The 143,853-nt window shown below is 47.5% G+C and overlaps 2 protein-coding genes and 1 pseudogene across 13 annotated transcripts; 2 read left to right on the top strand and 1 right to left on the bottom strand.

Annotated features, from left to right (window-relative positions):
- Positions 1-10,606: 10,606 nt before the first annotated feature.
- Positions 10,607-37,619, top strand: CBS (cystathionine beta-synthase). 3 transcript variants are annotated; one of them, XM_036911967.2, is made up of 17 exons: positions 10,607-11,179; positions 17,835-18,051; positions 21,063-21,169; positions 23,004-23,138; positions 24,507-24,586; positions 24,677-24,811; positions 25,341-25,410; positions 26,862-26,953; positions 27,693-27,818; positions 28,821-28,905; positions 30,326-30,431; positions 31,449-31,526; positions 31,654-31,788; positions 32,443-32,551; positions 34,749-34,833; positions 35,180-35,221; positions 36,774-37,619. In XM_036911967.2, the coding sequence occupies exons 2-17, from the start codon at positions 17,843-17,845 to the stop codon at positions 36,929-36,931; spliced, it is 1,752 nt and encodes a 583-aa protein (XP_036767862.2). In that variant the 5' UTR covers positions 10,607-11,179; positions 17,835-17,842; the 3' UTR covers positions 36,932-37,619. The 3 variants fall into 3 exon arrangements, with proteins under 3 accessions (XP_036767862.2, XP_036767860.2, XP_036767865.2); XM_036911965.2 differs by lacking the exon at positions 10,607-11,179 and adding an exon at positions 11,994-12,119; XM_036911970.2 differs by lacking the exons at positions 10,607-11,179; positions 35,180-35,221 and adding an exon at positions 11,995-12,119.
- A 19,008-nt stretch (positions 37,620-56,627) lies between these two features.
- Positions 56,628-124,268, bottom strand: PKNOX1 (PBX/knotted 1 homeobox 1). 10 transcript variants are annotated; one of them, XM_036911974.2, is made up of 13 exons: positions 124,140-124,268; positions 90,415-90,483; positions 89,314-89,529; positions 88,590-88,697; positions 84,738-84,865; positions 82,468-82,639; positions 80,045-80,215; positions 75,412-75,511; positions 74,471-74,568; positions 68,589-68,717; positions 65,312-65,388; positions 62,262-62,434; positions 56,628-59,894 (listed from the first exon to the last, which is right to left on the bottom strand). In XM_036911974.2, the coding sequence occupies exons 4-13, from the start codon at positions 88,638-88,640 to the stop codon at positions 59,683-59,685; spliced, it is 1,311 nt and encodes a 436-aa protein (XP_036767869.1). In that variant the 5' UTR covers positions 88,641-88,697; positions 89,314-89,529; positions 90,415-90,483; positions 124,140-124,268; the 3' UTR covers positions 56,628-59,682. The 10 variants fall into 10 exon arrangements, with proteins under 10 accessions (XP_036767869.1, XP_057360990.1, XP_036767867.1 ...); XM_057505007.1 differs by lacking the exon at positions 124,140-124,268 and adding an exon at positions 91,912-92,384; XM_036911972.2 differs by lacking the exon at positions 89,314-89,529.
- LOC118925774 (ELL-associated factor 1-like) lies at positions 92,740-93,904 on the top strand (annotated as a pseudogene).
- Positions 124,269-143,853: the final 19,585 nt, after the last annotated feature.

Below are 143,853 nucleotides of genomic sequence, written 5' to 3'. Positions count from 1 at the left end.
TGGGTTGGTGATCTTGTTTAAATCCTTTTAACTCCAGATCCCCAGACAGTCAGTCCCAGTGCTTCGGTTTTTCTGCCTAAGTTTGATCTAAGTTGTGCGGATTGCATCATGTCCACTGTGTCTGGGGGAGGAAGTATGCAAAGATTTTCTTTGTATTAACTTTCATTAGAACTCCCTTTTCCTGTGAAAGTCTATTTAAAATGTACATGAAAACCCTGTCAGAAGTGGTGTAAACGGTACCGCTGAACTTGGCTGACCAAGAGGAGCAGGAACAGTGCCTGCAAGCCAGGTGGGGTGAGGGGGCTCAGGTGCTGGGTGCCAGCTGTGTGGGCAGAGCAGTGCAGTGCAGGAGCCCAGGCACCCTGGTGCTGAGCTGTGTCTTTCATGCGGGCCCTGAGTCCAGAGAGGTCATGAAAGGCAAGAAAATCCCCTGGAAATAACCGATTCGTAACATGCTCAGGCCCAGACAGCACCCTGGGCGTTCCTGTCCTGACTGCGATGCCCGTGGGGACCGCGACCGCACAGGGAGCAGCTGCTGTGCTGAGCTCAACAAGGGGCCCGCATCTTGGCTGACTTGGGTGGGACTCGGTTTGCTTGCAGTTCTGGTGTGTGAGGTGTGAACAGTAAGCTCACTGGTCGCGTGTGTGTGGCAGTTAGGAAAGATCAGTTTTAGGTGTGTGACTGATGAGTGGAGTCACCAGTGCCCCCCCACCGCGATACCCACTCCCTTGGCACTAGTATTGGAGGCGTGGTTGGCGACATGAATTGCAGGGTTTAAACTTAAGTGGTTAATGACCACCGCCTCACTTCTCAAATCAGGATTCCTTATTTACCAAAAGAGGATAAAACTGCAAATTATTTCTTTAAAAAAAAAAGGCCTTGATTGAAAGAAAGCACGTGAGCACTGAATAGTACTGCGCATCTACCCTCCAGGGCTCCGCTGTGGGCGCTCAGGCTGGGGTCTTGGTGCCCAGAAGTCACGGGGGCGTGGAGGGTGGTACCCCCTAACGGTATCACTGTTTTGCCCAGTGGTTCCCAGGCTTGTGGACTTGAACAGACCGTGTGAATTTTCCCAAAGACACAAACCTGGTGGCCAACATAAGGGTGTGACTTGTAACCGGCCAAGTGAGTGTTCTGTGATCGCTCTTCAAATTTCACCGTTTCCTGAAGGAGCACGTGAGATTTTTATAACGGAAAATGTTAGACAAAAGGAGAGTCTGGGAGTGAGGCCCCAGGTACTTCAGCCTCACGTACTTGAGTCTGCACCCGTCACACGCGAGGCCTTCCATACTGCGGTCTCAGAAGCGAGGCCCTCGAGTCAGCCGCTCGGCCCCAGGAACATGTCCCCACAGTGCCTGCCTCGCCTCTTTCCCTGGTCTGGGTTTGGCATCCGTGGGTTTGGGTAGCACCCTCGGGGAGGCATATATGTGCCTGCCACAAGTCAGCAAAATGGAATAAATACCTGGTTAGCATTTAGAATATTTCAGCTGGCCCTTTGGGGCAAAAACAGGCGAGGCTGTACTCAGGAGCAGTGGCTGCCCAGACAGAGGAGGCGGTTCAGAAGCAGCCTCTCCTGAGAACTCTCGGGACCAGAGGGGGGGAGCTTGGGGCCGAGTCTCCACTCCAGGGCCAAGTGGGTCAGAGTCCCTGAAGGCTTTGGAAGGAGCAGAAGGACTGGCCGTGGAGGTCTGACTCCCTCGCCACTCCAGACAGGCAGGGGAAGTTGTAGCAGCCATGCCCCAAGGCAGGAGGGACCTCGTTGGACTGGGCTCTGTCGCGGTGCATCCTCATAGCCTTTGGGAAACAGGAACAGCTTTGGGAACACTGGGTGAATTGACCAGGCTGTCCCTGTGTGAGTAACAGACGATACAGAGGCAGTTTCAGCCACAGCAATAGAAGGGATGATGAGTGCCCAGAGGCGGCCTGAGCACTAGCTTCCTCGGCCTGTTCCGGCTGCCCTGTGGCTTGCAACACCGCAGGGGAGGAGCATGGGGGCTGCAGCTTCTTGAGGCCTCAGGCTGACGTGGGCAGGCACAGCTGCTTCTGCCCAGAACACCCAGCATCTACCATCTCGTTGACCCAAACTGGTGGTACTTGTTTTCCTAATCAGAAAATGAACAGCTTCCAGACCGTTTACATGAATATGATACTGATAAAACCTCACAAACAGGACAAACTGCAGGGGAGTCGATTCTGAATGTGGATGCAAAACCCTAAATAAAGTATTAGCAAGCAATCCAGAGGCATATTGAATGTGTCAGTTAAATGGGACTTACTCTAGGAATTCCCAATATTTATTTGTCCTGTTCACGTTTTCTTAAACTCCCAGTTGTGCTTATGTTGCATCTCTTAGCTGGCTCCCTGGCTGCCATACTTCTCTTGAGATGTGTGACTCTCACAGCAAAGTACTGAAAACAAGCCACTCTAGAGCAGTGACGAGGCGGACGTCCCAGGGAGAAGCCCGACTCCAGAGGCGGCCGCCGCCAACAGCCCAGTCAGCCCTCGGCCGGCCCGGCTCTCTGTCCTGGAGGGAACAGCCCTCTCCACATTTTGATCACTGTAGTCTCGTGGCCTCACTGAGCATGAGAGTTTGACCCGCATTTGGGTGCTGTAGAATGCCATTTGGTCTCGCTTTGGCTCAGCTTGTTTGCAACATTGAATATGTTGTTGGACACACGATTTGAATTGTATCTTGAGATGTGTCCGTGTAAGAAGGGCGTAGAGTGGTTAACCCGTGGTGCTGCCCAGCCGAGAAGCTGAGAAAACAGGAGGAGAGGAGGCACAGCGGGCAGGACTGGCGGGCTGGCTGCGCGGTGCCACCAGCCCTGACCCCTCTGCGCTGTGTCCCCTCCCCGCCTGCCCAGGAGGGCTGCGCCAGCCTGCGGGTGCAGAGAGCGAGGAACCCCTTGCTGGCCCTTCAAGCCATCTGATCAGAGCAACGTGGGGACTTCCTTCCACACATCAGTGGTCAAAGCAAGTCACGTGGCCTCGGGACCGTGCGGGGGGCTGGGACACGGCGGGCACACCTGCAGCTCCCGTGCCACAGCTGCTGGAGAGCAGGAAGGAGACGTGGTTTACAGGGCCTGGAGGCCCAGGGAGGCTGGAGGGCAGGTTATTCTGAGTGGTGCCAAGGGTTTGCACAGGAGGAGGCATGTTCTCACCCCGTGTTTCAAGGAGCATCTCATGGCTGTGGGGGCCTGCGCAGCCCGGGGAGGGCCGGCTGGGGGGCCCGCCGAGGACGCAGTCTGCTTGGTCTGTAAGGCCCCGTGGAGGGGGCACAGTGACGGCCACGACAGCTTTACATCTCACACCCCTGATGGGCCGAGAGTCCACACCTGCTGCCCTTGGCCGTCCGCACAGCTCTCTGAAGCACCTGTTCAAGGTTTGCCCCGTTTTTAAAAATTGAGTGGTTTGTCTTTTTCTTACTGATTCCTAGGAGTCCTTCACAGACTGCCTGGAGAGGACCCTTTGCTGGTGCTGCATGCGTCCCGGTCTGTGACCGGCTTCTCCCTCCCTCAGTGGTGTCTGATGAACACGTGTCCTTAAATGTGACCTGGTCCCGTGTGCCAGTCTTTTTTTCTGAAGCACGGTCCTGGTTAAGACAGCTTCGCCTCCCCAAACTCCTGCTGATGCTCTGTCCTCGCCATCAGCTCTGGAGGCTCACCTTTCCCACGGAGGTCTGTGACACAGCTTCGGTCACTTCGTGGGTGCGGGTGAGACTGCCTGACATCCAGCCACTCCAGCGCCATTGCTCCAGTGTGAGAGCACCTTTCCCTGCTGGGCTGAGGGTGCCTTTGTGGGGAATCGGGTCACCACACTACGCAGACGGGTCCCTCTGGATTCTCCCCCCTCCCGTGAGCCTCTGCCATATCCTTGTGCCCAGCATATGTTTGAAATGAGATTCAATAGGATTTGCTGGCAGGTCAGATGTGAGATGCCAGAGAAGGGTCAAGGCTGCCTCCTGGCCTTTAACCTCTGTGAACTTTTTTCCTTTGGCCTTTACCAGCTTTGTTACTGATAAAGCTGACTGGAGAATATGAATTTGGGTTCTAAGGCCTAAGAACGTGTAACTGCCTCCAACCATTGTTTGACCTGGGACAGCCCAGCCTGAAGGACAGCCTGGGTCCACGGAGTGCACAGTCACCAGATGGCTGCCTTATGCTGGGTGTGGGAGGGCACGGGAAAGAGCCAGCCCCCAGGTGGGCACCTTCCCAACAGAGCAGCACCCTGCAGTCCCGAATCGTGGGCACGTCGGTGTCAGGGCCTCATCAGCCCCAGGTCAGCTGCTCAGCGCCGCCTCCCCTCAGAAGGGGCACCTCGAGGAATGGTCAGGGGTGTCCTTATGAGGGGCTACTTCCTCACAGAGGCGCAATTCTGGGTTTAAAGCAGTGTGGCTGCCCCCACTGTGTCCCCCTCACCACTGCCTGCTCACAGCTCCTCCACGGCTCCTGGCTCCACAGTGGTTTTAAACAGGTGAGAACCTCGCAGGAACTGCATCAAAGCCCACTTACAGCCGAGGCTGGGACTCCCGTCCGCCCCATCTTTGGGGTGCAGAGCCACTCCTGGAGGATCCCCAGCAGCTGCACAAGAGCCTGAATGAAAACAGTGCAGCAACCCGAGACTGCCAGGATTGGGGAAACATGCCCCCTGCCCATGTCAGAGCCCAAGAGAGAGCACACACAACCAACACCCCCTTCCCTCTTCACGGCGCAAGGCGCTGAAGCTCAAGGCCCCTTCCTTCCCAAACCTTATGTAATGGAATCTTCTCAAGCAAACAGTCCCAAGGCCAACCAGGTGCGGCCTTCCCTGCACCTATTCTAGAAGCAGCAGGACTGGCTGTAAATAGCCACTGCAAGTGGACGTGGCCTGTCAGGCGAGGCCCCTGCCCCGGGATCTGCCCAACCAGCCCGTCCCTGGTGGGGGGGTTCCCGCAGGCTGGGTGACTCACAGATGGCGCTGTATGGCTCGTAGGGGATATACCCTTTGTGTCCTTCGGGACTTGACATAGAGTGAGCACAGGAGCTCTCACCCCGGGAAGGGGCCCATCTCAGGACAGACTCAGAGGAGGCAGGCATGTCCAGGCCTCCCTGGCTGGAGCCTCCAGAGGGAGCACGTTCAAACCTTACACAGCAGAGCCTCTGACTCAGAAAATCCACATCCACACCAGGCAGCCAGATACTCAGCCACCTGCTTCAAACCCCAGATCCTTTTTTTAAAACAAGTTAAATAACATGAAATTGTCAATCTTTTGTAGGTCAAACACCAGCGACCTCACATTGTTCAACCTATCCCGAGGCTGGGTCGGCTGCCACGCAGGAGGGGCAAACTCCCACACCTTGGGCAAGTCACTCATGGTCCCTGGGCCTCATCATCCTCTTCTGTAAAGTGATGGTTAAACAGTGCCCACCTCCTGTAATTGTTAGAGAGAGTCCATCCATTACCTGTGCACTCAGTGCTCGGTTGATTGTTGTTAGTAGTAATAGCAACTGAAGATAGGGTTTGGGGACAAGGGCAGGCAGAAGGAATCACTAGCAACCTGGTAGGTGTGCTTTACAGAGTGAGGATTGACAGGTGTGTAAAAACTTACTGAATACACACCTTACACTCTAGGAATGACAAAACACTGTTGGGAAGAGTAAAATGGACCCAAATAAATAGACATCTCATTCCCCATGTTCATGCCGAAATCCAAACAAATAAAATACTGAGGAATAAATTTAACCAAAGAAGTATAAGTATGTTGAAAATTCAAAACATTGCTGAATGAAATTAAAGAAGACTTAAGTAAATGGGTAGACATCTCATATCCACGGATTGGAAGATTTAACATTGTTAAAAAGGTTGTACCCCTCCCCCAAAGCAATCTATAGATTCAATACAACCTCTGTCACAAGCCCAACAGCAATTTTTGCAGAAATGGAGACACTGATCGTAAAAAGTTCATATGAATTCCAAGGAAACCCATTGCCAAGACAATCGTGAAAAATAACAAAGTTGGAAAACTTGCACTTCCCTATTTCAAACTTAGTACAAAGTTACAGTAATAAAAATAGTGTGGCCCTGGTATAAAGATAGACATTTAGATCACGGGAATAGAAATGCGGGTCCAGAAAGAAGCCCTTAGATTTATGGTCAGGTGATTTTTGACAAGGACAGCAAGACTGGTCTCTTCAACCAATGCCGCTGGGACAACTGAAAATCCACATGCAAAAGAGTTCTTACGTCACACTATTTACAAAAAATAACTCAAAATGAATTTTAAAACCTAAATAAAGAATTAAAACCATAAAACTAGTGGAAGACAACATGGGGGTGAATCTGCATGACCTTGGATTTGTCGGTTGTTTCTTAGGTATGACACCCAAAGCACAAGCAACAAAAGCAAAGAAAAAAAAAAAAACTGGTGTTCATCAACATTGAAAACTTTGGTGCATCAAAAGCCACTATCCAGAAAGTGGAAAGACATCCACAGTATGGGAGAAATTATTTGCAGGTCATATCTAACAAGGGTTCAGTATCCAGAAGAGATAAAGAACTTTTAGAGTTCAACAACAAAAGACAAACAACTCAATTTAAAAGTGGGCAAAGGAAAAAAAAAAAATTAAATAAATAAATAAATAAAAGTTGGCAAAGGACCTGAATAGACTTTTCTTCAAAGAAGATTTACAAATGGCCAATAAGTACGTGAAAACCACCCACTGTCATTTCTCACCAGGGAAATGTAAATCAAAGCCACAGTCAGATACCCCCTCGCACCTCCAGGATGCCTGTGATCCGGACAACAAATGACAGCCTGTGCGGGCAAGCCTGACGCACTGGGGGCCTCACACACTGCCAGCAGGGCTGGGACGTGGCGCAGCCGCTGGGCAACAAGTCTCACAGCTTCTCAATAGTTTAAGCACAGACCTACCGTGTGACCCAGTAATTCTCTTCCTAGGTATATACCCAAAAGGAATGAAAACAAGTGTCCACACAAAAACCTGTGCGTGAGCATCACAGCCACATTAACCACAACCACCAACACAAATGTCCCTCATCTGAGGAATGGATAACAAAATGTGGGCCATCCACACAATGGCATTTCATGCAACAATGAAAAATGAAATACTGACACATGAAACAATATGGAGGAACCTTGAAAACATGCCAAGTGGAGGAAGCCAGTCACGAAGGACCACATACTACACGGTTCCATCTGAATGAAATACCCAGAACAGGCAAACTGGGAGAGACAAGCAGATCAGTGGCTGCTGGGCCAGGGTGTGGAAGGGCTGGTGTGGGGTGGGGCTAAGGATGCAGGCTTCCTCTCTGTGGTGATGGTTACCCCACGCCGTGGAGATACCAAAAGCCACTAAACTGTGCACTTTATACAGGTGAGCTGTATGGTATGTGAACTGTGCCAAAAAAACTTTCCAAAAAAAAAAGTCAAAACAAGAAATAGCAATTATTTTTATTGTTTAAAATATTGTCTAAAGTTCATAAATCAAGAAAAAGAAATACACAATATCATCTACATTATGGAGATGAATACCATAAGAATAAACACAAATAACAAAAACATGACCAAAGAGATTGGCTCTGAGACCTGGAGCCGGGCTTCATTGCGAGGTAGCAGCCTTTCATGCCCACTGTGCCATACCTGGGAGCACCGGCCGCAGGTCCCATAGCACAGCTGGCATCTCCCTGCTGGCACCCAGTCCAGTCACCTTTCCTAAGCTGCAAACCCTCCCGCCAGCGTGGAGGGACCTCTGGCTGGTGGGCAGCAAGCTCCTCCCAGCAGACATCTGTTGTGTCAGTCCTGGAGGCTGCGGGTCCAAGATCAAGGTGCCGTCCACAGAGCTGTGTCCTCCGAGGCCCCTCCCTGGCGTGCAGCTGGCTGGCTGCTCCCTGTCCTCACGCGCTTTTTCCTGTGTGAGCACACCGCTGGTGTCTCTCGCACCTCTTACAAGGATGTCATATGGGCTCTGGGCTGCTCTGAGCTGAATGTTGTGGTCCCTGGCCGCCCCCCCCACCCCACGGGTTGTTGAAGCCCTGACTCCCGTGTGATGGTGTCAGGAGGTGGGCCTTTGGGAGGTGATGAGGTCATGAGGATGGAGCCCTCGCGATGAGATTAGTGTTCCTGTGAGAAGAGCTAGCAGGGAGCCCCCCACCCTACTGTGTCTGTAAACCAGGAAGCAGGTCCTCACCAGCCAGCACTTTGATCTTGGACGTTCACCCTCCAGAACTATGAGAAATCAATGTCTTTTGTTTAAGCCAGGGCCCTGCTCTTGTTAAAGAAGAAATAACTGACAATTTTCAAAGAGTAAGGAAGCCTTCAAAGAGAGATGGGACTGAACTTTGAACACCACAGGACAGCTGGACTTACAGCCAAGGGGCAGGGCGGGCCAGGGAGGGAGGGGTACCCAACAGCAAGGCCAGGCTGAGTCACGCTAAACTGACCCCACAGGCTTCTGCTGCAGGCAGCCAAGGGCTCCCACATCAAAGGTGGGGGCCAAAGGTGGGGGCCAGGGCAGTTGGTCAGATCCAGGGAGTAATTAGATAGGGCAAGGTGGGGAGGGGTGGGGGTGCTGGTGAGTAAGAAGGTGCAGAGGGGCCTAGCACAGCCGGGCACAGACACAGCCTTAGTCGCGCTAAGGGCCTCATTTTCCCCTCAGTCACCTCTGTAAACACTTTATCTCCAAACACATTGACATTCTCAGGTATGGGGGTTGAGACTTACATACAAATTTGGGCAGGACACAGTTCGGCCCATAACAAGGACCCACGGAGAAAGGTCCCATCCCCAGAGACGCTCAAAGAACAGTGGGAAATAAAAAAGGACACAGGGTCTGGCTTGATACCCATGGCCTTGTTAGTGTCAGTGATGGTGGTAAAATAATCCATTAATAAGGCAAGAATACACAAATCCACTTGATAGAAAAACAAAGTAATGGTCCCCCTGTGGCCAGAGGAGTGGGGGCTGCTGGCAGGCACAGGGCTTTCTCTGCAGTGACACAAACATTCAAGTTGAATTGTGGTGGCTGCACAACTCTGGGAATACTAAATATTAGTGTTTATAGACTGAATACTGAAAGCCATTGGATTGCGCTGTCTCAATGATAGAATAAATATATATATTTAAAAAGGATCTATGAATCCACACTAGCATAAATAAATGAACAGATAAATAAGTGGGGAAGAAGAATGCCAAATAATAAATGTAGCAGTGATGAAATTAGAAAAATCACCACTGGGTGACCATTTTTATTGAACTTGATTCAGACACAAACCACTCATGGAAGCTAAAACCAGAGTGTTGGCTGAGAAATGGCAACGTATTTTCCATAGTTTCAAAGTATCTCCCCAAAGAATACTTATTACTTACAGAGTAAAAATAGTAACTTTACAGTGGAGAAACCCAGTGGTTGAAGTTGACGTTGCAGAAGACAGGACTCACCGACCACATGTGTCCTGACAGTGGACACCAATTTGGCGTCACTACGTTGGTCTCCCAACAAAGGGCATCCCTAGGGTCCAATCATAAGGAAACAGGCCAGAGGATGTTATATAAAACATCTGGCCTGTACACTTCAAAAACATCTGTGCCTTAATACAAAGAATGACTATGGAGATAGAGCTGCTGAACTTGGCATGTGGCAGTGATTCACTGTGGAGGGCACTCTGGGCCTAATGGTTAGAGCATACTTGTTACCAATGTTAATTTTTGTTTGTTTTTAAAAGACCTTTTTGGAAACAGTTTTAGCTTAACTTCTTGATTCTGGCAGTTGTATTGTGGTTATGGAAAACAATCCTCTGTTTTCAGGAAATTCACTTGAAGGTAGTTGGAGTAAAGGGACATCATGTCTGCAACTTCCCAGGCATTCAGGAAAACCAGATAGGGAGAGGATAAGGAGGTGACAGTTACTTAGATTCATATCATGGTGACAGAGACAGGTGGAGTGTAAAGGGAATGTAGTAAAAACTGGAAAATCTGGGCGAAAGGCCTCTGGGAACTCTTTGTACTATCCTTGCACTTTTCTGAGTCTGAAGTGTGTCCCGAAACTTGCCAGCGTACACGGCAAGGGACCCAACTGGCGGCCCCGCCCTTGACTTGTCAGTTCCCAGAGGCCGCAAGGACCTGCGGGCCAGCCCGGGAGCCTCGGGAGGTGGGCTCTGTGGAGTCAGAGCACACTTGGGCTGGCATAACAAATTTCTGCAAACTTGGATAGATTGAACCAGCACAAATGTATTGTCTCTCATTTCCATAGGCTAGCAGCCCAATGCTGTGGGCAGGGCCCTGCTCCCTCTGAAGGCGCCAGGTGGGGGTCCTTCCTGCCCCCCACCTTGTGGCTGCCAGTGGTCCTCACCTTGTACCAGCACGACTGGGATCTCTGCCTGTGTTCACACCCACGGCCTTCTCTCAGCAGCTGTCCAAATTTCCCTCTTATAAAAGGACACCAGTCCTGTCGGGTGTAGCAGCCCCCTTCCTTTAGCCAATGTGGCCTCATCTGAGGTCATTTATACCCTCAAAGACCCCAGTTCCAAATAAGGTCACCTCCACAGAGTACAGGGGTTTAAAAGTTTCACCTTTGCAGATCTATGTATCTGGGATTCTTATACTATTCTTTCCTCTTTGGGGGCAGTTTGTAATTGTGCCAAGATACCATAATTACGAGCATAATCAAACCTCCCCAGCTGGAAACCCTCCAAGGGCCCGTGTTATCGGAGCTGACGTCCAGATGCAGGCCTCTGCTCCAGGGTCCCCGAGGCCACCCCGCCCGACCTCTCCAGCCACACGGACCTTCCCAACTCCTCTGACACCCTGAGCTGGTCCGGCCCCCATCACTGGCAACTGGCGGTGTACAGACGGAAACAAAAGACGCGGCTCCTCGGATCTCCGCTCACGTGTCACCGTGAGAAACACGACCCGACCACCTGACCTCACAGCCGTGCCCATGCCGGTCTCCCCACACTACCGGCTTTGTCCATCTTCAGATGAGTCCTCGGGGGCGCAGGTCTTATGTGGAACGACAGAAGCACCGCAGGGGCTTCCCTCCGACAGTGGCAGGGTGGCCAAGTTCTTGAGCGCGCAGCCCCAGCCCAGAGTGCACGGCAAGGGACCCAACTGGCGGCCCCGCCCTTGACTTGTCAGTCCCCAGAGGCCGCGAGGACCTGCGGGCCAGCCCGGGAGCCTCGGGAGGTGGGCTCCGTGGGGTCAGAGCGCACGGGTGGGTGCCCGGCTCCTTCCCGGCTCCAGCCTGGAGTGCGCGGCTGGCAGGGCGCTTTGGAGCCTTCCCTGCCCCCGGGAGCGCTCGCTCGGCTCGCCGGGTTCGTGGACAGTGGGGGCGGGAAACGCACGCAGGTAACCCCGCCGACGGTGCCCGGCGCCCACCGAGTGCGCGCCGGCCCCGCCTGCGGCTTCGGCTCCGGAGGTCCCGCGACCTGAGGGAAGCGAGCCCGGTGCCCGGAGGCCGTGCGACCAGGGCGGCGTGAGGACCCGGCAAGCAGGTCATGCACGGTTGTCCTCTCTCCAGGCAGCACGTTTCAAACTGACAATAAATATTCATTTCGCTCTCGAAGAGCAGGCAGTCAACCAAGGAAAGCAGAATCGGAGCGCGCAGTACAGAGCGATCACGGGCCCCGGATTCCGCGAGCCAGGGGGGTTCCGAGGCGGGCCGGGGCGGAGGACCTGGACGGGGGCAAGTTGCGTCAAAGGGCGGTGGCTGGTGGGGGCCTGGGTGGGTGGGGGCGGGAGCTCGGGATGGGCAGGGCGGGACGGGGCAGCGCGGGAGTGGGCAGCTCCGGGAAGGGGCAGGGTCCCCAGGCGGGAGGGGTGAGGGCGGAGACCCGGGCGCGCGGGGCAGGATGGGTGGGGGTGGACCTGGGGGTGGGGTGGGGGCAGGGGCGGATCCCGGGGTGGCGGGGCGGGGGCGGGGCGCGGCGCACCCGCGCTACGCACTCGGGATTGGCTGGCGCTCGCCCTTCGCCCCCACCTTGCGTCCAATCGCCTGCGCCCGCCGAGGGCCGCCCGTCCCGCCACCAGCCGGCAGGGCTGGGCCTCCGCGTAGCAGCTGCGTGGGCTGCAGCTCCCCGGGTCTGAACGCGCCCAGCCCACCCCTCGTTCCCGCGTCTCCGTGCAGGTGAGCGCCCGCCGGGCCAAGACGCGACCCAGTCCTGGGCCGAGGGGCCGGGCGGGGGTCCCGGGTCGCCCCCACCCTCTGCCGGAGTTGCATCATCCGCACCTGCACGCGGCGGAGCAGGCCCGCGCCCCGCGCTCTCCGCGGACCTCCAACCCGGGACCTTCCCGCTCCCAGAGTCCAGACAGTCCTGAAACCCGTGGTTCACGTGCACGTGGCCCCGGGCCCCTACCACCCAACTCCCTAACGAGCCCACCTGGGTGGCGGTGGGGGATTTCAAGCCCGAGAACGTCAAACTGGAACTAAGGAGGGGTTTGGGGGCGATGCGCTATAATGGTGTTGATTATTGAGTTTTTGCTGCATTTTAAATGGGAAGTGGCTGTTTCGAAATTTGCTCTTTCTGCCAGTTGTATGGAGTGGGGGTAGCAGTTGGTGTAGTTGCACAGGTGGCACGCGAGGTGGTGCCTCTGGGGAAGGGCGCTGGGCACGCGGGGCCCAGCCTCGGACACATACTGGAGATGGGTGGAGGGTGCCCTGCGACCCCCCACGCCCCTGAACCGTAGGCGAGGCGGATGGCTGACCTGGGGAATAAGATGGGGACCTGGGGGAGGGGCAGCGCCGCAAAACTTTCAGCCGTCGAAGGATTACCTGGAGGTGTTGGTCCTAAAGTGCCGAAGTGCCTCTCGTAAAGGCCGGCCGAGCGGGCGGTCTCCAGGTCCCCTTCAGGGTCTTAAACGCGCACCCGAAAGCTCCCACTTTGAAAGGAGAGTTTACTACCGTTTGCACCCTCGGCCCTACGAACGGCCCGTCCCGGCCACCGGTGCGCGCGTGCACGATGCCCGCGGGGGCGTCGTGAGCCCAGGCGTGTCTTGCGGTTTAAGGTGGGCAGGAGCCAGCCGGCCGGCACCCCTAAGCCCACCTCCCCAGGCCGCAGGTGCGTCGGCCCGCCGGGCCTGGTGGCCGCGGGAAGCGGAGCCGGGCCTTTGGGTTCGGCCCCAGGTGCCAAGCGAGCATCCTGCCGGGTGCCTTTGGGTCTGCGGAGACTCGGTGGGTTTCCATCTGTGTCCCTACGGCCGCCTTACTGGGCCTGGGGTTGCCCCAGGAGAGGCGAGTCACCGAAAAGGAGGCGCAGGGCTGCCGGGTCCGGGTCCACGCGGGTTCTGGCTGGGCCGTGGTTGTCCGTCTCTCGTGGGGAGGGAGACTCGGGCCAGGGGCTTCTGCGAGATGCAGACATCACCTCCCGGAAGGCAGCCTGGGCGCACCGCGGGGGGAGGGCCCTTTCCGATTGCGCGGGGGCTTATTAAGGGTCGGAAGACGCGGGACATTCTTGGGTGGCTTCGGGGGACCTGAACCCTGGGAAAAGAAGTTGGTGATCCCAAGACTTGAAAGAACCACGACTCTAGGGACTTCTGGGCCCAACGGTGGGAGGCTGGCTTCCCCGGAAAGCCCACAGCTGCGCGGGCCGGTGGATTCCGACGGGGCGCGACCCGCAGGGGCGGAGAGGGAGCGGGCCTGGGTCCTGTGGCCATCTGCCGGGCGCTGGGAGGAAAGGCACCCGCGGGGGCGGCCTCTGGGGCCTGGGCGCGCCCGCTCCCGTGGAAAGGGAACGGCCCCCACCCTCGGAGCCCAGAACCCTTTGCACCTTCACCCCACTTCCGCCTGGACCCCCGACTTTTTCACAGCAACACTGCCTTCAGAGGTGTCCTAGGGGCAGAGGAGGTGCTCGGAGGGGGCTGGGGTCCCAGGAGGAGACCACCCTGGGCCGCATCCCCTACCACGAGTTCCTCGCAGTGACCTTCCAACCCACTGTGCTCCCAAGACTTTTTTAGAGCAGTTTTAGGTTAATGGAAAAACTGAGAAGACAGTACGGACAAGTCCCATGCTTTGCTTCCCCGTTAAGGACGCCTCTTGTCAGTAGGAGCATTTGTTACACTTCATGGCCCTCATGGAATCACTGGTGACTGAAGCCCATGCCCACTCAGACCTCCTCGGTGTCCCCAGCATCCTCCTTCTGTTCTGGGGTTCCATCAGGAGCCCCTCATTGTCTTGGTCCCGGCTCCTTATGGTCGGAGCTGCGTGAATTTTCAGGCCTCTGTCTGGTGGCGATGATGGCTGTGTACAGTGATGGACTTCCTGGCCCCCGTGGAAAATCAAAGGAAGAGGAGAGGGGGCTGAGTTCAGCCCTGGTCTTTCTGAGGATGCGGGTGTGCGGGTCGGCCGTCTCCTGAATGAGCAGCCGAGCCAGGCAGGGCTGCCCCAGAGCCTCGCCTTTGGCACACTGATGCCAGTCTTCCTTCTTTCCTTTTTTTTTTTGGTCTCATCTATTTTAAGGTTTCGTGTGATTTTTTAAAATTGTGGTAAAATATGCATGACATACTACTCATCGTTTTAACCACTTACAGGTACGAGACAGTAGTGTTACGCACATCTGGTGTGCAACCATCGCCGTCACCTCTGCCCCACACTTTCTCATCCACACTAACAAAACTCAACAGCCATTCAACAGTGACTTCCAGCCCCTGGAAACCTCTGTTCTACTTAATGTTGCTATGAATTTGCCTATCATAGGTCCCTCATCTAGATGAAATCGTACAGTATTTGTCCTTCTTTGGACAAATTTCACAAGCAAAACATTTTTTGAGGCAGTCCGGCCGGTGCGGTTCACGTGCCGACGGCGACGGCCCCTCCTGACCCGTAGTGGCCCGGCCGGGGACTCTGAGCCTCAGTAACGAGATGAGAAAAGAAGTGAAGAGAATCCGAGTTTTTATCTGAAAACTTGTCAGGAGTGTGAGCAGACTGGAGTCCAAAAAGGGTACTGAAGATGCACTGTTAAAAAGCCAGAGATGAGCATGATGATTGCTTGAAGAAATCCCTGCCATGAAGGGTTACCCCGAGAGAGTTGGCCTGCAGCAGGGCCCGTCAGGACTGGAGGCTCACACGGATGTTCTGCCACGTCACTTAAGGGCTGCAGTGGTAAGAGGTGACAGACCGTTGCAGTCCCTGTGGCCTGGATGTGCCCCTGGCTGCAGCTGCCATATGATGATGGCTCTGAACTCTACCTTTCAGCTACTGCCTACCTGTGGAAGGGGGGCCATTGTGGAAAATGGGAAATGTGAAGATTGTGAGATTTGGACTCCCACTTCCCTTCCATTATACAGCAAGTAAGATGGTTTTCTAATTGAAAAAAGAAAAATCAACATCATCAACAAGAAACCTAAGCCAGAGATGAAGATAAGAGGGGAAAAGGAGATGCTTAGAGCTCTAATGTAAAATAATTTGAGTTCTAGCTCCAGACACATTACTTTATAGTGAAAACACTTTAGATGTGACCTCAGAACCATGAGTGATAATCTTTTAGAAAATAATAGAAAATATCAGTAGCCTCGAGAGAACGCAAATGGAAGAGTGTCACAATTCTAATTAGAAAAGAATGATGGGTTCCAGAAACAATAAATCACTAGTTTTTATTTAAAACTAATTAATAAATTAATTCTCTCATTTTAAAAATTTTATAGAACTATATTGACTACTGAGGATACAAAGATGAGTAAGAAGGAAGCCACAGCCTCTTGAGGAGTGACAGAGGCATGATAAAATAAATGTAATATGATGTGACCTGTATTACAATAGAAGTGTGCACACACTGCTATGGTAATACAAATGAGAGAGAGGCTAATTCTGTCTGAACATGTGGTCAAGGACAGCTATAGACAGGAAGTGCCATTTGAGTCTGATTTCCCTAGTAATCAAATAGGAAATGCATGCAGAAATGCATAATCAAGATATGAAAGAATTACAATGTCTCAGTAGATGGAACAGAAGACATGTGGGAGAAAATGATGTATGCTAAACCCCAGAAAAGTGGACTAAAACCAAGATAGAGAGGATCTGGCTTAAGAATCAGAGTAAGAGATTGGAGCTTGATTGTGTATAAAATTTTAGAGCTCATTTTAAAACATGTGGTTTACAAATGTGCAGGAAAAAAATATAGTGATGGATAAGAACATAGTCATGTGGATGAGAACTACAGTGTGGTATGGAGAGATGCTCAATAAATACTGAATAATATAAATAAATTTAGGTTCATAAAGAAGTTTTTCAAAAACAAGAAGTATAATATTCATGATATGAAATAATGGATAAAAACCAATAGCTTTTCTATATACTGAAATGAACAACAGGAAACTACAATGGAAGCAATGCCCTTCACTATAGCAAAAAAACAGAATCTACATATGTGCAAGATTATAAGAAATGAGTAAAACAGCAAAATACTAATAAGTGATGTGAAAGATGAATATTTGGGAAAACATACTGTATGATAAAAAGATGTCTTACAATTTAGTATTTAAATATTATTTCAATGAAAAATCAATAACTTTTTTTCTATGCAGGAAAAAAAGAGTTTAAACTTCTAGAGAAGTATTAAGATAAGAATATCCAAAGCCAATTTTGTAAAGAAAAAGGAAAAAAAAGACAAATGAATCTTCTCTTTCTTGATATCAAAACATATTACAAAGCTATAATAATTGAAATAGTGTGGTACCAGAACAAATTGGACACAGAGGTCCCTAGAATGTCAAAAAGAACTCAGAAATAAACTTTAATGTATAAATAAGAAGTTGTGGAAAATTAATGTGAAAAAATGTGGTAAAGTTTGTTAGCCACAATAGATCATTTACCTAAGCTTCTAAACACCAGAAGGATTCATATAATAGACATCTTAAATATGACTAGTGATTTTAAAATGATGCCATTGTAATTACTGAAGAAAGACTTGTTATATAACCTATGAATTATGGGGTGGAAAAACTGGTTGGTGATTTTATGGAATGTATGATTTGTGATGGTTCTTAATAGCTGTAAGTTTTAGCAGATGTTATCTTAATGCAATGAAGTATTTATGCAAATACTTATACACAAATGTACCAATTAAAGAAGTGTGCATCCTTTTGGATAAATATTATCAAAAAAACCCAAAAAAAACATTTTTTGAGGTTGTTTCATATTGTAGTATCTATCAAAATACCATTACTTTTTTTTACGGTAAATATATATCTGTTATTATTTCCATTCTATTATTATTTTCATCGAATTAAAATGTAGTCTTTTTAAAAACTTTTTTGAGCTATTTGCCATAAAAAATTGTGTATATTTAAGGTGTATGACTTGGTGTTTTGATATATGTAGACACTGTGAAAAGATCACTACAGTCAAGCTAAATAAGGTGTCATCTCTGCAGTTACCTTCGTGGGGGTTGAACATGCACTCACGCAGGCCCACATGTGAGAAGATGTTCAAACTTCCTTTTTCAAGGCTGAATAGCATTCCACCGTGTGGGTGTACCACATTGTGTTTATCCATTCATCAGCTGATGAGCCCTTGGTTTTTTCCCTCATTTTGGCTGTTGTGAGTAATGCTGCTGTGAATGTGGTGTGCAAATATGTGTTTTCCATTTTTTTTGGATGTGTACTTAGGAGAGAAATTGCTGGGTCACATGGTAGTTCTATGTTTAACCTTTGAAGAAAGTGCCAAACTGTCCACAGCAGCTGCTGCCTACATTTTCTGCCTGTTCTTGCTGAGCTAGTTGAGTGTGTGGAACCTCACACCCAGGAGGGTGGGTGAGCGGAACTCCTGGGTCCAGCGGCATCAAAGGCTGCTCTGCGGGTGCTTGGAAACAGCCTAAACCAACGAAACCTCTCCCCTCTCCCTTTGCAGATCCCAGCATGCCTTCCGAGACACCACAAGCAGAAAAGGGGCCTGCAGGGTGCCCCCACTTCCCAGGGGCACACTCAGGGAATGGAAGCATGGAGAAGGAGCCCCCCAGGGACAAGGAAGCCAAGGATCGCCTATGGATCCGACCTGATGCCCCAAGCAGGTGCTCCTGGCAGCTGGGCAGGCCTATCACTGACTCGCCACATTACCACACTACCTTGTAAGTCTGCGTTTATGATCACAAGATGGTCCGTGCATTACCTGGAAGGAAGAGTTTGTTACCTGGAAGCCACATAATCAGTGGACCTGGAGTATGAGCCCTTCTCCTTTTAATCACTCTGGCCAGGTGGTGAGCTGGGTGGGGGGTTTATAGATGGGCCAGCCAAGGCTGGTTTGTGCTGTGGCCCAGCCGCTGGGCCAGTGCCCAACAAGTAGATGCTGAATAAATAATGGATGTGCCCAAGTCACACCCTCTGAGTGACTGGGAGGGTGCTGTTTCTAACTCAGGTCCCTCTGGCCACACACTTGTGTTGGAGTAAGTATGAATCTTTCCAATAATTAGCATCAAGCCTGTACTTTTCTACCTCACTCTACGTCATGAATGCTTCTGGTCATGAAATATTTTTCCATAGTGGACTCTTGCTGTGGTTGGGAAGAGACCATTCAATTGAATAGATCATAATTTTTAGGCCTGCTATTGGATATTGAGATGTTTACAGGGGTCTTGCTGTAAATCACTGTAGTAGAAAGCAGTACACTCATTTGGTTGGTGCATCTTTGCGGAGCACCAACTATACTCGTGCCTTCTTCTAGCTGCAGGAGGTCCGTCTGACACTTAGATGGAGCTCACTAAATCTTAGTATTGTCTTCATTTCCTCTGTGTCCTTGCCCAGGAGTAAAACAAATGAGCCAGAGAATATGCCTTTTAGATGTTTGATTCTTATTCTTTATTCACCGCCCTGCCAATGTTTATGGTTATTGATTCTGAAATCAGAGCTGGGGGCTGAGGGGGCTGAGGGGGCTGGTGTGCACTCCTCAGTGCGGCTGGTAGAGAGAACTGAAAACTTGTAAGTCAGAAGCTCTGAGCAGGACGTGTGTCTCGGTGCTGTGAACTCAAGAGGCCCAGGTGGCTGCTGGCCAGCTGGGATGAGCGTTTGCTGCCGGAGGAAACCAGAGCAGCTGGTGAAAGGCCTGTGGGAGGTGGGGTGTGGCTGCAGGTGGCGGGAGGGGCAGGAAAGAGTCCCGGATGCCCAGGGTGCCGGGAGCCTTGGGCCCTGGGTGGAAGCGTGCTCTGCAATCCAGGCATAAGATAATGGTACCCCTGTACGGTCTCACCTGTGGCCTGATTACCCCTGTTAAGCCCCTAAGTGGGTGCAGTCCCGTTCTGAGACCTGCCCAGGCAGCACACGGTTTCAGGGCCAGTGGAGCAAGGTTCCTGGAGGGGGCAGTCCTCAGCACTCCCCGGGGAGTGTCCAGGAGGGGAGAGGGCAGGGCAGCCAGGCCAGGTGGCTCCAGGACGGCCACAGGACCGGCACCTGGCTGGGCAGAAGGGGCCTGTGTTTGGCCTGTCTGGGGAAGGAGATTGATTCCACGTGGTTCCTAGGTGAGGGGGGCTTAGGAGGCCCGGAGTGGAAGTGACAGCAGGGGAGAGGCGGGTGGGCCTGGTCCCAGGTAAGGAGTCTGTGACTTATTCTCAGACGCTGTGGGGCGGGAGGCCCCCTGGCTGTCGGAGAGAAGACAGCCTGGAGGAGGGGGCTCCAGGCCTTCCCAGTAAACCCTACCCCCAGCTCCTGCCCGGAGCACCTCAGCTTCTCAGGTGACCTTCTGCCCCGGGGCCTGGCGCTGAGTCAGGGACCCCCGTGCTACCTGGTGGCAGGTGGCCTCCTCGGATCACAGGCCACCACCAGCCCTGGGTGCCCCCAGGGAGGATGCAGGTGTTCACCCTCTCCTGCCTCAGCTCAGCTGGAGGGCCTGGTTTCCCTCCGCGGTAGGGTCGGGAGCACTTTGCTGCAGGACTTCTCCCTGGGCCTGGTGCCTGGCTTTGCCAAACCTGCCTCCGGCCTGGCCTGCGGTGTCCCCTTTAGCTGCCCGCCTCCTCTGAAGGTGGCTGTCGGGGTCCCGCTTTCCTGTTGCTGCCAGCACTCCTTAGCTGCCTCAGGGCCCCCTGAGGAGCCACCTCCCAGTTCCCCTCGTGAGGGGCAGTTCATGGCTTCTCGGGTGGTGACTGCGCCCACGCAGGCTGGAGGACCCTGGATTGGTAAGTCAGAAATCCAAGCGTGCAGAGAACTATTGCACTTGAGACTTGTGGTCAGTGGTTCACACTCTCAGATGACTATCTGGCGAGCCCTTCCTTGGTGCAGGTGGGAGAGGGCATGGGATCAGCATCAGCCCGAGTCAAGGACCGAGGGCACATGGGGCACTTCAGGAAATGCCTGCATATCACTTGCACACATGCATTCAGGGGCTGGGCCATCGCACACACCCCCGTCACCTGCCACCAGCTTGTTGGGTGGCAGAACCTCTGGGGAGAGGAAATGGTCACCAGAACGTGCAGGGAGATGGTGTCAGTGTCCATGACAAGGAGATCCCACCCTGATCGTGGAGGTCCACCTGGGAATGCATCCAGACCCCAACTCAAGGGCAGAGGCCACCACCAGCCAGGATTTGTCCTCCGTGTCGGTCCAGGCCTCACACCACCTGTGCCCGACATTTTTTGAGGGATGCTTTGAAGTCTGTCACTGTCCAAGAGGTCTCTGCTCTGGGGATGGCACCAGTTTTCTCATCAAAGAGAAGAAAAGGAGGTGTCCCAGGGTGGGATGCTGAGAGATGGAGGGAAGGAAGGGTCCCAGGAAAACTTTCTGGGAAGATGGACCAGAACCTGTTGTTTCAAAGTCAGTGTTTAGCTTTTTTATTTGGAAATAACACTTGCAAAAATAATTCAGAGAGGTCCATGTCCTGTCCACCCAGCTGCCCAGTGATTCTGTCTTATTTTCAAACCCAGGAGTCCACACTGGTGCGGCTGCCTGTTAGCTAAACCCCAGACACAGGCTGCTTGCATAGGCTGTTACGTATCAATGTCACCTTCTACCCCGTGTGCTGGTTTGCACCATCGCCACTCAGATTTCCCATTAAAGCCACTGCTTTTGATTTATTTAAAACAATGTGCTGGACTGCCAAGCCTAGTACTGTTTTGTTTTGTTTTCTGAGTATTCACGGACTTCTCTACTGTAGGACAAAAAACCCCAAAATCTTGCCAGATATCCTGAAGAAAATCGGGGATACCCCCATGGTGAGGATCAACAAGATCGGGAAGAAGTTTGGCCTGAAGTGTGAGCTCCGTGAGTACCTGCCCCTCTCCGCCTCCCACCGCGGCTCAGGGGCCCTGGGGTGCAGCACGGACCCTCTCGGGGGCAGAGGCACCAGGAAACAAGCTGGTCAATAAGTGACCGAGACCACGTCAGGCAAGATTGGGAAGAAAATATAATTCTGTGCTGGGGTGGCAGAGCTCAGGTCAGGGAGCAGGGGACTGTGAGCTGCAGCCGGAGAGGGCGTCACCCGGGAGGAGCAGACGGGTGCCAGCGGGGGCCAGGGCAGGGGTTGTCAGCTGGCAGGAGGCAGTTATGTCTGTGCTTGGCTAGCTTTGTGGGGACAGACAATCCATCCATCCTTCATGAGACGGTGGGCCTCTGGAGGCTGGCTGATCTTGTCCTTGACCTACGAGTCTCCTCTGAGCTTGTGGGGAAAGGGCTTCTTCCCAGGAGCACAGAGGGTGTGGGGGTTCCTCACCCTCGCTCTTCTCCAGGGCATGGAGCCCATAGAGAGGGGGCGAGGCACGGGGCTGGGGAGGGGGGTCAGGGTATTGAGCATGGGGTGGGGTAGGGGCTTGAGCGGGTCCTAGGGGCACGTGGGAGAGGCTCACTAATGCTGATGACCTGGGGCCTCGCCAGCCTGACCCCCACTCTCGGGAGAGACCCCTCTCCCCGGCCCTGGGCACTGCTGTGGGTAGGCTGGCTGCACAGGAGCAGCCCCGGGAGGCCCCGACCCCAGCGCCCGTCCATCAGGTCACAGCTCCCAGCAGGCATGGGCCTGTTGCATCTGCGTGCAGCAGTAGCCTGAGGCATATTTTAGTGTGTCCATTTTACAGGTGGACACACTGAGGCTCAGGTTGGTTACGTGGCTTGTCCCAGACCCTCGGCTGCTCAGCTAGGCCCCTGTTTCAGTGCTGGCTTCCCATGGCCGGTTAGAAAGCTAACTAATGGCAGGACCCCGACTGGTCCTGGGGCACAGGCCTGCTGAGCAGTCAGACATTCAGGACCCCCTCCCCACCACACACTCACACGTCCCATCATCCCAGGGCCTCTGCCTGGTTCTAGGGAGACTGTCTAGTGGTGGTTTTCAGAAATGAGAGCAAAGGAAGAGGAAGGTCATTTGCCAGTGTGACTATAGGCTGGTCCGGGGTCCATCTGGACACATGTGGTGCAGTGTTTCCCCCCTTTCACATATTTTTAAGAGACAGGAGGGATCCTATAGGGAATGGTGAGCAGAGGCAAGGGCCTGAGCACAGGAGGGCATTGCACCCAGGGGACCAGGTGGGGGATTTCTCCCAGGGGAGGTAGGAGGGGGAGGGGGAGGCGGGGCAGGTGAGGAGGGAGGTGGGGGAAAAGTCCAGGGTGGGGAGGCGGGGATGGGGCAGGGGGGAGGGAGGTGGGGCAGGTGGGGAGGGAGGCAGAGGGTGCAGCCTGGATGGAGGCGGGGGGCAGCCGAGGAGGGCTGCCGCTCCCAAGCAGCTGTGGCAGGAGTGCGATCCAGGGGCCGTGGCTTCTGGAAGCAGTCACCCGGCAGGGCACTCAGTCTGGTTGGGCATCTGCATGCCCAGCCAGCCGCTGTCTATGCGGCACCCGCGGGGACTTTCTCTGGTCTGCCCACTGGAGGGGCTCTGCGAGTCCCTTTTTCCCATTCACTTGGAGATGCCCTTGGTTGGCAGGTGGATGGCGCAGGGCAGGAGCTCCAATGGGCACCCCAGTCCAGGTGCAGGGGTGCAAGGTGGGAATGGAGAGGGGTTGCAGAGCCAGCAAAGGCCTGCCTGTGCATCCTGGGGAGTTTCGGGTAATGGGGAGGACACAGCAGGGGTCAGGGCCTCTTCCTTTATTGTTATTTATCTCTGGCTCCCAGTGGCCAAGTGTGAGTTCTTCAATGCCGGTGGGAGTGTGAAGGACCGCATCAGCCTGCGGATGGTCGAGGACGCCGAGCGGGCCGGGACCCTGAGACCCGGGGACACCATCATCGAGCCGACGTCAGGGAACACAGGTGGGTTCTGATGGGCCAGGAGTGTCCCCTAGCCTGGGGTGACCCTTGCTGCATGCGCTGGCCTGTTTGGCCAGCCTGGCACTGTTTGCTCAGCACCCAACGCATGCGTGCAGCTACATGCCAGGCCTGCTGTCTGACACCCTGCAGTCCCAGCGTGCGCTGATGTCCACGTTGTTATGTGAGCAGGTACACCTGCGAGTAAAGCTCTGTGTTAGTGTCCCAGAGCCGAGGTAACAGGTCCCAGAGGCCCTGGAGCCAGCCGCAGACCGAGCAGCTGAATCCACAGAAAGTACTGCCCAGGTCCGTGACCCAGGGGCCCTCGGGGCTGTTTCCGCCCCCGAGGTGTGTAAACACGTCTTCTCCATGTCCTTGATCCTTCCTCTGCGTATCTATGTCCTGATCTCCTCTCATAGGGACATCAGGCATTATGGGATCGAGCAGGACACACCCACGTGACCTCATTTTACTTTAACCACCCCAAAGACCCCATCTCCAAGTACAGTCACATTCTTAGGTCCTGGGGGTGAGGCCTTCAACCTAGGAGCTGGGAAGGACATGATTCAGCCCGTAGCACTCTGCCCTGGTACCCCAGATCCACCCCCTCTTGCTCATGAACACACCCACCCATCCCAGCTGCCCCCAGGTCTCCCTCATCCCGGCGTCACTCTGGAGTCTTGCCTCCACCTCACCTAAATCAGGTCTGGGTGAGGCTCAGGTGCATTCACGCTGAGGCCGACTCCTCTCCAGCTGTGAGCCTGGGTGCGGAGCCTGGATGGCACAGGACAGACAGGCCCAGCCCAGAGGGAGCAGTGGGGAAGAAGGAAGGGGTCCCGGGGCCCTTCAAGTTGGACCTGGCAGGGCAAATTCCATTAGATCTTACGGCTTGAGGATGAGCCTGTCTGGCCCAAATCTCTGTCCTCTGGACATGCGCCTGACTCCAATGGGACTAAGGAGGAGGCACCCGTGCCCTGGCCTGTGCCCTCCAGGACCTGCCAGCCTCCTACCGCCTCGGGGTTGCTTGCCCCTTCTTTGGGGGTCACACATGTTCACACGAGCTCCCCGTGTTTGCTCTTGTGCCACGGCTGCTGCTCTTTACCCTGTGGCTCCCAGGATGCATCGTGGGTGCCCAACAGAAGCTGGGGGGATTGGAGTTCACGCTCTGCACCCCTGCTTTTCTCTGTGAGCATGCCCACTCGTTATTCCTCCTTCCAGCATTTGCAACCTGCCCTGCGTTTAATGGCAGAAGGGGATGGCAGGGGCCTGTGTGCAGTCCTTCAGAGCAGCTGCTCTGCCTGTGGGACTGGCTGCAGGTACTTGGGCAGGGTCTGAGGGTGCCAGGGCCCCCCTAGCCCCATGTGCTGTCCCCAGGGATTGGACTGGCCCTGGCCGCCGCCGTGAAGGGCTACCGCTGCATCATCGTGATGCCAGAGAAGATGAGCATGGAGAAGGTAGGCCGGTGGGGCGGGCGCTCTCCTGGGGACCCGGCCCCCGCACGGCAGGCCTGGTGGGTAGATGAAGGCCACTGCGTCCCTCTGCAGGTGGATGTCCTGAGGGCCCTGGGGGCCGAGATCGTGAGGACACCCACCAACGCCAGGTTTGACTCCCCTGAGTCACACGTGGGGGTGGCGTGGAGGCTGAGGAATGAGATCCCCAATTCTCACATTCTGGACCAGGTGGGCCCCGGGCCCTGGGTGAGAGCACTTGGTGGTGTGACCTAGGCGGGGGGTCTTCTGTCAGAGTGTGGGGTGGGGATGCATCTGCAGCAGGGGTGGGGCTGCAAAGGTGGCTGGCAGACTGGCACCTGGTCTCCTGCTTCTGCAGCCTGTGACTGCAGGATCCGTCCAGCCTTGGTCCCTGCTGTCTGTGATAGCTTCAGGGGGCTTGTGCAGCACGCGGGGTTGAGGGCCCCTTGCAGAGGATCCTGCAAGCCATCTGCAGGCATAAAATGCGTAAAAATCTTTTTACGGGGAGCTCTTCTATCTCATTCATTTCACTTCTGTGATAATTGAGACATCACATCTTCTGGAAAGCTGGGTTTAATGTGTTTTGTCTGTAGGGTTCCTAAACCTGCCCATGCACTGGCCTCGTCTTCCCTGAGCTGCTGGGATCCTCTCTGGTTTACACCAAGCTGTTTGCCTGAAGCTGCTGCCAATTCAGTGTATTTGGCTTCACTCATGGCCTCTTTCCTGTCTTTCCTTTTAGTACCGCAATGCCAGCAACCCCCTTGCTCACTATGACACCACAGCTGAGGAGATCCTGCAGCAGTGTGATGGTGCGTCCTTTCCCCCCACCCATCTCAACTGCATCCCTGGTTGCCTGAGTGTACAAGTCACTTACTCCTTGGTACACTCCTATTCAGCCTTCAAAACACAACTCCAAAGTCCGCTCTCTGGAATGCCTTCTACAGCATTTCCCTAGTGTTTTCCCCTCTCTGTGTGCTCTCTTGGCCTTTGCCTGTGCCTCTCCCATAACACCAAATGCATTGCGCAGTTCTATTTATTTACTCAGAAGTCTGTCTTCCAGACCTGAAGGAGCTTCTAGGGCAGGAATGAGTGTCCAGGCTGATGCTGGGCCCACAGCTGGGCCTTCATGTTGCTGAACTCAGCGTCAGGCCCCAACTTGGGGCATTGACTTCAGCATCAGGTTTTCTCATCTCTAGAACTGGGCTCATGATGCCTGCAATTAGCTTGCTCCCTGTACAGGCATGAAGCTCCTTGGAACTGTTCCAAGTGTCTGATGCCAAGCCCTGAGGGGGTTGTGGCCGTGTTTTCTGATGGGCTGTTTCCCTAAGAAGTTGAGGGAGAAGTTGCAGGTGGTTGGCACCCTTGGCTTCCTGTTTGCAGTCTGGCGTCGGCACTGTCTCGGGCAGCCGCGCTTCATGCCCAGGAGTCCAGCAGTGCAGCCCAGGCACTTGCTCAGCCAGGTTTTATGTGTGAGAATTCTCTCATTTAGCAAAAACAGCCCTCTGCCCCAGCACAGTGCCTGCACTGACTTGTCTGCAGGACGCCTGAGTGGCCACTCAGCAGTATAAGAACCTGGGTGATTTCTGAGCCAAGCCTGAGTGATTTATTCTATTTCTGTTATAATTCAGTTTACTTATCCATGTCATTCCAAACCAGACTGCATCAGTGGCACACAGTGGGGAACCTCCCTGGGCCCCAGCCTCCCTCCGCTGCTGGGCCCGGCTCCCCGGCCGCTGTGCCCTGGCCCCCCATCGCCGTGCCCTGACCCTCCCAGCCTCCATGCCCTGACCCTCCATGCCACTGTGCCCTGACCCTCCCTGTTGCCATGTCCTAACCCTCCCAGCCTCCTGTTGCAGTGCCCTGACCCCCCCACGAGCTGCCGTACCCTGACCCTCCCGGCCGCCGTGCCCTGGCACCACCGGCTGCCGTGCCCTGACCCTCCAAGCCACAGTGCCCTGGCCCCCCTAGCCACCAGGCCCCACCCCAATGTGTAGAGCACCTCCAGATGGGCTTTACAGATTCAAGCCAAACATGCATTTCAGGGGCTGCCCAGTGTTTAGCAAAGACTTAACCTCCCTGGGCCCTGTCACTCTGAGTGTGTTGTAAGGTTGAAGGCCTGTGATGGGAATCTGTTGGCATTTGAGAATTGGTTTTCTTTTGTACCTTTTGATAACCTGCCTTCCTTTCAGTGGAGTGTTTTCACTTATCATGAAGTGCGATGGGCCAGCCGGGTTACAGCCCAACCCTGTTCTCCCATCAGGGCAGCTGGACATGCTGGTGGCTTCGGCAGGCACGGGCGGCACCATAACAGGCATTGCCAGGAAGCTGAAGGAGAAATGCCCTGGGTGTAAGGTGAGTGACCCAGGGACTGCCAGGGGTGTGGAGGCACGCCAGAGCCTGCCCTGCCCAGGACAGGTAGGCCTGGGTGTGCGAACGCAGCTGGAGGCATGATCATCAGGCGTCTTGGCATTGGGCCTCGAGTGCTTAGAGCTGAAACTTCTTCCTGGCATCCACTTAGCCTTGTATCTTACATGGTGTGTGTATCTGCCCCTGCCTGGGAGATGTTCGGAAGACGGTGTCTGGTGGATAAAGGAACCCAGCGATCCAAGACCTGGGAGCCCACATGAGCTGGGGGTGGCCTCCAAGGATTGTTCCGGAAGCTCTAAGCTCAGAGGCTCTGGCCCTGCATCTGCTCCACCTGTTTGGTGTTAAGAGTGGACCTGGGGAGGGGCTCCTAGAAATAGCCGTCTGGTGGTGCAGAGAGCATTGCCCGCTCCCTTCATCTCTCTGTCCTCTGGGAAGCGATCAGTGCCCAGCACTGTCCCCAAGGCTCCGGCTGTCCCATGGGGGTGTCCTGCTCAGGAGTTGCTCCCCTAGGAAGCCACTTGCTGTCCCCTCTGCCCTGAGCTGGATGTTAACCTTGTAAACTCCCTAGCGCCCAGGCCCTGAGTGTCACCCCTGTAGGCAGGGAATGGGGCTCACGCCCCATGGTGAGTCTTCACTGGGGCCTGTCAGGGATGGGAACGGCCACCCCAATAATAGCCAGCCACGTGCAGATGAGACCTGAGGCCTGATACCACCCATTGTGCAGATCATTGGTGTGGATCCCGAAGGCTCCATCCTCGCGGAGCCCGAAGAGCTGAACCAGACAGAGCTGACAGCCTACGAGGTGGAGGGCATTGGCTATGACTTTATCCCCACGGTGCTGGACCGCACGGTAGGTGGGCCGGGGTGCAGCCCCTACCAGGCGGGGTCCCAGCGGCCAGTTCCAGCTCAGGGCATGTCCTTTCATGTCCGACGCCCAACTGGCCACAGGGGCCAGGACTGGCTTTCCTACTGAGTGTCGTCATGATGAGGTGGCTCCTCGCGCCGTCTCGGTCAGGCTCGCCTCAAGTCCCTGCGGGCAGCTCCTGACCATCACAGCAGGTACCGCGGGGAGGAAGGCCAGTGAGTGCGCGGGCTCCCCGGCACCTGCGGTCACGCTCGCACGCGCTGCAGTCTGCTGAGTGTGCGGCCGCATTATGCGTAGGGCAACGGTGTGCGTACCATAATCCCAAAGTACTTACGGTTAGAATGTGTTAACCACTGATCCCAGGTCAGCATAACAAGTGTAATAGTGATGAGAAAGTTCGAAATATTGTGAGAATTACCAAAATGTGACACAAAGTGAGACAGAGCAGGCAGAATGGTGCCAACAGATTTGCTAGATGCAGGGTTGCCACAGACCTTCAGTTTGTAAAAAGCGCAATAAAACGAGGTGTGCCTGTACAAGCCATAACCCCATGGGGCAGAGACTGTGGCTCCAGCTTTGTGCACGAGTCCGGCCCCTGCAGAGGGATGGAGCTGTGGGCGGGGAGAGCAGGTGAGTAGGGCGAACCTGGGAAGAGAAGGGCCCCAGAAGTGGCTCTTTCTAAGGCCCTGAAGGGTGCTTTGGCCCCAGGGACCGAGAATGGGCCCTGCAGGGAGCAGGGACATACAGCCGATGCAGTATGGGGGGGCCGGCAGGCAGTTTCAGTAGCTCCAAGCAGAGCATGTTGGACCAGGGAAAGATAGAAAGTTCCAGGTTTGTGGATGGAGAATGAGATCCCAGATGGGGGGCTGGGCCTCGTCTGTTCGCCAAGGTTGTCTGTGGGGCTGCAAACGGGCTGTGGGCCCCTGCCCCGCCACCTCGCCTGCCCAGGCCCCTCCCAGAGCCCGTTGGTCTGGGTCCTGCCTGCAGGTGGTGGACAAGTGGTTCAAGAGCAACGACGAGGAGTCCTTTGCCTTCGCCCGCATGCTGATCGCGCAGGAAGGACTGCTGTGTGGTGAGTGGCAGGCAGGCTGCAGAGGACAGACAGGGGCCCTTGCCCTCTGCCAGCTTCCTGTCCAAATGTGGGAAGGTCCCCCTCACTCCGAGGCCGCGTGACAACAGCAGCGTGCTCCTCAGGACCCTTCGGTCAGGGGTCATGCTCATCCTCCCAGGCGGGCAGGCCCATCCAGAACGTGGCTAGAGTCTAGGTGTATGTTCCTGGGGTTGCTGGGTCCACGTGCTTTGTTTTCTGTGTTTGACGGCCTCTCTGAGGACAGTGGGTGGCACAGAGACCCGAGAAGGGAAGGAGCCTGAGGTGCAGGGGCTGGGGACATGCAGGCAGGAAGTAGTCAGTGGGGCCGGTGTGCGGACTCTGCCTCCAGCGTGGCCCCACCATGAGGGGTGTCCTGGCTTCATGGTCATCTGTGTGGCTGTTTTGGGGCAAGGCCAAAGTGCTCAAGACACCTTTATTTTTGCAATCAAGACCAGCATTGATTTCCCCACTGACAGGTATCTGAGGCTGGGATGGGGTGCCAGGAGCACCAGGAGAGGTTGGAGGGCGTCGTGATGCAGGCCCCCCACTGGAAGGAGATGGGACAAGCTTCTTGCAGCTCTGAGTCCTGTGGGAGGCCCCAAGGCCCAGTGGGATCTCAGGGGATTTATGCCCAGAGGGGTCTCCACTGAATGCCCCTTGAAGTCTTGTATGGGGAGTGTAGTGTCTGGTCACTTGTAAAGTGCTTTCCTCTGTACCCTGTCACATGGGGCGGGGACAGAGAACAGGAGGGAAGCCAGCCCTCCACGTGACTGGGTCTGAGCACAAGCCGCTTATGACTGGAAGGTTTATCAGATAATGTTAAGAAACGCACACCTGTTCCTCGTGATCATGTGACACTCGGTGTCATCCTCGGTGCTGGGAGAAGGCCCTTTTCCTGTGGGGACACCTTGGGGGCCACATTTCACCTGCTCAACAGCCCAGAGGGGCCACAGGGGCCGAGGCGGAGCACCGCCTCCTCTGAGAACCGGTCCCTCCAGCCCTGACTCAGGGCTGCTGGGCAGGGCGGGCCCAAGCTTGCGGGGGCAGGTGCGAGTGGTCAGTGACACGCGCCTAGGATCAGCACAGCTACATCTGGGGGTCCGGCTCAGGCGTGTTGCCTGGGGCTCAAGCCCCATAGTGGCCCTTTCCCCAGCAGAGCCATCCCCGTGCCTGAGAGGAACCCCATTTGCTGCAGGGCCTTTGCATTTCCTTGGTGAGGTGGAGGGGTCTCTTGGTGGCATAGAGAAGATGGAGGGACAGTGAGAGTGGGGGTCCTCCTGGCCCGAGCCCAGCTCCTCCCCCCAGGCAGCCTCAGCTGGTGGCTCCCAGCAGCCTTCCCAAGTACGTGCTGGTGTGCTCATACGCCCTCATGCCAGCAGGGCTGACGCCTGGCCTCCTGCAGGTGGCAGTGCCGGCAGTGCCTTGTCGGTGGCCGTGAAGGCCGCCCAGGAACTGCAGGAGGGCCAGCGCTGCGTGGTGGTCCTGCCCGACTCTGTGCGGAACTACATGTAAGAAACGCGCCCCTCCCGCTGCGCTGGCCGGACCGCGGTCCTGCTCCTGCTGCTTCTTGCGGATGCGTGTACAAGTCAGCCTCCAAGGTCCCTGGGGTCCAGGGGTACCTAGCATGTGTGTGCTGGGTCCTGACTCCCAGGACCACAGGCCAGCTCCCCAGAGGCCTGCAGCCTTCTGCTCTGAGTCCCCCGCTCCGCCCCACCTCACTGGCTCCAACTGTGGGCCTGGGCTGCTCTGCTGTAGACTTTGGGGGGCAGGGCAGAAGTGGGCCTCTAGAGCCCCCATCCTACCCTCGGGGCTTTTCCGTGCTGAGAGCTGCGGGGGTGGTGCGTCTCTGGTGAGCTCAGCTGCCCCAAGTTGGGGTTCCAGGTGTCGGGTGAGTCACATCTGGGTGCCCACTGCCAGGCAGCCCTGAGCCCAGGGTGCCTGCTCCCATGCAGCTGTGAGAGTGCCCACCTCCCCATGAGCTGGGCAAGCCTGTGCAAGCACACGGGTGTGCGAGCATTGGGGGGGGGCTGAGGGGTGCGGGAATGACGGCGTGGGCTGGCACAGCCAGTGGTCATGGGGCAGCGGGTCACCTCTGCTCCCCACTTTGCTGCCTTCAACCTGCCTTTTTAGGGTGGGTCTCCAGCAGCCCCCTTGGCCTGGCCTGGTGTCCTTGACCCTGGGTGGGACAGGCTCCCTCTGCCACAGCAGACATAGCCGGACAGGGCAGGGGCTGCCCACAAACCCGGAGGATGGCGAAGGTCCGGGCAGAGCCCTCCCTGTGCTCTGAGCTCGTCTGGCCCAGACACGTGTGCCCCAGATGCCCTGTCTTCCCCAGTTTCCAGTTCAGGTCCCTACTGTCTGGCGCCAGACCCTCTTCCCAGAGCCTCCAGCCAGCCCTGGGGGGCTCTGCTGGGCCTGTGGGGCCCAGGGAGGGGTGCTGGGCCTTCTGAGCCGTGTGTCCTCGGTGCTCTTCGAGGCCGTAGTGAGACCCACGGCCCGCCCTAGCGACTTCCTGCTGCCGGCAGGTCCAAGTTCCTGAGCGACAAGTGGATGCTGCAGAAGGGCTTCCTGAAGGAGGAGGACCTCACAGGAAGGAAGCCATGGTGAGGCCGCCCCGAGTGGACACTGAGCTGCGCCCCATGCTGCTGGCCGTACCCCCGCACAGCCCTGGTGACAGCGTGCGTCCTGCGCCCTGGCTCATGGCCCTGCCTCCCTGCCCTCTCCCTTCAGGTGGTGGCACCTCAGAGTTCAGGAGCTGAGCCTGTCAGCCCCTCTCACAGTGCTGCCCACAGTGACCTGTGAGCACACCATCGAGATCCTCCGGGAGAAGGGCTTCGACCAGGTGCCCGTGGTCGACGAATCGGGGTCAGTGTCAGCCGCCCCACCCAGAGCACTGCCCTTGGCTCTGCCAGGAGCCACCAGCCCGGGTGCTCTGTGTCAGCCTTGTTGGATGGCAGCCGTGAGGCCCCCCACAGCTGACCAGCTGGCCGGTTCCTTTGCATACAGGTGTTCAGAGACGGACGTTTTTGTCCTTGAGCACCCCCGAAGGGTGCCGGCCATGTTAACTCTTGGGCCCTTAGGCTCTGGCCTGCCCCACTGCACTCAGCAGGTGGGTGGTGGGTGACCGGCCATGCTCTTGGATGTGTCCCCTGCTGGAAGGCCATGGCACATGCCCAGGTCACCAACCGGCCCAGTTCTCCCAGGACTGTCCCAGTTCTAGCACCCAAAGTTCCACGTCCCAGGACACAGCCGGTTGGTCACCCTTGACACCTGCCAGAACAGAGCCACCCAAGGACTCGGTGGTTTGCCGTCCCCGTGCACTGGATAGGCAGCTCCAGGCAGGGCCTCCTGTTGCTGCTGTGTTCCTGCCGTGCGTGGGCACCTGCAGATGCGAATTCTCAGAGGACTCCCACGTTTGGCCATGGACCACACTGACATGAGGGTGCTGTGGGCATGCTCTGTCTAGGGCAGGGGGAGAGGCACCTGCCTGACCCCCTGCTCCATCCCCTGCTTCCCCAGAGTGATCCTGGGCATGGTGACTCTAGGGAACATGCTGTCATCCCTGCTTGCCGGCAAAGTCCAGCCGTCAGACCAAGTCCACAATGTCCTCTACAAGCAGTTCAAACAGGTACGGGCCATTTCGCTAGAGCAGCAGGTGCGAGACCCTGGTGCCCTCCTCAGATGCAGGCGCAGAGCTTCCCCTGGGAGGGTGCCAGGCCCCGCCCACACTGCCCGGGCCATAAACCTGAGCTTCGCCATTAGAGAGGCTCCAGAGGGGGCAGGCCCTAGGCGGTGAGGGCCACCCTTGTGTGCCCTGTTTGGGACCCGCCGGGGTCACTGGCAAGCCCGTCATTGCAGCTGAGTTGGGTACCTGCCAGCGTAGCCATTCCCGGGGTGTTGGGCCCCTGCTTTTTCTGTGCGTGGATTCTCTTAATGTCTGGCATGCCTAATTATTTAATTAGCTGGGACCGGTCAGACCCCGTGGTCATTCTGAGCATGACAGCCACTGCCCGAGGGGCCGAGCAGGGCCCAATGGACGCTGCTCCCGTACTGGTGTCGGGGTTTCTCACACTCTAGCGGTCCCTGGGCCTCACCTGGCTCCTTCCTCCTGCGGGTCTCAGCCCAGTCGGGCCCTCCTCAGCTCCCCGAGTCCCAGGCACCAGAGCACCCAGAGCAGGCGTCGCCCCCACACCCATCCCCAGTAAGCTGCAGGGGGCTGCTGGGCCCCATGCCCCTGAGCGGGAGCACGGTGCCCACAGTCACAGGTGAGCAGGTGGCCCTTTCCACCCATCCTGCTGCCCACAGCTCTTCTGGAAATTTCTTTTCCTTCCCTTCCCTTTATTGAGCCATAGTTGCCCCAAGGGGAACATATTTGGCACATCCCACTTGATTTTGACATGGAAACACACTCAGGAAACCATCACAGTTGAGAGGATGTGTGTCCATCACTTCAAAGGCTTCCTTGTGCCCCTCCAAGGCCCTGCCCCTCCTAGCCCATGCCCGGCCACCACTGCCACACTCTGTCACTGTTCATGGGCATGCTGACTCACAGGCAGCCACACACTGGGTGCCCCATCCAGCTCCTGTCACACGTTTAACACTCTGAGGCCCATCCCTGGTGCGCTGTGTGCATCATCCTTGCCTGACCCTGTTCCATCCCACCCTGTCAGCTGGTTCTGCACCGTGTGCACCCCAGCCCCTTGCACTCAGGGCATCCATCCTGCTGGGCCCTTGGCTTGTTTTTGTTTCCTAGCGGGCAGAGCTGGTGGCTCGTTCCCTTAGGCCAAGTCAGACCTCCAGCCACACCCTTGCCCCAGTCCCCAGCCTGACTCGGCTCTTGTGCTGACCAGACCCACAGGCTCTCAACCTGGGGGCTTCAGTGTCCTGCCAGGGAGATGCTGGGTGGGGCTGGCAGGAGCAAAGCATGTTGGGGGCCACTGTGGGCCAGTGCTGCCGGGCAGGTCCCGCACACAAGGAGCTGTTGGGTCAGTGGGCGGTGACGGGTAGACCAAGTAGGGTGACTAGCCCGGGGCTCACCCTCATGCCCCCCTGCCATGGCGGGGCCCAAGGTCCCCGTGCTCCTGAGTGTCCCTCCCGGGCTTTCTGTTGCATGTTCCCCCAATTCCCTTTCCCAGCTCCTTGGAAATGCCATTCTCCCTGAAGCTGCAGGTGAGCCCAGTTGGATTCATCTTTGACAGATGGCCCATAGTGTCTCTCCTAGGGGTATGCAGTGTGCACCCGCAGGCGCGAGTGGGAGAGCATACCATCGGTCTTCTGAGCAGACAGGGCAGAGCGAGTCCGTGTTCTCCCCTCTGTAGTTTTCCCTTGGTACCTCCAGCATTGATGTTCCCACGTTATGATCGACGACCAGTGTTACATTACCTGTAGCTGATGTTCACTGAGGGTCCATTCTGTGTTCACAGTTCTGTGGGTGGTGACAAGTGTGTCCATGACAGTATCACACAGAGTAATGTGTGTACATGGCCCCAGATGCCCCAGCCCCACCTATTTCTCTTTGATCTTTCCGCTAGTTTTGCCTTTCCCAGAATGTCACGGACCAGGATCCATTCTGTGGAATGCTAACCGGCTTCCACTTAGCAACACGTACAGAATGTGCTGCTGTGTCTTCTGGGGTTGGTGGCTCATCCAAGGGTCTTCTGCACGTACCCTGACGCCCTCTGAGTCCTGCCTTCCATCTCTAAGTCAGCAGAAGGCTACGCATGGGCCTTCTGGAGCAATACCCACCTTGCTGGGTGCCTGAGGCTCCAGCCGCGCTGAGGCCAGGCTGTAAGGCCCTGCTGCTGCTGACCCGGCATCTCTTCTAGATCCGCCTGGTGGACCCACTGGGCAAGCTCTCGCACATCCTGGAGATGGACCACTTCGCCCTGGTGGTGCATGAGCAGATCCAGTGTAAGTGGGGCTGACGGGGGGCCAGGGCCAGGAGTGGGGACAGGAGCCCTGTGGGGCTCTGGCCACCAAGTCCCAACCCCAGGCTTCTGCACACGCTCTTCTGCCTTGAGCTCCTGCATGGCATGAGGCCCTTGTCCCTCACAGTGCTGACATTCAGCCACCCCAGCCTTGGGCCATGAACCTCAGAGGGCCCCCTCGTGGCCCATGGGGTACCCACTTCCAGTGAGACCATGGGACTGTAATTCCCGCTCACAGCGCCATTCCCAGGCCTCCTCGCCACATCGCTGTAGGCCAGGGCTGTCCTGGGGCGCCCCCATCTAACCCTCTCCCGTCCTTGGCTCCGCAGCACGGGACCCGGCCTTGTCAGGAGTAGTGGGGGGGCCTGCAGGTATGTACGTCTCGCCCATCGCACGCCCCTTGGAAATGGCTCTGTGGTCAGAATTGCAGTCTCCGAGGCCAGGGGAAGGCGTCTGGGGTCCCTGACTCCCAAGCTTGGGTGGGAGGCTTCTTCCTTCTGTCTGGTCTCATGCTCACTTGTATTTGAACATCCCCAAAAAGCAATATGAATCCAATTTCAGGGACTGTCAGTCAAGTTCTCTTGGGCATGGTGGTGTTTGGTGCCCTGCCGTGGCTGCTGTCCTGCTGTGCCGCTGAGCCGAGTGGTGGCAACAGCCTGTGGGCCTTTATGGGAAGCCTGTGGGCCCCGGCTCTGGACAAGTGGCTCCGAGGGGGCCACAGGGCCTGGTGTGGGCAGTTACAGACAGGGCTCCCCTCCCAGGCCCACGGCACAGACCAGCCCTGGACAGGATTCTCCAGCACGGCCCCTTGGCCTGAAACTCCCTGAAACATGGTAGCTGATCTTGTCGGGGTTTGCCTTGGTTTAGAGGTGCTTTTAAAAGGCTAGCGGGGTGCCAGCTAGCACCATGCCCTCCTCCCACCCTGACCTGTTCGACCTCTGCTTTCAAAGGCAGGAGAAGCAGGTGGCCAGGGAGGTGCTGGGAGATGGGGCTGGTGGGATGGGACATGACCTGCCCCTGCTCAGCTCTGCCCGCGTCGGGACAACTGTGTCAGTCAGGATTCTGCAGAGAAACAACCGATAGGATGTGTGTCTGTGCAGAGAGAAATGTGTCATGAGGAATTGGCTCCCGCAACGAGGCCAGCAGGCCCAAGACCAGGGAAAGCCAGGGTTTCGGTCTGGTCCATAGCCAGGAAAAACTCCCTCTCACTCAGCCTTTTTGGTTCTGTTCAGGCCTCTGCCTGGATGAGGCCGACCACGCTAATGGGCCAACGTGCTTCATGGACAACCCTGTCAAATGCTATCTCATTCCAACACCCAGAACAGTGTTTGGCCAAATATCTGGGCACCCTGTGGCCCAGTCATGTTGACACACACAGTTAACATCTCAGCAAGCATCTTGGCCCTATGGCTGCGTGACTCGCGGTCCAGGGGCTGGCATTCATTCTAAGCTTGAGAGAAAGTCAAGGGTTTGAAGACAGAATCCTAGGCCGGAGATGTGAACTGATATAGTTCGTGCATGTGAACCATGTTGGAATCACACCAAGACTCAAGCCTTGGGTGCCGAGGAAGCCCCACAGGCAGCTTTGCAGGAGTGAGACCCCTGGGGATCTGGCCCCGCGTGCGTGGCTCCCAGAAGCTGAGCCCGTTCCCTGCAGCTTCACCCAGGTGGCTTTTGTCAGGAGAGGATGGCATTTGTTTGTCCTCCTTGTGTGCCATCCTGGGCTCCTGCCACACACAGGTGCCTGGAGACATGTGGGCAGGCTCTGGGCAGGGGCTCAGGAACCCTCCTTGTCTGGGCCAGGCCCTGAGGGCAGCAGTTCGGGGCTCGGCCTCCAGCAGTGCCTGGGGGTGGGCAAGGCTGCATCAGATCTGCTCCATCTGGAGGCGCCTTTAAACCCACGCTGCCACGTTCCCTCCTCAGACCACAGCAGCGCGAAGTCCAGGAACAGGCAGATGGTGTTTGGGGTCGTCACTGCCATCGACTTGCTGAACTTTGTGGCTGCCCGGGAGCGAGACCAGAAGACAAAGTCAGGAAGTGCCTTGGGGGCCAGAGCAGCCGGGGCGGCCCCCCAGCCCTGACTCCCCACACGCTGCTGGCTTGGCGCCCCTTCTCTGTTGCTTTCGTAAACAGCAAACAAACACGTATGATCTCTGATCGCCTGGATAGGCACTGCTCTCACAATGGGTGGCGGTAGGTGTAGGACGCTTAGCCCAGCCGGCCGAAAGGTTACTGTTTCCTTTTAGATAAATTCATCTACTTATGGTTTATTAGATGAGATCTCGTTTTCTTAATTTGACTTTCTCATAAAGTGTTTCAACAGGGAAATTTCATTAAAAGGGAACTAAGCCAGGCAGGTGAACCTGTGCAGTGAGTGGGGCAGGGTGGACTAAAGGCAGAAGAAAGTGCCTTTTCTGGAGAAGAATCCAGAATTGGGAAGAGCAGAAAAGGGGCTGAGGAAGGATTTAGGGGTTTCCTGGCCATGCTGTTCACATGTGGCTGTTGGTTAGAGTGGCTTGAGTGGGTTTTTTAATTGAGGTGAAATTCAGATAACCTAAAATGAACAATTTAAAATGTGCAATTCAGTAGTTTTTCTTATATTCCCGGTATTGTGCAACTGCCACCTTTATCAAGTCCCCAAATATTTCTTCACCCATTAGCAGCCTCTACCCTCTCCCCTTCCCTCCTCTCCTGGCAACCACTAATCTGCTTTCTTTCTCCATGGATTTACCTGTTTTGGACATTTCATATAAATGCAGTCATACAATTTGTGGCCTTTGTGTCTGCCTGTTTCACTCAGCATGTTTCTGATGTTCGTCCACATTGCAGCATGTATTAATTAGGATTTTGTTCCTTTTTAGGGCTGAGTAATATTCCATTGTGTAGGCGAACCACATTTTGTTCATCCATTCATCCACTGATGGATATTTGGGTCGTTTCCACTTTTTAGCGATTATGAGTCATGCTGCTGTGAATGTTCATGTACAAGTATTTGAACACCTGTTTTCAATTCTTTTGGTTATATACGCAGGTCTGAAATTGCTGGGTTACATAATTCTGTTGGAGTTTTTGGGGAACCACCAAATTCTTTTCTATAGCAGATCCCCATTTTGTATTTCACCAGCAGTGCACAAAAGTTCCAATTTCTCCATATTCTTGCTGATACCTGTTATTTTCTGGGTTTTGTTTTTTTGTTTTTTTTTTTATCCATGATGGTGTAAAATATTATCTCAGGTGATTTTGATTTGTGTTTTCCTAATGACTAATGATGTTAATCATCTTTTCATTTCCTTTTGGTCATTTGTGTATCTTCTCTGGAGAAGTGTTTATTCTAGTCCTTTGCCTGCTTTTATATTTGATCATCTTTTGTTGTTTGACTATGAGGTTCTTTATATATTCTTGATATTAGACCCTTACCAGCTGTTACTGGCAAAAATTTTCTCCCATTTTGTAGGGTGTTTTCCCTTTCTTGATAATGACCTTTGGTGTAGAACAGTGTTTTAGTTTTGATGAAGTTCGGTTTATCTATTTTTTCCTTTGTTATGCTTTTGATATTATATCTATTACTAAATCCATTACAAATCCAAGGTCATGAAAATTTACCCCTACATTTTCTTCTAAGAGTTTTGTAGTTTTAGTTCTTACATTTAGCTCATTGATCCATTTTGAACGTTCATTTTTATACATGGTGTGAGATAAGCGTCCAACTTAATTCTTTTGTATGTGGATATCCACTGTTGAAGAGACATTCTTTCCCCATTGAATGGTCTTGGCACACTTGTTGGAAATCAGTTGGCCATATATAGGTAAGGGCGTATTTCTGGATTCTTCTATTTGGTTCCATTGGTCTGTCTTTGTGCCAGGACTGCACTGTTTTCATTACTGTAGCTTTATAGTAAGTTTTGAAATCAGGAAGTGTGAGTCCTCAAAAAACAAAAGCTTTGTTCATTTTCAGTATTGATTTAGAAAGTGTCATGTATCTTAATGTATTTTTCTTCATGCTTTATGTGCTTAGAATTCTTTGAGCTTCTTGGATTCCAGTATTTGACTAGTGGTAGTTTCAGAAAGAAAAAACAGAGGGAAGGAAACCACCAATGAAGTACTTCAAGAAAATGTCCTAGACTTAAAGACCCACCCAGGGAACATCACTGCAAAATGCTCAGTCACTTGTGACAAAATCCAGACAGCTTCCCGGGGCTGTGGTGGGGAAATCCAGCTCACCTGGAAAGTCCTGGGAGTAAGAAAGGCATCCAACTTCTCAGTCTCTAGCACATAGAGGCTGGGAGACAAGGAAGGGCGCAGGGCCTGGCAACTTCTGGAAGGAGAAGGAACACAGGCCAGAATTATGGACACAAGGACACTCTCCCTTAACAGCAGGGCAGATGTGACATTTCCACCAAGACAGTGGTCTTGCCCAGGAGAGCTCTGGAAGACGCACTCCTCCAAAATGAGGTAGGAAATGAGTTAGAGAAAACAGGGTCCACCACAGGAGGTCATAAGGAGCACCCCGAGTATGAGGGGGGCAGGTTCCAGAAGAGCAGGGCTGGGCAGCTATGGGCTGCAGTGGAAGGACAGAGGGCTCCAGGTACGATGCTCTGGGGGTGGGGATCAGACTCTCAGGGGCCTACAAACCTACTGGGAGACTCAGCCTGGCAGAGGGGTGGGTGCTGCATTAGTCCTAGAAAACACCAACAGACCATTTAGAAGCTAAGTAAGAAAGATGTAATGATAGCACATAGAACGACAAAGCTAGGAACGATGAATGCTCAGTTGTAGCATTAAACACCGGGTACTGGTCTACTCCGAAATTACAGAGCAATGCATGGAGGGCCAGGGAATGGAAGTATATTTGCACTAGTGGGAAAGGGCGTGCCAGCTCGAGCCTCCTCCTCCAAAGAAAATACTAGGTGACATCTGTACTTGGGGAAGAAAAGCATAAACATGTTTTGAGACATGGGTGGAAATACATGAGACCCAGGTGGGTCAGGGGAAGCTGTTCATTGTGAGCCCTCTGGAGTTATCATCTATGTCTGCACATCAGCAGGACAACCACAAGCCGAGGGACACCAGGAGGGCAGGAGGACCCTGCCCCAGAGCCTGCAGCGGGAGCCAAGCCCTGCACTGCGGCTCCAGCCTGGCTGTGGTTTTTGCTCAGCAACTGGGGAAACAAGTACAAGCTCAGAAATGGAGCCATCAGTCTCACCCTCTTGTGCCTCACACCATCACTCAGCGCAATGTACTGATTTTAATGGAACATTTCAGACACGGGAAGGTGTGAAGGGTAACCCTCCCGTCCAAGGCAGCTGGGCCAGTGTGGCTGTCAGATGGCATCTGAGAAGCCCCATGCTGCCTGTATTCCTTTTACAACGTGTGTGTCCCTAAACGGTACGTACCGTTGTCTGATTTAGTGCTGTTACCATTTTACAGCCAACTCTTTCCACTCAACACTAGCTTTCTGATATTTCTACCCTGGTAGATGTGCCAGCTCACCCATTTCCCCTGCTGTGTCCCGGGCTGGCAACGGCTTTACACCAGCCCCTCCCCACTCCCACTGAACAATATTTAAGGAAGGTCCAGGGTTTTGCTGTGGCAAACGCTGCCACCATGAATATTCTTAAAATATTTCACCTGTATTCACCCAGGACAAATCTCACAACTACCCTATAGGCAGGTGTTATTATCACACAAACCTCCAGGCTTCTATGAGAAAGAGACTCATTCCCTGTGTGTAAGCCAGTGCTCTCTGGGTCTCTGTCACTCACAGCTGAGCCCATCCTAAGCCAGGACGCAGACATCTCCAGTTCCCCAGAGGCGGCCCCATGGCTCTTCCCCTATCCTGGTTTGCTAGGGCTGCTGTAAGAGTGCCCCAAACTGGGGTTAAAAATACAAACATGTTCCCTCACTGCTCTGGAGGAAAGAGTCTGAGGTCAAGGTCAGCAGAGGACAGTCTGCCCCAGCCTGGTGGTCACTGGCTTGTAGAAGCATCCCTCACTCACTCCCTCTGTCTCTGTGCAAATTAATGGATCTCAGTGGGTTAGGGCCACCCAAATTACCTCATCTTAACTCATTAAATCTGTAACAAACCTATTCCCAAGGTCACATTCTCTGGTACAGGGTTAGGACTTCAACATAGGAATTCTGAGGGGACAGAACTCAGCCCATTAGCCCCTGCCTGCTCCGTGCATGTATTTCTGTTGCCCAACAGCTTCCCAACATTGGGACTTGTTAGACCCCGAAAAGCCGAGGCCCAGAAAGAGCACTGAGCCCCAGACCCAGCCGGATCTGGGTCCTGACTGCCACTTAGTCGGGTTCTTGCCAAGTTGTTCCAGTTTCCATGTCTATAAAATGGAGATAAAATCTACCTCACAGGTATTTACATCAAACCAAATTGGGTCAGGACCCGACACATGACAGGTCTCAACAATTGATACTATTATTATCACTCCAATATTTCTCCTCCCTGTAGGCATCACCTCACAAAAATTCCAAAAGCTTGTTATTTGAGGACAGATTTTTAAGTCTCATATTTTATGAACACTATTGAGCCTGAAATCCAACAGTCTATTCCTGAGGCAATGCCTGTTTTCCCTGCCACCTGCCATTATTGAGAAATAGGATCCCAGGAAACCAGAATGTCTCAAGCCAAATCACTATAGATTAAATTCATTAGAAAGTATGCTTTGAAATGTGATAATTACTGAAAGTAATGATTCTATTTGTGTGGAGCCCCCACCCCTAAACACTATTCCTCTGAACCAAGGGACCCTAAGTGGTAAAGAACTGTTTAGTGGAAACAGTTTTGTGGGTGAAGTTTGGCTTGTGCTGGGTGAAACACAGGTTAAATTTCTTTTTGCAGGACTTCTCCGAGTCTTCAATATGCTAATGAGCATCATGACTATCAGATACAATTTGGTTCTGCTGCAAGTAATAGAAAATCCTTGATAATGATAGTTCCATTCAAGTTAGAGGAGTTTCCCTGTTACTGAATTGCAGTCCAGAGGCCAGGAGGCCAAGGCTAATAGGTCAGTTCCATCAGAAGCAGAAAAGACCTTTTTCCAACCTGAACATTTGGCTTCTACCTCGTGATTCCATGTGGCTGCTTGGGCACCAGCCATTACATCTACATTCTAGTGAGCAAGGAGGAGGAAGGGATAGAGTGCACCTTCTCCTGTTGTTCACACTTATGAATTATTCACAGTCCTTGCACTTGGATCACATTGACTGATCTGACTGCTAGCACACATGGTACCTTTGGGTGAATTTGCAAAAGGCAACCCCTCTGCTAGATGCCACGTGAGGGCCTACAGTTTGGCAGACCAACAGTACCTTTGTGCAAACTGATAAAATGGTGAATTAGCCCAATGCTGCCCTTCCTCCAGGTGGACCCAGGATGCAGCCGTGCACTGGGGACCCTCCTGGTGACTCGGGCTCACCCTCTCTGCTCCACACCTCACTCTGGGCAAGTTGGCATGGTTAGTGCAGATGACTGCCCTGCCCACTGGCTGACCTCAAGGGCATGGCCACACCAGGTTCAAGGGAAGGTGGACAACAGAGCTCTATTCAGGCAGCCACGGCCCAGCTTAAAATGCAGATGGGGCGTTAGTCCTAAGAAAGAAGAAGAAACTCAACACTGGTTGTTGGTTTCAGTTTGACATACCCCCACCCCTTCTCAAGTCCCTTTTTAATGGAACCCCCACAAGCTACAGAGATGGCTTGGGACACTAGTGAGCCAATGGAATTCCCTGAGTCCAAACCCGTGCTCATCCCAGGAGGCTGGTGGGGCCCCTTCCTCCCGAGCTGGGGGGATGGGCTTCGGTCACGCATGGTGGTGCCCAGCAAGTGGGCTCTTGCTAGGCTGTGGATCACCTCACCCTGACTCACATCCGGGAGGGAGACAAACCCACCTCCCAACCTGTAAGCCAGAAAGGACCAATTACTCCCAGCATCCCTTGCAGCTAGGGTATAGGCACCTGACAACTTGGACTGGATGAGCCCCTCAGGATCGGGGCCTAGGCCACAGGAGGGTGGCACGGAGCCCCTTGCAGGGTTGGGGCTGGCGTGTGGAGGGCACAGCTGCCACCTACCAGTGCCAGCAGCAGTGTGACTCCCCCCTATTCCTGGTCTGACCATTGGAGGCTGGCCTGCCCGGCAGTTCCCTTTCTGCTGAATGAGCCACAGGCTGTGTCTCATGCAGCAAAGACCTGAGCAGGGATACTTTCCTCCACCATCATCAAGGGGGCCATGTTTTAAATCCCTTCCCAAATTCGTCCGGAATTCTGCCTGTTGACTGATGAATACCAGCCCTGACGGGCAAGGTGGGTGGGCACTGTGTGTTCAGACTGATTTCCTCAGAATTTAAGTTTTCTAAATTTTTTTTAACTGAGAATTACGTTGGAACTTCCATAATCTCTAACAATAACAAATAGGTCAGCTATTTTAAACTTAATTTAGCAGATGAGATAGAAAATCGCATTTTTTTTTTTAGAGGGCATCTCTCATTTATTGATTAGATGGTTGTTAACAACAGTAAAATTCTATATAGGGGACTCAATGCTCAATGCACAATCATTAATCCACCCCAAGCCTAATTCTCATCAGTCTCCAATCTTCTGAAGCATAATGAACAAGTTCTTACATGGTGAACAGTACAAGGGCAGTCATCACAGAAACTTTCGGTTTTGATCACGCATTATGAACTATAAACAATCAGGTCAAATATGAATATTCGTTTGATTTTTATACTTGATTTATATTTGAATACCACATTTCTCCATTATTATTATTATTACTATTTTTAATAAAATGCTGAACTGGTAGGTAGATGCAAGATAAAGGTAGAAAACATAGTTTAGTGTTGTAAGAGAGCAAATGTAGATGATCAGGTGTGTGCCTGTAGACTAAGTGTTAATCCAAGCTAGACAAGGGCAATAAAACATCCACGGATACAGAAGATTTCTCTCAAAACAGGGGGTGAGGTTCTAAGCCTCACCTCTGTTGATCCCCAATTTCTCACCTGATGGCCCCCCTGCGACTGTGCCTGTCTTAGGTTTTTCCTCCTTTGAGGAATCTTACCCGTCTCTGGCTAACCAGTCATCTTCTGGGGGCCATACAGGGAAATGTAAAGTTGGTAAGTGAGAGAGAAGCCCTATTGTTTGAAAAGGTTAGCTTTTTACTTCTTTGCATATTAATGCCCTGTGGCTTCTATGCCCAGCATTTGTCTTGAGGTATCTTTATCACTTGGAAGAATTATGATACTTGGTAAATTCGATTTGAGGCACGAATTCTATTTAAGGGTTGTAATTAGGAAGGAAGAAGAAAAGCTATAGAAGTAGCAGGCGGAAGAAAACATGGGAAGATTGATAATTTCTTTGACACATCTTCTTGTACAGTAACTTAAGCATGTATAGGTTTTACACTACTAATTAAATTGCATACACACATTAACATAATAGGAATACAGTTACATAACCAAAGCAGACCTATAATTACCAGCCATCTCCAGTGAAAGCAAGAAAACCAGTTAGGCACCCTAGGCACTTGTGAAAACTTATCTATGGTGTGGTGGATATTGTCCAACTGAACATGAACAGTCTGATAGAAATCAGACAAATTAAAACAACCCATTATTGGGGACTGTTCACATCCCGTATGCTCTTTTAACAGTAGATAGTCTGTAGTTGTAAGACTTCGGAGCGCTACAACTTGCACTTCTCCTAATTCTTGGTTGAGTTCCAACAGTATAGATCCAGTCAAATTTGTTGTTTTACTGTATGCACAGGCCAGCTTAGATATCTCCTTCTTCATTCCAGTGGCAAGTCCAGGAACCGGTGGGATGAATGCAGCTACAACTGCAGCATCGCCTGGATCTTTGTTGAGATTTTTTGATGATCATCTTCTGGTATGAGTCTTCCAGAGAGTGCTGATGTTGGAAGTTCTTCTTCATATCGTATCTTAGTTCATTTTCTGGGTAGCCAAATTAGGCTTTGATCCTCTGTATAAACACAAACAGACCCTTTGCCCACACTTTGATATGACCTTTATACCACTGTGTAGAACTCATTAGAGGTCACCAAACAGGAACTGTTAGTCATTCTTGGGTTCTGTGATTCCGCTGCTGTTTTGTTCCTTCAGTTTTTCCTTTGTTCTTATATTCCACAGATGAGTGAAATAATTTGGTATTTCTCTTTCTCCGCTTGGCTTATTTCACTGAGCATAATACCCTCCAGCTCCATCCATGTTGCTGCAAATGGTAGGATTTGCCCTCTTCTTATGGCTGAGTAGTATTCCATTGTGTATATGTACCACATCTTCTTTATCCATTCATCTACCGATGGACATTTAGGTTGCTTCCATTTCTTGGCTATTGTAAATAGTGCTGCGATAAACATAGGGGTGCATCTGTCTTTCTCAAACTTGATTGCTGCGTTCTTAGGGTAAATTCCTAGGAGTGGAATTCCTGGGTCAAATGCTAAGTCTGTTTTGAGCATTTTGATGAACGTCCATACTGCTTTCCACAATGGTTGAACTAATTTACATTCCCACCAGCAGTGTAGGAGGGTTCCGCTTTCTCCACAGCCTCGCCAACATTTGTTGTTGTTTGTCTTTTGGATGGCAGCCATCCTTACTGGTGTGAGGTGATACCTCATTGTAGTTTTAATTTGCATTTCTCTGATAATTAGTGATGTGGAGCAACTTTTCATGTGTCTGTTGGCCATCTGTATTTCTTTTTTGCAGAACTGTCTGTTCAGTTCCTCTGCCCATTTTTTGATTGGATTATTTGTGTTTTGTTTGTTGAGGCGTGTGAGCTCTTTATATATTTTGGACGTCAAGCCTTTATTGGATCTGTCATTTACAAATATATTCTCCCATTCTATAGGGTTCCTTTTTGTTCTATTGATGGTGTCTTTTGCTGTACAGAAGCTTTTCAGCTTAATATAGTCCCACTTGTTCATTTTGCTATTGTTTTCCTTGCCCAGGGAGATATGTGCAAGAAGAGGTCACTCATGTTTATGTCTAAGAGGTTTTTCCCTATGTTTTTTTCCACGAGTTTAATGGTTTCATGACTTACATTCAGGTCTTTGATCCATTTTGAATTTACTTTTGTATATAGGGTTAGACAGTGGTCCAGTTTCATTCTCCTACATGTAGCTGTCCAGTTTTGCCAGCACCATCTGTTGAAGAGACTGTCATTTCCCCATTGTATGTCCATGGCTCCTTTATCAAATATTAATTGACCATATATGTTTGGGTTAATGTCTGGAGTCTCTAGTCTGTTCCACTGGTCTGTGGCTCTGTTCTTGTGCCAGTACCAAATTGTCTTGATTACTATGGCTTTATAGTAGAGCTTGAAGTTGGGGAGTGAGATCCCCCCTACTTTATTCTTCTTTCTCAGGATTGCTTTGGCTATTCGGGGTCTTTGGTGCTTCCATATGAATTTTTAAATTATTTGTTCCAGTTCATTGAAGAATGTTGCTGGTAATTTGATAGGGATTGCATCAAATCTGTATATTGCTTTGGGCAGGATGGCCATTTTGACGATATTAATTCTTCCTAGCCACGAGCATGGGATGAGTTTCCATTTGTTAGTGTCCCCTTTAATTTCTCTTAAGAGTGACTTGTAGTTTTCAGAGTATAGGTCATTCACTTCTTTGGTTAGATTTATTCCTAGGTATTTTATTCTTTTTGATGCAATTGTGAATGGAATTGTTTTCCTGATTTCTCTTTCTATTGGTTCATTGTTAGTGTATAGGAAAGCTGCAGATTTCTGTGTGTTAATTTTGTATCCTGCAACTTTGCTGTATTCCGATATCAGTTCTAGTAGTTTTGGGGTGGAGTCTTTAGGGTTTTTTATGTACAATATCATGTCATCTGCAAATAGTGACAGTTTAACTTCTTCTTTACCAATCTGGATTCCTTGTATTTCTTTGTTTTGTCTGATTGCCATGGCTAGGACCTCCAGTACTATGTTAAATAGCGGTGGGGAGAGTGGGCATCCCTGTCTAGTTCCCGATCTCAGAGGAAAAGCTTTCAGCTTCTCACTATTCAGTATAATGTTGGCTGTGGGTTTATGATATATGGCCTTTATTATGTTGAGGTACTTGCCCTCCATTCCCATTTTGCTGAGAATTTTTATAATGAATGGATGCTGAATTTTGTCAAATGCTTTTTCAGCATCTATGGAGATGATCATGTGGTTTTTGTCTTTCTTTTTGTTGATGTGGTGGATGATGTTGATGGACTTTCGAATGTTGTACCATCCTTGCATCCCTGGGATGAATCCCACTTGGTCATGGTGTATGATCCTTTTGATATACTTTTGAATTCGGTTTGCTAATATTTTATTAAGTATTTTTGCATCTACATTCATCAGGGATATTGGTCTGTAATTTTCTTTTTTGGTGGGGTCTTTGGCTGGTTTTGGTATTAGGGTGATGTTGGCTTCATAGAATGAGTTTGGGAGTATTCCTTCCTCTTCTATTTTTTGGAAAACTTTAAGGAGAATGGGTATTATGTTTTCTCTGTGTGTCTGATAAAATTCCGAGGTAAATCCGTCCGGCCCGGGGGTTTTGTTCTTGGGTAGTTTTTTGATTACCGCTTCAATTTATTTGCTTGTAATTGGTTTGTTTAACTTTTGTGTTTCTTCCTTGGTCAGTCTTGGAAGGTTGTATTTTTCTAGGAAGTTGTCCATTTCTCCTAGGTTTTCCAGCTTGTTGGCATATAGGTTTTCATAGTAGTCTTTAATAATTCTTCGTATTTCTGTGGAGTCTGTCATGATTTTTCTGTTCTCATTTCTGATTCTGTTGATGTGTGTTGATTCTCTTTTTCTCTTAATAAGTTTGGCTAGAGGCTTATCTATTTTGTTTATTTTCTCATAGAATCAGCTCTTGGTTTCATTGACTTTTGCTATTGTTTTATTCTTCTCAATTTTATTTCTTCTCTGATCTTTATTATGTCCCTCCTTCTGCTGACTTTAGGCCTCATCTGTTCTCCTTTTTCCAATTTCAATAATTGTGATGTTAGACTATTCATTTGGGATTGTTATTCCTTCTTCAAGTGTGCCTGAATCGCTATATACTTTCCTCTTAAGACTGTTTTCGCTGCATCCCACAGAAGTTGGGGCTTTGTGTTGTTGTCATTTGTTTCTATATATTCCTTGATCTCTATTTTAATTTGTTCATTGATCCACTGATTATTTAGGAGCATGTTGTTAAGCCTCCATGTGTTTGTGAGCCTTTTTGTTTTCTGTGTAGAATTTATTTCTAGTTTTATACCTTTGTCATCTGAAAAGTTGGTTGGTAGGATTTCTATATTTTGGATTTTGCTGAGGCTCTTTTTGTGGGCTAGTATGTGGTCTATTCTGGAGAATGTTCCATGTGCACTTGAGAAGAATGTATATCCTGTTGCTTTTGGATGTAGAGTTCTATAGATGTCTATTAGGTCCATCTGCTCTACTGTGTTGTTCAGTGCTTCCGTGTCCTTACTTATTTTCTGCCCGGTGGATCTATCCTTTGGGGTGAGTGGTGTGTTGCAGTCTCCTAAAATGAATGCATTGCAGTCTATTTCCCCCTTTAGTTCTGTTAGTATTTGTTTCCCATATGCTGGTGCTCCTGTGTTGGGTGCATATATATTTAGAATGGTTATATCCTCTTGTTGGACTGAGCCCTTTATCATTATGTAGTGTCCTTCTTTATCTCTTGTTACTTTCTTTGTTTTGAAGTCTATTTTGTCTGATATTAGTACTGCAACCCCTGCTTTCTTCTCGCTGTTGTTTGCCTGAAATATGTGTTTCCATCCCTTGACTTTTAGTCTGTACATGTCTTTGGGTTTGAGGTGAGTTTCTTGTAAGCAGCATATAGATGGGTCTTGCTTTTTTATCCATTCTATTACTCTGTGTCTTTTGATTGGTGCATTAAGTCCATTTACATTTAGGGTGACTATTGAAAGGTTTGTACTTATTGCCATTGCAGGCTTTAAATTTGTGGTTACCAAAGGTTCAAGGTTAGCCTCTTTAGTATCTTACTGCCTAACTTAGCTCGCTTATTGAGCTGTTATATATACTGTCTGGAGATTCTTTTCTTTTCTCCCTTCTTATTCCTCCTCCTCCATTCTTCCTATGTTGGGTGTTTTGTTCTGTGCTCTTTTTAGGAGTGCTCCCATCTAGAGCAGTCCCTGTAAGATGCCCTGTAGAGGTGGTTTGTGGAAAGCAAATTCCCTCAGCTTTTGTTTGTCTGGGAATTGTCTAATCCCGCCATCATATTTAAATGATAGTCGTGCTGGATACAGTATCCTTGGTTCAAGGCCCTTCTGTTTCATTGCATTAAATATATCATGCCATTCTCTTCTGGCCTGTAGGGTTTCTGTCGAGAAGTCTGATGTTAGCCTGATGGGTTTTCCTTTATAGGTGACCTTTTTCTCTCTAGCTGCCTTTAAAACTCTTTCCTTTTCCTTGATCTTTGCCATTGTAATTATTATGTGTCTTGGTGTTGTCCTCCTTGGGTCCTTTCTGTTGGGGGTTCTGTGTATTTCCGTGGTCTGTTCGATTATTTCCTTCCCCAGTTTGGGGAAGTTTTCAGCAATTATTTCTTCCAAGATACTTTCCATCCCTTTTCCTCTCTCTTCTTCTTCTGGTACCCCTATAATACGGATATTGTTCCTTTTGGATTGGTCACACAGTTCTCTTAATATTGTTTCATTCCTGGAGATCCTTTTCTCTCTCTCTATGTTAGTTTCTATGCGTTCCTGTTCTCTGGTTTCTATTCCATCAATGGCCTCTTGCATCTTATCCATTCTGCTTATAAATCCTTCCAGAGTTTGTTTCATTTCTGTAATCTCCTTTCTGGCATCTGTGATCTCCCTCCAGACTTCATCCCATTTCTCTTGCATATTTCTCTGCATCTCTGTCAGCATGTTTATGATTCTTATTTTGAATTCTTTGTCAGGAAGACTGGTTAGGTCTGTCTCCTTCTCTGGTGTTGTCTCTGTGATCTTTGTCTGCCTGTAGCTTTGCCTTTTCATGGTGATAGGAATAGTTTGCAGAGCTGGGACGAGTGACGGCTGGAAGAACTACCTTCTTGTTGGTTTGTGGCCCTCCTCTCCTGGGAGAACAGCGACCTCTAGTGGCTTGTGCTGGGCAGCTGCACGCAGACAGTTCTTCTGCTTCCTGCCCGGCCGCTATGGAGTTTATCTCCGCTGTTGCTGTGGGCGTGGCCTGGCCCGGGCTGCCCCTTTGTGAGGCGCTGGGTTCTCTCAGGTGCGTATGTGGTCTGGATATTGTCCTGTGTCCTCTGGTCTTTATTCTAGGAAGAGTTGTCTTTGTTATATTTTCATAGATATATGTGGTTTTGGGAGGAGATTTCCGCTGCTCTACTCATGCCGCCATCTTAGCTCCGCTCGAGAAAATTGCATTTTTTAAAACACTTATTTAAAGATTTACATCTTTAAAGAAAGGTTGAGATGGATGAACCGTGTGTGAACACGGAAAATGAAAGCACGTGGCTGAGGCCTGAGAGGATGCGCAGATGCAGCAGTGGAGACAAGCTGGCAGCGCAGCACGGGAAGAGCAATCGGAAATTAAAGAGGAGAGTGCTGCAGGGCCATCCAATCCCACCTCCCAGCACCCGCAGCCCGCAAGACACAGCAGGCCTGGCGTGCAGGTCCACCAGGGCCTGACAGTGGCCTCTGCAGGAACATGATGTAACCAGGTGAACGAGTGCACCTCTGTCTCCACTTTGTTTCCTGTGCTGCCTTAACCTTTGGGCCAAAAGAATGGAAAAGGGCTTCCACTCAGCCTACAGCCCTGCATGTAGGCTGTTAATTATCAAAAGGAATTCTGCTTACCACTTAAGATTCTGCAAATAGCCCTTTACCCAAATGTACCTCCTCCAGGAGACAGGTAGATATGCATGAAAAGAATGATTGCCCTGCCAACGAGTTCTAGGAGCATTGTGACCAGACACCTAGGTCAGCTAGAATCAACTAACCAAGGACATGGAGTTTCTCAGCTCTCCTGGGACCCTCACTGCTGCCCAAATGTCTGCAGCCATCAGTCACCCCCTAACCTGTCCCACTTCCCCAGCAAAAAAGAAGCTTGAAATTAACCCTGAGTGAACTTTAGGGACTTTAGGATGACTCTAACATCATCTTGGTCTGCTGACTTTCCAAATAAAGTCACTTTTCTGGCCCTGACATCTTGTCTCTTGACTTACTGGCATGTCATACGGCGAGTGGCACCATGCTGGACTCCTTAGAGGCCCCACCACTAGGGGCCTTGGGTTTTACTTGGACCCAGACACACTTCTGCTCACGTCCTGCTGGGATCTTGCCCAAGCCTGAGACAGGAGGAAACCCAGGGTGGTGGGCACCGCTGAGAGGCTTAGCATCCACTCCTTCCTCCTGCCCATGAGCTGGGCCTCCTTGCTATCTCCCCAACAGCCACAGCACATGGTGTGGGCAGGCACTGCCTCCCCACATCCTGGAGATGGGCCTTGGTTGACTGAAGCCAGGTGGCATGTGCATTCCCTGGCCAGGCAAATGACACTGGGCCTCCACCAGGAAAGGAACAGCAGCCAGGGCCACACGGGAGCCCTCCTGGGGATGAAGCCAGCACTCGAGGCTGGGTAGAGCGGTGTTGCTCATGTTTGTGCTATTAAAAAAAAGTTTTCTGGGCAAATGTCCAGTGAGAACATGTGTAACCTACTAAAGATGGACTGCTTCAAAGATGTAGCCACACAGTCATGCTAAGGATGCAGATGCTGCTAATTACAAATGGGTCCATCATTTAAATCAGGCCCTAAAGACTTCATTTTAAGGACTCCTGGTTTGCAACTGATTCGTTTCTTAAGCATGTTAAAAACAGAAGTAGCCTATTACTATATTTTTATGTTGTCTTCTTGTTAACTCTATCTGGCTTCTGTGGTTTAGTCCAAAATAATCGGGTTCTTCGTCCCTGGTGCTGGGCGGATGCCCTATCACAGCAGCGCCAGGCTGGCCTGTGTGGGAACCCGCCTTCAGACTGGGAGCACCCTGGGTGCAGGTGGGGTCTTGCTGCAGCCCCAGCAGGGCACTTAGCCCATGGTGGGTTCTCAATGAACTGGGCTGAGCTGTAACTCAGGAATTAGAGTTGGAACACAGAGCTGCCTTCAGCTGCCCAGCTGAAGATGGTCCTGCAGGGCCACGCAAGCTTTTCAAGCTGCACCAAGCATGTGTCCCTGGCAAGATGGGCCTATGCATGCCCCATGCCCTTCTGAGCCCCCTTCAAATGCTTCTTCTTGGGCCTAACATCAAAATGGGGACATGGTTGGTGACTGCAGAATTAGCACCAAGATCAAGGGGGCTGGCTGGGTGTCTTCTCATGGGTCCACAGGTGGATCCCAAAGAGGCCAGTGCCTGGCACGATGGAAGAAAATAGGCCCACAGGAAGGCAAGCCAGAGCATCACAGAGCACGGTTGCGGAGACCTGCTCCGGTCGCCCTGGCTGTTTGCACATCACCCCCCATATCACCCCCCGTAGTGGTGTAAGGCAACGACAACCAACACTTACTTGCTCCACATTCTGAGCACACTCAGGCTCAGGGGCAGCTTGTCTTTGCTCCTCTGCACATCACTGGGGCAGCTGGAAGCATCTGGAAGCCTGCTCGCTCTTGTCCACTGGGACCCAAGGGTCAGCATCCCGAGAGGAAGGGCTAGTGGAAGCTGTCCACCTTCGGCCTTAAACTATGCCACCCTGCCCTGCAGCCACTGCATCCTGCTCTTATTCTGATGGCAACGCAGTAGCAAAACTTCCCCCAGTTGCAAGAGAAGGGGACTGCTCAGTGGACAAGCCCAAGAGGAGCACATGAGACTGGAGACACTGCTGTGGCCACTGTGGAGAACAGAGCTGCCACAAGACCCCAGCGCTCAGAGGGCAAACATTCTGCCCAGCACCAGGAATGGAAGGGCTTTAAAAAGCACAACAGCATGATGGAGGCAATGAAGCAACTCCTCAAATTCTGAATAAGAGTTATTTCCAAAAAGTTCAGCTTTTGGACTTCTGGTGCAGAGAGCCTGTGTTGTGTTCCACCCTGATTTGGACACACCACTTCATTTTTGCCTGGCTTGACCTCCCTCCCAGGAGCCCACCCTGGGACTGGGTCTTCGGACACACAGATGCATCCTTGAGAGCCAGTGCCTGTGTACTTCTCACTCACCTGAGTGTGAGGAGGCAGAGATCTGGTGCTTCTTTCCTCCTCAACCAAAACCTACCTTAAGATAATCATTTTGTGGCCCTGCATCCTTTTCAGGTGCAGAAAGTCACAAGAACACTATATGCACCCTGATGAGAAAAAGTGGATGATCTGCAAAATCTTAACTCTTTTTGGGCTCAGAGAGCTAGGGTGGTAAGGCCACCAGGTGACTGGATTCTCAAGAGGGACAAGCCCCTCTGGGGCAGGGAGGACACAGCCTGGTCCCCCTCCGGCAGAGCACGGGAGAAGAAGACTGGCTAGACATGACGGGTTCAACCTCTTGGGAACCAGGGTTCACTCACATGAGTGTGGGGAGCAGGCCAGGGACTGGAGAGATGCCTGGGGGGTGCGCAGACATTCCTACACACTGCCCCCAACCCATGCCTCCTGTGAAGCAAAAGGCTTAATCCACCAAGGAAGGAACAAACCCAACCCCCAGACTACTTCCAGGGGAGGCACAGAAAACCTTTCACACCCAGGACCCTGCCATGACCCCAGGCACACTCCTGCCCAAGACTGTACCCAGATGTAAGGCAGCTTAGCAGCAGAGGGCAGGATTGCTGAGAACTACAACTGAGGCTGGACCAGCTGAACAGCCAGCCTCCACCTCGAGCCTCACTGGGTCTTCTGCAAGAGCAAACAACCCTGTGTGGCCCAGGTGTGCAGAGCTTGTTGTAAGATGGAGTTGGGGCAGAAACACCGAGGAAAACGAGGAGGAAAACCCTCTGGCTGGAGGCATCTGACAGTAATCAAAGCCATGACAAACCTAAAGCCAGCACACTGGCTCAACAGACTGACTCAGCCCCACACCAAAGCCTGCCAGAGGGGTGTGCCCATTTCTGGGCATCAGGACTATCTATCCTGTTCTCTACTGTTCTACAAAAAACTATCCAGCTCAGTCACAATTTATGAGACACACAACAAAGAAAAAACAACCCACTGTCAAGAGATAAAGCAGACATCAGAACTAGATCCAAGAATGCCCACCTGCCCTGTCATCTAGCTGGCGGCATCCAGCTGCTGCATGGCCTCCTGACCAGCACGTGGCCACACGTACTCCTCCATTCCCTGGCATGGACACCCAGGGTGCTCCTGCGGCTCTGATACCTCAAACAATGCTGTGTGAAAGTCCCTGTAGAGATCAGAATTCCCTGGATGAGACTGTAGGGCCGGAGTGTGGACTCCACTCCCTGAAGTACTGTTACAAAGACTCACTGTGGCTGTCCACAGCACCAGCTTCCCATTCCAACACAGCCACTGGCGGCACCCAGCTTCCCATTTCTGCTAAGCTCAGTGCCAGCCTTAGCCTCCATCACTGTAGTACTTCTTGGGCTTGTAACTTGGGTCTTCTTTCCAATGAACTGCCTGCCTATTAATGTCCTCTGTCATTTTTTTCTTGATTTCCCATCTTTTTCTTGTTGATTAGAGGGATTCAGGAATCCCTCTAATCCTAAGTATTATCTCCTTGTCAGCTGTAGATGTTGAAAGAAAGACAGGAAAATACTTTTCTCAGATTGTCAGCTGTTACTAGTCCACGGTGTTCTTCACTGAACGGAAGTCCCTCCTTTGGATTTTGCCAAATGCACCGATGCTTTGTCCTATCATTTATGTCCCTGGGGTCATACAAGGTCTTCTTCACCGTAAGGTAACAAAAACAAGCTCCCACATTATCTTCTTCTGCCTTCAGTGTCATTGCCCCCCACCCCCAGCATCCCTGACGTCTACTCGTGCCTTTTCCGTGCCTCACTGACATGTGCCTATCAAAGCCAACAATCACCTCCTGGGGGCCAGTCTTGTGGTCCACACACACTCAGCTCCTCCTTCTCCGACAGACACTCCTCACCGGCTCCTCCGGCCCCACCAGCTGAGCATTTCCCCAGCCCCACCGGCTGGCCCTCTATGACCGAGCTCTGGTTCACCGTGAAGGGTCTCACACCTTACATTTGACTTGGATCGTTTTGTTAATATTGGAGAAAATGGAGTTAACAAAGCAAAACACCTAAATATATACCTGATTTTTTTCTACAAGCCATTTTCTAAAAATGTCTAAGCACCTACAGCCTTCAACATCATTAAAATGCTCCTTTTCAAACAGGCTGGGATAAAAGAATTCCTGTTTAAAGCCACTACTGGCTTTTACAGGCTTAAGTCTTGGATTCATTTAAATAACACTATTTTTTTTAAATGGAGACATCCGTGCAAGACAATGCCTTCAAAATACTATTTGTAGGTAAAATTCTTACTGAATTATTCAGTTAAGCAGCACTAACTAGCCTTTTGAAGGCTAGCAAGGGTATAGCTGGAGAAGACTTGCTGAGATGAGTCAGTTCTGCACCCCTCTCTGAGAGCTGGCCCTGGGCTGGAGGGTGGGGCTTAGTGTGATCGGCAGTTTTCAGAGAGCTAGCCCTGGGACTGTAAGCCCACCTCCTAGACCAGCATTTGTTTCCTTGTTCTGTGTGCTTAGACACCATAGCTCTTGAGTTTTGCAAATTTTAGTTTAAAAATGCTATGGAGATCTTAGGTCTTAGCAAAAATAAAGAGGATCTAATTGTAAAAGGGCAAAAATAATTTATGCTAAGAACTTGTTAGAGTGTATATAGCACAGACATGGGCTCGACATAGGATACATTATTTAGGACATCTGGTAACACAAAAAAATGCAAAACACTAACCATTAATCCAAACATATTTCTTATTTTCAGGATTTGCTAGATTACTTATTTACTTGTCCCTAGGTAGATGGATATTTATTTTATTAGCCTAAATATTATTTTTGAGCTAGAACAAACCTTATAAACCAACTTCTTCCTTTTACAAAGGAAGCCTTTGAAGCCTAAAGTAGTCAAGGGCCGACCAAGTCTGGTTAAATTTCATGTTTTAGTTAAAAAGCAGCTTGTGGTGACATGAGCTTCAGAAAATAAAAGATCCATAAATAATGTTTCTACTTTTAAAGTTTTTGCTTTGATAAATCAATTGCTTCACAAGTGTCTACCCTCTCACCTCTGACCTGAAACATTATACTTTATTGCTGTCATTCCTAATCTCCAGCAAGTTTCACAATTTTAGATGCACTCTTTAAAAATACTGATGTCTGCTGACCAACTTCAGCTTCAAAACATAAGTAGTTTGGGGGAGTTAAAACACACTTGATCACAAAGAAAAAAACTCTGAGAAACTGTTTAATGCACCTCTTCAGTATGTTCAGGCACTGCCTTCGCATATAATTCTACAGCACAGACTATGAAAGGCAATACTTCACTAATGAATCATTTTCTTCTCATTACTATCAAAATAATAGATTTATGATAAACTAGAAAATAAGAAACAAACAAAAAGTTTCCAGTTTTTTCCTGGAAAACTAACTGGCATAGTTAACTTACGTTCTTGAGAATGAAGTACACCCGAGTGTCCCAATGCACTGCAATGCTGGTTTTTAAAATGCATGGGGTCACTATGACCCCAAGTGTCACCAGCCAAACCTGTCAACAATTTGGATGTTTTACTTAAAAAGCAGTCTGTGGTGACATGAGCTCTAGAAAATAAAAGATCCATAAGGTATGTTTCTATTTTTAATGTTCTTGCTTTGATAAATCAATTGCTTCACAAAGATCCCTTTTAAAGACAACAATCCAAGAAAACATATTGTTACAGTATTCACATTTTAAAGATTGTCAGTTCATAGGCAAACCATAACTAAACAGAGGAAGATTGCTGAGTGGTTTCCGTCACTACCTGCCAGAGGCGGGCCTTTCACACCTTTCAGGTATGTTTGAATTTATCTTCAGAAAAAAGTGCTCCAAAGCCTTTTCACACAGGTAAAAGTCAGACCTCCTGAGAGGTCACACAGAAACGACTCCTGGAGCTCTTAGGTATAAGGTGGGTGTTGGCAGCATTGCCCTGTGGTCTGCGAACAAGGGGTGCCACCACCCACTTTACATACTGGATGAAGACCTATTTCACTATCTGGGATCAAAAAACTGAAAGTGGAGCTAGTCTATCAGCTGGAGCTTGTCTGGGGCAGGGCAAAGCCAGTCCAGCTATCTGATCAACAGCTGAGTGGTAGGGAAAACAACATGCTTAATTTGGGTCTCTGAGCACATTCAAAGCATCCTTCATAAGGAAAGAGTTTAACAAGAGCAAAGTCAGGACTGAATCTGCTCACTGAAAAGGAAAGCTCCATGGGCCATGTGTTCACAGATTCTCTTGAGGGTCCCAGGGCTGGGAAACAGGTGTTTATAGGGCACAATCCGACAGCAAACATGCTGGGCAGCGTGAGATGAGCGAGCTCAGCTCGCCTTGTCAGGGCGTTTAAAAGCACCTTCATTATTTACGGGAAGAGGCTGAAAGAGCCTCAGGTTATGTCGTAAGAGCCCCTCTCTGGATTTTATCCTAGTCCTCTGAAGGTAGTAAGAATCTAGAGCTTAGAAAACTGTCTTCAGCTGGAGGGAGTGCACCCCTGACACAGGCACGGAGGCTGAATCTCAGGCTGGCATGGATGGGGGCACCCACTGACATGGCCTGTGCTGCCCTCAACTGCAAATCTCCTGTGCTAGCGAACATGACTTCCCGTGGGGGAGGAGACGGTGACCCGGATGCAAGTCCACACTCTGTCTCCACTGGCCTAAAGAGCAGACGGCTGAAAGGGACAGGGGCACAGGCAGGAGAGAAGGAAGAGGCTGGTTGCTTTCCATAGGTCTGGGTTTAAGAAGTCCAACAGTCAGAACTGAATAAAGTAATCTTTTAGACTTGTGTAGACTTGACTTAAAATATTAAAAACTGTTTATAAATAAGGAACGCAGTAGCTGCATAAAAATATTACTCTCTCCCCAAAAGAACTGATAGTCAAGTTTTACTTTTAAAACTCCTGAAACACTTGAAAGAATTTCTCTGTATTTCTTGCCTATTGTAACTTATCTAGGAAGTACTTTCCTATGATTGACTTTAAGTACTACATTTTTGGGGGAAAAGTCAGTTCCAGAAAAAAATCTGTATGAGCTCAAAATATCCCTCAATGTAACCTTCGTCCAAAACCAACTACTATCACTGAATCTCAAGAACGGATCGCCTTCCTGACCATGCAATTATCCTTTAGAGACATGCTGAACATTGGGCATCCTAATTAGGATCATATAAAGCTTCTATGGAATAGGTGGCCTGTTTTCTCTCTGAAGAAGAGCTCCACTGCCAAGAAAACAAATCAAAACCAAAGTAAAGCCCAGTCTGCTCTTTTGGTTTGTCTTATCACCAGGAAACAGAAGTCCTAAAATTATCCCAGATCTCATATGATCATCTCATAAGATCAAGTCAGAGGGGAGGGCTCCAGGATTTCCAAAGCAGCAAAGTGTAAGGAACAACCCCAAGGCCGGGGCCAGGCGGATGTGCGCGAGCCAGCGGCAGGCAGCTGCCAGCCCTCCTGCCTCATGGCAGGCCCCCTTTGTCACTCAACACTGGCTCGGCTCATCACATAACCACGCTCAGCAGCTCTGAGCCAGAGGACAGAGGACATTTTATATCAGTTTATAATAAAAATTCTGTGCATGACATATGACTGATATATTCTAAAACAATACACAGCTAACATGGTATAGTAACCATTTAACTGCAGTCAAATTTAAGTCAGACTGAAATGTGTATGGTTAGAGCTTTTAACTGACTACTGGCAACCATTTCACTTACTTATCTAAGTCCTAGTTAGCAAATACCTTTAGGTATATGTTTACATCAAGTGTAAATCGCAATCTGAGCATTTATACATATTCTAAAATTTGAAGATATCAAAATTTCATTAAATAGTTGTGACTTTTATAGTAGTAAATGTAAATTATTACCCTGGGATAGCAGAGAACCATGGAATGCTAGCTAACTTCGGGTAGGTTCATTAAATTTGGTCAATTCGGAATATTCCAAATTGAAATAGTAAGCATGATTGTTTCTCCTCTAGAAATTTTATCCCCAATATAGTCATAATCCAATTCATAACGAATTTATAAAAATAGCTTTTTATCCAATAATTCCAGCAAGGTAAAAATAGGAGTTTCTTTTCTGTATAGCACATAAAACAGGCTCACTAAATGTGAGAGAGAGAAGCACACTGTAATTGCCATACACCCACCACCACGTCACGCTTGGCACACCGTGTGCCATTGTCCACCTCACACCGGTGGGGTTAAGGTGCAGAAGCTTCTTCCAAATCTCCATGGGCTGCACAGTAAGTCAGCCCACTGAGACCTGCCTGAACCACAGAACTAAATTAAAACTGCACAATTTTTTAGAAATGGCAGCACTATTCCTTAATCAAATTAGGGGCTCATGGGTGTGTTTATCATTCATCATATTTTTAGCGTTAAACCTTTAAAGAATTTCCTTAAAAACCACACGCACATGCACATACACGCACGCACACGCACGCACACACACACACACACACACACACACTTGGAAGAGGCTGCTGCGCAGGCAAAGGAGCCCTTGAAGCTTACTGTGAAATACAAAAGTGCACTCCTCTATATCTACATATAAAACAGACAGAAATAAAACTGTGTAAAACGTTTGCTGTGCAAACTGTACAAAGTCAGGCCAGCTGGCCCCTGGGTCCTGGCGAGCTCGAGCCCCTACTGCAGGGAATCACTGTTCTCCAGGACCAGCCCACTGATGTGGGTGGGGGCGAGCGCAGCCCCACCATCCCCTGTGCTGTCCACAGACTCATCCTCGCTCTGCTCCGCCATCATGACCTGCTGCACTGCCAGGGTGGCCCCGTCCGAGGACAGAGACTGCAGGCTGTCCACATTCATGCTCACAGGTGTGGTGATGGTCACAACAGCTCCTGCAACAGAACATGAGTTGTGACAATTAAAATTAGTGTTCACAGAGGAAAACATTTTATCACTCAGCTGGACGCTGTTTGCTTCTCTGACCTCCGCTGAACGTTGGGCATCCTAATTAGGATCATATAAAGCTTCTGTTTCTGCAATGCTCAGTGGGGATGAAGGAAACTGTTCAGAGCCAGCCTCAGACCTCGCGTAGCTAACAAGCTCTCAGTTGACAGAAGGTCAGGACTACAGAGAACACAGATGCCCAGGGTGGAAAGTGAGTGCAGTAGGACAGCAAAACAGACCAAAGAACAGGGGAGAAACACTAGGAGATGAAGATAAACGGGGAAACAAAAAAGGAGGCCAGAGCAAGGAAGACCAGAACGAAAGGGAGAAAAGTCTGGAGACATGCTACACCCTGTCTTGCAGCATAAGGATGGAAAGGGAGACCCGGCGAGCCCCCGTGAGCAGTGCGGTGCCCCGGTTCTCTTACAGACCACACAGGGGTTCGCCCCCGCTCATCTGTGAAAACCTCCAGGTGTATTAACAAGTGAGGAAAGCAAGAGGAGACAGCATTCCACACATTAGTACTTGGGGAAAATACTAAAGAGATTCATCCACACATTCCTATCTGCAAAGTGTCACAGCATGTGAGCCCTGGGAACACACACAGGGACTGTTACACGGATGGCCTGGAGGGGATCAGAGGCCAGGACAGAGGAAAATCCACTTCCACTGCTGGTCTTGTTTGAACTGCTTCCCCAGCAGACAGGCATTGCTTTTTGGAGGGGAGGGCAAGGAGGGAGAGAGAAAGCAATACCTTTCTAACTAATTCTTGGATTAAAAGAGAAAACAAAAACTAAAAAATATAAATTATTTAAATATGAATATAAGACCACATATCATATCAAAACTCAAATGATTAAGCCAAAGCTTTAAGTGCACCTACCACAACTCAAGGGAGTTTAAAGTGGAAACAAAATGGGCATGATTTGCAGCCCACCGTGAGGGCGGTCCCAACTGCAGGGCTGCATAGCAGCGGCACTCAGCCAGGGTCAGCACACAGAGCAGGACATGGGCACGGTGGGGGAGACTATAGAACACTGAGCCCAGACCTCACACAGCCAGATTGGAGACCCCCAAAAGGCTCTGGGGATCACCCAAGGCCCTGCCTCAATGATGGGGGATGATCAGCCCAGGGCTGAGTGCTGCGGAACCCCCCAACAAGAACCAGTCCCAGAAGAAAGGCCTGAGAGGATCGGGCCATCCCAGGTAACCTAGCTGCTCAGGCAGAGCACAGAGGACTCACAGCACTGCAGGAACAGCAGCCCCGACGGGCAGAGTCCACCTGCTCAAAGCTGAGCAGGCCGGCCAACAGGCAGGAAAACAGCCCACAGTGAGGACCAACCAACCCGGAAGCGAGAGACGTTAGAATTGGCAGAGAAGGATAGCAGCACATCTGCTGTGACTGTATTCTGTGTGTTCAAAACTTAAGGAAACCCAAAAAGGATATAAAAAGTTCACATATAACTTCTAGAGATGAAAACTACAATGTCTAACATGAAAAACACACTGGGTGGGATTAGCGGCAGATTAAACATTTCAGAAGAAAAAACTCATGAAGCTGAAGGATAAAAATAGAAGCTACCCGGAATGAAACCCAGAAAAAGAAGAGTCCAACATGCTGAAAAGAGCACAAGTAACTGCAGCTTTTCAGGACTACTTAACGTGTGAGCAGCTCATGTCCCGGAGGGGCCGGTGGGAGGGAGGGAAAGGCAGCCATCAGAAAATACATTTGAAGCAGTGATGGCCCCAGACGTTCTCACACGTGACCACAGCCTGCTGAGCGAACACGGTGAGTAGAAGAACGAGGGAGGGAGGCAGCAGTGACACCCTCCCAGGTGTGTGCACACAGAGTGACCTGAAGCTCGGAAAACCCATGGAAATAGAAGGATGCCCTTCAACATATTACCCTGGTGGCCTGTGGCCGCGGGGACCGAGGAGGGAAATGCCAGGGGGTGGGAACACCACAGTCCCACCCTTGGCACCCAAGACTGAGAGGAAAGAAAAACAAAAACAGAAAAACCAGGGTGGAACGTATGGTCAGCATGGGCCTCTGAGACATGGCAATGGTTCACATGTGTGGTGCGCACGTGGATTCCCATGTCTCCAGAGCTGGTGCTCCGTAGCACGCATCTGCAGCTCCTGACAAGTGTGCCCCAGGAAGCGGTCAGGGTAATGCCTTCCGCACATTTTAGGTGCAAAAGACAACCGAGCACACCTTGCCTGTGGCCTAAAATTCACAGGGAACAAGGGTCACTGTACCCCACATCTCACCACCCCGCCCACCATCCTGCCACTAAACCCATGGCCGCTCGTACCTTCCGACATGGTGAGCTCACTTGGTGCTGGTGGGGCAGCTCCAGATGCAATGGAGTCGGGCCAAAACCTCTGAACTGGCCTGTTCTGGGCAGTTTTTTTCTTTGTTTTTGGAGTTTCTGAACAACTAGAATCCAACATTGGTTGAAGAATCCGTCTTCTGGCATTGATGAACCTAAACATTGATGTCAACAAAGGGAAAAATTTCATCAAAATGGCCTTAAAGACCTCCCAAAGTGCGACAAGGGCACCTTCTGAGCCGACCGCTTTACCGACCAGTAATGCCAGCAGCCAGCAGTAACTCCTGCTCTGGTATAAAACGCCAGTGTAATGACCGGCACGTGATCCAAATGTCCAGAAGAATGGCGTATGTGGTTTTAAAATGGTTCCTTTGAATAAAGACCATCCATCTCATGTCACCTTTTCTCACTGTACCTGATTTTTTCCACATTTTTGAGTCTGATGTTCACTATGACCCTGAGTATTCCATCAGTGACACGATTTGAAATCCCTTCCTCTAAGGGAGAGAAAGGCCAGGGCAGCAGACCCACACACTCCACAGTCTCGCCGTGGGACTGCAGTGCGAGCTGCCGATCAGAGCACGGGTCTGAGGGACAAGTTTCATCTTTCAGAAGACTATTATTACCAGTGATGAGCTATTTCTTAGATGGACCAAGTCCTAAGTCACCAATAGCCTAGCCAAACAGCCAGCACAATGATAAAGTCCTCAAATGGCTCAGTGACAAAACCCCACACAACTTCTGCTGCCTGGAGACGAAGTACTCACTTTGGTGACTGGAGCCCACTTCCAAAGAGAGCAGCAAAATCGTACCAGCTGGCAAGTGAGGCAGGACACAGTTTCACATAAATAAACCAGTAGTGATTTTGAAACATGTGAGAGAAAGGACTGCTGTCTTTAGTCTCCACGCCTCCCAGAACCCAAGTGGTTGCCTTCAACTGAGGAAGAGCAGGGGAGCCCAGGTCCACTCCTCCTGCAGTCTCGGAGTACTCAGAGAATGCCCTGATGTACACGCCCCCAGGGCCTGTCAGTCTACACCAAGCCACGTGCCTACCACGTGACCTGCAATGGGAGAAAAACAAAAGACCCCGCACACAACATCAACCACACCATGAGCTGTTCAGACTCACACGTTACCCCTGACCCATACACAGACGGCTTTCCACCAGCCTACGCAACTACTTCTGTCTCCTTCCTCAGTAGTATGAGTGACAAGGCGGTTAACCATCTGCTAGAGTCACACGTGCTGATCTATTAAAGAGTGGACCTTAGTGGACAGCTAAGTAGCTGCCTACGGGGGCAGCAGAAATAAAAGCACTGCATTACTCAGATTCTCTCTGGTTCTGCAGTATGTGACACCTTCTTTCTCTTAATGCCCAAATATGCAAAAAGACAGAATCAGAGAAGGACCAGCCTTAAGGTTGCTCGGCTTTAAAATCCTAAGATTCAAAAACACCTAAAATTGCATTAGGACACACTTTAATAACGTAAATGAGTAGATCAGTGCCACAGAGCTTCCCTCAGAGTAAATCCTCGGTCCCTGCAGTGTAAGCGTGCCCTACACTGGAAGAAATCAGAGTAGCTACAACACACCCCAGCTGGAACGGAGGCCCACTGCTACTTTTCAACATCTGACCCTTGCTCCTGCTTCCTCAAAGCTGCCATGAGGCAGGGATGCAGGTTAGCAACAGATGTACTCAGTCACACTCCAAGGTATAATTTCCATAATTCTAAAAGGAAAGAAAGTCACAAAAAGTAGAAGTAGCTACAAATATTAGTTAAAATTTTAGAATTTTAGAATTCAGAAAAGTCAGGTTATTAAACTGTTACTAATTTTAAAAATTAATAGTTGATGTCAAACCTTCTACGTAAGACAATTCTGTTAAGTCAACAGTAAGTACCAGGTTAGGGAAGGCAAGGAAATCAATGAAAGAGGAGAGTGAGGTGGTGCCTGAAGGGCAGCAGAAGACTCAGAACGTCCAGGAGTCGACCCTAACACGCATCCCCCAGTCAGCCAGCCAGCAAGTCGCTGTCGTGACTACACCAAAACGGGACAGTAACTGAGGACAGGTTAAGACATTACAAACCTCATAGTGACATATACTTGAAGCTTAAATTCTTGTTAACACTTTCCTTTAAAGATTTAACAGGAAATAATTCAAATACTATGGTCTATCATTGCTACCCAAATAAAAAATGAAACCCCACATGCAAGATGACAGGAATATTTGACATGATGCCAAGGTACAGCTCCTGCATATGCACGGCATGAACTGCAAGATTTTGTCATTATTGGAACTTACCTGACCTTCAGGTTTATATTTTAACAATTAAAATAAAATGATACAATGTTTAGAAGTGGTGGGATATGTGTTTTATTGTCTTTCGCGCATACCAAATTAAGCTGAAATCATTTCCTACCTCTAATAAATAAATATGAGATAAATGACTAATAAAGTCTAAGTGTAGCTTGGGTGGTCAGGGCCCAAGTGCCCACAGCTACATGTGACACGGTCACCAGAACAGGGTGCTCACTGATAAAGCAAGCGTCCTGGGTGCTCCCCTCTCAGTCTCCCCAAACCTTGCTGCCTCCCCAAAGGGAAGACTGAGGACTGCTTCCCCCAGTTACAGCTGGACAAAGTGACGCAAGGTTTCAAAAGGAGGGGAAGCTGCGGGGGGGCCACCGAGTGGAGGCCACAGAGTTGGGGTACCTCATCTGGGCCACTGACTGCCCAGAGAGGCCCATCCACAAAAACATCACATTTCTGAATGAATGTGGGGCTTGGGAATAGCGACACAAAGAGAAACACGCTTCTGAGCGGGCAGACAGGATGAGGCAAAGCGTCCACAGTGAGGCCCCTGAAGCTTCAGGTGCAAAGTGGGTGCCGATTTATCCTGAAATCTGCCACCAGTCCCAGAGCTCTCAGAGCAGGACCGCTAGTTCAAAGGCCCCTGCGTTCTCAGCCGAATTTACTACTTCCTAGTGCCGGCACCTCCCAAGCCTCCGTCATGCTGACAGGCAGATGCCCTTACCAGTTGTTGACCTGGAGTAGTGTCAGGTTTGTCTGGGCAGCAATCTGTTTTTTCTCATCTTCTGTGGGGTAGGGATGCTAAAAATAAAATGAAGGGTTACCATGAACCACAGTTTTTAAAAAGGAACTCAATTAATTATCTAGGTAAAATAGAAGCATACAAATAATCATCAGTAAAAGCTGGTGTCAATAGTGCTTTTATTTAAAACCTAACTACAGTCTTACAACTTTTTGTAGAAATTCCCAAAACAGAATGAAGTTTATTCCTAGCCACACAAGAACACACTGGTACTGCAGCAGCTGGGTAAAGCACAAGCTCAGGTGTGGTTAGACACAGTCTGAAGGTTCAAAGGTGAAACGGTGACCCAGTCGCCAGGAGCAGCTGCCCATCGAGGGGCCCACTCCTTGCCAGGTGCTGCGCTAAGCACCTGATACAACCTATAGCCTTTGTATCAACTTTACTGTGGCACAACTTATGAACCAGAACCTACACCCACTTAAAGTGGACAAATGTTACGCTCTGACCCATGAAATCTCTGCCTCCACCAGACAGCAATGCCATCACCGCACATCCTACGGTGATTCACTGACCCCCACCATCACCTCCTGACATAGCTTCCCCTTCATTCTACAGATGAAACACCTGACAGGACAGTCTGCACACTTCCCCACCCTGCAGCTGGCCAAAGAGGAAGCAGGAAAAAGGGCTAGGTCAGGCCAGCTGCCCCAGGCATGTCTCAGGTGAGGATGCATTTTCCCCCAGGTACCCCAGGAACACTCCACCGTAGGAGGCCCTGATGTCAGCAAGGTTTTTTAGGAGCAGACCCCTGCTGGGCTAACGTGGGTTGCCAGTAAAGAACCAAATCCGGGGCTGGGGAAAGGAGTGTCAGTCATACTACTCTTTTTTTTTAATGTAGGAACAAAACATTTCACTTTAGAAAGCAGAATGAACCCCAAAGTATCAAAATTCAGAGAGACACCAAAGGAAAATACTTGCTGTGTACAGTAAATCATTTTTCTAAGACTGACTACTGTCCACATGCAGAAACCCTATTAAGACATTTACTCTATGACCTACATGCACCAAGGTCCCTTATTTGGACTGACAGGGACCCCGAGAGCCAATGGACAGCCAGTAAGGCAGGAGGAGGGCCTCCAGGTGAGCACCCCACCGTGGGAAGGCCACTGTGCCTCATGGTGCAGACGCAGACCACAGTCCTCTTGGGGCTCTACGTGTCCCCAAAGACTGCAACAGTGGCTCGATCTGTTTCTGTATATGAGCGTGTGGCCCCGAGTTAGAGGTCATGCAACACTGTGCTTGCCCTTTGAAGGGCTTGTAAAATGAAAGGGGGCAGAAACGTCAGGGCACAGATCAGAAACAGACAGTAGTAAATGCTGCCCTGGAGTGTGAGAAGGACAGGGAAAGGGAAGTATTCTAAAGAGATGAAGGCAAGAAGAGGGAGAAACTGCTTTCTAGGAAAAACAGTGGCGTTTTAACTGCATCTATGAGGGTTTATTGTTTTAGCAATAATTTGAACACTAAAGGAACTTACAAGGAAAACTGTCCAAGTCTACCACTTGCCTGCTTGTATTCCAGTAATGGCATTACAGACGCATTTATGGGCTGTGACATCACGAGGTGTTCAGAGAGAAGTGTGCCCCCTTCACCACTACCACTTCCCCAGAGCCCCTGGTGCGTCTGGCCCTCCCCCACCATGCTGCCCAGCCCCACCACCACTCCAGCAAACCGACAGGGACCCCCACGCTCCAACCCATTCCTATTAGCGCAGCGAACACCACTACCATTTTGTCCACCAAAATCTTCCATCTTCTTGTGACTCTTCTTCAGACAAACCTGTAGACATGGTGGCACTACCCAAAGGTAACCTGCTCTCCATGGGGACCGTGTGCACTGCTGGTGGGAATGGCTTGGTGGTGGCCAGAGCATTTGAGCAGAGAGGAGAGGCACAGGGCCCCAGCACTCAAGGAGAGGCAGCCTGGGCTCCCTCAGGGCCTCCCCCGAGGAGAGGGGGGGTCCCAACCCCTCCCTGACCGCTCCATGACATCTTGTGCTGGTTCAAATCCAGAGCTGGTCACTGCCTGGGACCCCTGCCCCTCAGGTAAGGGGCCTGACACCAGTTAGTGAAAAGGGTGGCTGCTTACAGAGACAAGGGCTAAAGCCCAGAGGGACCATCGGGGGGAGGATGGAGACAGGTGCCACGGAACAAGTACAGGCCTCAGGCCCCAGCAGCGGTGCCTAGGAAAGGTGGACTCAGAGGAAGGACACGAGGAGCCCAGGACCTGGCCGACACCCTGCTGACAGCCTTGGCACACCAGGACGGGGATGAGGACAGGCTGGTGAGAAGCGAGAGAAGTGGAGGGATGTAACCAGGCCAGCCCAGCTCAGCTGGGCTCTCAGGAAGGAGCAGATGGCCACGTGTAGCCTGGGGACAAACAACTTGGGGTAGAAGCACCTAGCCAAAACACTGGTTCACGGGGCCACCAGGCAGCTTCCTGCAGGACCTCCTGACTACAGAGGCAGCCATGGCATCTGCACCCAAACACCCCTGAGGGGTCCATTCCCTGCCGTGTCCCACCATGCACTCCTCTGAGGCGTCCCACTCATTCCTGACCCAGACTTCCAGACCAGGTTGTCATGCCCTTCCCCGAGTCCCAGGTGGGAAGACTCAGTGGCCGAGCATGGTGGAAAGCAAATCTTTACCACTGAGTGTATCAGGAAGTCTGTGCTTCCTAAGACAGGACGTACTCATGGAGAGGAAACAGGTGCCCAGACACAGGCCGAGTCAGCGCTGCCTACCAGCCACGCTCTAGATCAAGTTCAGCGAGTCCATCTGTGGACCCCTCTGCCCATCTGGGTGATTCTACATCTCCATCTTTGACCTTGTCATGTCTTCCTTATGCTCCAATATATAAAAAACATTGCTGTTTGCTGATGTTTTGCCCAAATGCATCCTTTCTCCTCCCTCTTCTCTAATTTACCACCCTTCTCGGGCAGTTTCTCACATGCCTGTGTGCGAAGAACAGGAGCTGAATTTATTCCCTTCCACCTGTGGCAACCCTCATTCTATGCTAAGTTTCTTGAAGCAAGTCCTCCACTTGCTGGTGACCTCCTTCTGTTCCATGCTCCACCCACTGTAGGACAGTCAACGAAATGCTGATCCTTAACACCAGGCCTACTAGCTCACATAGTAAATTTTTTCTAGAAAATAAGCCAGAAAGAAGAGTCTTGCTAACTGTGAAATCGCTTTCGTTCTTACCCCTATGTGCTGAAAGAGCCAAGATCTCATCACATTGGTAGCGTGCTTCGGCAGAACACCCCTTTTATTCTTAGATGAGCCATCATCTTGATGCAAGATGCTTAGATCTTGGTTTAACTGTAACTGAAGCTTTTAAACAATTGAAAAATAATGTTAGAAAACATAGAAAATTACAACATATCCAAGTAACTTACAACTTCAGATGGAGAAATGACCATGGACCTTATGGATAAATGACTTATCTGCAGTAAGGACATGCACCCTGGACCCTGAATGGGGCTGTCTGAGGATACAGCTTCCTCTGCATTGTAATCGCTTACACAGCCTCAGCTATGCAGGGACTCCTTGACCGTGGGATGGACGCTGAGAGGGCCTCTGAGCCCTCCACTCAGCAGAGTCCCACAGTCCTCTCAATCACCACCTGCTCTCACCTTGCTTCCTCTAGAAATGGACGCAGTAGCATCCCGTTTCCTAGCCTGAAAGGGACTTCAGGAAACCAATGAGACATGGAAGCTGCTTACACCAGCCAGAGGAGGCCATGTCAGCTTAACAGAGGGGCGAGAAATGGAAACAAAGTGTAGATGAGGAATCACAAAGCAAGGGGTAAGGGGACCACCTCTGGCCCAGATGCCACTAAAGACACTGCCTCCCTCATCCTGAGAAAAGCACTGACACATTCTGCCCACTCCATTTCAAAAGGAAAGGACACACATCAAAACACTTCCTCACACAAACGTGAGAAAAGATTGCTATTTAAGGGGCTGTGCATCAGGCCCCGGCACCATGCCTGGGCACAGCGTCTGGCTCCCCACTGCCTGCAGAGACAGTGTCATCTGGACCCACCGCCCCGACTGGGAAGGTGACAAGTACTGTCGGCCAGGGCCTCAGCCTAGACGATGCTCTGTGATTAATGCTCTAATTCAGAGCGTACATATGGCTCTGACTTCACAGGTAGTAGAATGTCCGCCTCTATGGTCAATTTCAGGTGAATGCTTATAAACATCATTTAAAGGATTTGGAAGTTTATTTTGAAGAGGTTTTTACTATTTTATTTGTACCCTCTCAGGATTGACATCATTTTGGATATATTTTTAAAAACAGAATTTATGACTTAGTGGCCATGAAGAGCACTATCTGTATCTAGAATTTCTTAAAACTCAGGATTACCACTAAAGGCATAGTTGTTTTTGGAATGTGTTTGTTTGCTAAAGGACTGAAAACAAATGGTGTGAAGTACCACCTGTGTGCTCACCCTTGTGTATACAGGAAAATGAGTAAAAAATGAACTTTTAAAACTAGTCCCAAAGCACCAGGGCCAAAACTTAGTTTGTCTTATTTGTCTCAATTTAATACATGACATTATTCATAAAATTGGACATGTGTTTCAGCATTGCTCTTTTGTGAAGGTTTAAAGCAAATGTGGGCTCATAAAGAGGCGAAGTGACATAAAGTGGCTGCACAACTTGAATTCACGCATGTGCCGAGGGACCTAACGAGGGCCAGCTGAGCCAAGTGAGGGCCAGCTAACCCAGTTGCCCTCAGGAGCTCCAGGAGAGCCTGGCACTGGACAGGCAGGGCACATGAAGCCCAGGAAACCAGCTGAAAGTCCACTTGAGAAGCAGCGAGACCCACGGCCCCTGCCGTCATTCTCTGCAGATGCCCCCTGCCCCCGGCCTGCCCTGCCAGAAGTGGGGTGCAGAGGGGGGGGGACAGTGGCGGAGGGAGGGGTCAGGAAGTCAGCCACAGAGGGTGCTCCGCCCACTCGGCCCCGCAGCCCCACGTGCCCCAGGCGCCAGCGTCCTTTTCTGAAGAAATTGAAGGAAGAAGCACTAATGGAGAATCTGGAGGCCCACCCACAGAAGAGCCAGCTTGCTCCTGCCCAGCGCTTGACGAGCACCAGTTTTCTAGTGACTCATGTTTTCAATAAAAGGACCTAGTGTCCCCAAACACCTGACACCCTGCATCACAGAAAGCAGACTCTAAAGTGAATAAACTTTTCAATGCAGAGGGAACAGCGAGAGTGCAGAAGCTAAAGAAGACTTCGGCCAGCCATGAACCAAAACCAGGATGCTACTTTAAGAAAAAAGGGCACAGACGAGAGCAAAGAAGAGTCTGAGAAATAAAAACTATGCTGAAAATTTAAAACTTGTTCGATGTGTTGGAAGATAAAAGGCAATCTGTCAGAGAGAAGACAATGGGAACACAACTACAAAAGTAACAGAAACCGAGACTCCACTCAGGAGGTCTACTGTTCAGTCAGTAAGACTTCTAGAGAGGCACGTGGGCAGGGCGGGGGTGGGTGGGGTTGTCTGTCACGGAGAGCGTTCAGGGAAATGTCCTGACTCAAGGATAAGCCCTTCGGAGCCAGGGTCACCTCCCAGTGGCAGCACTGCTCCCACAGCGCCCTGGTGCCTCCCCGAGGGCGCATCCCCACCCAGGACTGTCCGGGTGGCACATGCCAGCAAGTAGGAAGCCAAATTAAAGTCATTTTTAGGTTTGCAGAGTCTCAACAAAACGTTCTTCCCATGCAGAATTCCAGAAGCTTTCCAAGGGAGAGTACAGCCATGCAAGTGGAAGAGTGGGATCCAAGAGAAGGGAATCCTCAAGGTGGTATCAAAGGGAAGTTCCATAACACACCCCATGCCCTATGCCCAGCCTAGATAGAGGACAGCCCTGGAGGCCACATGGCATGCTTGTTATCTAAGAGGATGTGAGGACTCAGCCATCAATGCCATGAAAACATTGCCAAGGAGGGAAAATAGAAGATATTAACTTGGGTGGAAAGAACCATTTGAACCAGATGGTAGTACACACAGCTCAGCAGAAGCCAGGATCACATGGTCATGACGACAGCAGCACGGAGAACGACACGACCTCGCTGCGATGAAATGTGCGGAGACGGGACAGACACAGTGAGCAGGTGAGGAGGCCCTCACCTGGCAAAAGGCCAGGCCTGCATGTTTGGAGGGTGAGCTGAGAGAGAGGGCTGTTGTTCAGAGACATGGAACAGCAGAAGCAACAGCTAAGACATCTGAGAGCAGCTGCGTGTGGGGACCGGGGTGGCAACTGCTGTACTTGTGACAAGCCGTTTGCATGTTGGGCACCCCATGCGGTGACACAAGCAACTTGATAAAAAGGCAAGACTGAGGAGTAAAACAGAGGCAAAAAACTTTGTTACAGGCCAGACAACAGTAAAACCCTATGATATACAAATAACAGTTGTACAAAGACAACTCCACGGGAAAGGGAAGGACGCAGTGGGAGAAGAGACCAGTGAAATCTCCCACCCTGCTGAATCCTCATTTTCTCAAAAATCTTTAGGGCAGTTTGCACTTGAAGTACAATTTATGGCTTTCCGGCAGAGATGTCCTAGGAAGAGCACCCAAATCCTGCCCACGCCCAACTGGCACTAGGTCACAGTGCGCACCATGGTGGGGACTCTGCCCTGGGGAGCACGGCGACGCCATGCAGAGCCACCGTGGCTGCTCATGGCCCAGCCAGACACCAGGCGGGGATCTGCCCCATGGGGCAGGCGCAAGCGTCCGAGGGCTCAGCCATCACTACCACCACACTGCTGCTGCAGCCGGGACTCGCCCACGCGTGCCCCCTCATGTGAATGACGCCGACCACCAGTGCTGACAACACGAACCATGACAGACCATCAACCTCCCTGACAAAACCAACCCTGATAGGTTCCGACACAAAAACAGACAGACAGTCACTGCTGAGTTCCTCCAAGATCTGAAGCATAGCAAGACCCAAACCTTGGCCAAAAAATAAGAAAAAAAGAGCCCAAAGCAACCCAAATATCTATGACAGAATCATATATACAGTCAACCCTCAAACAATGCAGGAGTGTGCTGGCCCCCACCTTGCAGTTGAAAATCCACATATAACTTTTGACTCCCCCAAAATTTAACTACTAAATGACCAACTATAACCTTACTGATGACATAAACAGTCAATTAACACGTTTTATATGTTGTATGGGTCATATACTGTACTCTCACAATAAAATAAACTATAGAAAAAAGATATTAAGAAAGTCCTAAGGAAAATACATTTACTCTACTGTATTTATTGGAAAAAATCTGCATGTAAGTGGGCCCATGAAGTTCAAATCCATGTTGTTCAAAGCTCAGCTATAATGTAAATATTTTATTCAAAGAACACTCCCCACCTGTAATCAGATCTCTTCACTCTCCTGCTAGAAACCCTGAGCAGCTTATCTCTCTGGCTCCAAGCCCTGCTACACTGGAGCCATAAACAACAGGGGCCACGACCAGCTCGAGGCAGGCTGCAGGCCACTGAGCACCGGAGCAGAGGTGCCCACAGGCAGCAAGCAAGGGAGTGTGTTCACCTGTCTGCCACAGGGAGTGGGGAGAGTCACATGCATGTCCATGTGAGAAAGGGTTCTACTGAAATAATCCAAACTCCACATGTTTGCTACTTCAATCATTCATCTTTGTCTGTAAGAACATCCAGGTCAGGAGAAAACTTCCCACTATAAGGCATTTGACTTCAAAATGTCTTCCTCTAAAAGCAGTTCACTTTGATACTAGGAAACACTCTGCAAACCAGAAGCTGCTCTGTGTTTCAGCCGTCTACAGAGGGAAACTCCAAGGAGAGGGCTGGGTGGGAGATGAAGGAACAGTGCTGGTGGCGGCCAGCTCTTCCCCTGCCCATTGCTGAGCTTGGGAAGTCACTTCACGTCCTGGGAAGTCCCACATGTGCCCAGATGACCTCTGAGGGGCCCCAAACCTCTGGCCCTGCCAGCTTGACTTTGTCCATGAAGTCAAACACAGCAATACCTGGAGAGGGTTGCTGGTCTGTGCCGGCCCAGCCCTCTCAAATCTGCTATCTGATTTAGGAAGAAAACACTGACATCCCCAAGGCTGGGCCTCAAAGTTGTTAATAAGGATGTAGAAAATATCTGTGCAGGCCAAAGACAGAACTAACATAAAGAATGAATCAATGTTCTTTAAGTAAGAACTGGTAACAGGAACATTTTCCGATTTAAACCTAGCTAAATGTAAAAAAAAAAGCGTATGTGTGTGCATAAGCGTCTTTATACATGTATGTGTGTACAGTGTATTTGTGTGTGGTATACATGTGTGTATGTATCTCCAGAATTTTTAGGGGTCTGGCAGACCATCCAGTCCAGTCTCATTTTACCATACAGGCACAGAGAGGGCAAGATATCCCAAGGTCACAGCATGTCAGAGCATGCTGGCCATGAGGCTGCCTCCTGTGCTTTGGGAGCTGTGTTCCCCAGGAGGTGGTGGGCCAAGGGGAGGAGAGCAGCCTCCTTAGAACAGAGCCCCCACTGGGCAGCGTGGAGAGGGGAAGGGGTACACCTCTTTCAGGCTTCTTATCAGGGTGTGGGAGGATGTTAACCAAGGGCCTGGACACCCATGCCAGGCACAGCAGGTGCACAGCAGCAAGAGCAGACAGGACCCAGCCAGCCTAACACTGCCGCAGGAGGTATCGGGGGCCTCAGCATGGCCTGGAACACCAGCTTGGTGGTTCTGCTGTGAATCTCCACAGGCCCCAGCAAGAGGGCATCTACACAGCCTCAAGTCTCCCAAGGTGGAGACGGCTATACAACCCAGCATTAGCATGGCCCACAGGATTGCTTAAGGGATAGTGAATGACTCCCCCTGCCTCCTCTTCTCTTCTGAACTCTGCAATTTTGTCACCATGAGGGAGAGGAAGGGTGACAAGGAAACAAAACACTAACACTGAGACTGGGGATTCCACAGGAAAGTGAGGCTGAGACAAATGATCTCCAGCAGAGGGAGCACTCCAGCCTAGTTCTACCTGTGCACTCACAGCTGTGCAACATGCCCCCCAAAGCCCTTCTAAAGGAATGGCACACACACCTGGGAGTTCTGGATCCTGATCGTTCCAGGAGACAACGCCTGCGTCACCACTTGGCCCTGGGGAGTAACGACGGTGACAGGCTGATAAACTGTGCCACCTCAGAAAGGAAGCAGAGAAATTAAATTACTTTTAAGTTTCAACATTGAAAACATGCTTCTTAGTATACTTATGGAAGGAATAAAATCTCTAGCTTGATGAGCTTTTTAAGTCACTTCAAATGCTCAGCTATACTTTGCTAGCTGACTTCTCACTATAAATTATTTTAAGAACCCACCGGACAAGCAGCGCATACGTGTCCCTTACAAAGGCTGCTCAGGACTTGGCCTGCTTGGGCAGGTTCTGTAGTTCCCTTCCCTTTGCTTGCCTCTGTTTCTACTTTCCCCCACAATTAGCATACGTTAAAAGATTTTACCAAAGTCATAAATAACAAATATTTTTATTACAGCTGGTTTTTAAATCAAATATGCCTTCATCTTCCTGTGGAGGTCTCCCTTTGTGCTATTATGCCGCATCCCATTTTCATGATGGTTTTATATTTGCAATGTTCTAGATGCACCAGGGAGCTCTAGAATCTGTCCCCTTCCTGTAATGGTTTTGTTATACAAGTTAATACTAACACTACGACTGCGTTTTTATCTGCTCACTGTCAATTAGTGACACAAGTTAAGATTTTCCAGATGCTGCAGGGAGCACAAGTAAACATGCTGTTATCTGAAAATTACAATTTGTCTTTGCTATATGTTTTCAACTGCTATATAAAAGCTATCTTCTCAATATTTTTTAGTAGGGAAACAATTTGCATAAAATATTTGTTACTAAGAATTAACAAGAAACAGGTATTCAAAAAGCTCTAGATTTTGGCACTCCTATATAGAGAACTGGCGTTAATTAAAAATTATATTTATGTACCTCTTCATTCTATTATAAAGAGTTTTTATACCTGCCACCGTTGCCATGGTTACATTCCCCTGTTGCAGCGCAGAAGCGGGCACCATGATGCCTTGAGGGCTGAGGGTACCTGTGATCGCACTTTGAATTTGCTGTCAGTCAGAAACACACAGTGAGCGGTTGTTAGGAAACAGAAAACCCATGTTTAAAACTTCAAACAAATAACAAAATTGTGTCACTAACAACAATGCTTGAGGCAAAGAGCACAATCAGATGATCAGCACTCATTATATCTGCAAACCAAGAAATGTAAAACTGACTCAGTATTAAATATGATGATCAATACTGGGATACTAGTTTCAATTTGGCTTCCAGAAGATTATCTTCCATTTTGTCACCACATTACACATACCTTAAAGCCTAGGAGGTATGACTAGGAAGACCAAAGTACCTAATCTCATCATACACCTTTCCCATTCTATTTGGCTCAACTCTTGGGTTCTCCAAGAACCAAAGCCTCCTTGGCAGGACGAGCATATTCAAAGGATTGTACCCCAGGGTCAGAGGATTCTGAGTGGTGCCGGGGGAGTCACCCCTGGTTCTCCCACAACTCTGTACCCACCCTTATCACAGGACAGAGCACATTCAAGACCCCCAGTGTTCCCGTTTGTGGAGTGCTGCGCCTGGGCCTGCCCTGTAGCAAGCTCCGTGCAAATGTCTGTGAATACCATGTTGGAGATTCACTCATCTGAAACTGGATCCAAATGAGCTAACTTATGCATTTACTGTGACGGCTGGACTGGTGGCTGCAAGGGAAGGGATCCCCAGACCTGGGCTCTAGCTCAGGGTCTGGCACACAGCAGGCATCCAGATATTTTAGCAGTTACATAGCATAAATGGATATCATCCAAAGACAATTACTCTGTGGACTACCACCAACCTGAATGTATTCAGCCTTGGTAGGTACATAATATAGACTTGGTCAGAATAAAAGCTAAGTGATCCAAATTAGTAATCCAAGATCTAGAAAAAGAGGAACAAAATGAAACCAAAGCAAATAGGAGGAAAGAAATAATAAAATCAATGCAGAAACCAATGAAATTGAAAACAGAAAAGCAAAAGAGAAAAATCAATGAAAATAGAGCTGGGATTTTTTTGTATTGAAAAGATCAATATAATGACAAACCTCTATTAAGACTGATAGAAAAAAGAAGACAAATTACCAATATCAACAATGAAATAGGGGAGATCACTACAGACCCTGCAGATCAAAAGATGAAAAATGAGTGCTGTTAACACTCAACATGCACACATTTGACATCTTAGACAAAACCCAACATGAAGCAAATAATCTGATAAGCCCTATTATTCAGGAAACTGAATTCATAATTTAAAAACTTCTAAAATAGATTCTCCAGATCCAGGGAGTATCACTGGAGAATTCTATCAAATATTTAAAGAAGAACCAATGCTACATAATCTCTTCCAGAAAATAGAAGAGGGAATTCTCTCCAATTTATAATTATATCCTCTCCAACTTATATTATACCTATATTATATCTCTCCAACTTATATTATATCCTGATTCCAAACCTTGACAAAGACTATACCAAAAAGGTGACTACAGGCCAATATCCTTCTATGTTTAAAAATGCTAATAAAATATTAGCAAACAGAATTCATGTATCTATATATAAAAAATTGTGTCATGACCAAATGGAGTTTACTCCAGGAATGCAAGGCTTGTTCAATACTTGGAAAATCAAGTAATGTAACTTACATATTAATAGGCAAAAGAAGAAAAATCACATAATATTAGTCCATGTAGGTAAAGCCTTTGACAAAATTCAATATAATAAAAACTCTCAGAAAAAATAGAAATCGAGAGAAATTTCCTCAACTTGATAAAGAGCATCTAGAAAAAACTTACCAATAGGATGGTGGGTGGGGAGGGAGAAGAGGATTAAGGGGCACTATAATTTGCAATTACAATACAGGTAGGTCACAGGAAAGGCAGTACAGCCCGGAGAAGACAGGTAATGACCCTATAGCATCTTACTATGCTGATAGTGACCGCAACAGAGGGGGTGAGGACTTGATAATACTGGTGAATGTTGAAACCACAGTGTTATGTGAAACCATCATGAGATTATATATAAATGATACTCTAATTAAAAAAAGACATGAAGAAAAAAGAAAAAGCCTACCAATAAATTATAATTAATAGTGAAAGTCTGAATGCTTTCCCCTAAATCAAAGATTGGGAACTAGGCAAAGATGTCTGATCTCACCAATCCTATTCAAGATAATACTGGCCATTCTAGCCAATGCAATAAGGTAAGAAAAGGAAAAAAAAAACATACAGATCATAGTGGAGGAAACAGAATAAATAGAAAATCCTAAGGAATCTATGAAAAGGACCTCCTAGAACTCATAAGTGAGTTCAGCAAGATCACAGGACACGAGATACATATACAAAAATCAACTGTGTTTTAAACCCAAGAATGGACTAACAGTTACCAAAGGGAAAGGGACTGGGGAGGAGGGGTGGGAAGGGAGGGACAAGGGGGGAAAAGGGGCATTATGATTAGCAGACATAATGTAGGGGGGCGCACAGGGAGGGCTGTACAAAGCAGAGAAGACAAGTAGTGATTCTATAGCATCTTACTATGCTGATGGACAGTGACTGTAATGGGGTATGTGGTGGGGACTTGATGATGGGGAGTCTAGTAACCATATTGTTGCTCATGTAACTGTAGATTAATGATATCAAAATTTTAAAAAATCAAATGTATTTCATACAGCACAGAAACGACAAGTAATGACTCTACAGCATCTTACCACAGTGATAGACAGTGACTGCAATGTGGGGTGAGGACTTGATAATATGGGTGAATGCTGAATCCACAATTTTGTTCATGTGAAACCTTCATAAGATTGTGTATCAATGGTACTGTAACTTAAAAAATCAACTGTGTTTTTACATACTAACATGAACACTAAAGGTAGAAAATATAATACCATTTACAATTGCTCAAAAAAATATAATACTTTAAAATACTCTAAAAGCATGAGTGTAGGACTTATATATCTACAACTATGAAACACTGATGAAAGAAATCACGGAACCATAAATAAATGGGGAGACACCATGTTTGTGGACTACAACAGTCAACATAATAAAGATGTGAATTGTCCCCAAAGTGATGTACAGGTTTAATGCAATTCCTATCAAAATCTCAGCAACAATTTATAGACAAGATTATTCTAAAATGTATATGGAAAGGCAAATGAACTAGAAGAGATAAAATAATTTTGAAAAAGAATAAACTGGAAGGAACATTTCCCAATTTTGAGATTTAAATATAGCTACAGGAATCAAGACTACATGGTATAGACACAGAGATCAATGAAACAGAACAGAGAATACAGAAACAGACCCTACAAACATGCCCAACTGACTTTTGACAATGGTTCAAATGCAATTCAATGGAGGAAGGACAGCCTTTTCAATAAAGAGTGCTATAGTAAATGGACATCCAGAGGCAAAAAAATGAACTTCAGCCTAAGCCCTCACACTTTGTACAAAAGTTAACTCAAAACTCATGGATTTAAGTGAAAAATATTAAAACTTTCAGAAAAAAAAATATGAGAAAATCTTTGGGATTTCAGGCTAGGCAGAATTCTTATACTTGACACCAAAAGTATAACTCACAAAAGGAAAAATTAATAGATGGGAGTCTACCAAAATTTTAAATGTTTGCTCTGTGAAAGACCCTGTTAAGAGAATGAAAAGATAAGCTACTGACTTGGAGAAAAATTTGAAAACCATATACCTAATTGAGGAGTAATATCTAGAATACTCTCAAAAGCCAGTAGTGAAAAAAGAAATCCAACTAGAAAATGGGCAAAAGATATGAACAGACATTCCACCAAAGAGGATCTACAGATGGCAAATAAATGCGTGAAAGGATGGTCGGTATCATTAGCCATCAGGGAAATATCCTTGCACACCATAAGAATGGCTAGAGATTATAATGGTGCTTCAACTTGGATCAACCTTGAGGCCATTATGCTGAGTGAAATAAGCCAAATACAAAGGGACAAACACAGCTTGATTCCCCTTCCATAAGGTAGCTAGTCACATTCACTGAGACAGAAATAGGTGGTGGGTCCAGGTGCTGGGGAAGGGAGAATGAGAAGTTAGTGTTTAATGGGTACAACGTTTCAGTTTGGGAAGAGAATGTTCTGGAGATGGATGGTGGGGATGGTTGTACAACAATGGAACGTGCTTACTGCTACTGAACTGTACACTTAAAAATGTAAGATGGTAAAATTTTAGGATATGTATACTTTAACCACAATTTGTAAAAATTACTTAATAAGTAAATAATGCATTTTAAAAAAGAAAGAAATGAATGGTACTCCATCCCCCAGAAATATGGAGTCCAGGGTCTAGAACACAGATCTCGAGGCCTCATTAGATTCACTGCATGAAGCCCAGTGGATTCTCTCCAGCCTGAGAGAATTCATCTGCAGTCCAGGCCAGGCTCAGAGATCTGGAAGACCCTTTGAGTAGAAAAGCCCTGCAATTCTGAAGGGGCTGGTGGTCTCAGAAATCTGCACATTTCACCTTTTTAGACATCACAGTAACTGGGAAGTAGAGTGGGACCCAACATAAATACCTGGGACTGGGCAGGGGAGTATGGGCTTCCGGGTTCTCCACTCAGGAGAGTTTCACTGTTCATTTTCGTTTTTAGACAAGCAATGTATCGACTGCAGAAATCTTTGCAGAGTTCATTAACCTTTTCCAGTTCAAGAAGATGAATACGCAGAACCTGGATTGCTTTTACCATCTAGAAGCAGAGAAAATGAAGACTTTCAAACAAGAGGAAGACAGCATTATTAAGTTGGTAAATAAGTTGTAATTATCACCACATAACCATTCTTAATTATTAGCCTGAACTGCATAGCCATGGCCATCTGTACTGTCAATAACAGAAGGGGAATAACATCAGAAATTATGCAAAACAAAACAACACATCATTCCAGGGCCACTGACCTGTAGTTTGGTATTTTCAGGGAAGACAGTCCAGCGTCCACCCCAGTGGGTCATGGGAGCGGAGGACAGCAGAGCCTCTAACTAGCACCAGCACCGACTCGCCACATGTGGGGCCCATCACTCACACTTGCTCTGCTCTAGTTCCTTCATCTATAAATGGAGATGAATCTACACCCACCTGATAAGTGGCTTTAATTCTGATAAAGTTCAACTTACCAGTTCTGCCTTTTACAGATCATGGAGGTGATGTACAGTCTAAGAACTCTTTGCTTAGCCTTCATTAGCCCTAGAGCTGAAAGACTTTATCTTAACGATTTTTCTGAAAGTTTCAGTTTAGTATTAAGTCAGTAGATTTTGGAGTAATTTGTCCCACAGTAGTACTAAACTAACAGTAAAACTGCTACCATAAGCACCATTTGCATGTGGATCCACAACCCAAAACTCAGCTCCTTCCCCAGAGGAGTGGGTGAAATGAGCCCACTGATTAATCAGTCCACTGAGCATCAAGCTCAGTGAGGCCCCGTGCTAAACACCAGTCAGGAGAGCTGGGGGCCATGCCAGCCTGGGGCCACTCTGGCTACACCTGCTCTCCACTTGCCAGTGACTATATGACAGAGATCCAAAGGCAGAGAGAGCTTCTGGTCCTCATCCCCAAAAGCAGGCACTGTTAGTCTCATTTCAAAGCTGAGGAAACAGACTCAGAAACAGACAACTCGCCTATAAAAATCTATTAGGCTGTAAGGGTTGAATATGTAATGGGAAATTTTTTTTTTAATCACAACAAAGGGTGGAAAAAGACAAATATCAAATGATTTCACTCATCTGTGGAGCACAAAAACAAAGCAAAAACTGAAGGAACAAAACGGCAGCAGACTCACAGAACCCAAGAATGGACTAACAGTTACCAAAGGGAAAGGGACTGGGGAGGATGGGTGGGAAGGGAGGGATAAGGGGGGAAAAGGGGCATTACGATTAGCACACATAATGTGGGGTGGGGGTACGGGGAGGGCTGTGCAACACAGAGAAGACAAGTAGTGATTCTACAGCATCTTACGCTGATGGACAGTGACTGTAATGGGGTATGTGGGGTGACTTGGTGAAGGGGGAGCCTAGTAAAATGTTCCTCACGTAATTATAGATTAATGATACTGAAATAAAAAATAAAATAAAGAAAAATAAAGTTAAAAATAAATTAATTAATTAAATATAAAATAATAAAATAAATTTAAAAATAAAATAAAATAGAATAGAATAATAAAATTAAAACAAAATAAAATAAAATCACAGCGAAGTCCTGGGCAATTTATTTAGGAAAAATATTTAGGAAATTTATTTCCCTCCTTCTCTTGCTTCCTTACAAAAAAGACCCTTTTCTGCTGGTAAGAGCTCAGACTGAGATTTTGGTCTGGGAGCTGACAGGCTGTACAGGAAATCCGGACACAGACTGCCAATGCCCACCAGTCCTAGAAGGCACTGCTCCTTCTGGGTGCAGCAGGGACCAGCAAAGAATTCTCCATTTCCCTCAGGAAGCAGAGAACGCTGAATCTTGGAGCACTGGACTTTTGTCAAGCCTGTCCCTGCTCTGGGTTCGTGAGCCTCGCCAAGTCATCACAGAGCTTTGTCAGCCACCACAGACCAGTGCCAGCCCCAGACAGAGTGGTCTTGGAGAACAAGGTCACCTGTCCATGATCAGGGAAAAGATAAGAACAGAAGCTGGAAACAGACATGCTGCCTGAGAAGAAAGGCAGGTGAGCACACAAACCCTGAGGAGCCTTTGCAAACATTAATTAGGAGAGAACTGAATCCCCAGTCTATGGAGGACACAGGTTCAAATCATCTTTTTTGATTATAAGAGGAAAGGGTAACACTGGAGGCCAAGACCTGGGACATTCATCACATAAGAAAAGTTATTTCATGAATCATACAATCCTCCCCTTTAGCAGAATGACAAACCATCTAGAATTCTGATCAGAAGTTTAAAATTAATTGAACAGATTTTAAATTTGGAAGAAATGAAAAATTAAAAAAAACATGTATTTTACTTACTAAATTGTCAGTTTCTGGATCTTCACAAAAGAAGGGTTTTCCTTCCTTCTCTTGCTTCCTTACAAAATTTTCAATATCCACATCAAAACTGGCAGAAGTTGTACCTTCTGAGCCCTGTGTAGACTGTTCACATTTTTCAAATAACAAAGCTAATAATGGAAATAGTGGATGCCTGGGGGGAAAAATTTTAAAATGTATGTTCTACATTTTCATGAGAATGTTTTAGTATGTATGTAAGTATTATTTTATATAACAGTTTTGTTGAGATGTATTAATTCACATACTATTCAATTAACCCATTTAACATCTATAACCCAATGGTTTTTAGTATATTCACAGAGTGGTGCAACCATCACCATGGTCAATTTTAGAACATTTTCATTATCCCCAAAAGAAACCTGTAGCCATTAACTATCACTCTCCATTTTCCCCCAAACTCCAGCCCCAGGCCACCACTGATTTACTTTCTGTCTCTACAACTTTGCCAGTCCTAGAGAGTTCATTTAAGTGGAGTTATACAATAAGACTGTTAGTGACAGGCTTCTTTCAAAGGCTCATCAGTGTTGTAACATATATCAGTACTTCATTGCTTTTCAGCATCAAATAATATACCATTGTAGGGACAGACTAGTTTTACAGTTTTAAGATTTGCATTTAGATCTATACTGTTTTTAGTACATTTATATAAAATGTGAGAATAGATTGAGGATCTTCTTCTACATACAGATGTCCAATTGTTCTAACACCATTTGCTGGAAAGTATACTTTTTCTCTACTAAACTTTTTTTGTGCACCTTTGTCAAAGATCAAATTGTAGTTGTATAGACCTCCTTCTGGACTCTCCATCGTGACATTGATCTATATGTCTACCTTTTCACCACTATCAATCTCAATTACTGTGACACGATAGTAAATCTTAAAATAAAGTAGACAGATTCCTCCAACTGTATTCTTTTACAAAAGTGTTTTACCTGATCTAGTTCTTTTGATCTCCATGTAAAATTTAGAATTAACATGTCTATCTGTACAAAAATATCCTAAGACTGTAATTGCAATTGCATTAACCTACAGATCAATTTTACAACAAATGACATGTTTACTATGTTGAGTCTTTAATCCATGAACATGGTATGTCCTACATTTATTTAGGTTTTCTTTGATTGCTTGCATCAGTGTTTTATAGTTTTTAGCACAAAGGTTTTGTACATGCTTTGTTAGATTCATACTTAAATGGTTTTGGAGCTCTGTAAATGACACTGTCCTTTTAATTTCAGTTTCCAACTATATATTACTGGTGTGGAAATAAGACTGATTTCTGCATGTTGCCCTGGTATAACCTGTGAACTCATTAAACTCACTTTGGAAGTATTTTGGTAGGCTCTTTGAGATTTTCTACACAGACAACCATGTCATTTTACTTGAGTCAATTTTATTTCTTTCATTCTAACCCAGTATGCCTTTTCTTTCTTTGTCTTGCCTTAATGCATGAGCTAGGACTTCCATTACAGTGCTGAACAGGAGTCAGAGTGGGAGTCCTGGCTTTTCCTTCGTCTTGGGGGAAAACAGTCTCTCATTATAGATGATGTGAGTTCTAGGTTTTGTAGTTGCCCTTCATCAAGTTAAGAAGGTCCTGCTTATTAACACTTTACTGACCGTTTTTAACCACAATTGGCTGTTGACTTTTGTGAAATGCCTTTCTGCATACTTTATATGATCACATTGTAGATCTCATTTGTTGATCTTTGAAGAGTGAACAAGTCTTGCATTCCTGGGATCAACTCCACTTGGTCACTATATTTTCCTCTTTTTGTATGTTCCTGGACTTGGTTTAATATTTTATTAATGACTTTTACATCTAACTGCATGAGACATACTGTCTGTACTTTTCTTTTTTGTGTGCTGTCTTTGCTGACCTTAGTATCACTGTTGCTCAATTCATAAACAGGTTGGGAAGCATTCCTCTTCTGGTTTTCTGGAAGAGATTGTGTAGACTTGCAATTTTTAATTCTACATATTTTTGGTGGAATTCTCCAGTAAAACCATCTGAGCCTCAAGATTTATTTTTGCAAAAGAATGAGTAACGGTAGATTTATATACCAAAACTTTTAAAAGGCAGTAGAAATAATATCTTAATTTAAGGAAAATTTCACCCCCCTTGTTACATCACCCTTACTCCTCTTCCTAGATAACAGCTCTAGCTTTCCATTGAGCAAGATTTTCTACTCCCATTATTCCTCATGAAACCCACACACTTCACGTCTCATCACTACCTATAAATGGCCTGCTTGTCCACATCCATCGGTGTCTGGGACCCCACAGGGGGAGGGCTCACTCCTTCCACATCAGGGTCAGAGCAGATGGGGTCTTGCTCTGTTTTTAACTCTGTTACTACTTGCATCTGTGAAAGTAAGAGGATAATTTTTGTCACTAAACACAAAACAAAGTGCTACTAAGTATTCAATTCTCAAACAGGAAAGCAATGGGAACAGTATATTGCCAGACAGTTATATGACTGGCAATAATATGTAAAGAACACTACCAAAAAAACTCCCTAGAATTTAATGTTTTTAAAATGGTTAAAACAAAGGTCAAATTTCCAAACCACTTAAATCCAGAGACGGCCAATACCTGTGATATGCTTATGATTTTCAAAATCATAATGACTATATACTGCTGAAGGGAATTAGTAATATGCAGTCCTACTCGTCTGTGTCTTCCTGATATGTATCCTCACACTAAAAAACATTACAATAAGAGAAAGATAAACAAATACTCAAAGCTCTTCTTTTAGTGTCACAAAAACAACTCAAACCCAATATGCTCCATATGGTGACAGGACTGAAATTCTCTCCTATATACCCTTAAACTTCAGAAGTACATAAGTTATAAACATTTTAAGGTCACTGTATTCAGAAAGCAAAGACCAGCTGTGTTTAAAGAAATAGTATTAAACGTGAGAGGAAGCCTTAAAGATATTGTTATTTAAATTACTTTAAACTAGCTATTTTGTTTGTAACTTAGGTAAAAGTACTTAAATCCTTAAAGAATTCAGTTCCCCCCCCCCCACAAAAAAAAAAAAAAACACCAAATTGCTACAGCAAACTTGTGATGCTGCAACAGCAGACTGACAGGCTGCCCACTGGCTGCTGCCTCTGCCCCTCAGGGAAGCGCCTTTTAGGGTCTGGGGATGGGGTAGGGGAGGGGGCCGAGGGAGAGCCTGTCTTCCACCCTGAAACCCACCCCAGGGCTGCAGGCCAGGGAGCAGTCCTGCAGGTCCAGGCTCCGGCCCTGTTTCTGGGTCTCGGACAGTCCAGAGTGCGCAAGGACACTTTCATTATGCTGCCTTTAGATGGTACACTGGGTTTGGGAAACTGTTTTTCTCTAACAACAACAAAATAAAACCCACTAAAGCCAATAACTAAAGCCCAATCAAACACAATCTTTCTGGAGGGAAATCTGACAGTATTATAAATTTAGTCTGAAAAGATTTATTTCAGGTTTCTTTTTTAATGATTGTCAAAAAATAGAAACCTAAATGTTCACCTCAGAGGAATGGCTAAGTAAATTTGGTGTACCTATACTACAGAATAGTAAATGCTTAACATGTTATCAAAGAATTTTCCATAACATGGGAAAATGCTTAGCTATAAGGCACTTTCTCCCCTCTGCTCAGCACTGCACTGGACACACAGCTTTGCTAGGCAGAAAGACAGACATGAGCGGGGTGGAGAGACAATAAAGCCAGTAAAACCCACTAAAAGGGACTCAAAGAGTTAACCCAATAAAACCAGAGTCAGAAAGGACTCATGGAGTTAATTAGTTTAAATTTGAAAGGCCAGGGGTAACTTGGGATGTCTGGATATTCCCCAGATGAAAAACAACTCCCCAGATTAAGAAAAACAGAGTGCAGCCCATGTCTTCACTGTACCAATTAGATCACATGTCTATGGCCAAAGACTGTCAATCAAGGACTTCTCTGCCCTACCCCATGAGGTAGAGCAATGAAATGGGACAAGGGTCATGCCATTGTAAAATCTACTTAGCCTGCAAAAAAGGCCCGGTTTATTCTTTCACTTAATCTATAGGCTGTTCTTCCTCTTCTTCCAGCCCCTTATCAATTAAATAACTTTGTAACTAGGACAGGAGACAGACCTCCCAAGTTTAAATGAAACTGTGTGGATAAAGAATGTCAGGATCCGCATCAACACTGTCACCTAAATAACCCTACACTTAAGACAAACTTCAAGAGAATTATGAATCACCTGTATGCATCATGCCTTATGCTGACCCCTCCCCAAAAGGCCCTATAGAAACCCCAAACCCCAAAGGGCACCTCCTCTCTGAGGTTGCCCTCACCCCCTTTCTTCAAGTGTGTACTTGCCTTAAAAAGCCTCACTGCTCAACTTACTGCATTGTCTCTGCCCTCTTCCAGGGGTGTCTTTGTCACTGTGCTATTTCATTCTATTTTTCAGACTTTGAGCACAAGTCTTCACTGTCTCTGTTCTACCTAGGTAAGTAGGGAGGGGCTACTGAGAGCTCTGATCTGGGCTGGCAAATTCCTGCCACCTGGGTGACCCAGACAGGAATGCAGCTGTACGACCATGTTTTTTAGAAGCCCACTTGTTTAACTTTAGGCAGGCCTGCTGTTACTCTGTACAGAGTGAAATAACATTTACTTTGCCTTCTTGATTTTGTTTTCACTCTGACTTCCCTACATCTTCCAACTGAATTCCTTCCCCATGGTTTCATCAGGACAGAGGAGAGACAGACACAATATCAGAACATGTCAGGAGAACAAAGATGAGAGGAGTATGGGAGGCAGGCAGCAAATGGGTAGGAGGCAGGCTGCAGTGGTAACGGGGACAGGAGAGGCAGTCCTGCAGGAAAGGGTGATTTAAGCAGAGCCCTGCAGGACAGGAGGAAAAAGGGGAAGGAAGAGCTAGCCCCAGAGACACAGAGCAGAGATGCCAGCCAGCAGATGTGAGTGCAGAGAGGGGCTGCAGGGGCAATGCAGGGCCCTCAGGGCAGGGCTCAGCAGTGGAGGAGACACATCATTAGATTTGTATTTTGGAAAAAAAAAAAAATCACTTAAATATCAAAGGCCTTCCAGGTGAAGAGAACAGCCAGAACAATTCCCTACTTCAATTTCTCTAGAAGCAAAATACACTTGGAAATTTTTTAAATGCCAGCAAAAACAAACAAGATCTCTGTAACAGGAACCAACCAAGAATGGTACAAAACTGACCATCAAGCAGGGAGTGGGGAGGGGGCTGACTCGGGCCTATCTGCCCACAGGAACTTTACCCATGGCTGTGGCCTCACATGGGTGGTAGACTCACTACAGCCTTTCTAGGGAGAGAAGAGAGGCAGTGGGCACTAATTGGGGCTCCTGACTGGGGCCGGCAGGAAGCAAAGGCAGAATTGTGTACCTTCAATGGAAGTGAGCTCCAGGGCTCTGGACTGAAGGGGAGACTCAGAGCACCTGGCCCTCAGGGCCCTGAGAGACGATGCACGGGCCTCAGCCAAGCTTCTCCTGCACCCCCTTCTCCCCAGTTGTTCAGGGCATAGAACACAAGGCGTCCAGGCTTTGACTGTGGCTTCAAGGAAACCCAGGCTCACGGACAGTGGAAGGGCAGTCAGGAAGCCACCACATTATATCACGAGAGCTGTCTAGGCTTAATGATGGAGCATGGCAGGCAAAAGTTGTAGACAGCACAGCAAGTGTGCCACACACATCATCGGGACTGCTCACCACTCCTACCTGAGGATGCGAAGCCACAGGGTTCCCACTCAGAATGGCAGCTGGTTGACATGGGAATATGTGATTTTATCAACAACATCCAGCTTTTCTTTAAAGGCAACTTACTAACACTGACATTAAAAGGTAAATTCTCAAGAAACTATGACTAGGGAGTCAAAATTACTGGTAATCTTGGCATCAAAAAGGAAATCACTCAATAATTCTATAGCTCATCTTTCTGAGCACAAATGTATAATATATGCACAGTACACTTCAAATGAAACCACACGGAAATTGGCCTGTAAATACACAAAGCGCCGTCTGGTTCTAGTGCCGGGGTGAGGCCTGGCATTAGAGTGCAGAACAAAGCTCAAGCTCTCACTTGCTGGCCATCTTGATAGCTGTCTATGCTCAGTGTCTGTGTAGCCATCATGGTTAATGACTTTTATCATAAAACATCAAATCATCTTGAGTCAAAAGCAAATGGTGTCTGGGGAAACAAAAGCAGAAAAGCATCATCAGTAACCGCAGAGCATTTTCGGCCCCTTACCCCACAGCACCTGTGCCACTGTTTTAATTACGTATTTTGGCATGGAGAGAGAGCCCACCCTCACACCACTGTAAGCCAAACCCTGCCCAGCATCACCCCTTCCGTGGGGACCAGGCACTGGTACCTGCACCAGACCCTGACTGAGAACACGTTTCCAGCCATCTGCATTTATTCATGTACTCACCTAACATATATCCAGTAAATGTACACACACACACACACACACACACACACACACACACACACACACACACACACACACACACACACACACACACCATGCTGTCCTGGGCCTGGGGCACAGCAGCAAGCATACAGGCAAGGCCCTGTTGTCCTGGGTCCAACAAGATCGTGAACAAGAGGGAAGCCAGGTGGCACACGAGGAGACCCAGGGCAGGGAGAGTGACAGGGTAGCTCTGCCTGTGCTGTGGGGGCAGGACTCTGAGGAGGTGCACAGCACTGGACCTAAGGCCTCTGCCAGCAGGGAGGCTGCCTCTGAGACAGGACAGATGAAGTCATGCCCCAGCTAGTGAGCTTCTGTAAGTAACACACAGACCCACACAAGGCCAGGTGGGTCCACTCAAGCATATGGTGCAGAACTGAAGTGCAATGTCCCTGTGTGGCTCAGCATTGGACCTCCTGGGACTACACTGAGAAGGTCAAGAGGTCAAGGACAGTGGTTCCACTTGTTCTGCATCAGCAGGACCACCAAAGGTCATCAGGGGTCATGATGCTCTCAGCACCGTGCCCAGCAGAAGAAGCCAGTCCAAGCCTGTGGAGTGGGGAGGAGAGGGCAGTTGGCCTGGCCCAGGTAGAGGGAGGCACCAGACCCCTTAGCAGCAGCAGTGGCTTCTGAGACCTGGGGCAGGGCGACTCTCCTGTGGCAACATTCTACAAGAGAAATCCAAGTAACCGGGCCAAGGCCACAGAGCTGGCCAGAGGCAGAGATGGGACCCACCCTCAATAGCAATGTTCCAGGCCATTACCAGGGACAAGGGCCTCTTGCCTGCCCAAGGAGCTGGCATAAGGGGTGGGGTAACAATGACCTTGTGAAAAGCCGCAGAGCAAAGGAGGTTCCCTTCCGTCCCTCAGCAAATGCTCATTACGTCTCAAGTGCTGTCCAGCACTGGCAGAGCATGGGCTCCAAGGGGAACAGATAAAAACTGGTCACCATGTACACAGGTGGGGGACAGACACAACCAGTCACCATGCACACAGGTGAAGAGTGAGGGAACCGGGCAGGGACAGAGAGATGGGGGGAGACCAGTGAAGGTGCCTGACAAGAAGGGGGAGCCGCCTGTGACATCCTGAGGCAGGTGGACCGGCAGGGCCGTGTATCTTAGGGACAGCAGTGGCTGAATGGGGGACAGAGGGAAGGGAAGTGAGCAGGAGACACAACCAGGTCCCACAGACTCTCGGGGGTCACAGTGAAGACCTGAGTGCTCTCGGGGGAACAGGAAGCCACAGGAAGGTCTGAGCCCAAGGATGCCATGAGTGGAGGCTCAGGTGGGCCCTCAGACTGTGGGAAGGACTGCGTGACCAGGGAGCACAAGAAGGCGGGCAGGGGCCACGTGGAAGTGGGAAGCCGGGGCACAGGGATATGCAGGTAGCCTGGGTGGGGTGTGGGAGCATGGTTGGAGGGGGACAGGGTTCCCACCTGAGCAACAGGCAGAGCAGAGCCACATGTCCCAAAACAGGGCAGATGGTGAGGAGCAGGTCTTGTGGCCTGCGAGGAGAAAGCACAAGTCAGGGCATTTTAGGTTTGAGATTGCTTCTCAGATGTCCAAAGGAAATTCTGAACAAAGGACTGCAGGCCAGAAATACAAACTCAGTAATCATCCAGCTAAGGTTAGTGTGTGCAGAGAAGGTTAGCATCTGGGTCCCCAAGACAGGCCCAAGTTCCAACTCCCAGGCCCTGAAAATGGTACCTTATTCAGAAATAGGGTCTTTATACCTGTGATTGTGTGAAGGATCTTGAGTTGAGATTATCCTGGACTTACGGGAGGCCCTCAATATAACGACTGGTGTCTTTTAAGATGGGGAGGGGGCTGGGCTGGAGACACCCAGAGGGGAAGGTCACATGGAGACCAGGAAGGACCTCCCATGGAGCCTTTGGAGGGTACATGGCCCAGCCAACACCAGGACTTCAGGTTCTGGTGGCCAGAACTACAAGAGAACATGTTTCTGCTCTTTCATCCACCCGGGTAGTGGGACTTTGTTACAGCAGCCCAGGACACCCAGACAGCAGGCAAAACCACAAGAGTGGGAGAGGCCACCCAGCAAGACAGAGGAGGTGGGCCACAGAGAGTTGGGGTCAGGAGGTCTGGAGGACCTGCACAGCACGAGGAACAGTAGCCAGCGGGACAAGAGGAGAGAAAGTGGGGCCACAGATGCTGCAGAGGAGGTGGGCCCAGGAGGGAGTCAGCCACATTACTGCAGGGGGGCATGTGGTCGCCATGACCTGCAGGGCATCTGTGCAGTGGGGAGCGGGACCGGAGAGAAGGGAGGGCTCAGAAACCCCACTGCTAGGAAGTGACCTCGTGCAGTCATCACAGAGCTGCCCTCTCTGCCCTGTCACCCCTATCTTGAGCACCAATCACCCCCTAATGGTCTTGGCCTTGATCAAACCACCCTCCCTGTGCACCCCAAGCTGCCTTCATCCTGGCACTGTAGCCCACGCCTCGATCACATGGGAGCTCATGGGAGCCTCCAGTCTTACCTCCCACCCTCCATTCTCCACCTTTTGAAAATGCAAATCTGCTCAAACCACCTTGCAGACAAGCTCCCTGCCAGCCTTCCCCACTCCAAGTCATGTCACCATGTCAGGGGGGTTGTGTTCCGCCCAGCCTGGTACTCCCCAGATGGCAGTTCTACCCAAACTCTGGCCTCTGGGTGCACAGCCAGCCCTGAATGCACAACATCACCCACACAACCTTCCTCAGTCTTTCAGGGGCTCGCCCCCACCCAGGTGTGTGCCTCTCCTCATGTGCACCCCATCCTCATCCCTGAGGCATCTCGATGGTTTGTTTCCACTGTGTGTTCCTAAGGGCCGGGAGCCCCGTCCTGCTGCATCCCCAACAACCAGCATAGTCTCTGATCACAACAGGAAGGCATGTGTGTACGGGAAAGGCTCCTAAGCTTGCCTGCGGCTCACCTTCGACATCTGCATTCTGGACACATGATTCACACCAGCGTTGCTTGCTCCGACACCCGCAGCTTGTTGCACTCTGGCCATTTCGAATTTCTATCAGTTATTTTTGTGGCTGCTGCAATGAAGGCTCCAGAGGCCAGCACTGTGTCTGGGCCAACCCCTGCCTGCAGAAAGCAGGGCAGTCCTGGCTCCCAGTGCCCATCCAACAGTCACTGGAGAGCAGGAGAGGCTTTTCAGGGTGACCTAAGTCCTTAGTCTCTTCACCAATCAATCCATCAGTGGTGAAAGGCATGTTCTCTCAGGGACCATGGTGGGGACAGCGGGGAAGGGCCTGAGCAAGGAAAAGTACATCTGTTTGGGGGCGTCTTCCACACATGCCTGTCAGGTAGCCCCACACGAAGGCAGCAAGGAGGCATGAGCCCCACCTCACAGGAGGCAACCACGGTGGGAGGCTCCCCAGGAAACGATGGGGAGCTCAGGGTCACCAGGAGACTCAGAGCTGTACAACGAGAGATGGAGGCTTCTCTCCATCAGATGTCAGAAAGTCTGACAGAAAAGAAATATTCTATGAAACTGTCATTCAAAAGACAGCCAAAGAAAAAGATGACTCTCCCTTCTGTGGACAAGGTCCCTCCCTGACAAGCCACGAGCTTCCTCTGTTAACTTTGATGGAACCCTCTGGGATACAGCCTCACACTACCTCTGCCTCTATAGAGGACAGTTCTATGTCAGTCACGCCAGCCCGGAATTAGCAACGTCAGAAGGAGGCTGCCACTCCTCCAGTGCCGCTTCAGAACTTGCACTGGCCATTTTAAGTAGTGAGGCTATATTCCAAACAGCGCTGTAACTCACTCACATGTGTGGCAAATGCCCTGGAGAAGTCCAGAGGAAGCAGACAGAGCCCCAGCGGGGGAGAGGACTTGCCCGGCCTCGGGTGGGTGCAGGCTGGGCCACCTGTGTACTCTGGGGTGGTGTCGCGGGGGCACAGTTCCCCTGGAGGCCAGCCCTGGAAGCTCGGGCCGCGGCCACACCCGGGTAGCACCCATCCCAACGCAAGGCTCGTGCGGGGCTGTGACCGGGATGGCGAACCCTCTGCTGGACCGCGAGGACACTGCCTACGGCTGGGAGAGAGCTTCGAGAGGTGGCCACAGGCCTCTTTCCACACAATCCGCTATGGCTTTCAGCCGGCATCTTTAGAACACTTCTTGTGAAGGAGAACTTCAGGTTGGCAAAGGAGATGAAGTCACAATTACACTGCCACATATTCCGGGGCCCACACCACCAATGACTGTGTTCAAGGGGAGCAAGCAGCCTTACCAGAAAGACTGTGATTATTAATCATGACACCGGTGAATATGTGCTGGGAAAAGTCAGTAGCAGCATTCAGGTCAAGAAAACAAGAGCTGAGGGAAGCAGCAAAATCCAAGCCTGCAGGGAACAGCAGCCAACTCGTCCTCCACAGCTGTCCCAGCTGCCACCGCCTCCTCCACTGGTGCCGTTTAGAGGTCCAATGAAGCCTCCAACTGGACCCAAACCTTCGCCCATAAAAGACAACCCCTCTCCTGAACCACAGCTTGATGACATTAAAAGAGAGCTGAGGGCTGAAGTCGACATCATCGAGCAGATGAGCAGCAGTGACAGCAGCTCCTCAGACTCCGAGAGCTCCTTGGGAAGGTGTGAAGACAGCTCCAGCCGAGCGGGCAAGGACGGGGCCCTGCATCTCCCCTGCAGCCTTCACACCAGCAGCCCAGCAGCAGCTGGCCAGAGAATCAAGTACCCATGAACACCCTCAGAAATGACTTGCAGGTGAGTGAGTCTGGCAGTGACAGTGACGACTAGCACCGGAACTTCCAGGATCAACTTCTGGGTGCACAAATAAACTGAAAAATTGGGCTCCTTTAGCATGGAGTCCATCGCCGAGAGGAAATGTGGATCAGGGACTGCAGTAGGAGTTTGAGGCTCTCAAGCTCCCAGATATTCAAGTCTTTAACTTAGTGGTGATGGGTGATTTTCTCATGTAATTTTTGAATGATCCCATGTTTCAAAGTATAAGTAGATCTATAGAAGAACTAACAGAATTATATTTCTACTTCGGTAACACTGTTAATGAAAAACAGGCAAATATGCCATGGTTGAGGTTACTCAAAAGCAGTATCTTCACCAGGCCAATGATCCAGTTTTAAACCTCAGCAGTCACCAGTTTAGCCAAGTGATATGCACCAGTGAAATAAAACACAGTCTTTGAGGGGTTGTGGAGAGAGGGGAACCTCAAACTGCAGCATAGAAGGATGATAAACCCATTTCAGCTGTTGACACAAAGTGGAAAGGAAATATTGTTGGGCCCAGCCTGACACTGACAAGCCTATGTAGAAACAGGCTTCAAGATGGAGTCCTAGAGTGTCAGCTGGGCAGGACAGTGGAGCTCTGCCAGTTCAACCCCTGTGTTTATAGATAAGGAAGAGAAGCACAAAGCTGCTTTATGACCAGTTTCCTGCTTCCCAGCCCAGGCTTTTCCCACTGTTCCCTCCTTTGAATCTCAATTGTTGGATCAGGACTTATACATGGACTTAACAGCTGTACATTGCAGCTTTTGTTGGAATCCAAAAGAAAATGTGTACTTTGAGGATTTTCTCAAGATGGTGGCATGAATAAGGCGGCAGAAATCTCCTCCCAAAACCATATATATTTTGGAAAATACAGCAAATACAACTATTCCTAAAAGAGAGACCAGAAGATAAAGTACAACAGCCAGGCCACATCTACATCTGCGAGAACTCAGCATCTCACGAAAAGGGTAAGATACAAAGCGGCAACCCAGCAGGACCCAAGCACTCTCCGCACCCCAGCTCACTGGCGGAAGGAAAAGAATCAGAGTGGGGAGGAAGTGGAAGCATAGGACTGCTAAATAACAGGCCCTAGTAATCTGCACTGAGAGCACAGACACACATTGCATGGTGTACTGAATATGAGACAAACGGAAAAGTAAAATCTGAGACTGAGACTGCAAACAGGAACCAGCCGGCTGCCCTGGGATAAAAGAAAAGCGGGCGCTTTTAAAGTCTGAAAGGGACAAGGGTTTAAAAGGTGAACAAAATCTTCCTGGCACACTCAGCCCAGCAGGCTGGGAATTTTAAGGAACTTCAGGCGCCCTAACCCCTGGGTGGCAACACAGTTTGGAAGCCCCTCACGGCAATAAGGAGCCTGCCATTACCCGCCACCAGCACCACAAGCAAACCAACTGATCCTCCATTGCTGTGGACAAGCCAGGAAGCAGCCCCGCCCACAGCAACCACACAGAGTCTTCTCCCACCACACAGCTAACCAAGCCAGACCCAGAGGCTGCCCCCTGCGCACAGCTGGCTGGCACAGGTAGAGGAAGCCGGCACAAAGTCCGGAAGACATGAAGGGGCAACGTTATCACAGAAGAACACACACCAAGCCTGCGAAACCCAGCAGTGTGCTAGGCTAACCCGAAGGCCACCGCGCCCATGGCAGCTTAGGGGATTAACCCAGAGAATGCTCCCTGTGTGCGGTTAACGAGCACAGTCAGTGGAGAAGGGCAAGGCAACCAGCAAGCAGGAAGGGACTTTGTTCTCCCAGCTGACACACGCACCACTCGCTGGCGATCACTTTTATTGTCATGAAAAGGCAGAAGAACCTGGTCCAGTCCAAAATCACTCAAACACCAGAGAGAGGGCCTGGTGAGACCAATATAACCAATCTTACTGAAAAATAATTCAAAATAAAAAGTCATAACCATGCTGATGTAGCAGTAGAGGAATATGCAAGAGCTAAGGGATGAATTCTGGAGGGAGATAACAGAATTGAAACAAACAATGGAAGGATTTAAGAGCAGACTGTATGAGGTGCAAGAGACTGTTAATGGAATAGAAAGCAGAGAATAGGAATACAGAGAAGGTGAGGCAGAGAGAGATAAAAGGATCTCCAGGAATAAAAGATTATTAAGAGAACTGTGTGACCAATCCAAACAGAACAATATTTATATTATAGGGGTACCAGAAGAAGAAGAGAGAAAAAGGGATAGAAAGTGTCTTTGAAGAAATAATTGATAAAAACTCCCCCAAGATGGGGAAGGAAACAGTCTCTCAGACTATGGAAGTCCATAGATTTCCCAACACAAGGGACCCAAGGAGGACAACACCAAGACAGATAATAATTAAAATGGCAAAGATCAAAGACAAAGACAGGGTATTAAAAGGAGCCAGACAGAGAAAAAAAGATCACCTACAAAGGAAAACCCATCAGGCTATCATCACACTTCTCAACAGAAACCTTACAGGCTAGAAGAGAATGGCATGATATATTTAATGCAATGAAACAGAAGGGCCTTGAACTAAGAATACTGTATCCACCAAGATTATCATTTAAATTTGAAGGAGGGATTAAACAATTTCCAGACAAGAAAAAGTTGAGGGAATTTACCTCCCACAAACAACCTCTACAGTATATTTTAACGGGACTGCTCTAGATGGAAGTACTAAGGCTAAATAGACATCACCAGAGAAAATAAAATCACAGCAAAGAAAGCAGACCAACCAAATACTAACTAAAGGCAAAAAATAAAATCACCTATCCACAAAAGCAGTCAAGGGAAACATAAAAGAGTACAGGATAAAACACCTAACATATAAAGAATGGAGGAGGAAGAAAAAGAAGGGAGAGAAATAAAGAATCATCACACTGTGTTTATAATAGCATAGTAAGTGAGTTAAAGTCAGACAGTTAGAGAGTAAAGAAGATTCCCTTGAACCTTTGATAACCACGAATCCAAAGCCTGCAACGGCAATAAGTACATACCTATCGATAATCACCCTAAACATAAAAGGACTGAATGCACCAATCAAAAGACAAAGAGTAATAGAATGGATAAAAAAGCAAGACCCATCTATATGCTGCTTACAAGAGACTCACCTCAAACCCAAAGACACACACAGACTAAAAGTGAAGGGATGGAAAGATATTTCATGCAAACAATAGGGAGAAAAAAGCAGGTGTTGCAGTACTTGTATCAGACAAAACAGACTTCAAAACAAAGAAAGTAACAAGAGATAAAGAAGGACATTATATAATGATAAAGGGGGCAGTCCAACATGAGGATATAACCATTATAAATATCTACACAGCCAACACAGTAGCACCAACATATGTGAAACAAATACTAACAGAATTAAAGGAGGAAATAGAATGCAATGCATTCATTGTAGCAGATTTCAACACACCACTCTCTCCAAAGGACAGATCAACCTGACAAAAAATAAGTAAGGACACAGACGCACTGAACAACACACTACAACAGATGGGCCTAACAGACATCTACAGAACTCTACACCCAAAAGCAGCAGGATACACATTCTTCTCAAGTGCACATGGAACATTTTCCAGAATAGACCACATACTAGGCCACAGAAAGAGCCTCAGTAAATTCAAAAAGACTGAAATTCTACCAACAAACTTCTCAGATCACAAAGGTATAGAACTAGAAATAAACTGCACAAAGAAAACAAAAAGGCTCACAAACACATGGAGGCTTAACAACATGCTCCTAAATAATCAATGGATCAATGACCAAATTAAAACAGAGATCAAGCAATATATGGAGACAAATGACAACAACAGTGGAAAGCCCCAACTTCTGTGGGATGCAGTGAAGGCAGTTCTATGAGGAAAGTACATAGCAATCCAGGCCTATTTAAAGAAGGAAGAACAATCCCAAATACATAACCCAAAGTCACAATTATTGAAACTGGAAAAAGAACAAATGAGACCCAAAGTCAACAGAAGGAGGGATATAATAAAGATCAGAGAAGAAATAAATAAAATTCAGAAGAATAAAACAGTAGAAAAAAATCAATGAAACCAAGAGCTGGTTCTTTGAGAAAAAAGACAATTAGATAAACCTCTAGCCAGACTTACTGAGAGAAAAAGAGAATCTACACACATCAACAGATTCAGAAATGAGAAAGCAAAAATCACGATGGACACATTAGAGAATACTATGAAAATCAATATGCTAACAAACTGGATGGATAACCTAGAAGAAATGGACAACTTTCTAGAAAAAAACAACCTTCCATGACTGACCAAGGAAGAAAACAGAAAATCTAGACAGACCAATTACCAGCAACGAAATTGAATCAGTAATCAAAAACCTACCCAAGAACAAAATCTCTGGGCCAGATGGATTCACCGTTGAATTTTCTCAGACACATAGAGAACACCTAATACCCATTCTCCTTAAAGTTTTCCAAAAAATAGAAGAGGAGGGAATACTTCCAAACTCATTCTATGAAGCCAGCATCACTCTAATACCAAAACCAGGCAAAGACACCACAAAAGAAGAAAATTACAGACCAATATCCCTGATGAACATAGATGCAAAAATACTCAGCAACATACCAGCTAACCGAGTTAAAAAATACATCAGGAGGTCACACACCATGATCAAGTACGATTCATCTCAGGGATGCAAGGATGGTACAACATTCAAAAATCCATCAACATCATCCACATAACAAAAAGGACAAAAACCACATGATCATCTACATAGATGCTGAAAAACCATTTGACAAAATTCAACATCCATTCATGATAAAAACTCTCAACAAAATGGGTATAGAGGGCAAGTCCCTCAACATAATAAACACTACATATGACAAACCCACAGCCAACATCATATTTAACAGCAAGAAGCTGAAAGCTTTTCACCTAAGATTGGGAACAAGACAGGATGCCCACTCTCCTAACTTTTATTTCACATAGTACTGGAGGTCCTAGCTATGGAAATCAGACAAAACAAAGAAATACAAGGCATCCAGATTGGTAAGGAAGAAGTCAAACTGTCATTATTTGTAGATGACATGATATTGTACATAAAAAAACCCTAAGGACTCCACTCCCAAAACTACAAGAATATCTGAATACAGCAAAGTTGCAGGATACAAAATTAACACACAGAAATCTGTTGCACTCCTATACACTAATGATGAGCTAGCAGAAAGAGAAATCCAGAAAACAATTCCATTCACAATTGGATCAAAAAGAATAAAATTCCTAGGAATAAACCTAACCAAGGAAGAGAAACACCTATACCCTGAAAACTACACTCTTAAGAGAAATTAAAGAGGACACTAACAAATGGAAACTCATCCCATGGTCTTGGGTAGGAAGAATTAATATTGTCAAAATGGCCATCCTGCCTAAAGCAATCTAAAGATTCAATGCAATCCCTATCAAAATACCAACAGCATTCTTCAACGAACTGGAACAAATAGTTCTAAAATTCATATGGAAGCACAGAAGACCCCAAATAGCCAAAGCAATCCTGAGAAGGAAGAATAAAGCAGGGGGGATCTCAATTCCCAACTTCAAGCTCTACTACAGTAATCAAGACAATTTGGTACTGGCACAAGAACAGACCCACAGACCAGTGAAACAGAATAGAGAGTCCAGATATTAATCCAAACATATATGATCAATTAATATATGATAAAGGAGCCACAGATATACAATGGGGAAATGACAGTCTCTTCAACAGCTGGTGTTGGCAAAACTGGACAGCTACATGTAAGAGAATGAAACTGGATCATTGTCTAACCCCATACACAAAAGTAAACTCAAAATGGATCAAAGACCTGAATGTAAATCATGAAACCATAAAACTCTTAGAAAAAAACAGGCAAAAATGTCTTGGACATAAACATGAGCAACTTCTTCATGAACACATCTCCCCGGGCAAGGGAAACAAAAGCAAAAATGAACACATGGGACTATATCAAGCTGAACAGCTTCTGTACAGCAAAGGACACCATCAGTAGAACAAAAAGGCATCCTACAGTATGGGAGAATATATTCATAAATGACAAATCCGATAAAGGGTTGACATCCAAATTATATAAAGAACTCATGCACATCAACAAACAAAAAGCAAATAATCCAATTAAAAAATGGGCAGAGGAGCTGAACAGACACTTTTCCAAAGAAGAAATTCAGATGGCAAACAGGCACATGAAAAGATGCTCCACATCACTAATCATCAGAGAAATGCAAATTAAAACCACAATGAGATACCACCTCACACCAGTCAGGATGGCCAACATCCAAAAGACAAACAACAACAAATGTTGGTGAGGTTGTGGAGAAAGGGAACCCTCCTACACTGCTGGTGGGAATATAAATTAGTTCAACCATTGTGGAAAGCAGTATGGAGGTTCCACATAAAACTCAAAATAGAAATACCATTTCAACCAGGAATTCCACTCCTAAGAATTTACCCTAAGAATGCAGCAGCCCAGTTTGAAAAAGACATATGCACCCCTATGTTTATCACAGCACTATTTACAATAGCCAAGATATGGAAGCAACAAGTGTCCATTGGTAGATGAATGGATAAAGAAGATGTGGTATATATACACAGTGGAATATTATTCAGCCATAAGAAGAAAACAAATCCTACTATTTGCGACAACATGGATGGAGCTAGAGGGTATTATGCTCAGTGAAATAAGCCAGGCAGAGAAAGACAAGTACCAAATGATTTCACTCATCTGTGGAGTATAAGAACAAAGAAAAAACTGAAGAAACAAAACAGCAGCAGACTCACAGAACTCACGAATGGACTAACAGTTACCAAAGGGAAAGGGACTGGGGAGGATGGGTGGGGAGGGAGGGATAAGGGGGAAAAGGGGGCATCACGATTAGCACACATAATGTGGTGGGGGGAACACTGGTAAGGCTGTACAACACAGAGAAGACAAGTAGTGATTTTAGAGCATCTTACTACTCTGATGGACAGTGATTGTAATGGGGTATGTGGTGGGGACCTGATAATGGAGCGAGTCTAGTAACTTAATTTTGCTCATTAATTGTACATTAATAATCCCAAAATTTTAAAAAATTAAAGAAAATGTGTACTTCTAAATTACATTTAGTCCATACCATGCCCCTGAGTAAGCAGATGACACCAGCAGCCACATGTGACTCAGGTAACTTGGGCGCTTCATTCCACATAGATCCATATGACATGTTCTTCACTCAGTGGATTTTAGTAGGGGGAGGCAGGAAAGGAAGGAGAGATCTAGTAAAGAAACCTTTCTGAAAAAATGAACCAGCAGCAGGTTTCCAAAAACCAGAATCTAGATAGGAGTTCTGCAATATGAAATAAGCACATTCTTTGATAAGGTAGTTTTGTTCGTTCTTTTGTACCACTGTTTGTGCCTAATTCCCACACTGATTTGTATTTTTACAAACAACTAGAAGAAAGTCACAAAGCCTTCTGCAGTATACAGTTTCTAAATAAATCTGCTGTAGGAAACTGGTCATTAGTGAATGTGCCATATTGAGTGAATGTGTGGTAAATCATTCCATAATTAGTATGTAGTAGCCCATTCCTTTAATTTGAATGAACATGTCCTGAGAATTGCCATCTGCTTTGTTCACTGGGCATCAAGAACATTAAGAATGATTTTCCCTTCTTGGGTCCATCCACTCGGATGGCTTCTCCCTCCCCAGCTGGTAGATGGAAGCAGTCTGGACCTAGAAATGAATTAGGTGATCCATGGTGGGGGCTTTGGCCAGAGTATTATGTCTTACAGAGCCACGTGTTTCATCCCCACACTGACCCCAGTGAGCTGGAGAAGTGGACCGGGAGCTGTCCAACAGCATGCTCCCCTCGCTCTGCCAGGTGTAGGGAATGGTACACACCCTGCAGTGGGTTCCAGCCATTGTGAGGTTTCCGTGGATTTAATGGCAGGTAGGGACTTCATTGAAATGAGTTGACAATTGCTTTATAATTCCTTGGTAGTGACAGCAGGGAAGGTTAAGGTCATGACTGGGAAACTCCTGGAATTGTTACTGGATGAGGGATTTATTTCAGCTGTTCTTGCTCAAGCTGGGGCAGGTTCCAGAAACTATACTAAAAATATCTATTTAAACCTCTCTCTCCTTTTTTTTCTCCCTAAGTCTTGGTTTACATAGACAGAACTGTGGCTTTGCGCATGTTTGTTTGCATAGGACATGCTTGCATGTAGCGCTGGGTTTGGCTTCAGGCCCTCCCTGTGTTCATCCTACCCAACACTGTGCGATGGTCCTCTAGCACAGCTCCCGTTTGGTACTGTGCACAAAGCCTCAGGGGTTCGCCCCATGGCCGCTTAGCTTTACCCACTGCAGTAAGGAATCTTCTCTTCTTGGTGATCAAGAATTTGGCCTCACAGAGTACTTGCCCTCAGCACCCCTGACCAGCCAGACCGGACTGTTCTTCCTGCCCCTGCACTGTCTTAGTCTCTGCACCCCGCTCCCCTGCCAAGTTCCATCCTTGAGGTGCCATCTTCATGGACTCCTCCTCTCTTTGTTTCAGACCAATGGAGTGCTCTGTGCACACACTGACCTTCCTCTTGATTGAGGTCTGGTTGGTGTGAACCCCTGGAAAGGAAAGACTGTTATTCTTATCTCTATTTCCTGGGGTGTTCCCAGGAATAGATCAGATGTTCAGGCCTGCAGGGATGGAAACAGAGAAAACAGCCGGTAGAGTAGGGAGGGTAGACAGAAAACATTCCAGACATTTGAAGACTGCTGAAAACTTTCCCTGCTCATATTCATGATTTCAAAATCTCTTAAGTGAATTGTTAAAATTGCCTATTATTTTATCTGTACAGTGTCTGCCATACTGCAGGTCACTAGGCAAGGTGTAAAGACTTAAGCCAGAAGCATCCAAGGATCCATGGCAGGCCAGAGTGAAGATGTGGTTTGGAAAAGTAATATAAACTAGAGGTTTGTAATGATGCCACTCATTAACTATTTTTTTCTGTAGCAGAATCATTGTTTTCTATGTGTGTGCCTCAAGGGTAGGAAAACTTGAAAATTCCAAGATCCTTAATTCCATATTTGAGAGGGTAGTTAAGTACGGTGTGTATATAGTTGTGTGTATGTGTGATGTATTTATTACATTATTTTGAAAGAGTAATAGTCTTTATGTGGACATATGTTAGGTACAGCCAAACTGAATGTTTCCATTTGGCAAAGCAGGTAGAGTTTCTAAAACTTAGGCTTTAACCAGTTGGAAGACAAGACCAATTGAAGAGTTATGAAAAGTTCATTTGCTGCTTTCTGTTTTTTTTCTTTGGGTTCATTGTCTTATTCTTTAATGATTTTTAAGATCTTATGCCTAAAAGTTTATTTTGCTTAATTATGAAGTAGACGTGCATGTTTATATTTATGTAAAATATTTGCTGTGTAAAGCTTTTTTTTTGTTTTCTTAAAAGATCGTTATAATTTAAGTAAAAAAAGGAAGGTCAGCAATAAAAAAAAAAAAAGAATAAGACAGAGACCCACAGAGGTCAGCCACCTATTCTCCATGGTAGCAGTTCTCCACAACGACAATACAGGCCCTCAGCATTGGGGTTTTCTAAGCAAAGTTGGCTAGAAGAGGACTGGGAAGTGAGGATCAGTGCCCTGCTCTGGAGGGACTTACCCTCCCCCTGCATTTATGCTCTAGAGCAGGGTTGCTAGACACCTGCCCCTCCTCCCCAGAGAGCCTGCCCATGTCCCAGACGGGAGGATGGTGAACCACAGCCCTGTGTGAGCTCCAAGCTCCATCTCTCAGGTAAACTCCACCACATGTGCAGGTGAACGTCTGGCCATCATCTCATCGCCTGCATGGGACTCAGGTATGGGAACTGGCACTGATCCGGAGGTCTCACAGCCTCTGGGTCCATCTACTGTTCTACCACAGGTGTGATCTTCAACTGCAAAAGCACAGAGGTGAAAGACAAGGTGACACTGCTTCCACTCAGCATCACCTCCAGCACATAAAGAGCACATTGAGCCCAACTCTGAATCAGTCTTCCTTACAGGGCCAGAAAGAGGTTCTCCACTTCACCTAGGCACAAAGCCACAGACACAAGACGAGGCATTCTGGCAAGAACACCTACCGAGAAAGCCCTGCAACAACCCAGTGACTTTTAGATTTAAGAAGTATACTAACTTTTATTTTAGTTAAAAGGTTAAATATGCAGTTTTTTAACCTTGGGAGAGCTGTTCCAGTTTGAGAAGATACATGAACATACTGTGGATAAATACAGGGAGCAAGAGCAAGGAGAGGGAGTGGCTGGAGGGCATCCTGAGCTGGTGGAGTGGAAATGGAGTTGTTGGTGTGAGTTTTTGTGTTCAAATACACAGATGTATAGAAATAGACACATATATACACGTACACACACACACACACGGGCAACATGTGCACACTTTCCTGACTCTATCCACTCCGAGGGCCTACAAGCAATGACACCCTGTGCACTTGGCACTTATTCTTAGTTGATAAATATTCTCCAATTAAAAGAATCAGGGCTCCTTAGAGAATGACTGAGTTGATTCCAGGCTGGGTCAGGGGAAGTACAAGATAAGCCTGGAACTTGTGCTCAAAAAGTTACGGGGATTACCACATGACCCAGCTATTCCACTGCTGGGAATTCACCCAAAGAAAACAAAATCACTAATTCAGAAGACATATGCACCCTAATGTTTATTGCAGCATTATTTACAATAGCCAAAATATGGAAGCAACCCAAGTACCCATAACAGAAGAATGGATAAAGGAGACTAGTACATACACACAATGGAATATTACTCAGTCATAAAAAAGAAGGAAATCCTGCCATTTGTGACAACATGGATGGACCTAGAGGACACTGTGCCAAGTAAAGTAAGTCAGAGAAAGATGAGTACCACATGGCTTCACTTACACGTGGAACCTGAAAAACAAATGCACAAAAAAACAGAAATAGACTCAAACAGAATGGACAGTTATAAAATTATTCAGTCATGGGGATAGAAGTGCAGCAGAGGAAACATAGCTCATAATATTGTAACATCTTTGTATGCTGACTACTGGTAACTACACTTACCACGGTGAGCATTTAATAATGTATATAATTGATGAATTGCTAAGTTGTTCATCTGAAGCCAATATAATATTGTATATAAACTATTTTCAATAAAAAATTTTTATTTAAAGAAAAGGTATGGATTTCAAACAATAAGGCTTCTCTCTCACTTACCAACTTTACATTTCCCTGTATGGCCCCGGAAGATGACTGGTTAGCTAGAGACGGGTAAGATTCCTCAAGGGAGGAACAACCTAAGACAGGCACAGTTGCAGGGGGGTCATCAGGTGAGAAATTGGGGATCAACAGAGGTGAGGCTTAGAACCTCACCCCCCGTTCTGAGAGAAATCTTCTGCATACGTGGATGTTTTATTGCCCTTGTCTAGCTTGGATTAACACATAGTCTACAGGCACACAGCTGATCATCTACATTTGCTCTCTTACAACACTAAACTATGTTTTCTACCTTTATCTTGTATCTACCTACCACTTCAGCATTTTATTAAAAATAATAATAATAAAGAGAGAAATGTGGTATCCACATATAAATCAAGTATAAAAATCAAATGAGTATTCATATTTGAACTGACTGTTTATAGTTCATAATGCATGAGCAAAACCAAAAGTTTCTGTGATGACTGCCCTTGTACTGTTCACCATGTAACTTATTCACTATGTAAGAATTTGTTCTCCATGTAAGAACTTGTTTGTTATGCCTCAGAAGATTGGAGACTGACGAGAATTAGACTTGGGGTGGATTAATGATTGTGCATTGAGCATTGACTCCCCTATACAGAATTTTATTGTTGTTAACAACCATTTGATCAATAAATATGAGAGATGCCCTCACAAACAAAAAAAAAAAGTACACACTTCCAATTGTAAAATAAATAAGTAACCGGGATGTAATGTATAGCATAAGGAATATAGTCAAAATATTGTAACAACTTGGTATGGTGATAGCTGGTACCTAGAATTATCATGTATATAAATGTTGAATCACTATGTTGTATACCTGAAACTAATGTAATGTAATACTGTGTGTCAACTACCCTTCAATAAAAAATAATTATCTACAAAAAAAAAAAAAAGAAAAGAAAAGAAAAGAAAAGGTATGGAGATAGGTCCACTGGACAGACAAGTGACCTGCAAAGGCACTCACCAGCCAAATCTGGGGCAATTTGTGCAACAAAATACAAATAGTAACTGGGTATAAAATGGGAATCCCTGCTATAAATACATGGTGAATACATGAGCAGAGGAAGGGAAGGCTCTAAATTGCAGCAGAGTCCCAATCCCAGGGGGAGGAGGACAGAACACAACCATCGTTTGGCAACGAACACGGGACTCAGCAGTCATTGTGGACACCAGTGCTGCTGGAGGAAGTGCTATGAGAAACAGGATGTACATGGGCTCAGAAAACCTGCCACAAGATACTATTTGGAAAAAGGAAAAACAGCCAGCTTAGAGTGGGGAGCCCTGGCAGGAGATATCTTAACCCAAGGGTGAAAGTTTCCATAGTCAGGGACGAGACAAAGGAACAGAACACAGGAGGGAATCCTGAGTCACCATGCTCAACCCTAAGTACGCTCACCACCAAATACCCAGGTGTTCCTCAAAGCAACTGGCCAGCACGCTTTGAAAGTGTCAGCATCATGGAAGACAACTAGTGGACTTCTCCAGATGAAGAAGACAAAATGACAGGTAAGCAAGGTGTGATCCCTGAGCTGGATCCTGGGCCCAGGAATGTTATTTCCTTTTCACTATGAGCTCATCAGTGAGACAACTGGCAAAATTTAAGTGAAGCCAGAGTAGATAAGAACACCACATCAAGGTTACTTTCCTGATTGTGATGACTGTACTACTGCACTATGTCTAATTAAGACAGTATCCTTGTTTTGAGATGCATACTCAAGTGAAGAGGAGCAGCATGTCTACGACTTACTCCCTCCAATATACATGTGTGTGTATGTATAGACATGTATATGTATACACACACACATGCAACATGGCAGGGTGGGTGTGGCTGAAGGAGACAGAGAGAAATGATAAAGTGTTGGTAAAATGTTAACACTTGAGGAAGGTTTATGGCAAGTGTGCAATTTTTAGAACTTCTCTGCAAGCCTGAAATTCAAAGTTTTTTGAAATTTAACATTTTTTAGGATTATAAAAAAGATGAGGGACTATTCTGGGTTAAAAGAGACTAAAGAAACAACAGCTAAATGCAATATATGACCCTGGGTTTAAAAACAAAAGCCAAGAGACAAGTTAGGGACTCTGGGGGGATGTGCGAGTGATGGTCCACGAGCTGACACTGAAGGGGCGCGATGGTGCAATGCATTCACAGGAAACGCCTCCATGCGGAGGACCGAGAGGTGTGCTCCTGATACCAGAACTACTTTAAATGGTCAACAAATGCACACACACAATTAAACAAAACTGGCCAGTCAACAGCTGTTGAATCTAGGTGGTAGGGTGCCACCCTTCTACTCTTCCAACTTCTTGTGTTTCAAAATGCCCATAATGAACATTGGGGAAAAAGTCAGAATTTATTTTAAAAATGTAAGGATTTGCAGTCCTTCTCTCTCCCAAACTGGTTCAAACTTCAATATCAGCTATAAATTGTACAACCACTTAGTACAACTGTTTTAAAGGAAAATTTTGAGATTTGTGTCAACAGCTTTAAAAATATGCACTCTCTCTACAGTCACTCACCATGTGAGGTATTAAAAGAGAAAGGCAATGCTACATGACTGACACGCACCACTGAGCAGAACCGGGCAAAGCGCCAAGGTGAGTGACACGCCTATGGACACCAAAGGACCCGAGTTGGTGGCAGGTGGCACCATTTGCTCAAGACTGCTGAAAGGGGTGCTGCAGACAGACAGACGGTACCATCGCCTGCAGGAGCCATCTGCGAGTTCATCCCTCTGACTCTTGGATCGTTCCAAATTCCACTGTCCAGCAAAGTGATACGCCACCTGTGATATTATGTGACTGGTGCCTGCAAGCAGGCAAGCAAGCAAGCAGCTCCCCAAGAATTATGGGGCTCCTCCCAGCACCACGGTGAACAGGAGGAGGCTGTCTGCCTAGGTCTCTGGCAGGGGGCTCAGTACAGGCCAAGAATTTGCTATTAGTTCAAATAACTAAAAGAATCCAACCCAAGGATAAGCAGTCAGCAAGCTCATGTTTCTTTGTTCATCAAAAACTGCTTCATCATAGTTTAGGACTCTAAAAAGGGTCCTATTACATAACTTTTTAAGAGCAATTTACATGCAACTGTAAATACTTGGTTGTGACAATAAAAATGTTTGTGTGTATATATAAAAAAATAAATAAATAAATAAATAAATAAATAAATAATGTTTCAATTTCTCCCTCAAAAAAAAAAAAAAAAAAACTGCTTCATCAGGCATTTTGTAAAAACCTAACCTAACTTGAGACTTAGAAACAGTCAATCCCTATTTCTGTCACCCATTACACAGAAAAATTAATTTCTATTATGTTCAAACTCAAATAACAGTGTCGTAACTTCATGCCTTCTTTGTATGGGGCTCTAAAGTCCAAGTTGGAAAATGGCCAACCCAATGTAGGATAAAAACATGGTGTATAAGGGCTAGATATAGTTTTTGTCTATTTTATTTCTACAAGTTTCTTCCAGCTCAAAAAGGACTCATCATTTATTGAAGCTGTCACTTTGCTACCCTTTCAAGAGTTCCACCAGACTAATACAAATGAAGAAAACACAACCTTCTACTTTTCACATACAGAAATACTAAGACTCACTAGTATTTAAAGAAATACAAAATTTTAAACGATACGTCCTTTTTCATCTGGCCATCGTTAAATTTATACCAACAATACTACACTCAGCTCACACAGATGAAGTAAACCGGGACCTCTGAAGGAGGCGTGGGACCTGTGAACCGTGTAACTGCCTGGAAAGCAATCTGACGGTGTGTACAGTTAGCCATAAAAGATGTTATACTCTCCTCAAAGCCAACCTACAGATGTAGCATTAGTGTTGTGACCTTACAGGCAACGAAAATATGAAATGTGGGCTGACTCTAATAGGCGGGCATTTTAATGTTTTTAAGCATTCCCATCTAGCCTGACAAGAAGAGTAAGGGAAGTTTTTTCACAGAATCAGATATAAATGAATGGGTTGAATCCCACCAGATGGTTAAGTCTTTCCTGCTCAGATCAGATCTTGGAAGATTCGAGCTGGCTACGAAGCCACAGAGTCTGGAAAGGCAGGTGTGGCATATGGGGTGTGGGGTGCAGGGCGGAGGTGGCTCCCAAGTGGCAGAGCTTCACCCCTCCATTCCCACCACAATCCTCCAACCAGGTGGTCTCCCAGATGGGAACCCTCCTTGTCTGTGATGCCTTAATGGTGTCTTTAAGGCTGTGCAAGATTTATATCTTAATCTTTTTGTGCATAGCTTCAGAATAATCTACGTATTAGACCTGTAAGGTGTTTGTAATATTGTAGAACAACTGACAAATTAATCTTAGATTTTAGCCTTGATTCCAATATAAAATGTATCACTGAGTTACTAATTTTAGACATGAGATCTTTTTTAATGAAAAAGTATGAGAGAAACTTATGAAGATTGTAAACATTTCATTTATGCAAGTTTATTGGTTGCCAGGAACCATTCTAGGTACTTAGGATACAGTGAACAAAGCCAAGTTCCTGATCCCACAAAGCACATTTATTGTTTTGGAAAAATTTGAGAACTTGAGATTCACTATATGTACCATTTTCAGTCATTAGATCTACTTGAGAAGGTTTTACTTGTTTGGTCAGATACTTATGGTACTTAAAATGAAATTAAATCTACAAAACTTGAAACTGTGGCTCAAATATGTAAAAGAACTTAACTGTAAATGGGACTGACCACTAAATACAGTATATTTAGTCTGAACATCTTGAGTTGATCAAATGCTGTCTTAAAAGCAAAGGATAAAATTTACTAAATTTAAAGAGAAAATTATAAAATTTGTAAACTCTACATAAAAGCATGGAGAAAAACCAGGCCTGTAACTCTGATGCCTTAATAAATGATATAAAAGCAACCTTGAGTAATATTTTCTGTGCTCAAAAGCCTCATTTCAAAGGGCCTTAAAAATCTCATGGCAAGAAAAAACTAGATGCTAATAATGTTTCTTATCCACATTAATAAAAGTGGAAACAGAATCCACATGTCACCCATAGGGGAATGGTGAAATCAACTGCAGTCACTCATCATCAATCATGGGCATGACAGTTAAGTCCCAGAACAGCAGGGAAAGGGCATACAGCAACCTGCTGATGGAAAGGCAGGGCACACGTTTGCTATGCATATGACTGTGCTGTTCATTCAGTCCACAAATATTTACTGAAGTTCTTCTCTGTGCCAAGCTCTGTTCTAAATGCTGGGAATGGAGCAGCAAACAAAACAAGGCCCCCTTTGTTTATAACAACATTTCAAAGTATTTATGAACTACTTTGGGGAGAAGAGACCTCTCTAGAGTACCAGGTCCTCCTAGAAAAGAGCATGGGGTCATCTCCTACATCCTTTATTACCTTTGATGGTCTTTTCTTACAAGTCTTGGGTATTCATGGTTAGATTAACTCCTAAACATTTTATGGTTTTTCTTGCTACTATCAAAAGTATCTTGTTGTTATACTTACTGGAGGACTGCTGGATAAAAAAAGCCCCCAGTTTGTGCAGGCTAACCTCATACCTGCCAACTCTGCCAGCCCTGTCTTTAGTTCCAATAGTTTATGGAAAGCTTACTGGTTTTTCTCAGTACATTATCTGTAAAGCATGCAGATGCAATCCCCATCAAGATTCCTGTTGTTTTGAGACACTAAAAAAACCTGTTCTAAAATGTATATGGAGGAATAAAGGCCCATGAATAGCTAAATTACCTTTAAAAGATTTAAGAAATACCAAACTTCAAAATATTCTACAAGGCCACAGTCACAACAAAAAAGTGGGTAATGGTTCAAGAACAGATAAACAGGCCAATGGAACGAAAGAAGTAAAAAATAAGACATTAAGCTTGCCAGGGTTTGAAGAAAAAGTACAAAAATGCACAAAGCTTTGCAATTTTGATGCTTTTATAAAAATTTCTCTGAACTTGATCACAGTGCTGGTGAAGCTGGGCTTTGGTGCTCTCCGAACACACTGCATGAGGGTCAACCATGTGTTCTCCTGGTTAACCATGGCCCACTAACTCTCGTGGTGTGGGCTGGGTAAAGCAGAAGCACTCACAAGAGAAACTCGAGAAATCTGGAAGAACACTGTGTCATAACTCAGCATCAGAGTCTGTTCAAACATCCATGGGAATGCAGAGATGCACAGAATTTGTTCTCAGAGGTTCAACCTCCATTTGGGGGCTTACTGAGGGTAGGCAAGGGAAAAATGAGAGGAGAAATGTCTTCTAATATGTCAAGATCTCCAGGAGGCACTTTCAAAACACATTCCCAAATTCTCTGACACAATTCCTGGGGAGATGTGGGGGTCTTTGCCCTCCTTTTAAATTTAGCCTGACCTTAGTGACTCATCTAAAACCATCAGAAGGCATAAATGACGGTGTATGATCAGCAGTGGGGCACAGAGGCTAGACAGCTTCCACCTTGTTTGCTGGGACACTCACTTTTGTAGCCCTGAGCCCTCATGTAAGATGTCTGACTAATCAGAAGGCCCCACCCTTGCTGTGAGGAACCCCCCATCCCAGGCCATAAGGAAGCCCAGGTCACATGGAAGTTCACATAGAGATGCTCTGGTCAACAGCCCCATCTCTTGTCATGTCCCAACTGACAGCCAGCATCAATTACCAGATTGAAGAAAATCCCTCCAAAAGACTAAATCACTTACCCATCAAGCCACCCCAAGCTTCCACATCTGCCTACCTGAGGACCCAAACATTGCAGAGCAGAGACAGGCCTTTCCGAATTCCTGGCCGACAGATCCATGCACATAATCAAATGGTTGTTTTATGCCATTAACATGGTAATTCAGGTCACCCTAGCAGTAACCAGAACTCTAGCAGATACTTTTAACACTGTCCTCATATTACTGATGAGAAAACAGAGTTACAAAGAGTTTTAAATACCTTGGTAGGGTCAGTCTATCTGGCTCTGAAGCCCTGTCACTTCTACACATTATCTCTGAAAATACAGTAACTTCGTTCCTGAGATAACTGCAGAGCTCACAAGGAAATCAGGACAGTATTTGACAATCTGTACAACTTTGATGCCTACAAATGTTAATTTCACCAATTCAATCTATGAATTATGATGTCATTTAAAATGGGAAACACTGTTTAAGAAATGGAAGAAAGCAATCCATCAGATAAACATGAATGACTTTCAATAATGGCAAAGATGTAATGTTCACTGCTGCACACACATGGAACTCTGCTCTGCAAACATTGATGAGAGTCTAAAGAAAAGGACAGCCTAACGCTTATGTGTAGAAGTGGCATCTCCCAATAAAGGTCAAGGTTTGGAAGTTGGGCATCTCCAAAATACCCTAACACAAATTGCTAGAAAGGAAAAGGACTCCTCCTTCAAGCCCCATCAACACATATAAGAAACATCTGATATTGCCAACATATACTAATAGTATACAAAGAACTCTTGATACTACATATGAGCCAGTAAGGTTAAAAAGCTGAGACCCCCAATTGCAACCATGAAAACTGTTTTCCAGAATTTCACTTTGGAGAAGACTCATCTAGCTTTCAACAACTAAGTTCACAGAAACAATCAGCTCACTGAAGAGGGCGTGAAGCACCCCATCATGTTTCCACTTATTGACCTCACAACAATGCTTCCAGACCTTTCTGCTGTGGCCACTCTTCCCAACCCCCACACTGCAACCCCAGTGATAAGAGTTTCTTAAGGCTTCTTCATGGGTTTGAACATCTTTAAAATAAGTTTACATATATATATATACATATATATATATATATATATATATGTATATATATATGTACCTCTTTTTATGTTCCAAGTTATCCAATCTTTAGTCACTGTTAGCCCCTTTAGTTACCTCCCAGAGTCTTTAACACACCCTAGTAATTCTTGATGGCTTTCATGCTTTCAGGTAAAATCAGATACTCCAGGCTCATCCTGTTCATTTTCTGCACCACACTTGGACTTTGCCATTCATCCAAGTGGCTGATTCTTTTCAGTTGGGAAATGATAGAGACCATAATAAAGGTGCTATGTGTACTCACTACTACTGGTTGATGACTGTTTCTAGGCCTTTTTAATGGGCACAGATAGAAAATATCAAACACAAGTTAAGACTGAAATCTCTAACCTAAATTTGGATTACAGGGTCTTACTTAACTGCTTTGATTTCATATTTGTTTATCCTTTCTCTTACCCTCAAAATCTTGTTTCCAAACAGCAGTAACATAGTGACTTGCTTATCATTATGTGTGTGTGTGTATAGTCATACAGATACAGAGTTTGATATCTATAATTTCAAAATAACAATACAAATATTATTACTAACCATATGGGTACTAAAAATTATTTAAGATTTCTTTGTAGTTCCTTTGTCTTTAGAATTTATCCCACTAGATTGTATGTACAATCCTATTTGTTTTGAAGTCACTTAATTCTGTGTAGTTAAACCACCAACTAAATTCCTAGTTAGGTTCTTTTGATTCATTTTGCTTTTAATTTTTAGGTACTACTCCCACCCACCACCCACCCCCATTTTTAACTTTACTTAAAAACTATGTAAAATATCCATATAAACCATCCTTACATAAGGGTTACAATTCTGTCTCCTCTCTCCCCAATAATGAACCCCATTTAACTAGTCTAGGGCTTAACCTTCCTTTTCTATCATAAGCAAGTACTTCTATGCCTCTCTTAGATAAAAGTCCACACTCTACTCATAGTTCTGAGCCTTTTTTACGCTCACTGTATCCTAAAGATGCCCCATAGCACATTATCAATCACCTCAACTGTTTAAAGCTGCAGAGTCCTCTACTATGTAGACTTCATATAGTTTATGTAACCAGTCCCCTAATGTGGATGTGTGTGTGTTTCCAAGTCTTTAAAGGGATCTCCTGGAAAACCATATCTGATCATGACACACCCATTTAAAACCCTTCAAAGGATTCCCACTGCCTCCAAGATACAGATCATAATTCTTACCACAGCCAACAACTGTCTGGCATGATTGGGCCCTTGCCCGTCCTCTCCCTGCCCTCTCCCACCCTGTCGGCCGTCCTCTGCACCACAGTCACTCCAGGTCCTTCCAGCTTCTCGGGAGCTCAATGACGCCCACTTCCATTCCAAAGCCTCCAACCACTGCACCCCTATCTAGAACGGTCCTCCTCTTCCCCCTCTCCATTCCCCTGGACAGTTCACAGCAGTCATTCCCATCTTAGGACAGCTGTCCCTGACCTCCGACCCACATCTCAGGACAACACATGCCTCCCTTTACAGCCCTTACTACAGTTGTAATTTTATACTTATTTGGACAGGCCTTTGGTGAACTTGTTGCCTTTACTACTTCCTGACTGGCAGGAACTTGGTTTTTCACCCTTGTACTCTCCACCACCATCACAATGTACAGAGCAGGTGCTCAGTAATTTTTTGTTTAGTAAACGGTTGCTACAATTGATACAACACAGAATTATCTGTTCCATGAAGGTTTTATTTAACTTATTCATCAGTGCTTAGTGCCTTTCTGAAGTGATAAATCTTTGATTACCTTCCCATCTAAAGTTTATGGTCTGTACAGGTTTTCTACTCCAAGGTCAGTTCTGATCATTTTGTCTTCTTCATAAACCATTCATAGCTCTTCAAACTTACTGCCATCACACTATACATGATGAGTCCTTATTTGTAAAATCTTCATACCTGTAGTTACATCTGTTGTGAATATTGTTTCTTCTTAATCAGATTTGAAAAAAGCAAAAACAGATTTCCCTTTTATTAGATAACTTCAGTTTCCTGGTTTCTTGAGTTAAAGCTGAACTCATTTGTTTTTCTTGTTTTCTAATACATGAATTTAAGGTTATTTACTTTCTCCTGAGAACTGTTTTTGCCTTATCCCATGGGTTACGTAGCCCTCTGTCACTCATTTATCCAGAGTCTGAGCAGTTTTTGTCTCCTGTATAACCCAAGAGATAAAAAGAAGGGGGTCGTTAACATTCAGGTGGATATTTTTAGCAATCCTTTCACCCTTATGTTCTAACTAGGTTGCACTGTGGTCTGAGAATCTGGCCTATAGGATTTACTTTTTAAAACTTGGGACTTTTCTTTGTGGACTAACATGTGGCCAGTTTTTGTTAAATGTTCCTTGCAATTAAAGAGAATCTGTGTTTTATGTTTGTTAGGCACAAGCTTCTGCATATATCCATTAACCATATTATTGAAATCCTTTATATCAGTGTCAACTAGAGACTATTTTGGCCCGCAGGGGGCATTTAGCAATGTCTGGAAACATTTCTGGTTATCACAATGAGGGAGACGGGTAGCTACTTCATCTGGTGAATAGAGGCCAGGGATGCTGCTAAATACCCCATGCACAAGCTGGCCCTGCCACAAAGAACGGTCTGGCCCCAGTGTCAGTAGACCAGGTTGAGGACTCTCACCCCACACTCTTTACTCTTTCTTGGTCTACTTGGCTTGCTGCCTTGCTAAGAGTCACATTAGAGTCCCACTGTGTGGAACTGTCAACTTCTATTTCAATCAATATTTTACATATTTCTACACGTTACGTTAATGATCATTATACTTTCGAATAGCATGATATATTCCTCTAGTGCTTTTCACCTTTAGTTTAGTTTTATCTGACATTAATATTGCTAAACCTTTTTGTCAAAACTGATTGTTTTCCAACACTTCCTTTCCCTTCTTGTGTTAGTTTTAGATGTATAACATTTAGCTAGATTTAATTTTTCCACCAAATCTGGAGTTTTTATCACCTGGGAAATTTAAGTTTTAAGTTAATTGAGGGTTCCGATATAACTGGGCTTGTTAATGCCATCTTACATTGTTTGTGTTCTTCAATATATCCCGCAGGCCTCCTTGTTCTCTTCTTTCTTAACTCCCTTCTATTGAAATGATGCAGTCCCTCTTGCTGCATTTTCCCTCTGGTGCCTAGGGAGTCACAGACCCTGCCTTCAGTCTTCCAGGGCTTACTCTCACACAACCTAAAGTCAACGCCAATGCCTCTATCCCAATCTGTTTCCAAACCACCTTCATTCTGTCAACGAGATGTAAACTTTGCACTATACCTCCACACTTGAATCTGTGCTCTGGTGGCAGACATATGTCTTTACAGATAGACTCAGTGCTGGCAGTGAGTGCACAACTTGGGACAACAAACACATCTAACAGCATTTTAGGATTTTCGTTAAGCCTTTAAAATGAATTTCAGGGCATCCAGACGTTCAACTTTATTATCTGTGAGTTTCACGTAACTATAATGTTTGATTCACATTTAATGCCATGTACTCTGTGTAATACCATATATATATATACACACACATACACACCTATTTAATAGTCTACATGCTCATAAATACAGTACTATGATGACTCCTTTTAATAGGGGACCATATCAAACCCAGCAAAGCATCTTACAGCAACTATTTTTGAGCATCTGATTATTCTGACTAGCCTAGACAAGATTTCAGATTTTAGTAAAACTCTATCCTGAATATTGCTAAAGAGAAAATATTTAAATGTTTTGTTTGCACTATATCATCACTTTCAATATTACTTATTACATGAGGAAATTACTAGAAAAACATTCTTTTAAGCTATGAAGGCATAAATATTGGGATTATTCCATAATTGTATTCCACTTCATGCAAACAAAGTCAATAATTGGATTCTCCACTTGGAACATAATTTACATACTTTTTTAAACAGGAAAAGTAACATAAAGATGGAGAGATCTTTCAAGTTTAAAGCATTTACATGTTATATTCTTAAAATAGACTAGAATGACATTAAAATTAAAACAGAGAAACAAGCACTGAATAAACAGTAGGTGAAGTACTTCCTCAAGCAAGTTGGCTAAATGTTACCCTGACAGTCAAACTGTGCAAACAAGGTCCAACTGCACAAAAGGATGCAAGAAGTGAGGATTATTCAGTCTCCTTTTTTGTTCTTTTTAGAAGAAAGGCTCAAAGAGATGGGAAGATCAGAAGAAAAAAAAAACTGTGGGGAGAAGAATTCTAAAAAGAGAAAAAGCAGTCCTGATAAGCCCTGTGGGCCACCCCTTTCCCGGTCCCTCCTGCGGGCACTGACCAGCACCCAGTACCACCCTTCTGCCCATGGCCTTCTGCCCATCAGCCCACCCACAGCATCCATGCTCCTGAGCGTGGCGACGAGGGAGTTTGGTCTGCAGGAGAGGCCCCTGACCAAGGAGCCCTCCTTGCTTTCCCAGTGCCTCTGAGGTCTCAGAACAAGTGCTGATGGGCAAGGCGGTGGCACCCATGAGAAATAGGGATTTGACCCTATATACGGACTTCATCAGCAAAGCAGGGTTTCCTAGCACCCAGTTCCCACCAAAAGAGAAAAACCACACAGCCATGAGGGCATGGAACTGGTCACTAAACCAAAGATTTTCACAGTTAGCTTTTAGCATTTATGATTCTAATTACAATTTAAGAGCTATTTATGTAGACTCTATTTTTACATAGATAGATGTCATTACATACCAGTCTCAGGAATGGTACAGTCCACTAAGGGAAAACAGCCTACTTTTTTTCCCTTTTACTATTCATCTTTTCCCAACAGTTAGGATACTTGATCCATTTAGACCCAGACTAACTTTGATTTGTCTCAGTTGAGAACGTAGAACCAGGCAGCAAACTTTTTCTGTGAAGGGTCAGATAGTAAATATTTTAGGCTTTGTGGGCCACATACTGTCTCTATTACATACTCATCTTTTTCCTCTTTACAACCCTTTAAAATATATAATGTATGGTTCTAGGGCCAAACAAAAACAGGCCACAGGGGAACTTGACCCATAGGCCTGTAGTTTGCCAAAAGGAGAGCTGTCCAAAGAGACATGCTATACTTCCTAGGCAGAAAGACATGAGCAGGGCAGAAAGAGAGTAAAGCTCACTAAAAAGGACTCAGAGTTAACCAGATAAAACCAGAGAGCCAGAAAGGACTCACAGAGTTAATTAGTTGAAGTTTCAAGGGCCAGGAGCAACTTGCAATGACCAGACATTCCCCAGATGAAAAACAATTCCCCAAATGAGAAACTTCAGAGCAGAGACACTCCCCATACAAAGAAAAACATAAAAGCACATGCACAGCAAACATCAGAGCACAGACCATGTCTTCATTTCACCAACTGGATCAGGCCTCCGTGGCCAAAGAATGTCAATCAAGGACTTCTCTGCCCTGCCAAAAAACCTATAAAAGCCTCATAGGCAACTGAAGCCTTTCTAACCTTAGGCAGGCCCACTCTGTTATTCTGTTAGAGTGCAAAACTTAACTTTGCTTTCCTGACTCGGGTTTCACATCTCACTCTGACTTCCCTGCATTGTCGTGGAACCGAACTCCTTCCTAACATACTTTTAAAATGTAACTTATTTCATTAAGCTCATCTCAAGTTTGCTAACCCAGATATGGTGACATCCAAGTCCTACATTTCTCCTTTAATCTACCAACTGCCTGATCAGTATGAGTAACTACAACCTTTGCAAGATGCCATACCTAGCAAAGGGCTTACTTTCCTGTCAGGGCATCTTCCCAGCTGAATACTGCTTTACCTGATGAGTATGATCAATCCCACTAACAGAGAAATGCAAGACATTCTAGGGTTATTTCAGTTTTAGTGTCTGTAGGAGAAAGTTACAAAGCCACAGAAGGCCTAGAGACAACGGTCCAGAGACTTCTGCAAGCTATATATCTAGATTGGGGGGTAGGCGGGCATGCAACTAATCTTTCCCCAAAACATTTGATGTTCCGTTTCCAAACTAAACTTGTTTATTAACAGATCTAAGAAAGCTGTCAAGGAATCCAAGAAAATTCAAAATTCTTTATTCAAAAAGAGAGAGATCTCTTCCCAGATGCCTCTGGAACATTTAGCTGGACATCACTACAGTTCAATGAGCTTCCATTTTGTGTGGAGGCAATTTTAAGTGACTGCAGCTTAGAAACACAAGCCATCTATCTGCTGTCTTCTATGCTGACTTCACACACACACACACACCCTCCAAGGGTAGCATTCAGTCATTAACTCATTCTAAAGAAAAAACATTTGTCAAGAAATCACTTTATTTTTCAAACAAGGTTTGAGGAGGTACCACTTAAGTTTAATATTCAAATAAAACCACAGACATTAAATCCTGTTAAAATCTGTCCAAAAAAGGTAATTCCAAGCGTAAGGTCCACACTTGTCCACTGAAGACACAGCAAAATTCTAACAACAAAGATATTTTAATGGTTTTAGAATTCTGAGCTGCATGGTCATTACAGTTGATAGAATTTAAATTCATATTACAGCTTTTTTTTTAAGATCATGACACTCAAACTTTCATGATGTACTTATTATTAAAGGTCAATGAGTATGGTTTATGAAAAACAAGAACCCCACCCAACAGGTCCCTTGCACATGGACCACCTTCCTTCTTAAGGCATTGTCTGTACACTCGGGGACAGAGCTCTGGGGCAATGGGCCTGCCAGCACTGTCCCTCCTACCCATATCCCTTGTATTCTGCCAAGCCTGAAGCTCAGTGGGCCAGAGGATGATAAAGTAAATATAGGAAATACCAAATTCTAAATGCTCAAAAGGCTCTGCAACATCAGGCCTGGCCACAAGAGAATACTGAAAAAAACAGAATCACAACAACGTGTGAGGGGATTCTTAAATTTTTTAAATGATAAATATGATTATGTAAATACACGAAAACATACATTAATAATGCTGATTAAAAACACAATAATTTAACTGATTAATATGCAAAAATATATGCATATCTCATTAAATTTGGATTCCACACATTTTAGGAAATGCTATTCTAGATCAGTTCTCAACCACGGGTGAATTTGTCTCTCAAGGGGCATTTGGCATTATTTGAAGACATTTTTGATTGTCATACTGGGGGTAGGGAGTTCCCACTGGCATCAACAGGGTAGAGACCAGGAATGCTGCTAAAAGCTTACAATGCACAGGACAGCCTCCACAACACAGGAATGTCCTGCCCCAGATGTCAACAGAACTATGGTTGTGAACCCATACCCCAGAAGATCACAGGAGTATTTACACTTATGCTGCAATGAACTCTGCTGAAATAAATATTTGTTTTTTAAAAAGCATGCATAAATATATAACTGAATTTAGAAGAATATAAACTAAATTCCTAATTTTGCCGAAAAATACAAACCTTGATCTAGTATCTCAGGCAACATATACTGAGAGCTTGCTCAGCTCTCATTAAGACATCATTTTTGCAAAAGTCTGATCAGACTCTTCTGAACCTGCAATCACACTACCTACCAGTCCAGTCCCTCTGAGTCCCCCACTGTGCAGATGGCACGAGCTCACCCTCCCTGGGGACATGGTGGGGTACCAGGCTGCTTCTAGCCCATGGGCCAGAGCCTCAGAGGTGGGCTGAAGAGAAAGCACTGTCACCAACTCTCTGGGGTTTGCACTGGAAAACAGGAAGATGAGGCGGGTAGAGCTGGGGTCAAGCTGTGGGGAAGAGAGGACATTCAACTGACAGTGGAGAGAACAGCAGACAGTGGAGAGAACAGTCTAACTAAATGGGGAGGCCAAGACCCCAGGTGGGCAGCTGGATCCTGCCAGAGCCCAAATGGCAGCACCGTTGATCCCACCAGGTTCTTATTTTCCTTATTCCTGTGATTCTAAACCCTGGGCTTGAAGTCAGGCATCCTGAGACATGACTAAAGCCTGCCCATCCTGTAGCCATCAGTCACAGGGGCAAACAGTAAAAGCTGCACTTCCAGCAAACATGCCCTACAGCCTCACCCGCATACAGCTTCACCAGCTAGTGGCTGCGCCAAACAACTCACACTTTTCAAGTGATGGGTTCACCCTAAGCAGAAATAATCTTGCCTGACAGGAATACCAACAATCCAGTCTAGCAGCTTACCCTAAGGGGAGGGAAGGCAGGGCTTGATGGCTGGACCTGTCAAGATAACTACATCCTATCATTTAAAGGACTCAAAACAATGAAATGAGTCCAGAATTTTTACTCCCAAACCCTCAGTTTCACAACATGGTAGATCAGTAGTTTTCAAGATTTTGTAAAAGCTTAGAACCTCCCCTCAAAAAATCACAGAATTATGAAGCTGCTCTGTCTCCTCTCCAGGTCCCTCCAGATGTGTCCAAAAAACCACAGCACTGCTGAGCCACAGGAGTTCAAAACCAACTTATCAGACAGCACACCTGCTGTGGCATCCTGAAGCTTTGAGTAACTTTCCAGAAACAGTAACTACACTGGCGGGACTGACACAATGAAACATGGGCAGCACTGGCCAAGGGCACTCTGGTGGGCAGGACATGGTGGGTGCGGCCTCACTGGACAGCCTTTGTAGCCAGGAGGCCTTTCCACTAAATGCTTCCCAGCCCTTCATGTTTATTGTAATTTCATTAAGAACTTTTCTACATTTCCACCTTGCATATCTTCTTCAACAGTTTTTACAAGATAGAATGGTGACTTAACCAGTTGTGAGTTGACAAAACTGGTGTTCAGTCTCCCAGGTGGCTGTTGCTAGGATGACCCCACAATGACACCAGCCCACTAAGCTTGAGTTCCCTCATCTGCACTGTTTTTATTTCCCCATCAGTACCTTTGCCATCAGTACAACCATTAGATGAAGTAAAAAAGGGCACATACATATTCCTACTAATGGATGGGCTGAGAGTAGACAGACTTCTAGAGCAGATTCTTGGTCTCTGTGAACCCAAATGAGAAAAAGTATCACATCTTTACTTGCAATCACTTCCAGCTGAAATTTAGCACTCATTCAATTATGAAGGCAGACATTAAATCCTGAGTTTCAGCAGTCCCTCTTTTTCACCAATAGAAACCCCAGAGATTTTTACAAAGCACTAGAGTTGCTAAAGAAATCTCAAAACTGTCAGTTATGTTTATCACTACTCCAAAAGGAATCCGTAGAGCTGCGTAAAATCTGTTACTGAGCTAATAAAGGGGTATGTACACAACTTGATCACTAACTTGGTTCAATATTTTTCTAACTGTATTTCAATATAATGGGTTCTCTTCCTGGTCCTATCTTATCTAAATGGCCTCTTTGAATCTAGAGGCAGGCTGAGCATATAAAGGTCCCAGGGGCATATGCATTATCCTGGCAGTTTCAGAGTTTGCTTCTAAACAGTTTCAAATAGTTCAAAAATTGGCAACAAAAGTGAAAATTATAACTAAATATTACTTTCATATCCAGTACCTATTTCTATTATTCATATGCAGTAATGTAAATACATGTAAACCAAAGGACAGGAATGTAAATACATGTAAACCAAAGGACAGGAATCCAATACATGGCAGTTGTACACAGTATCGTTAACCATGCAACCTGCTGACACTTAAATCATAAGCAAAGAACGTTAATTTTCAAGTAATAGTCACTGAACATATTTCATCAATTCTAATTCCTACTTTCAAATCTCTCAAGTAGGAAGCATCCTTCCACCGCGGTGGTTAAGAAAACACTGGCACATAACATGGTAGTGGGTTTTACATTATGGCGGGCTGTAGAGTCAATGAAATACTGTAACTAGATGACCCACGCTCTGCAAGTTAAGGAGAAAGTGATGAGAGGCAGATCGGAGTCTGTGCCATCTTCCAAACTAATGCGACCACAACTACATTTCAGTGTGCCACCAAGAGCTGCACTGGCGCACCCGTCTACATTTCACCTCAACGCTTCCTTATAATATAGAGAATATGCCATATATAGTGCTTAATTTATTGGAGTATGATGTGCTATATAAATTAATAAAATACTAAGTATACCAAAGACATAAAGTTATATCCAGCTAAAAAGCTAGGGTTTTGTTCACCCTCAAGTGGAAGGCACTCACTTCCTAAAGCCAGCAGCTAATCTTCCCTTCTAAGTCACCGCCTCCTCACACGTCACCCTGGGGGGCTGCCTCTGCGATCGCCCCACGTGGGCAGCGGCTCCGCACGGGGACACCCCCGCCACACGCCCCCTGCCCAGCGCCCGACCCGCCCTCACTGCGCGTGCTTGGAAACTAGGCGTCCAGCGCGCAGAGGGAACCTAACTTGTTAATCTCAGAACCACGAACGCCCCTGGGCATACCAAGAGCCACAGGGATGACAGAAAGCAGACTCAACTTTTCCTAATTCTCCCTAAGTGACTCACGATTCCTAAGGAACGTGAAACCCAGCGAGCGGCCAGGCCTGCCCAGCGCTCGCAGTCATCGGGCTTATTATAGGCGCTGGAGTGGTGACCGGTCCCCAGGCCGGGCACCAGGGCCTCGGCTGGCGGACACACTCTGGCCCCGCCCAAGTCGGCCCGGGAACCCGCAACCCTTATGACGCCCGCGGCCCTGCAGGGCCGGAGGCGCCCCTCACACGCCACACGGGCCTCTCCTCCCGACCTCACGCGGCGCTCCCGGCCCGACTCCCCTCGCGAACTGCATGGGGTTCTCACGGCCGGCGTGCCCACTCCTGGGCCGCGTTCCCCTCAGGACCCGCACGAGGCCCTCCCGGCCCGGGTTCCCTCACGACCCGCACAGGGTCCCCCGGTCCGCGCTCCCTTCGTGGCCCGCGCACACTCTCACGACCTAACCAGGCCCTCCCAGCCCGACTCCGCTCACGACCCGCACCGGCCCCTAACGCCCAGCAGGGCCCCTCACCGCCCTCACCAGCCCGCCATCTTCCCACCCCACCCCCCGCAGCCCCGCCCCGCGCGCCCCTGTCCTGCCCCGCCCCGCCCGCGCTGGGTCGCGCGCCGCGCTCCGAGAGGGAAGCTTAGAGGTGCGCGCCTCGCAGAGGGCCCCACACGACCGTGGCAGCGGCAGTCGCGGTGCCGCCTTCCAGAAATTTCCACGTCCCTAAACCCACACTGAAAACAGGCTGGGCGCGCACTCGCGTCGACCCCGTGGATTGCGCCCCTCCCCGCGGCCTCAGCTCCCCTCCCCCACACTCGCCCCCTCCCCGCCCCCTGCCCCGGGCGGCAGGTCCGGCGCGGCCCTCCCAGGCCGCTGCGGCCCGCGGGGACCCGAGCGGCGGCAGCAGGGCGGCAGCCGCGGCGCCGGCGGGCCAGCGTGATTGATAGGGACGGGGCGGCGGAGCGGCGGCGGCGGCGGAGCGGTTGAGTGACAGCTTACCTGGGTGCCAATCTTCATCACACTGACAAGCGGCTGCAGCAATCGGGACCCGCAGTGCCGCGCCCGCGTCCAACCGTCACGCCGACGCTAGGCCACGCGACACAGCCTCGCTCAATGGGAGGAGGGCGACGCCGACGCGCGCCGCATCAATATTCAGGAAGGGGGCGGGGGCTGCGGCGCCCGGGCCCCGCCCCGCCCCTGCACCGCACCGCGAGGGGCGGGGCCTGGACTCCGGGGGCGGAGAGCGAGGCGGGGGCGGGCGGCCCGGGCCCCGCCCCAGTCGGCCGCGCCCGGGCGCGAGGAACTGCCCGCCCCGCCCTCGGGCCGAAATTCCCGCCTCTAGACTGTGCAGCAGGGGGCGTGGCCTGGGCGCGCTCCACGCCTTCTCCGCTGGCTCCGCGCGGCCGGCGACATAGTGGAGTAGCCGCGGGTGCGCGGAACCATCGCCGTGGTCCGGCGGGGAAGGCGGGCCGTACCATCCGCGGGGGCGCCGCCAGCCCTCTCGGGCTACCTTCCGAGGCCGGGACGCGTCGGCGCCGCGCCACATCCCCTGCCCGCATGGCGCCGCCGCCTTCCCGGGGCACAGGCAGCCGTTCAGCGGGTGCGCACGTGCGCCAGGCCCGGCGGGAGTGCCCCGGTCCCGCCTGATCCCGGGCACTGCCCGCCGGGCGAGGGCTCCAGCTACCGCCGCAGGGTCGCCCCTGTTCCCGCCTCTGCCTTCAGCACACCTGTCGCCAGGTGACCCTCACAGGGCCTCTCTGCAGGTGAAGTGGCCCCTTACGCGGACACGGAGTGTGGCCTGTTTCAGATTGTTGCTGCCTGCGCCTCGCTTTCCAAGACATTCAGGGAAGGCAGCGCTTTCCTAGCAGGAAGCCCTGGGTTCGTCCACTGGCCATTCATTTCTGCAGAGACATTTCCACCGAGTGGGATCGCTGTACAAAGTACATACATGGTTGCCCCAGGAAGACGCGGGTGCTGGACAGGGTGCCCGGGGCAGGTCCAGTCATGAACAGCCCAAAATTATACCCCAAATTATTATTTCAAAATAATTTAATGTCACTTTGGGGATTACTCCTAGTACTTTATTCCTTGCTAGCTTTGATGAAGTGCGCTACCATGATATGAGTTCCTCTAAGAGAGGATCAAGTGGTGAGAAACTGAAGGTGAGCGAGCTACAGCCAACAGCCAGCAAGCCATTCAGTTAGTTGTCTCTGCATTTTGTTGAAGGTTGTCTTTGCTGTGCAGAAGTTTGATGTAGTTTCACTTGTTTATTTTTGCTTTTGTTGCCTTTCCTTCTGGAGTCAAATCCAAAAATTCACCATCAAACTACAATATGGTGTCCTGAATTGGATACTGGAACAGAAAAAAGGACGGTAGTGGAAAAACTGGAGAAAGCCAATAGAGTCTTCAGTTTAGCTGATGATATTGTATCGATATTAATTTCTGAGTTTTGGTAAATGTACCATGGTTGTATAAGATGTAACACTGAAGGAAGACAGATGAAAAGTATATGGGAACACTCTACTCTCTTTGCAACTCATCTATAAATCTAAAATTATTTCAAAATAAAAAGTTTAAAAAAAAGGAAAAGAAAAAGATCAGTCATCAAGTAGCTTACTGCCTATGTTTTCTTCTAAGAGTTTTATGGTTTCATGTCTTACATTCAAATCTTTAATCCATTGTTATTTTTTGTATTTCATGTAAGACAGTGGTCTAGTTTCATTCTTTTGCACCTGGCTGTCCAGTTTTTCCAGCATTAGTCACTGAAGAAACCATTCTTTCCACATTGTATAGTCTCACCTTCTTTGTTGTGAATTGATCACATATGTGTGGGTTTATTTCTGGGCTATTCTGTTCCATTGATCCATGTGTATGTAGGTCTTTATGTCAGTGCCATACCATTTTGATTACTATAGCTTCATAATACAGTTTGAAATCAGGAACATGGTACTTCTGGATTTGTTCTTCAAGATTGCTTTGACTATTCAGGATCTTTTCTGGTTCCATACAAATTTTAGGATTGTGCTATTTCTATGAAAAATGTCATTAGAATTTTGATAGAGATTGCATGGAACCTATATATTGCTTTGGGTAGTAGAGACATCTTAACAATATCAATTCTTCCAACCTGAGAGCATAGAATCTTTCCATTTCTTTGTGTCTTCTCCAATTTCTTTCATCAATGTTTTAGAGTTTTCAGTGTGGATTTCCTTCCTTTTTAAGGCTGAACAATATTCCGTTGCCTGGATATACTACATTTTGCTTATCCATTCATACATTGATAGACACTTGGGTTACTTTCACCCCTTGACTATTGTTAATAATGCTGCTATGAAAATGAATGTGTGAATATCTGTTTGAGTCATTGCTTTCAGTTATTTTGGGTATACACAGAAGTGGGATTGCTAGGTCATATTATAATTCTATTTTTAATTTTTTGAGGTACTACCAGACTGTTTTCCACAGTGGTGTACCATTTTACATTCCCACAAGCATCGCATGAGGGTTCCAATTTCTCCACATCCTCGTCAACACTTGTAATTTTGTTTTTGATAATATCCATTCTATTTGGTATGAGATCATATGAATGATTTTTTTTAAGACCTTTGGTCCCAAATTTCTTCAGCTATCTCTCTTTCCCTTCCTACCTTCTGAAATAAGAGGTTAAATTTATGAAATAAGCAATTTCCTAACTATGAGGAATTGAGAACTTTAGACTTAAGTTCCCCACAGTGATTGGAATGAGTCCTTTAAGCCACCCTGCACTCTCCCAACCAGAAAATGCTGTCATGCTTCACACCTGATTTGGGTTCATGAAAGCATATGGTATTAGAAATTAAAACCAATAAATTGTTTTAAAATATATTTATTACAATAAGAAACCTATTCCATGTTATTCTGATAACACAAATAACATATTATATGAAAAATAATTTTAAAAACAATTATTACCAAGAAGAGTGTCACTGTTTCACATTTTTGCAAATCTCTTTAATGTCTAGCTTAGTAGAAGATACCTGGATTCTCATATCTGCTTCTGCATCCAGTCTCTTGTGATATATTGCTTTTGTTAGTGTGTGTGGAAAAAACTTGGCTTTGCAAAGATGTGTAGTGAGAAGATGGAGGAATATTCATACAGATACACCACCCAAACCACCATGTAGGCGTTTCTTAAAGGTCCATAGCAATGTGGACCATGACACACCATCAGTGAACTTTTCATACTATTGGACTGATAGCTATTGGTCTCTCTGGTGCTTTGAATGGATCTGTTAATCATACATTGTATTACATGGCCATTTGGTCATTTGGAAAAATATTAATGCTATAAGTTTTGTAAGTATTCCAAATATTGATGTACTTCACTAGATAATATTTTAAAAATCACAGTTATTAGTATCACCATTAGAAAAATTTCTAAGTATTGGGACATGATCAAGTTCACAGTGACAGATTCAAGTTTTCCAGAATTCTAATTTACACTCAGTTCAAATTTTACCATTGATGGCAATACTGTCCATTAGCTCCCTTGAAGTGACAAGATTGGTTTGTTCCTTTTTCAGAAAACAGCTGCCAAACACACAAGTCTGAATAACTGAATGTTTGTCACTCATCAAGTAAAAATTATGTTCCATGAAAAAGACAGCAGCCACATCAGCTCAGTCACACAAGTGCTCTTCTTCCAGGCAACCACCATGCTTGGGTTCGAGCAGCAGGACTGTATGTGTACTTCCCATTTCCTTGCACAGAATATTAAAAAGCTGTACATTCAATGGTCAAGACAATAAAATCAATATATTCATAAATTCTGCTTCGTCGAGGACATTCTTCGTGGAACTGTCCCTTTTTTATGGTAAGTGCATGGCAAACGGCAGTGACAGGCAGTAGAATCTGGTACCATTGCCTTAATCTGTGCAAAAGAGACCACGCTTTACCCACCAGTGCTTTTCTGCCCTCACTGCAAATGTCACTGTGGGAAAGGTCAGCAGCACCTTTGTATTATTGTAGACATTGTCTTGACTATACAGGCTCCCTGAGTGGGTCTTGAGGGGGTACTCAGGACCCATGCATGGACCACATTTTGAGTCATTTTTGGTTAGATTAATTGGTTAGACTTGCTGGTTAGAACAAAAGAATGATGTTCTTTGAATCAATTTCTATTATTTATTCAGCAAGATCTCTTTTTAGAGTTTTCATCCCCTCCCTTACTTCTCACTTGCTTACTACTTTGTAATTGAGCCCCCACCAAGTGTAAGGTCCTGTGCTGCGTGTTACATGGTAAGTTCAGCTTTGCCCCTCTTCTGATTGGAGTTCAGCTTTACACATTCCTCCAGGGCTCTCACATACCCCACGCCAGGAACTTGACAAATAGTGTAATATAGTGTATGCTCCAGTAATTCCCAAATTACTCAATTCTATGACCTGATAAAAGCCAATCACCAAAGAGATCACTTCTTGATGAAGTCAACCAACAGTCAAAACATGACACCCAACAGCAGACAGAGCGGCAGGACAGGGCATACCAGCAGGTGGATCAAAGACTTCAAAAGGATTTAAGCATTTATCTCCTGACAGAGGAACTAAACCTCAAATCAATAACAGAAAGATAACTGGAAAATCCCCAAGTATTTGGAAACTATATAACACGCTTGTGGTGAAATACATGTAAGTTTGCAAGCCTGCAGGTCAGTGACCTCCAGCTCTCTCCCATCGTGGTGTTGCCGTGGTGCGTCCACCCACAGGACTGTGGGTAAAATTGCAATTTCCAGACTCTCTCGCCTGGCCTTAGTGCATCTCCATATCAACAGGTGTTTCCAAGGGGTGGAGAGAAGTAGTCCATCTCCATATCAATGGGTAATCTGGAGGGTGAGCAAGGGCTTATCTGGACTGGAGAGGGTGGGGGGCAGATTCACTCACTTCTGCCACAGCAGGAGACAGATGCGGGACGATGGTTTGTAAGGAATAAACGAGTTTTAAACTTCATTTCTCCCAATGACTGATTTTGGTTTCAAAGGTATTTTGCCCCGGGATTTCCCCTCCCCAGAGTTACAGAGCTCTTTCATCTTTCAAAGCTGGGGCTCTGTGCCCGTTAACAGGCACGCCCCGGGCCCCGCCAGCCACTGGGGCCGCAGCTCGCCCTCAGTCTGACCCCTCCCTCACCATGTGAGTGGAATCGCCCAGGGTTCGTCCTTCAGTGATTGGCTTATTTTTGTGGCATGGTTTCCTTGGGGCTCATCCATGTCACGGCACAGGCCAGAATTTCCTCCCCTTTGAAGGCTGAGTAATATTCTATTGTGTGTTTTAAAGAGAGAATTTCATGACCAGGTCAATGAACAGTCAGTGGACCACCGTGAGCAAGCCTGCAATGAAGGTGACCAGGCCGCGCGACGAAAGGCAGCCTGGGGTTCGGGACAGGCAGTGGCCTGGGCCCAAGCCAGGTGTGCGCACCTCCCGCGCCGAGGGAGGCTGTTGACGCGTTGGGCCAGGTGGAAGGAAGCGCAAGGAGCAGGACCTGAGAAATGTCCCGCGTGTGTCCAGCCTGGGCGGAGCTGCGCCGGCACGGTGGTGGTCCACAGCCTTGGGGCTTGTGCTAGTTAGTGCCGTGCGGCAGCCTCACTGGGCCGGTGAGTCTTTCCATACACCACAATAACGTGCACAACAGGGTAACTCCTTTTGGTTCCGGGACCTGATTCCTATGCGTGTGTGTGTGTGTGTGTGTGTGTGGAGGGGGGTCTTCCCATACATACACCACCAGCCAATTCTCGAACACCAGCAGGTATCCCAGAACGCAACTCAATTCTGACACTATCTGCCAGGAGACAGCACCAGATTCCCCAGGTTAAGGGCTCTGTCCTACAACGCTGCCCTCCACCCCCGACTGCAGACGGTGGTCAAAAGCCCAGGCAGGTCCCTGTGCTTCTGACTTACCAGCTACAGACTGGAGGTTCCCACAACCTCCCCCTTAGGTTCAATTAATTTGCTAGAGCAGCTCACAGAACTCAGGAAAAACACTTAATGTTGACCAGTTTAATAAAGGATACAAGTTAACAGCCAGATGAAGAGACACATGGGGCAAGGTCCCAAATAGAGGAGCTTCTATCCTCACGGAGCTTGCGGTCCGGCTCGGTGGCACGTGGAGGTGGTCAGGTTCCCCAAGCATCAAAGCCGTGTGTGTGACTGAGAAGCAGGATCCAAGAGAGTGACGGGCTCTTCTCCAGGGCTTCTGTGAGGGCTTCAGTGTATCATCATAGACTGAATTACTGGCCCTTGGCTGACCCAGCCTCCAGCCCCTGCCCTTGCATGGGGTTGAAAAGCCTCTCATTAACATGACTAGACACCCATTTCACCTTTAAGGCTCTGCAGTGTTCGCAGGAACTGTGGATGAAGACCAAATACACCTGGGAAAGACATGATATGTTTGGTCATCTGAATGAACAAGTATGTGTTTCTTGTGACTCATTATAATATCATAGTCAACCCCCTGTCTTCCAACATGGATTCCTTGCAGTAAATGATCCTGCCTGTCACAACACTTAATCTGGTATGACATTTATAGGACAGATAGAACAATGATACCAATGCAAACAGGCCTCAATTTGGAGAAGCCAGTGGGATGGGGGCAAACTTAGAGACTAATCATTTGCTTTATAAGGTCATCACAACCATTTTTATATTGATCCAGTTTGTCAACATATCTATGGCCAGAGTTTCTCCCAGGGCAATGTAACTCTGCTTTACAGGCTGTCATTCAACCTCGACAGGTTCCAAAAGGCAGAGGTGGTTTTGGAGAACACAGTCTCACACTTCTCGGCATCTGGTGTGCTTTTACTAAGAGAGGATATTATCTTGCTCAAGCCTCTGTCAAGGCATTAATAAAACATTGGACTTGCCTTGCTGCATAACCCACTTACTCATCCCTTTACCCTCAGCTATAATTTCTCCTCTCCATCTGTCATTTATCTTTACCCAGACTTTAAGGGACATCAGGTTCAGCTACCGTGCTGGTCCCAATTGCTGGCAGCAATAGTAGCCTAGCAGTGCCTCCCCCACAGTCCCCTTCCACTCATATAAGGTATGGTTACCCAGGGGCAGAACCAGCAGGTGTCCTGGCCACTAGGCAGCATGGCTGTGCTCTGTCAGGACCAACCTGGCCACATGCAGTGAAGGTACAACCCACCCCATCAGGCCCTTGGGAATTCTGAGATAAAGATTTAAGAGCAACAACAAATGTTGGCAGATTTGGAGAAAGGGGAACCCTCCTACACTGCTGGTGGGAATGTAAATTAGTTCAACCATTGTGGAAAGCAGTATGGAGGTTCCTCAAAAAACTAAAAGTAGAAATACCATTTGAACCAGGAATTCTACTCCTAGGAATTTACCCTAAGAATGCAGCAGCCCAGTTTGAGAAAGATATATGCACCCCTATGTTTATTGCAGCACTATTTACAATAGCCAAGAAATGGAAGCAACCTAAGTGTCCATCAGTAGATGAATGGATAAAGAAGATGTGGTACATATACACAATGGAATATTATTCAGCCATAAGAAGAAAACAAATCCTACCATTTGCAACAACATGGATGGAGCTAGAGGGTATTATGCTCAGTGAAACAAGCCAGGTGGAGAAAGGCAAGTACCAAATGATTTCACTCATATATGGAGTACAAGAACAAAGAAAAAAATGAAGGAACAGAACAGCAGCAGAATCACAGAACCCAAGAATGGACTAACAGTTACCAAAGGGAAAGGGACTGGAGAAGATGGGTGGGAAGGGAGGGATAAGGGGGAAAAGGGGGCATTATGATTAGCAGACATAATGTGTGTGGGGGGCACGGGGGGGGCTGTACAACACAGAGAAGACAAGTAGTGATTCTATAGCATCTTACTACACTGATGGACAGTGACTGTAATGGGGTGTGTGGTGGGGACTTGATGATGGGGGGAGTCTAATAACCATAATGTTGCTCATGTAATTATAGATTAATACCAAAATAAAATTAAAAAAAAAAAAGATTTACGGGTAAGGTTACAATTTCTTGCTTGGTAATCTTTCCTGCCTCTGGCACCCACAGTTGCAGCCCTGGTCCTGGGACCACTGCATCTGGTAGAGAAAAAGCCAGTTGTGGTGATGTGGGGAGGAACTGTTGGTTGCACCAGCATCCTCCCCCACTCCCTTTCCCTAGATTCCCCAGAAAAGTGGAGGTATCTACCCTCTCTTAGTTCCCTGCACGCTGACTGAGCACACACTCCTGAAGGTGTGTAAGCCAGCCCATCATGCCTTTATCTCCCCCCCATTTTAGAGAGCAGATGTTTCAGCTGCCCATGCTAATTTTCTATTAAACTCCTGCTCTAAAGATGATATGCGATGGTCATCCACCTGATGGGATGTCTCCTAGCTCACTGTTGGCTAGAAGTGTGTCCCTTGGTCTGAAGACATGTAACTTGCTGGTCCAAATTGTATAGTATCATTTGTTCCAATCCTTTAATGGTATTTTGGGCATTTGCATCTACCACCTGGTATGCAAAGCCCAGTCCAGAGTAAGTGTTTATTCCAGTTAGGACCCATTTACAGCCCACAGAGGCTACTGGCATTGGTCCCATGGAATCCACTTGCCAGCTATGTGCAGGGCCTTCCCCAAGGGAATTTTCCTGCAACCAACTGTAGTCTTTGTCTCTCTTGTTGACAGACAGAACAGTTCTTGTTGGCATTCTGTGCTTCACAGGATGCAAGAGGAGTATGTCTAGATTCAGCCCATCTCTGCATTGCTGCAGCTCCCCATGTCCCCTCGTTTGAAGGACCCAGGTGGCTGCCTCAAGGGGGCGCACCCACAGGTCCACTTGGTGGTTCCAGTCACCTTCTGATCCGGGAAGGGAGTTCATCTGATGGACATCAGCATGTCCTACTTTATTGCACACCTTAAATTCCCCGAGTGATTTGATAGGGCTGTGTCCCATACAGGCATTCCTTTAATAGTCCAATTTTCCATTGCCCATCTACCTGACCACACAGCCAGGCCATTGGCTACAGCCCATGAGTCAGGAAAAATCCAAACATAGGGGCTTTTATCATTGTTCGATTCTTCCATCACTGCCAGGAACACAGCATGCAGGTCAGCCCAAGGAGCTGATTTGTTCTTACCTTCCTCAACCACAGGCTTGCCATCTGCTGGTCTTAGAGCAGCAGCTTTCCGAACAGGATGCTGTGTATTCACCTTGGAACTGCCATCTGTAAACCAAGCAGCTCTTTGCTGTTCAGCTGAGAGCTGTTCCCAGGGCACAGCCCATGCAGCAATTGGTTCCTCCAGCTCATCAGGGGTTCCAGCATCGGTCCTAGAGAAAAACAGTTCCTGCTCATGGACACACTGCGGGCCTCCATGCATTCCCCTGGCAGCCTGCTCCTGTCTGAACCATTTCCATTTTATTATGGAACTCTTCTTGGCACTGCTGTCCCTATTAGGGTGTTTCTCTGACATCACCCAGGACATTTTGGTATCTCAGGTTTCAAGATTATTTTATGTCCTTTAGTTATTGAGACAATCTCAGTTAATGCCCAATAGCATGCTGGTAATTGTCTCTCAAATGGTGTGTACTTGGCAGTGGCATCTGGGAATTTTCTGGTCCAAAATCCCAATGGTCGCTCCAGAAGTTAGTCATGGGGCATTTGCCACAAGCTCCAGTCTGCATGGGCACAGGTGGAAGACTCTCCCCAAATCATGTCTGAGTGGGGGGTCATAGGGCCCGAAGGTGCTGAGAGCACCACTGCCTTTTGTAATTCAGATAGGGCCTGCTTTTGCTCAGGTCCCCACTCAAGTTTGGCTTTCTTCTGTGTAGCTCTATAGATGGGAGCAAGCAATATTCCCAGGTGTGGGATATATGTGTCCTCCAAAATCCAAATAAACCAACCAGACACTGGGCAAATTTGGTTCTGGGGGTGGGTAGTGACAGCAGTTTATTCTTAGTCACTTGTGGGATATCCTGGGCGGCTCCTGCCCACGTTATTCCTAAGAATCTCACTGCTGGAGCAGGACCTTGGGCCTTTGCCAGATTTATTAACCAGCCCTGGTTGGTCATCTGGGTCACTTGTCACGTTCAAATCAGTCCCAGCCTGCTCTTATTTCTGATGGTATCATAATGTCATCAGTATAGTGTATTATTACACGCAAGACCTGCATCGAGTCCAAATCCCTCCTGACAAGTTGTGACAGTAAGGCAGTAAGTTCAGAGAACCCCATGGCAGCCCAGTAAATGTAAACTGGGATCCTTCCCACATGAAGGCAAACTGGGGGTGGCTCTTTTCAGAGGCTGAGATGGAGAAGAAAGCATTTGCAAGGTCAGTCACTGAGTGCCAGCCTCCTTCTGCCTGCTGTATTTTCTGTGTGGTTAGACCATGTCTGAAACTGCTGAGACTATGGGTGGTATGACTTTATTTAAGCCTCAACAGTCTACCGTTCATCTCCACTAGCCATCCGCCTTTTGCACAGGCCACACAGGACTCTGAATCCGTGGGCATCAGCCCTCCAGCTTTTAGCATGTCACTAGTTAGAGTGGTGACCTCTTTTTGTCCACCAGGTATGGTATATTGCTTCACCTTCACCACCCGTGCAGGCCCAGGCAGTTCTAGCGGTGTCCCTTTAGCATGCCCAATTAAAACTGGCCTGAGGACAGGCTTATGTGCCTTCTGTTTTACAGTATTAGGTAGGGGAAGCAGTCTGCAGTCAGGCATAATATCCATCCCAGTAATACATTCAGGCACAGGAGATGCATCCACCTCATACAAAATCTGCTCAAATACCCCAATTTTCAACCAAACTTTCACCTTAATTCTATCAACCATTGCATCTCCACATCCTCCCCATCTGACCTCAGCCCCTGATGAGACCTCACCAGCAGGCTTTGGAGTCAGTGCATTGGGCTCTTGCATCAAGAAGGCCCAAGAAAGTTCTTCCCCTCCCCGTAGCCATGTTACCCAGACAGGTGCAAATGGCCTCAAGTCCCCAGCTGGGGCTGTGGCCAGAAGACCCTGGCCCTTTTGTCAGTCTTTAACTGGATTAACCTCCCTGACCACGGCCCCAGGGGGTTCCTGGTCAGGATTCTCAATGTAATCTTGAACTTCAGACTTTTTAAATTCTTCCAAACTCAGGTAAATAGTGCAGACTTGTTTGGGACTCTGCAATGTTGGGGAAACTACAGGGGGGTTCCATTGGTTGGGCCCCTGTAATGGTGGGGGAACACCAAGGGGTCCCATCAGCCCACCCAGTGCCCAGTGGTGCTGCATCAATGCCTTTGTTTCAACCCCATCAATGTCTGCTTTAATCATCCCATTTTTCAATAACCATCTGAAGACTTCCACTCTGTTAGGCCGAGTCCCTTGACTCTCCCCTTTGTTCCTCCCCATTTGCTTAACTACTTTAATGCTCTTGGTTATCAGTAAGACCCTTGTGTAGAAGCTGAGGTAACAAATCTGATAAGACTTCTCAGAGCTGTAGCTCTATTTTGTAGCAGTAAATCTACATGGGTTGGGTGAGTATCTCTATCATCATAAAGCTGATGCCATATGGCTTGTGAATGAAGCATACAATCTGCTTCATCTGGGGTGTTCTATTTGACATTTATAGGGGGAGCTGGGCAGTCCCCCTTCCCAGGACAAACAGACCTTACAGTGGCTTTTGTCCAGCCCACCAGGCTGGCTGTTCCCTCAGGAATAAGCTCTTGTGTGTCTGGATCACGTACAGTCATCTGTGATTGTGCAACAGTGAGCTGTGGCTCCTGCATCAGCCCCAATATGCTCTTCCACTCAGAAGCATTCAAAACCAAGACACAGCCCCCAAACTGGTTACTCTCACAATCCACCTTAGTCAGGTTTCTTCAGGAAGCTGGTGGCACCTATCTACAAAAGGAGCCCATTCCTTCCCACTGTATCCCCTGGTCTTCTTGCCAGGCAGCTGGGTCTGGGAGGTCTGTCCCTGTGCACCAGGTGAAACCTCAGCCTGGACAGGGGAGGGTCCTTGACTCAGAACAAGAAAGAATTCTCGAGCAGGTCGGAAGAGTGTAGGTAAGGAAGGGATTCATTAGAGTGAGAGTGGTAAGGAGTGGCGGTGGCCTTGCAGGCAGCTAAGAACAGAAGAGTGCAGAGGGTGGGAGCGGGAGCTTGCTGACCTTCTAGGCACAGAGAAGTCTCCCTCCCCAGCTCCTAAAGCCAGGGTCACCTAGGCGATGGCAACTTGCAGGCCCATGGCTGAGCTTTCAGCAGCTCCCCACCCTCACTTATCAGAAATAAAGTGCAGACGAAGTGGAGACTTGAAAATAAAATGAAATAGCAAAGACACAGAAATGCTTACAAAGACAATATGCAGTTGAGCCATGAGAAAGCTTTATTTAAAGTTACAACACACAGAGAGAAAGAGTGCATCCCCAGAGAGGAGGTACGTCTCAGGGTTTAGGGTTCCCTCTTTCAAGGATTTTTTCAGGAATGTGACAAAGGGCCAGGGGTGTGTCAAGTGGTCAGGATGCTTATCTCCAGGGATAGACACCACGCCTCCTCTCCTCTATTATCAGTCCTCCAGCGAACTCTGCAAAATAAACTTAACAGGAGAACTTTATTGATCCAGTTCTTCCCCAGGATAGTGACTTCCCTCTGGGAACATAACAAGATTGCCTGCCCTGCCCCTAAGGTGGGTTGAGTTATTGTCTGTTTGCTGAAGAACAGAGGAATCTTACTTCCTAACTTCCTGGCCTTTGAAATGCAATCTTAGGCTTAAGATGGAACCCCTCTTGGTCTTACTATACTGTCTGTATCTTAGCTTTTTTGGAAAACTAATCATGAGCTTGTCTCAGGTCCCTGCCCTCTATGAATTTCAGTCATTTCCTGTTTCTCACCTCCCCTACATTAACCATCTTGTTGGTGACCAAAGGCCTCAGAGGTACCTCCTGTTGCTCTGACATAAATTTCCCTTTCTAGGCAGCTTTGAGGCTAATGGCCGAAGCTCAGATTGACCCAAACCCAAGCTCGGTTCAGCATCAAGCCCTGACCCAGAGCTTTCTTTTATTTTCGATTTGGCTCTTACAGATAACAAGCAACAGGGAATGGTATGCTCAGCCTGCTTATTAGTTTGCATTTTCTTGCATATGCAAAGAGCCAACTCCTTAGGAGTTGGGTCCACTGCCTTTTCTAAATTGCACTGGTAACTCACCTGTAGTAACTGATTGCAACACAGCTGCCATTTCATATACCACAGGTGACTGGGCAGCAATCCAGACATCAAAGGCATCATTCCTTTCTCTTCAAAAACCACATATTTCTGTGAGCCTGGGCCATTCTAGTAAGCCCCACTGCACTGGCACTGTAGCTCTGGACGGAGAGGGTGCCCAGCTCTGGGCAGCTTCACTATGGATTCACTGAGACCGAGTAACAACAGCAGAGCATTGTGGGAAACAATGAGACAGGGACCCTCCCTGGGTGTAGTCAGAGTAGGGTGAGGGCCTCCAGAAAAAGCAAGGCAAGGTAATTAGAACAGTGTAACTGCATGCAAGGAAATCCCCCACCAAAATTCTGTGTCAAACATTAAGCTCTAGAGTCATTCTTCAGTGAGGTCAGTTAATATTCCCCAGATAAAGGAAAGTAGCCCATACTTTTTTATTATGCTAATCATTTATAATCATGTGTAAGATTCACTTTACCATGCTAAAAGGCCCAGGCCTATATGCTGTTTTTCCTCCGTCAAACATGATGAGGTGATTTGCAATCTGGGTAATTAATAATGGCAAGCAAGCCCAGCCATAAACAACATAGTAAAAGGCAGGAAGGATTCCACCTCAAAGATAAGATTACATTTTAATACCCAGGAAATTAAGAAGTAAGATTCTTAACTTACTCTTTAGCAAACAGACAATAGCTCAGCCCACCTTGGGGGCTGGACAGGAGGCCTTGCTTGATATGCTCCCAGACCAAGACGCCCCAGGGAGAAATCAGAACAGTAAATTTCTTGGGTTAATTTAAAATATCCAGGGACCACTTAACAAATTCACACTGCTAAGCCCTTTATCATGTTCCCCAAAATCCTAAATTGCCTATAAAACCCCTAGACAATGCACAGCTAAGGGCTCTCTTGTTGCCTCCTGGTGTGATCCAGGAGCTCTGTCCTCTCACTTTATCTTTAAATAAAAACCTTTCCCTGGCTCTCCTACCTTAAGTGTTTGCTCAGTTCATTCCTTGACTCCACAAGAACCCCGGCATCAACAAGTGGCTCATACCAAGCTTTATTCTCATGGTTGTAGGTCAAGCACTAGATTCCCATCCTCCTTCATTCCTGCTCCTGGCTCAGCCTCTGCTCCTCTCTCTCCTGCCCTCCTGTTCACCAGGCTCTGCTCTCCTGCTTCCTTTGCCCTTAGCACTGAGTGAACTCTTCTTATAGCAATACTTGGAGCAATGACATATTGCCAATGGGTATACAAGCAGGCGCCTGTGCAGTGGGTTAAGTGTTACCTCATTGTGTTGGGAGGTTGAGTTTATTTTCCTCAGTTCTTGTCCCCACTGCAACAAAGAATTGAAGGGCAGAGACACAGAAGTGAAGCAGAGTGAAAGTTTTATTTGAAGTTACACACTTGAAGAGAGAGAAAGTGTGGGCCTCCTTAGAGAGGAGGCACCCTGAAAGGTTGGGCATTCCCTCTTTTTCAGGATTTTTCGGGAATGTGACAAAGGGCTAGGGGGTATAGATTTGTCAAGTGGTCTCAAGATGCTTGTCTCAGGTGAGAGACACCATGTCTTCTCTCTTCTTTTATCAGTCCTCCAGGTAATTCTGCAAAATTAACTTAACACAAGAAATTTACTGATTCGGTTCCTCCCCAGGATAGTAGCTTCCCTCTGGGAACATATCAATCAAGACCACCTGCCCTGCCCCCAAGGTGAGCTGAATTATTGCCTGTTTGCTAAGGAATATGTTAGGAATCTTACTTCCTAACTTCCTGGTTTTTAAAATGGAATCTTAGCTATAAGATGGAATCTTCCATGTTTTTATTACGTTGTTTATATCTGGGCTTTTTTGGAAAATTAGTTTTGATGCTTGTCTCCTGCCCTTGTTACAAAATTACTTGATTAGGGGCTGGAGGAGGAGGAAATAAAACAGCATATAGGTTAAATTAAAGAATAAGTTGGGCCTTTTAGCAGGCTAAAGTAAATCTTACAATGGCATGATCTACTTGGCACAGTGAAGACATGGGCTGCGCTCAGGCACTTTTCTTTATCTGGGGAATATCCAGATATTCCAGTTACTCCTGGCCTTTGGAGCTTCAACTGATTAACTCATTAACTCTGTGAGCCCTTTCTGGCTCTCAGTTTTATCTGGTTAACTCTTTGAGTCCCTTTTAGTGGGCTTTACTGGCCTTGTTCTCTCTCCACCCCGCTCATATCTATTTTTCTGCCTAACAATCGCACACACACTATGGGTATCAGGTGAGAATCCTCGCCTCAGAACTTCCATTTTCCCTACAGACACCAAATGTGTTTTTTTCCTACTCAGCAGCAATAGTACAACTCCTTACAGGTTCCAATGCGTGTGTGTGTGTGTGTGTGTGAGGGGGTAGGTCTTCCCACCCACACACACCAACCAATTCTCAAACACCAGCAGGGAGTCGGAGAACTCAATTCTGATACCATCTGCCCACAGACAGCCCCAGATTCCCAGGTTAAGGGCTCCATCCTACAAGACTGCCCTCCACTCCTGACTCCAGATGCCGGTCACAAGCCCCAGGCAGTTCCCTGTGCTTCTGACTAACCAGCTACAGACTGGAGGGTCCCACAATCTCCCCCTTAGGTTCAATTAATTTGCTAGAGCGGCTCACAGAGCTCAGGAAAACACTCAGTTTACCAGTTTAATAAGGGACACCACAAAGGATACAAGTTAACAGCCAGATGAAGAGAGACACAGGGCAGGGTCCCAAATAAAGGACATTCTGTCCTCATGGCGCTTGGGGCCCAGTTCAGTGGCCCGTGGGAGCTTTCTGGTTCCCTAAGCATGGAAGCTCTCTCCATCAAGAGAAACAGGCTCAAAAGAGAGAGAAATGATCTTCCCATAGGTTTTTGTGAGGGCTTCATTGCATAGTCATGACTGACTAAATCATTGGCTATTGTGTTGCTGGGCAGCTGTGTCTGGGGAGGTCTCTCCCTGCACACTAGATGAAATGTCAACCTGGACAGGGGAGGATTCTTGACTGATTGAGAGAATTCTTGAGCAGATCAGATGAGTGTAGGTAAGGAAGGTATTCATTAAAACAAGAGTAGCAGGGAATGGCAGCTGCCTTGCAGGTGGCAGAGAACAAAGAGGGACAGAGGGAGGAAAAGGAAGCCTATCGAACTCCTGCTTGGCATTGGGAAAAGCCCTCACCAGCTCCTAAAGCCAGGGTCACCTGGTGTCCAGTGTCCACTTGACCTGCACGGTGTGGGAACTAAGCCCCTACCACCCCCGGATCTGGGAAGCCGTGGAGCACGGGATGGAGTGAGTTGATGTTCTGAGAACTCCCATTTCCCTACTAACCTGAAATAAAACAGGGAGAGATAAAAGGATTGTGTTAAGACTAGAAAGCTGAATGAAATAGCAAAATGACAAAGACATTTACCACTGGAGGTGCAGGTTAGAGAGTTCTTGTCTTTATCATGGAGAAGAGTTCAGAAACAAGTGCAATACAACACAAGATAAGACTTATGCAACAAAAAAGTTAATTTGATAAGAGTATACACTGAGACAGGGGTGCAGGTGACCTGAGAGAGGAGGCACGCTTAAGGGTGTAAGGTTTGGGGTTTTATAGGGCCTTTTGTGTAGGGGTCAGCATAAGGCATGATGTACACAGGTGATTCATAATTCCTTTGAAGTTTTGTCTTAAAAATAGGGTTATTTAGGTGACAGTGTTGATCTGGATCTTGGCATTTTATCCATATAGGTTCATTTACACTTGGGAGGTCTATCGCCTGTCCTGGTTACAAAGTTACTTAATCGATTAAGCGACTGGAAGAAGAGGAAGCACAGCCTACAGATTAAGTTAAAGAATAAGGTGGGCCTTTTTCCCGAGCTAGTTAGATTTTACAATAGCATGATCCATGTCCCTGTTCTGTCTCAACTGGCTGATTCAACCTCTAGCCCTGGCTTTTGAGGGGGGTCCAAAAGTCTCTCATTAACATGACTAGATACCCATTTCACCTTTATGGTTCTGAAGTGTGTTCAGGAACTGTGGAAACATATATTTGGTCATCTGAATGACCAAATATGCATTTCTTATAACTCCTGGTACCATAGCCAGGGTGCCCAGAGTGTGGGTGAACACCAGTCTTGATGCTGTGAAGGTGCTTTTTAGATGTGATTAACATCTAAATCAGTATTCATTGAGAAGAGCAGATTGCCTGCATACTGTGGGTGGGCCTCATCCAATCAGTTGAAGGCCACAAGAGAAAACACGCGGGTCCCTGAGGAGGAGGGATTTCTACTAGCAGACAGCCTTTGGACTCAGACTCAAGCTCCAATATTGAGTCTTACCAGAATTTCCAATCTGCTGGCCTGCCCTGCAGATTTCAGGGTGTCTGAATGCCACAGCGGCAGGGGCCAATTCCTTGAAATAAATCTATCTCAAATCTCCACTTATTGACTCTGTTTCCTTGGAGAGCCCTGACTAACACAGTGCCCCTTTCCTCTTCTATTTAGGCTCCTGTAATGACGCACTGAGGCCATCAGGACAGCAGGCATGCTTCATTTATTTACTATACCATTTCCTCCTTCCCTGCTGTGGACCTCCAAGGCCACCATGGGATGACCCCGGAAGGCATCCAGGTTGGCCACTCGCCCATGGCTATGCCCAGAGGGAGTGTGCAGCTGAGGACCAGCCTCAGAAAGCTGCTGTCAAATCTGGTCATCTTGCTACCTGTCTGCCACAACTTTCAGTGTCCTGGGAAGGTTGCCCTTCTACCTGGGCAAGCCCTCAGGCACCAGGCACTCCCACCTGGTGGGGCTGTGGCCACCCGCTGTGCTGAGGAGTGGGGGGACAGAGGGGAAGGGACAGCCTGCTACGGGCCCGTCTCCTGCCTCCTTGCCCACTGCCCAGGCTGGTCGGGCCTTTGCAGGGCCCTGAATCTGCTGTGGCACGTCTGGAGAGGCTGAAGAGGGATGCCTCTCAAGGGGGAGGCGGGGGCAGAGCTGGCACCCAGCCTTCCTGCACCAGGGTGGTGCAAAGTCAGCACCAAAAGCGGTTCCAGCTGAAAACATTTTCTTTTTTCCTCTTGCCCCTCATTCTCGGCTGTTTTCTTCATCTTGCAGAAATTAATGTTTACTATCTACTGAGATATCAGAGAACAGAGTTGCTTTTCTGCAACACATTTTTAATGAGAGAAAAAATGAGGCTGGGCCTGTGGGCCTGGTGCACTAGCACCCTTTCCTTGTTGGCCACGTTTGGTCTCTGTGTTCGGGTATTCTGGCCACATGGCACGGTATTCTCATTTTGCTACTTTCACGTATATTATGTATCCACAAATAAATGGCACACCTTTACAGCATTTTTCTTATATGCAAATATTAGTCACCATCAGCAGAAAGATTAAATAATAGACTCATTATCAGAAAACAGAATGTGCTCATAGTATTCTAGAGCTGGAAGGAATCTTTCTGGCTCTTTTTATGGAGAGAAAAGTGTCTGGAAAGTTCAAGGCTCACTGCAGCCCCACAGGGCCATGAGGACGAGATCCAGGGCCTCCTCCTGGCTGATGCTCTTCATGCTTAACTGGGAGTCTCCTTTACTACTTGCTATATGAAGAAGGGACACAGCTCTTGCCTAATAAGATCTTTAGAAGGTTTGCTTAACAGCAAGATGGAATGAATTTAGCCTTTTAAAAAATATTTCTTGCTTATTCAAAGATTCCCCTGTAAGCCATATCTACCCCATTTTATTATTCCATGACCAGAAGGCATGCTAACAAAGAGAGCTTCCACTTATGTCTTGTTATAATCATCAGCGATCCTGAATCACCACCGGCTTCTGTGTACTTGTGTTTGTTCTATGTTTTAAAAAAAATTAAGAAGGTACAAAATGATTTGGGGAACAATGTTTTTTTACTTTCAGCAAGCTCCATATTGCCTTTCTTCATGGTTATCATTTCTTGGAGTTATGGATTCCTATCACCAAGCATGGACGCAAGTTCATGCTCCCCCAAGCAGTTGGTGCCGTGGTTTATGGGGACTAGCATATACCCAGATCTTTGAGGGATGTTAGTGACATAATGATGTGGCATTCCTTTCTTTTCTGAGTTTTTTACACCAGATAATTATCTTCATACCATTATAAAAAGCTCAGAGGTTTGTAAAAAGCCAATGTCTTCTCAATAGGGACAAGTCTGTTGATTGTCTGCAATGCGCACACCTTTACACACATATTTTAATGCACTATCATTCTGTATATCTCAGACTGTACTTTTCACAACATAAACTTGGGGTTGTGATGGGCAGTTTCCTAAACGCATTGGCTTGTCTCATTGGCTCACTAATTCCCCAAACTCAGTAAACGAACATATGTCAACAGGAGTCAGGTTGGTGGAAATTAACCAGCTTCTGTGGCAGCTTGTTTTTATTCAGTGTGCTCATCTGCCTCTGGGAACCAGTGATTTAGAAATAAAAATTTACTATTTATCATTTATGAGACTGGAAATGTTACACATATGGAACTTCAGAAATAAATGGTTTGC

This window comes from Manis pentadactyla, chromosome 1, assembly GCF_030020395.1.
Source record: "Manis pentadactyla isolate mManPen7 chromosome 1, mManPen7.hap1, whole genome shotgun sequence".
Lineage (NCBI taxonomy): Eukaryota > Metazoa > Chordata > Mammalia > Pholidota > Manidae > Manis > Manis pentadactyla.
Note: the sequence above shows the minus strand (reverse complement) of the source record. Positions and strands in the feature narration are given on the sequence as shown.

What these genes read in the sequence shown, in the direction of transcription:
- PKNOX1 (XM_036911974.2), bottom strand. Translation starts at nt 88,640, where the DNA reads ATGATGGCTACACAGACACTGAGCATAGACAGCTATCAAGATGGCCAG. An exon ending in GACAAGCAGGCCATTTATAG is followed by an intron (nt 82,640 to 84,737) that starts GTAGTGATGAGA and finishes TTTTCCCCCCAG; the next exon opens with GCATCCACTATTTCCATTAT. An exon ending in CTACTCCAGGTCAACAACTG is followed by an intron (nt 62,435 to 65,311) that starts GTAAGGGCATCT and finishes ATCAATGTTTAG; the next exon opens with GTTCATCAATGCCAGAAGAC.
- CBS (XM_036911967.2), top strand. Translation starts at nt 17,843, where the DNA reads ATGCCTTCCGAGACACCACAAGCAGAAAAGGGGCCTGCAGGGTGCCCC. An exon ending in AGAAATGCCCTGGGTGTAAG is followed by an intron (nt 26,954 to 27,692) that starts GTGAGTGACCCA and finishes CCCATTGTGCAG; the next exon opens with ATCATTGGTGTGGATCCCGA. An exon ending in CCACGGTGCTGGACCGCACG is followed by an intron (nt 27,819 to 28,820) that starts GTAGGTGGGCCG and finishes TCCTGCCTGCAG; the next exon opens with GTGGTGGACAAGTGGTTCAA.